Source organism: Molothrus ater, chromosome 12 (assembly GCF_012460135.2).
Source record: "Molothrus ater isolate BHLD 08-10-18 breed brown headed cowbird chromosome 12, BPBGC_Mater_1.1, whole genome shotgun sequence".
Classification (NCBI taxonomy): Eukaryota; Metazoa; Chordata; class Aves; order Passeriformes; family Icteridae; genus Molothrus; species Molothrus ater.
This window is the reverse complement of record NC_050489.2, coordinates 9,983,727-10,127,905: the sequence shown is the minus strand read 5'-3', so window position 1 is coordinate 10,127,905 and position 144,179 is coordinate 9,983,727. Positions and strand designations below refer to the sequence as shown.

Here is a 144,179-nt window from a genome sequence, read left to right as displayed (position 1 = left end):
CATTTGGTGCGCTTCAGAAGTGAAGCTTTTTTCTGTTTTTTTTACTTTTAACTCTATACATTTTTGAGATTAGGCTGTGATAATATCACAAAGCCTAACTGAAATAATTCTTGAATATTTTTAGTAGGACAATCCACTGAGAAGAGCAAATTGGTTGAAATTTGCTGACAAGAGCAAGATTTGTCCATATGGCCTAAAAAGCAAGATAAAAATTAATAAATGTGTGCATATTTTTTATTTAATTAAATTAAAGCAAACAAATACTACTTGAATTATGTTTTCTTAATTATTATTATTATTTTCACCTTAATTGAAGGATACTGAGTCTCCATTTGAATTGAAGAATAATTTTAGATCATAAACTTCTATTTTTACTTTATAGTAATTTATCATACTGCCAACTAATTTAAAGCTTAAGAGAATTAGGGAGAAAAAAAGGATATTATTCTAAGTCACTGTTTTAATGTTAGTACAAATTCATTAGAAATTAAGAAGGAAGTTCATAAAAGGAGATACATCTCTTTACAGCCCTTCTTTCTGTCCATAGCTTCTGAGGTTTGCTGTATTCACCAGTCTTGTTTTGGGTAGACTTGGGTTCTTTTTCTTGGAGGTTTTTGTATCATTGCTTCTCCCAGAACAATATTTTGTATAATTATTCTCAAACTCTCATTTGGAGTGAAGTTCATCAGAAGTGTATTAATATATAATTCATTTTTGTCTCAACCTGAGTTAGGGATGAATATGTAAATTAATATTCTGGACCAGCTAAGAGGGTAAGAACCTTTTAAATGGGATCAGTGTGTATGAACAGCTGTAGGTGTTTCTCACTTCATTGTCATGAGTCTTTTTCTCTTACAGGATAATACATGGGTTGTTGACTGGAGTATAATCTATTTCATTGCAGAAGTTGTGTTATGATTATACATGTCCCAGAAATGCTCTGTAGTTAATGACAGTCATGCACTTTGACCCATGTGATTTTTTCTGGAATTGTTTTAAAAAAAATCTAATTACAAAACCACATTAAATATCATGCAAAATAATGGATTAGAATCCAAATTAACATTAGGATATTAGACTAAAGCTACTAATGCAGTAACCTTGCAAAACGATTTTAACAGAGCTTTGACTGCCTCTATCATGGATCTTTAAATTTACCTTAAACACATTATTAAGCAAAGTAATAATCCTGAGACATAATTCTGATTAATGATGTGAAGTACTGCACAATGAACTCAGAGTGAAAGTTCATTCTTTTTGTTTTATCATTATGGGAGACACATCAGGTTTGAATATTTATTTACCTACAACTATGACCCAGACTTCAAATGCACAAATTTTCATTGGTGTTTAAAAAAACAAAATAACCCCAAATATTATAGCATCTTCCTATACTTAAAATATTTCATTACATTTCTCAGTTCTTTCCACCACATTGTATTCAGAATAACCCCTTGTTTTATTCCTTGTGCATTTTCAACACTAACAGGAGCCACCCACAGGAAAGGTCAGATTTTCAAAGGAGCTCAACACCTGAAAGCTTCCCTAAATGAGCCTTGAAAAGGATTTTCACACCAATGACAAAAATGTGGCAGACCATTTTTCCGTACAACCTTTCATCCCAGGTACACAAAATTCCCCTTTATGAGTGGAGCATTGCTCATTAGTTTCATGGTAGGAACAATGGACTAATGTTTTTCAGTGTTCTAGGCTAGGATTGGAGATTTATATTCTCTGATAATAATCAATGAAGATTGAAAATTAACCTAGCTTTCTGCAATTGTAACTAAAACCCATCACAGTGCACGATTTGTTTTTCAAAAACCTTGCAGCCTAATGGTTTTCAAAATGTTAGGAAACACTGAGCTGCATAACAATAGCATGGTAACTGGGTGCCTCCTAATGAGATACATAAACAGACAGCAAATGTTGCAGGAAACCCTCTGCTGAAAGCGGAGTTCATAAATTTCAGCCCTGTGGGGATTAAGATGACTCCCTGCAACTCAGACACAATCACCCAGAGACAGATTTATGGCTGAGAACACTTGTTTGATAGTAGATACCGAAGGCTTTGGAAGATAAAGCATGGCTGTGGTTGTCTGTACTGTAGATGTATGTTGGGAACTGAGAACCCACTCCTGTGTGAGCGACTCCTCTAGGGGATGACAGGATAAATCTGTGAGACTTTAGCAGACCCCATCCAAAGCCCACCCCAGATGGCTGGAATTCTGCCTATGCACAAAGCAAGCTTCAGGCTGGGCAACTTAGTGGGCAGAAATATAGGGTGAGGTACTAGAAGATGAAGGAATTATTTTAGTCATGTCCAGATCTGGGCCTGATACACTGAGATTAAATAGGTCACATACATATCCAAGATATGTATCACCAGAGGGCAGTGCTAAACTGGGAACTAAAATTTTATTTTGATGTGTAATTCATGCATATGGGAAAAAGCTGCTTTTGTTCTGCTTCAAGTATTACTATTTAAAAAACATATTTTATTGAAAACTAGTATGTGACTGATTTAGGAGCAATGAGAAACATGATGATTTTAATTGGTGCTAGGAATGGTAAAACATTGCTTGTTGGAGTTCAGAAAAGAGATTTTGCTCTGTAGTGCTCAGACCCTGAAATATATTTCATTAGTTCTTCTTCTTAAGAACATTGCAAGATTCAAGTTATTTGGCATATCCTGTGCTTAAGCTCTTCAGAACCCCTGGTTCTCTCTTTCAGATGATGGGAAAAGGCATTCTCTGTCCTGTGCTGCTCTTCCAGGGAAATCAGTCTTGCCTTAGGAGCTGTGGCCTGTGTCACGTACAGAGACATGGCGCACAAAGAGTTACTGCAATTTGCATAAAAATGCCAGGAAAGTGCAAACGCTGTTTCATTAATATGAATGAATTTCACAGGATATTTACAAATTACACAAAGCCCCCCATTTAAAATATATATATATTTGATGCAAGTCACACATGGTGTGGATGTGAGGCAGTTTCTGATACTGGCATAACATGGGGTGACAATAAGTAAATAATAATGGCTGTCTTCATCTTCATTGAGGCAGCAACTTGGATTGGGCACTGACAGTAACAGATGTAGCTGTGGATATTAGTTGAAATGAACTCCAGTGTAGTATATCACAGTAATAGGCTTTGTCAATATGAAGCATGCTGGAAAAGCAGGGACTTAAATCTGCATGAGGAAGTGGAAAAAGGGTCAGATTGAAAAGGATATGTCTTCTGTGCTGATGTGAGGCTTCTGCCTTTCCAGAGAGTGTGATGCTCTGTACACAGGGAATAATGAGAGTATGAAACATGAGAAGTATTTTATTAATGAAACACTGTTTTCTTATTAGTCTGTGAAAATGAGAAGCATATTATGTCTATGGAAATAGGAATCAAAACTGTGAGCTACTACGCAGTAAAATAATATAAAATGATATTGAGCATTAAGATTTCCTCATAATGGAACATGCAAAAGTAAATCTAGAGAGGCTTATGTATGAAAAATGATTCTTATCTTTCTTTTGCACTTGTGAGTCACCCATATGACAGTGTATTTTATCATGAGCTGAGTGAAATATAAAATCTTTTTCAGGATATTATGCATTAATCATTAATTTTTATGTTATGAAAATCACAGTATCACAGCTAAGTTGGAAAATGAACTACATCAACTTCACTTAAAGCTTAAAGGCATTTATTTTAAAATACTGGAATCTAATTCAAGAATGCAGTGCTCTGGTATCATTGCTATTTGGCTTCACAGAAATGAGCTCATCTTTTCATGAAGAATTACATTCCAACCAATCCCACAGATTGAGACAATATCATGAGTACTGGGCCATTTTTTACACTTTAATCGCTACCATAAAACTGAATATCAAACTGTAATTTTATAACTATTCAGATTGTTTGCTTAAATGATGTGAGGAATGAGAATTTGGAGAGTTGGGTGGTCTATGTTTTATTTTAATAAGAGGTAAAGCTATATTTTTCTGTGGATTAAGTCCAACACAGAGAGAACTGTCAGTGTGAAAACAATAGAATTTATCTCCACTGATGTAGCTTGACATATGAACAAGAGCCTGAATTGTTGCCATGGCAATAAATGTGTAGGACTTATGCATGCATTTTCTGCTATAGGATTTTGATTAATGGCATTGACTAAATAGTCTGAAGTAGAAGAAACACTGCAGCAGGCCTGAGAATAGAGATGGCCTGCAATGGGTTTGCACACCCTACTGTACACTTTTACTGGTAAAATAAACTGGTTGCAGTCAGAGTTGTCAAGTCTCCAGTAAAATATGAATTGAGGATTTAGCACTTAGATTTAGTGTGAGAACTTGAAAAGACAGGCTCTTGCAAAATGAACTGTTAGAACGCTTCTATTTTCATATATGGTATTTCTTCTTTTGGGATGAATGGTTTGAATGAGAAAAATAGTCTTTTTCCAGCTTTAGCGGCTGTGGGCTCAATACTGGTCTTGATACAGGAGACAATAAAGTATCTAACTTTGATTCATTCATTAAGGTATTGAAGCTGTGAGAGAGGAAAGGGTCAGTGTCCTGCTGAGCCAAGGGCTTCATTTGGTGTAGGGAAAAGTGGTTTTCTGGGACTGGGGCAAGATGCAGAACACCTTGTTGGGAGGTGGTTTTATTAAGGGAACAGTCAGAACTTAGCAGAAAGGCCCTTAAATAACACAGGCTTTGAATTCAAATAGATCTGATTGAAAATAATAAACCTACAGCTTTGCCTGAGTTTGTGTGGCTGTGTATACTTGGCTATAGTTCATTTACAATTCTAAATATATTTATTGTGAAAGAAATGTAAAGTCCTAACTAGTGTTTTACAAGCTGTACTTCCACTGATTTTTCAGGGAATTCTGAGCACATATGACAACTAATTGTAGGTATATGAGTAATTTAAGAAGAAGTGAGGGTAACAATACGAAACAGTTCAATTTTTTTTTTTAAATTGCCAAAAATACTTCTCATGTAGAATATGAAGATGCTTCTTCTGATTTTAAATAGATTTTATTCCCGTATCTATTCATTATAAGAGTTATTTGTGTTTAATCAAGGGTTCAGCTTTTCTCCAGCTCATATTTTATTCCTAATCAACCCTGTCAAGGAATCAGACTGCTGAATTTGTGATGTAGCTATCATTTCTATGGTAATAGGATAGTTGATGAGCACAGTGTTATTGGCTCATTGTAGGATGAGGAAAAAGGAAAGACTGGACTGTGTGGGAGGCAGGAACAGGGACACAAGTGACTGTAGTTGGAGAAAACAGAAGCACAGGAAATGATGGCCAATTAAAAGTATTTTCAGGAAAGGATTCCTTTCCTATTTACTTCAATTTGAAGCTTTCTCTTATTTTATAAGCTCACCAATACCTGAAGAATTGTATCAGAAACACAAATTAATAAGTATGTTTCAGTGCTTTTGCCATTATACTTTGTTATGCTGTCTTGATTTGTGTTTGGTAACTGCTCATTGAAAACTTTTAAGGCAAGAAGGTATTAATTGTGTTAGAGTTTTAAAAACCTGATCCTGTTTACCTGATCCTCATGTTCCCAGTCTCTTACTGGCACCATTTACCTCACTTTGGCACATTCATTTCTCCAGCAGGACATGGTAGTGGTGATGGAACACATTCCTTCTGGCCCAGACACTTTCTTGGGCTTCTGAAAGGGGGAAGTGATGGAGCCTCAGGTTGATTTTCATGCATTCCAAACCTGGAAGCAGAGGGGAAAAAAGCTTTAATGTGAGACCACCATATTTGTCCCTGGATCTCTCAAATGAATAATGCTGCTCTTTTTGGCTCCCATGCCATCTGCTACTGAGTAGTACATCACAGGTCTGCCTTCTTTTCCACACCTCTTCCAAAGCAAGGAAGAAGGAAAGGCCTGTAAAAACAACCCAGGGAACTTATTTTAAGGAGAAGAATGTTTAATTTCATTGGCTTGTGCTTTTGGAAGTGGTTTTAGGATGTCTAGTCCATTGCTGTGTAACTCCTCTGCTTCTGGCACCTTTCATGACTTTGAAGTTCTATCTCAGGTCCAGATCTTGCTTCCTCTGCTCAAGGTGTCCTTCGGCAGTGCCGTTCTCAGTGCAGGAAAATCCCTGGAAAAAGAAGGATTCCCACCGAAGTGACTGTGTCTGGTATATTAAATAGCTATGGTGTGAACCAGCCACAGGGAATGCAAAGCCACACAGCTGGTGCTGATGTTCACACTGAAGACCTAACCAGGAAAGGTCCAGAAGACACTGCTTTACTTTCATCTGATCATGAATCAAGTCAGTCTTACGTGAGGAAACTCACTGAAATCCATTTGAACTTAGATAAAAAGCAAAAGTCAAAATAGCTGTTCTGTAGTCATTCATAACTTGTTAGCAGTGGAAGGATTCTTCATGGTGCTTAGCAGTATCTCAGTATAGATAAAGAATCTTGCACAAAAGAGCCTTAAAATCATTTTCTCATTCATCTTCATTGGGCTTTCAAAAGGGAGCTCTAATACAAGCCCACTGTAGGGCAGAGGGGATGTCTGTCGAGGCTGGACATGCCACAGCACATTCATAGGTTTGACAGGTTATCCCCTTAATAAGAAGACTGTCAGAGACCTTCCAGCTCTCAAGCAAGAAGAAAGACCAGGCCAATTATCTTGATTCAGCCACAAAAATAATGGACTTGAATGAAATTCCAAAGCCTGCTAATGGACCCTGGAAGTGAGGAGCTAGTGAAGCACTGTCATTGCACATTGGCCTTTGCACACACTGGCCAGCAATAGGTACTGTGATCAACACTCTGCTTCTCAAATTAATATCCTCTGCATATTGCATAGATTATCTCAATTTTTGTGACCTCTGCTGCCAGATCAGAAGCAGGGGTAGAGATTCAAATGACAATAGGAAAAAAAAGCCCAAACATCAGGAGAGTGAAGTTAAGCAAAGGAATCTCTTCTTCAGAGGCTGTACTGAAGTTGCATTACAAATTTACACAGTTTTAAATCTATCTGAACAATTTTAGAGGTAACCTTGCTAATCTAATGTAGGAGGATGGAGCCAGGCTCTTCTCAGTAATGCTAACCAACAAAAAAAGAAGCAACAGGCACAAACTGTTGCACAGGGAGTTCCACTTGATTATGAGGAAGACTTGACTGTGCAGTGACCAAGCACTGGAACAGATTGTCCAGAGAGGATGTGGAGTCTCCTTCTCTGGAGGTAATCCATAACAGTCCTATTCCATTTGCTCCACACCGCCTAAAATTCTTAGCTGTGAGGTCCATATCTCTCAGAAACCTAAATACAGAATAGGGAGTTAGGCCTTGGATCAAACAAATCACTCACTGGCAAATTCCATATCCTAAATCTTTGGTGAAATTGGATTTAGGTAACCACCTGTATATTAATAGACAAAAAGTTTTAGATTCAACTGTTTGGCAACTGTTTATATAGGTCAATATGAATACAGAGCTTGGTGGGTAGAAACAGAAAAATAATTAAAAAACAATGAAAAGTAAACTGGAGGATATTTTAAAGAAATTTATCCTTTGATGCTTATATTATGTTTGTATAGTCAAGAAAATGAGATGAGAAAACAGAAATGTTTGATATCCACTAGTGCATAGGATTATTTTTTCCTTTTTTTCTTTTTCATCAGTAAAATAGGTTGCTGATAGTCTGTCAATTTTCCTGGGAGAGAGCTTCCTGTGAAAGTATTTCTTTTCTGAAGCCAAGAAAATATATGCTGGAAAATTACCTTGTTTATCTCTACTGATGATGTCTGCCTAGTGAAAATGTTTTTAATTGCCCTTGCCTTCCAGAGAAGCAGTTCTTATCATATCACATTATCATGTAATCTTCCAGAGCCTATAATGTGACATATGGGTTTATTAGTGGGTAACATCTGAAGTGACACAGTTTTAACTAAACATAGATCTAGTCAAGATGTCTGCAACCTTTAGGATCAACAGAGATGATCAGTTTGAGAACTAATGACTCCTATTTTTAAAATGTGCACAGCTATCCTCAGCAGTATTCATACTTCGGTGTGGTCTTTTATCCCACTAAATTAAATAAAATTATAAATTACTATAGTAATCACATATAGTGTAAATTTTATACTGCAATGGGTTTTAATAATAGATTTTTCTATTTAAGGAAGTACCTTTGATCCAAACAAAAGAGTCCGCCTTAAAAAAAGAGAAAAGAAAAAAAAAAGCTGTTTCATTTTATATTGGAAAAATACAATGTGACATCTGGAGAATAAATTGTTCAGTCAGCCAGAAATACGCCTTGTAAAAATTGCTTAGGTTTCTGTAACAAGATTATTTACTGCGACTGTTCACCTATAATACAGCACACTTCTGAAATGGACCTTTTATGAAACACATCAAGCACTGTGGAAATGTATTCAGTGCATTAATCTACAACACTACACACTTTACAACACTTTTAGAACAGATTTTGAAACTCAGATCATCTAATGAGACAGAAAGTTTTGTCTTTATTTTCATTCCAGTCACGTTTTACTCTAAGCCCTCGGGGTATTTAACATAATGCAATAGGTTTTTTTAGAAAATACAGACAAACAAAATGTATTACTTTTTAGAGGACTAGTGATCTCAGACTGCTCTCTGTGCATATTTCCCCTGCCTGTACATAAGGCACATACCATGCCTGTCTTTTGCTCTAGAGTTTTATAAATATTGGAGCACTTCAAAATATGTCAGTTTCTAATCATAGTTTTGTGTAGTTAATAGCAGCATCTTGATTATGATCACACTAAAGCCAAAGAAAGGGCCTGACATGGAGGCTGGCATTGATTTGCTTTGGCTCTAGCTGTCTCAAGTGAAGGAACATGGAAAAATGGAAGCAATAAAAAGGATGGATTTGTGCCTTGTTTTAGGCCCTAGATATGCAAGGAGTTGCACGTGTTCTGTAACAAGGTGATTTCTAGGTCTGAATAAAATCCTAAGTAAAGATTGGATGAAAATTGTTTCAGGAAATATCCAGATGTAGCAATAAAAAAATTAAATTTTAATCGTGATATCTGTGAATAGCTGGTATCTAAATCCCAAGCAAAATGTCAGTAATTTAACACCTCTCTTTTCCCTGTAAGATCAGTTACAGTGAAGTTGCAAGAATGTAGGAATGGAGTTATTTCTTGACATGCAATTCAGAAATTACTGCATTCGAGTTGTGAGAAGATACTGAGACAGCAGCAGAAAACAATGGTCACAAAAGCAGGAATCTTTCAGTTTCTAAGCACAGGAGGCAATCTGTAATTGCTGTCTTGCCTGAAAGTATGAAGAGTATTCTGTTGACTGGTAAAAACATTGCATAAATCACATGTTGGAATGCTTGACTCAGACGTTGGTGCTGTCATACATTGGCAAGTCAGGTTGTCCTAAACCAATGTGTTTGTTTTTTTTCCCAGAACTCCATTATAAAAATGAGAATGAAGATCATAAAATTCCTTAACTGTCAATTGTCATTAAAGATGTAGGTGGTAAAAGAAACCAGCTGAAGAATATGAATGCAGCATAAAAGCAAAAAAGCATATAAAAATCCACTTATTTTTTTAGATTAGATTCCCCTCTGTTCCAGCCACATGGTTTATAGGAGTGTCTCAGCACAGGTAAACTGCAGGTTTACCTTCAGGTTTTGAGGTAAGCATTCAAGCCTGCCCACATTTCCTGCCAGTTCAAGTTGCTTATTATGAATAGAAGCCCAAAATGCCCACCAATTTTATAACATAGGATATTAACTTGGAAATTGCTGCTTGGGTTTGCAATTACTTTCAGTGCTTTATACCAAGATATTACATTTCCTTTGTTGCAAGATAATGGTACCATATGGAGAGGGCTAAAATTCACCAGCCAGAGGAAATGACCATCCTTGAATTCTTAGTTTCTGCCACTGCCTCACAGATTGGTCTGAGAACTTGAGTTTCATCTTGGTAGTCTGATATCTATCTTCATTATGTATTAATGCAGTATTTTGCATGTATAAACTGCTGTATTAGTGGTTTGATCTTAATTATATTAAAATAAACCTTTATTAAGAAAAAGAAGTAATTTATACAAGCATGGAGTAATTGATGTTATCTGCCAGAAGTTGGTACCAGTCATCTTGCTTTCAAAGATATTTCTTCATGCTTCTTCTGTCTTGCCACTTAAATTAAATTCCAAGATTGTGAAGTATTTTTCTTCAGTAGCCTTCTGATGTTGTAATTTTTGAATCTTCAAATGTGCAATTTTTGCAGTGCTCTGTGTTTCCTGCAGATTTCATTCTTCACAGAATGACTCATGTAATTTACTGAAAGCAGTGTCTACTGTATGTTTACTTCTTCAGCCACCAGACTATGCATGCATCAGAAGCCATACTGTTTCCTGTAAAACCCTCTGGTTTCTTTGTTCTTAAAAGTGTCATAATTTATCTCAAATGCTGTTACGATGTTCCTTTCATTTTTCACCTTTATTTTCCTTGATTGCTTTTAAACTGCACTCCATTTTGCAGTTTGGTGCTTTATTTGTCTTCTTTTTTAAGCTTTGATTATGTTTTCATTTAATGTCCTTGATTTTACCATATAAACAATGACTTTGAGTTTATTGTTAGCACAGATGTATATGGAGAACTTAGGCTGACATTCTGCAGGCAATTATGAATGGAAATGAAAGGCATATTATGTACTACACAGTGGTTATCTGAACAGACTAAATAACAAAGTACATGATATAAAGTAAAGCAGTTGTTTTACTCAATACCTGCATTTATTGTCAAGCAGCAAACAGATAACTGAATCAATCAGGGAGAGGAGTGGCACCTCTTCACCTTAGCTTGCCAGATAAAATTTCCCCCAGGACTGTTGTGTTCCTCAACTTCATGTCCCAAATGGTTGGTGCTGTTGCTTGGTGTAACAAGAATTGGGTGAATAAAGTGAGAAACTCCTTGGTATAGGAGCTAAAACAATGAAAATATTATTCCCTGTTATTTAAAGTGTCCCTGATTTAAAATTTGTTCTTTTCATTGATATGGAAATCTGACTTCCTTATAAAACACCTGACAAGAGCTCCACCCTATCTTGGCCCTGATCCTCTATGTCTGTGGTATAAGCATAAGGAAGGATTTATTGAAGGATGAAAAGCCAGCATCAATAAAATAGCAACTATTCCTAAATGGTGGCAGAGAGAGGTAGACAAGGCCTTTGCCTCTCACCAATCCAGATAGTTTTGTGCTGCTTCTCAGGCTCAAGTAAGTCAGATATTTAAACTTATGATCAGCAAACTAAATATGAAATACAGTAGTACTGGGCAGAGAGAAAACAGGAAGGTAAGTAGGGCTCCGGATATTATTGATGGATGATTGAATTAAAACTAAAGCAGATACTGGATATGTGTATATATCACAATAAGCAATAGAACTCAAAGGAAAGTTAAGCTAACTTCTTTTGTTATGAAAAATGACAAGGCTTCTTTTATAAAAATATCACAGAAAAAACTGTTTCCCTCTGCACATTCTACAGATGGAGTGCTGGAATATGAATTTTCTTGTGGATTCATAGTTACAGTGTTAGACAGACTTTAAAACTTCCAGAGATTTTTCTTGTTCAGTTATGATCCTGCACTGAAGTGATAATATTATTCTTTCTGTGCTCAGTAATCCTTGGTCAGCTACTTGGGCTTACAATATCATTAACTTTTTCAAACTAAATCCCAATATTAAAGTAAAAATCTACAGTAAAAGGATGTGAAATAAATAAGCTTCTGCTCTGTAGAATACATATAAAATACATACAGTAAGCTACTACTATCAGAGTAGCTATATATAATAAAGTATACTGTAAATCCCTACATAGCAAAATAAAGACCAGAGAAATGGAAAAATTCAAGTATAATACTTAGAATACAAAAATATGTATATTCTAGTATTAAAATTTTTATTGGTTCATAATAGCCATTCCTTAAGCCTGCACAACTGCTATCCATAGAAATTGCAGAAAAACAACCCTAGTTCTGGAGAAATTTGGTGTTTGGCTGCAGCAGCAGTGTGAGTGTGTAAGTGCTTCAGAGCCACTCTGCTTTCCATGACCCCACCCTGCCCTCTTCGGTAGATCCTTAAATCATTCTGGTTGCAGGTGTCAAGGGAAGAGGCAGGCTGTGCTAATCTCCTGTTCCCTTGCTGTAACACCATATTTAACACAGCCCTTTAGCCCTTTCCTCTTTGTGAAGCACAAGTCTGGTGTTCCTAATTCCCAGAGTGTTTGAAAGGGAAGAGGAGACACTGCTGTGAGGAAACTCTTTGTGTTCCACACCTCAGCTGCCACCTTTCCTTTGCTGCATGGCACAGGAGGGTCATGGAAACCTTGGGATTTCAGCTTTATCCTTCCCTCAGCCACACCTTCCCTTCCCAGCTCATTCTGTGCACCTGTGAGTGAGATCTGACATTTTTGGGAAGGGCTGGGGACAGCAGGACGGTGTGTCCTTACTTGACCAGAGCATTGCTGTGCCCTGGCTGGGTGGCGGATCCATGAAATATCTCATGGAGTCTGTGCCAGCTCAGAAGGTGTGCTGAGGCAAATAATGCTAGAAAAGGCATTAGCTCAGGTTGATAGAAAATGAGGGCTTTGGCTTGGAATAATGCAACTATTTGGACTAGAACAGTTTTGTGAAATGTGCAGTGAAAATCTTTTTTTGCAAGAAATGCACCTGTCCAGTAAGTGGGGAAGTACCTGGCTATCATTAAAAACTAGTATTTGGGACTATCATGTTTAAACTGGTGAAAGAAGGAAAAATGTGGTTTTTAAGGGGAAAATAGCTTTCTCTAAGCAGTAGGGCATTCATTTTTCTAGTAGTTCGTCTACATCATTGTAAAGAGAGTTTCTATTAGATTGAAAAACCTGAAGGATGCAGAGAAAACTATTAGCTGAAAAACTGTCAAATGTGCATATTTTTCCCTGCTGAATTTTTTATCTCCATAAAGACTTTTCCCTGCTATAATTGGGAAAATTTCTTTTTGTAACATGAGTAATGCCTGCATAAGGTTTATTAGCCAGATGAATGCATTAGGTTACTTATTTCTGATAAATGAAAATCAATCCAATAGATGAAAGAAAAAAAATACAACACCAAGAATGAATACTTACTCTTGTTTTATAGTTCCCCCAAAAAAATCTAGTTAGGAATTTTGCCTATGTCTGCATATAAAAAATGCACTAATTTTATAAATAGTATATTTCACATGATAGTTACACAAGTTAATTTTTTTGCCTTCTTACTGCAAGGTACGCTGGCAGAATAAAAGTTGGAATTGAAACTCTCAGTCTGCAAATACGTCCAATTTTCAGTTATTAAAGGTATTTTTACTTAAATTCTACTTCAGAATTTTTTTAATTGTATCCTCCTTTGCATTTCTGGATCTTACACCTGCTTAAGAGGTTGATCTGAAATCACTCACCTCTTCTACTCTGCTTCCCCGCTCTTTGACACAGTTTAATAAGTGTAGTTGTTCTGCTCTAGACATTTTGGTGCATATCATCTACAGAAAAATTTGCAGAATTATTTCATAGTTCAAATAATGTTCCCTTGTTCAGAAACCCACTACTGTAATCATTTATTGATTGACTAGTATGGAAATACTATAGATCTCTGGCACAATGTAAATTAGTTTTTTATATCTGATGCCACATTGCAAAATATTAGCATTCAGATTAAAAACAACTGCACTCTGCCAAGAAAAGATAGATTTAGGGCCAAAGCAATTGGATTTTGAAATACATTTATGCTTATTTTTTAAAGCATTTCAATTTTTGGAAAATGAAATTGAGGGTAAGCTTTTTGCCCTGGTACAGTGTGTGTTAGGGGTTTACCCAAGGGGATAAATTCAAGCCATGAAGTTAATTTAGCTTCAGTACTAGATAAAAATCTCTTGGCTCACACAGGCAATGCTAAAGGTTGAGAACAGCTGCAGATCTCTTAAAATCATGCTTTTTCTGCAAAATCAGTTTTTGTATTTCTATATTCACCATCTATTTATAAATATTTCTATGGCTATGTAGCTTCCTCTTTATAAATGGGTTATTTTAGTACACATTTGATCCACATCAAATTTATTCAATTTATTTCAAGGTCAGGATGAAATTTTAAAAGCAAAATGTCTACAGAGATTTTTTTTTTCTTAGATGTTATTTCAAAAGGTGATCTTTCATAGGAAATGTTTTAAAACACTATCTGTACATAACTCAAAATGTTGAAAATACTTTTTTATTAAGCAGTTTAGGCTTTGCTTTGCTTTGAAAGGAAAGCTGCATTAATTTCTTATTTACTTTTTTCTTTACTAGTTTTTTTGATAAAAAAGGTAAGAGTAGATAAAACCAAAACTATTTCTTCAGTGTGCATTTTTGCAAACAGTCTTAAGTAAAATCATCTTTTGTTTCATAGAATTAAAATAATGTTGTTAAAGGCAGAAAAATAAGTATCGGGAATAAAAAAGTTGCAATCTGTTTAGCCTGGTATTTTTCCTTTACTCAAAATGAACAAAATAGATGTTAGTTGTATAGAAAAGAACTTTCAAACAGAGATAATTGTCCTTGCTGAGTAGAAGTTTGAAACACCTATAGGAAGCTTCTGCCAGCATTTGAAAATTCTGTTGTGTATGAATTATCCAGAAACTGTATTTTAGTCCAAGGATTATAATTTAAAACCACACATGGTATTTGCTATACTGATTTAATTATCACCAGAAGCTTTTCTAGTAACTAAGAAATGCCTATTCCTCAAAAATGTCTTATCTAGACATAATTTGGTGCATGAGCTCATGCTGGTTTTGCTTTTCAGTTCAAAACTCCTTTATACATTCTGGCCCATACCTGAAATATGTTTTGAGCTAACAAAACTTGACTATAAAATTCCATTTACCACCTTGATGTCACATTGCAGGAGGAAATTTGTCTTCTGAAATTTTCCAAGTGTTATTTATGCTGAATACTGGCAGCTTCATGCAAGCTGTGATTGCTGTGAAAATGAAAGAGCAATATCTTCTGATCTGCTGACCCTCATAGATTTTTTTGGGGGTAGGCTTTTATCTTTACTTTTGCTATCCTAAATGGCTTTTTTTTGTTTTGTTTTTGTCAGTTGAGTTAGCTCAGACAGAAGCTGCTAGTTTGGTGCTCTAGTTTACATCCACCCTGATGGTTGATGCCAGTATTACCCTGCAGGATTGAGGAGCGTGTGGTAGCAGCCCACCATGAGTGCTTCCAAGTACTCAGTCCTACAAACAAATATTATTAGTACAGAAATGTTAATAGCTACAGCCTCCCTGGTGTGGCTGGAGAAACAGTGAATGGCTTATTCTTTGCACAAACAACAGATGATCAGCTGCTCACAAATTTAGTCGAACAATTGTGACGACACTTGTGTTCTCCATGCCTCTGGTGTATTTTTGCCCATTCCTGTCCTTGGGCAGGTCAGTGTGAATGACACCAAGGCTCTTCCTCATCAATTTCTATTAGCATGCTATTAGTATTAATAAATTAGTAAATCAGACACAGTGCCAGCTGTAGTGGAGGCTTGAGAACTCCAATTCTAAGACATCATTCCTGAGAGAAAGTGTCACCCAGCCCCAGATATCACAGCATTACACACCACAGGCTGGGTGATAGCAAGGCTTGGCATTGTCACCTGCCTGGCGTCCCTCACATGGGGAGATATCCTGGCACCTGGATGATTTCACAGCTGCATGATTTGCTTCCCATCATGTCACCATAATACATTTCCCCTGCTCGTGTATGTAATTATCCTTCCTGGTATTTGAAGTTGTTTGATGTAAAACATCAACTAGAAACACTCATATTGTGTTATCAACAATCTAGAAAAAATGTTTCTGGCAAATCTTGCTTAATTTTTAAGATTGTTTTTGTTGATAATTTAGAGCCACCAACATGATTCTGTGATCCCTCCCCTTTACACAGACACACAATGCATACACCCACACATTTTTCCCTCTTAGTTGATGGAGGCACTCCAATTTTGACTCTGAAAATCCATTTAGATATAAAGTACAGAGCTCTGTTCTATTAAGAACCATGCTGGTAACAGTGAGTGAATTAAAAATTCATTCAAGCATTCATTTAAAGAGGGTGTTTAATTAGCTGATCTTACATTATTAGTTATCAAAACAGAGTATGAGTATTCATTCATAGCTACAGAATTATTGCATTTTGCCTCCTCTTTGGCAGTTAATTTTGAGATAACAGGTCAATGTAGAGATAAACAAGGGAACATATTTTGTTCTGAACAAGGGAACTTATTTTCTAAGGGATTGGTTTTTAGAAATGCATTGTAAACTTTTATTTTTCTGAAACTGTTTCATGATATTTAGTTCAAAATCACAGATCTGTTTTGTCCTCAGACACCCTAGTTTTACACCCCAGCATTTCACTTGTCTCAGTTTAACTGCCTGGGTAATTCTTAATCTTGCTGTGTTACATACAACAAACACAGTGCCCTTGAGAGTCTGTCCAAGTTCTTGTTTTTCTTCTAATATTTTTGTAGGTTTTTATTTAACTGGTCTTTCAGGTGGCAGATCTTAAGTCCAGAAGTTCAGGTTTGGCCAGAAAGCCCCTTCTCCCTGCATTCTGTGATAATCCCAACAAAAAACTGGCTGGCAGAGTAGATGTCAGCATGGGCATTCCAGTCTGTGAACATGCACCCGAGTCATGACTGCCAACACCTCAAGCTTCAATTTTGCTTTATTTATCAATTCTACCAGGAGACGAATTCACTCCAGCACAAAGGGCACATTTACACTGACATGTTTCCTGAATCACTGGGGAGGTTAAGTGACTCATGGACAATTAGGTCAATATTGTAATGAAAAATACTATTCTTTTTATGCTGAGTGATCCTATAATCATCTACAGAATTTTGAAGCCGGAGAAGCAGACAAAAATAGTAGCAGTAAAAATAAAGTAAGAACTTTCTTTTAGAAAGTTAATTCTAATTCATAATTCCACTTCTACAGTAGATATAGTGAGTTTTAAAATTTTGTGGGAAGGGTTAAGTATTTAAAACATCTAATAGTACAATGAATGATCCCCAAGGAAAAAAAAAAGTAGAAAAGATGTTTTCCAGATCCAGCCCCTTTCTCTTAAATTCCACAAAGAGCACCACTGTTAGAATGGAAAATGAGTATTTACTTTGGAAAATTGCTTGCTTTTTGAATAAGTCATGTTGTTCAGGATAGAATGGAATAACCTACATCATAAATTAATGCTGTTAAAATGAATACTTGATATGAATCCTGGGAAATGTTTTTGCCATCAGTGTTTGGAAAAAGTAGGAGCTGTGCAGGAGCCAAACCAATTTGCATTGCTTGAAAACACATAGGTTTCCCACTACTGATGAATTAACAAACACTTTGGATCAGCTCCATCTTGTAGTGTTGTTAACATTTACCTACAAAGCAATAGTGTGAGAAGGTACAGTATGTGATTTGGGAGTAAATCAATACTGAAGTTCAATGAAGAATTGTAAGTTAGAAGAGCAAAAAAGAAATGAAATTCTGTGGACCTGAACACCTGATGTATATCACTGAGCACAGGCCAAAAAATGTTGTCTGATACACAATTTCTGTATAATTGTGAGGAGATGCTTATTTTTGTTTGGAAAGTTCTATATTCCTGTTAGGCCAAACTGTCAATTACAGCATCTCTCCAGTTTTGGATGTCCTTGCAATTTTTAGCTTTTTTTTCTTCTTCAGATTCCATTCCATTTCATTTATTTCTCATGTTCTTTTCTTGCCATTGCCCCCATGAGTGGCTCACTTCTTCCCACTAACTGAAATGCTCTGATTCAAACACTTTTGTGTTTTGTAATAAATCATTCCAGCAGCTACTCACTGTCTTTCCTATAATAATTAGTGTTTGCAGAAAAAAACAGTCTTTAAAGTTAACCACTGTAATTGTGTATATTGTTCTAGAATTGGCCAAACAGCATTCCTGAGCACCACTACTGCTGAAATGAGAGGTGTCCAGTGACCTTCCTGGGCACTGTGAGAGCATTTAGGAAGGAAATGTAACCGACCTTTGCTTTCTATGTGCAGGATCACATTTTCCCAGTTTTTAAACAAAGCAATCATTGTACTTCCTAGTATGAAAACTACCATATTGGATTGTTCCACGATCAGCATTTAAAAATTATCTGATGACAGTAAAAGTTAGCTAATAAAGATGGAGGAGGTAAAAACAATCTCTGCAAGCTCCTTCCATATGGAATCTCTCCTCAGCTGTGGCTGTAAATCTCAAGCAGGAGTAACTGGGAAGCCCCTTGGTTTGCTCTCCCTGAGTTATCCCCTTCCCTTCAACTCCCTGACCTCAAACTTGTCTTTATTCCCTGGGCAGTGTAAACTCATACTTTCAGCTTTATAGCCATGAAGAGTAATGTTTGAAACACAAGTATATGGCAATTACTGTACTGGAGGAGAGCTCTAGATTTGCTGTCCAGCATTCTGACTAATAGGGGTCATCTGTGAAGTGCTCATTATGTTTGTCTTAATATCTAAAACCCAGAGTTTTAAACCACTTCAAATAATTCTTTGTCAGCATTAAGTAAAATTCTTTGTTTCAACCCCAGTGAATCTCAAGAATTTATCTATGTGAAATCTATTCCTTCTGTGAAGCTTGTTTAATTTATGACCTTAGCAAAACGCCATGGTAAGGAGTCCCAAAATCTAATTATGTGTTGTGTGAGAAAAATTATTTTCCTTTTATCAGTTCCTAATTTGCCCCACTTCAATTTAATAACTAACTCATTTTGTTGTATTATGGAAGAGAAGAAGAAAAGCTCCCAGTTGACCTTCTTTATAGCTTTCATTACTTCTTAATACACTTTTTGTCATGCCTGTCCCTATTTGTCTTCTTTTCAAGAAAATAAACAAAATAAGTTTAAAAGGCAATTTATCCTTATCTAAGAGGTTTTTTTTTTCTTCCATCATACTTGTCTGCTTCTGTGAACTCCATTTCTTCCATATCCCTCATGAGATGCAGAAAATCTCCAGGTGTTTTAATTCACATTATTTCATTCTTTTCCTTATTTAGTAAAACTTTCTTTTCTGTTTATGAGTTGCCATTCCTGCTGCAGGCATGCTTCAGGTCTTCACAATATTGGTTGGATGCCTTTCCTGGATTATATCAGCTTGGAACTCACTAAGATGAACGACTAATTCCCATTGCCTCCCCAATGTACATTAATTTTCATTTATCAATATTGAATTTTTTGCAGTGGCTTTGACCTACATTATTTAGCCATTTGAAAGACACCAATAGCTCTACCAAATAGTAGATTTTCTTATCCTTTAGCAATATTAATGTTTTGTCAAAATAAAAAGACAAACGGATTTGAAGCCTGATGCAATTATGAAAAATTCTCAATTCTTTCATAACTATTTAACTGAGACACAGAATGAATATCTTTTTTGGGATTTGGACACCTGCATTCTGGGACTAAGAAAAAGGGCTCACTCTGGCCTTACAGTGATGAGATCCAAGATGGACTTTCCAGTCCAGTTTGGTTCACTTAGAGGAGACCCCAGGTTTGTAAAGAACCCCCGCTGCCATGATCTCAGGATTTCACTGGAATGGCCAGATTGGACTTTATCTCTGAGCTGTATGTCATGTAAATGAGCCATTGGAAGGTAGTGATTTACTGCATATTCCACCACATTTTTGTATTTCTTACCCCCAGAGCAATGGCTGACAAATTTTATTCAAAAGCCCTGGGAAGCAGAACTGGAAATTTATTTTTGACCTTTGAGTGTGTCCTGATTAAGAGCCCTTTCTGAGTTTGACATCCTCCCATTGTTCCTGTGTTCTGCATTTGAACTGCCAGGAAAGGGGTGCCAGGGTGTCTTCAGCACGATGGTAGAAATTTGCTACAGCTCAGCAAGAAGGCACTGAACAGCTCACAGGTAGTCCAAGAGCCCCTTCCTTGCTCATATTTCATGTGCCACATAGATTGCCTTCTTGACTACTTATATTTCCTAGCTCTAAATGCTGTGCTATTTGTCTGATGTGCATCTTAGTCAGGATTCAGCATAATTCTTATGAATTGATTTAACAATCTTTGTCATGTGGTTATTGAACTTAAGAGGTTTAAATCTATCTGTCACTGAGCTGCACGGTTCCTTATCACTTAGCACTCTTTTTCTTCACCTTCCTCGACTCTCTAGTGTCACTGGTGCATTTTTGGCACTAAATCTGGCCCTGCTGCTCCCTCGACAGCCTCATTAACTTTACCCTGAGGTGTGGATTTTCGTTAGTAGCCTTTTCTGAACCCAATCTCATCAGCAGATCAATTGTGCTCTGAAATGGTGCTTGTTGTGATTATTAAAGCTGGAGTACTTATCTGTTTGCTTTTAGGGACTTGGGTGCAAGTAGAACTTGTTCCTCTTGCTTTACAACCTCCTGACACAAGCAGTTATTTTTAGGTGTGTAACTTGGGTTGTGAGCATCTGATGTATAAGAACTGCTTACAGAGCAGGAGTGCGTCGTTACAGAGTGTGTACCTGCAGTATATGAGTGCTCCCATGAATTCCTCATTTTATTCTTCACTGACACTGTATCTGCTTAGTTTCAAGGGCATTGCAGAGTGGCAGTGGGGGTGGGATGTAGAAGGCAGCTTGCTGCTGACAATTCTGGCATAAACATTCTTTGTAACAGACATAATTTGGATACCAGGCTGAATTTTCAGCGGTAATTAACAGGTTGAGTAACCTCAGCAGTTGTTTATAAAGTACCTGCAGAAGTTGTTCTCTAGAGGGTGGGCATTTTAGTATTGAGCAATTTATACTCTGGCAGATACACTCTGTGAACAGCACTTTACCTGATCCAAATTCACATTAAATTAAAATTGGGTTAGGTACAAACAAGTTCCCCATAAAAGCATTAGAATTATTGTGAAAGAATGCTCTGTGATAAATTCGGAAAAAAATGAGAACGCTAAAAATAACAGGTTTTATATTTCATATATGCATTTTTCTGTGGCAGAAATATTAGTAAAAATGTTTTTAATTAATGCACCTTTTCTCCAGAAAAGTGAACTTATTGCAAAAGAGAAAAGTATAGAAAGCTTGTTTTGCATGCATGTACTAGATACTATGAGCTTCAAAATATGCCAAAATTTGGCATGTTGCTAAGGGCATTATGTGAACACTTGTATATCCAAATCATGTAAAATCACTACCCCAATAATTGTTCGTCTTGTTTTTCTGAAACTCTTGAAGCTGGTTTGGTAGAACTAGGGGGAAATAATGTTCTAGTAGACAAAATGGAAAGAAAGTTCTTGGTATCTTAAGGCAAGATAGTGAGAGACCATCCTAGTCAGTTTGTGAAATGAAACATACTCTTAATTTACCTCTCTGACTTCTCTCTGTTTGGAGCACTGTGCAGCTGGAGGGAAAGTCTCTCTACAGTGAGAACCCAGAACCAGAACCTACCAGTGGCTCATGTGCTGCTGTTGGCACCTACACCTGGCCTGTCCTGTGAATTGTTCCAATTTGAAGCTAAAAGAGATAAAGCAGCTGGGTAAATTTAATGTAAGAGAAGCCAGTGAGGTGCAACTACATTTTTAAATGCTAATAATAACATGTAATTGATTTTACCTACTAACTGGTATAAGTTAGATACAGTGCTGCTGCTGCAGAGGAAAGAAGAGCTGTCCAAGTTACAGCAAATCAGGCACTATGATGTGTTTCAAAAGTGTTTCAGGTGCAAGCAGATTACACTATTGATTATCACTTATTCTACCTAGAGTGCTAAATAAGACAGCCAAATGCTCCAAGATATACAAAAAAAAAAAAAATCATAGATTTTCTCTTTCAAGTTTTTTTGACTGAGAATAAAATGTGCTTTGGTGTGCCTGTATGGGAACGTGTATAAAGGAAGTGGAACAGGCTGGATTTGTTCTCAGGGAATAAGTTTAGGATGTAAAGCCTAATTATGTCTCTTAAAATATCTAAAAATTGTAATTAAGAAGGTTTGGAAGCAGAGGTTTTAAAACAAAGAGCTTTCATATGCACGTATTCAGCAGTACAGAGGTAATAACATGAGCATGATTCCTTAAACTGAGTGGTGTTACTACAGAAAATACTACAGTGTTTTCAAACCCTGAAGTTTAGTTTTTTGGTGTGATCTTTTGTGTTGCGATATCCTACAGTGGTGCTACACTGACAAAGAGATGCCCTTTCTGTACAGGTAACCCAGTATCCCCTACATGCTGTGTGAGGTTGCTGAAGTTGTATTGGTATAAAATTCTAAACATTTAGACTTAGAGCAGTTATTCCTTTTTCTTGTTCTTGGGAATCAAAGGGAACATTGCTGTGTGCTACCTTAGGTGTGTCTAGAGATATAACTGTTAGAAGTATCAAAAATTCCCATGCTGGTATGGGAACAGATTATAGTCACATCCTTGTTTACCATTTGGTTCCTAATAGAGGGGGGAAAAAGGTTAAGGGAATATTTAGCAATGAGTTGAGAATATGAATGGATGTTTTAATTTAATTTTGTTGGTATGCAGTGGGCTGACAGGAAAGAATGCTGAGAAATACCCATTGTCACATCTTGGGATAACTCATCTCAGTCCATTATTATTTTTATATTCTACTACTGTGCTTTAGTTCTTGATGAAGTGCATGTGCTATGGAGGTCCAAAAAATGTGGTTTCCTACTGAAACCCAACATGGCATTGTTTGATCTGATCTGTTTCTTCTTGTCATTCAAGCCCATTTAAGAAAGATGTGTAATTCTGCCAAGCCAGAATTGACTGGTAACACTCATGAATATTTATCATGTCTCTGATTTGTTTTTTTCTATTTTATTCCACATAATATTGCTGCTTACCATATACTGGTGGTGATGGTGTTGTTGGCAGGAAAAAAGTAGAGACCAAATTCTAGGCAAAACCAGATTTCTGACTAGATCTTAGGAACGGTCTGTGTCCATTTTGTGCAGTCTGGGAGGTCTGAAATGCTAGCTGTGAAACACAAATATAACTTAGTGCAGGAGGGGCTGTTGTAGAAGTCCATATATTCACAAGCAATGTAAAAGAGAGGAATAAGAAGCAGTTATTTCTGACAACATAAGGACTACGCTGCCACCCTATAACTCTGGTCAAGGGTCAAGTTTCACAGAAATTAAAGGAAGTGCTCACTCATTTTATGGATGATCCATATGTAGAATTCATTAAGGTGTTGTGGAAACTAAAACCATGAATGGATTCACATCGATGTAACATAAATTCATGGCATTAAATCCAGCTGTTATTAAATGTGATGGCCCACATGAAGTCTTCATCTGAGAAAGCTTTGCTTGGGAGGCATACTTTGGAGAGGATGCTTCCATGCAGCCCCTGCTTCCTGGTCTGCAGTTATCTATCTCCTGGTTGATGTCAAGGCCAGAAATAGTATCCTAGTTTGCGCCTGTAAAGGTACCACTTTGGGGTTTTACATGGCTCCTTTACCTCAGGAGGCTTCAAATTTGATAATCCTTCAGCAGTCACTGCATTGCAGACTCTTGGGCCCCAGTCTATTGTTCTGGAGTGTTTTACCCATGCATGTATTGTAAAGATTCAATGTGTGTGTTATCTCCCTCAAACATAGGTGCAGGAGCTTACAAACTGCCATTCTGATGTTCCTTGCCTGGGAAACTTGCCCTCCACTACACACATTTGGTACTTGTACATTATCTTTTGGCTTCCCATGCACATGCCCATCTGTTCCCATGGCACTGTGCCTGCTCACAAGATGGTGTGCCAGCTTCACTAGACAATGATGCCAATCAAATAAGAGTTGCTGCAAGTGCTTTCTTTTCTAAAAGTAGCCCCTTTCAAGTGAAAGCAGTGCTATAATGGTGCCACTTGTCTCCTTTTTCCTGTTTACACCTGCTGACACTTACCCTCCAAGATAGTGCTGGAATAGTAAAAGAGAGGAAGAGATGCAACATGGGGCAGCTCAGGATTGTCAGAAAATACAGGCAGAATCACCAGAGCAAGTTCAAGAAGGCATGTTAAACATAGAGCATGCTGATCTTATTGATAAAGGGGGCAGATCCAAAAGAAGGCAGAAATATTTAACTATAAAGAAGAGCTTGAGAATAAGTGTACTGCTGGCAAAAAAAAAAAAAAAAAAAAAAGAGAAAAAAAGCTTTTTATATTTGTTATTTGTGTGTGTGTATCACAGCTTTGCAATGATAACCTGTAAAGCTCAAAGGTGTAAGTGCAGGTAAGACAATACTTCTGTTGTCTATTAGTGACAGGTACCTGTTCAATTCACAAGAAACTGGGAACTAGACCTAGGAAAAACTGACATAAAAGTCAAATTGTTTGACAGTTTGTTATAAGATGTATAACCAGCTAGGACTGGAAAGAACCTGCTTTCTTCCTTTCCATTTGTTATATAAGCCAAAATTAATTCATTATTCCACATCTGAACATATAATGCCACTTTTCATGTTTTCTACTTTCATTTGAAAGGGCATCAACCCTGAGAGAACCAGTTTAGGCACAATGTAGAATATTTTGATATAGTCTGCAAAGCTCTGAGAGGTGTCAGTATCCAGAAATTAATCTGAGAACAAAGCAATGATAAAGATTGATCTGAGGTGACAAATATTTTCTTAATTTTGCCATTTAAAAATGTTTATGGACTATAACTGGATGTGTGTTGGTGTAGTTCTGAAATCTCTGATCAAATCATGTTCCTTTTTAAGTATATCATCTAATTGTTTCTTTCAGAATGCTTGCTCAGCTTGGTATTTTCCCCATGCCTAAATAGAGTTAGTAGCACCTTATATTTAAATAGTGAAGTCAAGAGTTAATTATTGAATTTGCATAGCATATGGTAAGAAACTGTGAAGCAGTTCCTGAGGTGCACAAACCTTGCATTATTAATCCACCAAATTACTTGGGAAAAATTAATCTTAACAGAAATAAAGAATGACTCTCAGTTCTTACTTATGATGATCATCTTGATACTTGAAAGGCCCTTAATAGCCCATTAGCAACCCATTATAGTGATCTTTCTGCTAAGGTGACCATCTCCTGCCATGACAGATGTGATTACACACAATGCATCTCCAGGCTCTGGGATGGGTTAGCACTGATCCAGGATGCACACATCCCAGTGGCAGACAGACAAGAAACTCAGGTTATTGTTTCCAAGAACAAGCTGGTCAGAAACAAAATAAAAATTGACTAATGGACAGCTAACTTTCCCTTACTGATGTAAAGTACAGCCTAGAGAAAAACATATTTTAACATTCTCAAATGCATGACACTGAAACAGAAGATTAGTGATTATTACCAATTATTACCAATAGATTATTACCAATAAGCATCAACTGAAGATACCTGTCTGTGCGTGGGATTCTTGAAACTTTTGAAATTATTTTCATAAGTTGTTTTGTTTTGTTTCCTAGTGGAATATTGATGCTGCCAAACAAAATAGGAGAGGCATCCATATAGAATAAGAGAAAGTTTTAGGGTTGAAACAGACAGTAATACAGGTCAAAGATTAAGCAGTCACAGAAGATGAAGTGAGATGCCTAAAGTATCCAGAAAATTAAATATCAGATCTAGGAAAATAATCTGGTTTCTGAGATCCAGACATGTGTCCTATCTGGGTCAAACCATTACCTTTTGAGGCCAATAGCTTGGACAATGTCTAATTAGCTAATATTTTGAAGAGATTGGATGTGAGTAAGCAGTGATAGGACCTAACACCTGTACAGACATAAAAAGGTAATAGTCCATGATCTTTTACTAGCTCTGCAAAGAGAATTACTAAATTTTACATTCCTAGGGGGAATTGATTTAGGAGTGAACCTGGTGTTATATAAACACACTCTTCATGGCTAAAGGTACTTCACAATGTGAGAGTCCTCTTTAGTCATAGAAAATGCATAAATCTCTATTATATGAAAAAACCTGAAAGCCAGCTTGCAAATTTCCCTCTTAAGAGAACAATAAAAGTCAATCATTGACCCAGAAAAGCTCAAATAAAGCTTTACTTATAATTTACAACCAAACAACTTACATCAAACATTTTCTGAGGGAGAGAGATGTGAGTGACTCATTGGAAAATGTAATCTAGACTAACCCTTGGCCTTTGCTCTCTCACTCAGGCTGCTGCTACCTGCAGCTGTTCATTTAATGCAGAAGCATCTCCACTCTGCAGAAGAGTTGAATCCACTGCATACCAGCATTATTGGGACATGGGATTAACACACTGTAAACAAGATTTGTCTTATCACAACTCGTGGCAAGAGACTGCTATGTAGAACTGTAAATTGTCATGAAGCTGTCTCCATAATCCTTCCTGCCTTCATTTTTATTAGATTTCTTACTGCTTCCTTCAATCATGTTTGCAGATTATTAAAAGTAGGAGTTTGGGAAAAAGCAGTCTTTTGAGCTGTCAACTCTGACACTGCTGCACAGACAGAATGCATATAAATAAAAACCCTCCTAATTTTTGCTTTAGTATATTCTGATGTTACACAATTACATGTGTAATTGTGCTGTTAGCTGCAAGTTCCCAGGTGAGACTGGAAGTGATTTTGTCCCCTTTATGGCTTGATGACTTTTTTAATACTAAAGGAACACTTGTGTATTAGCATGTCAGGCTGGTGAAACAATCAGGTTGATACTGAAATCACTTTGCTTCGTTAAATTCTTGTCTTCCTTTCCATTTTAGCACTTCAGATTTTCAGTGTTTGTTGGCAATAAAGCATCTTCAGCAATAAAATAATGGGAAGAACAAGGGAATTGTGTTTGAGGAAGGGGCGGCTCGTTCACCCCATGCAGAGTTGAGGGGAGATCCCTGGGGTGCCACAGTCGTTGGGTTCTTCCCTGTGGAGCTTTGGGAAGTCCTGATTTGAGTCAAGAGAGGAAACAGAGCTCGCCTGTGTCTGTGGTCAGCTGAGCACAGTCACCTCAGGGTGCTGCTGGGTTTGTGTCTGTTTGTCACAGCTGCTATGACCTTGTAGGAAATCTCCAGGTGCTGCCCAGGAAGAGCACCCTCCCTCCTGCACCACAAGCATTCCTCCTGCCCAGTTTTGCTAGTACAGCCCTTCCAGTATTTTTTCAGGACACCACAATAGTACTCTGGTTTCAATTTCTCTGCCACTTTAGAGTATTTGCTTTTTTGATCAGATGGCCCAAGTGCCTTCACAGTGCTCATTTCCCACAGCAGCTAGCTAACAAAACTCCTCCTACTCATTACAGTTCTTTTTCTTTCTAACTCCTGCATAGCTTCTCTAGGAAGTAACAGCACCTGCAGCCCTCCTGAAACCTGAAAAAAATAAGTATTTCTTCTTCCTTTCTGGTTTTTTATGGGTTTCCCATTCTTGATTCACAGCTGTCCTTCCTCCAGGGTAGAAGACCACCACTGCAAGCACCTTTTCCTGCTGTGACTCCTCAGGCTGCATTTCTTCTGAGCCCTGTCAAGGGACTTATATAAACCTCCTTATGCTGCAAGTAGTTAGTACATCTTTTATTGTTAGCTGTTAGGAGTAATGTTTCAAAACAAAGCCTAATTAATCACAGAAGTGAGTAAAAGTGAATAATTAAATTGAGATAAAAAGTATAATTCACACAAATGCCTAATTATTGTCAGTCTATTACAATTTTCAAAATCTCATATGCATCTTAATTCACTTGTGAAAGTTGGGAATGCAGCTCTTCCATCACTTAAATAGTTTGGGAAATGTTGTTTACCACTTCTTGTTTCTTCCCTTGAATCTATTTTATGCTGAATACTTTTTGCACAGATGCCTGTCATAGAGCAGACTAGCACAGTGTTGGATCATTAAATATCAGCCCAATGTTATTCTGGACTGACTGAAATGCTTGTCATTGCCTGAGAATGGGGAAAAGAAGGTTTTACTGTGCTTTGCAGGTGTTTGTTTTATGGTAAATGATATTCACATGATTTACATTAATTTATGGGTGACTGAGTGTGTCTAATGGTGTCAGGATAATTACAGGGAAATGTTTTATGGTTTGCAAGGAGCAGAGCTCTGTTTTCCTTCATGACTGAGGCCTGGGTATGAGAAGATAAATGACTCTGGTAGCAGAACACATCTGATCAGATTCATTATACATGGCTTTACACATCTTTGAACTCTGGCTGACTCTACAAAATGGAAAGAGCAGCATCATGTCTTGGGGTGCCCTCAAATAAGGAAAGAGGCATCTTTGCCTGCCTTGGGGAGTTTGAGCAACAGGAGAACCAGAGCTGGCTAGTTTCACTCAAAAGGACATTTCTCGAATGCTGTGATACCTTCACTTTTCCTTGGGGCTTGAGATAAAAATTGCATTACTGCCTGGCTAATTCCAAGGGTTAGTACAGACTAAAACAGGCCTGTTCTCCCAGGAAAGAGCAAAACTCAGGCAGAATTCTACCCCAGGATTGGAGCCTGGTGCCATAATGGATGGAAGAGGACAAGGAATGGGGCAGGAACTGGAGCAGGGTGTTCTCATGAGCCAGTGATCCCACAGATTTGTGCAACCTCACAGGGATCTAGGACACAGATCCTGGAGACAATGAGGAAGAGAACAGAGCACAGATTTTTGTCACTGTGTTTCTGCCTGCCCAGGCTTTAGCCCAAGTCACTCTGTGGTCAGATTCAGACATTGTGCCCCAATGCCTGCTCAGTGAAACCACATGGAACACATTTGAGAAGCTAATCTTATCAGAAACTGCTTTTTGAAATTCATGTAATAATTGAACCATTTGCAAACTTCCCTACTGGTTTCTGTTTGCTGTTCCACTCAGGCACACGGGGATGGATGCCCTGTGGGCAGGTTCATCTAGCATTAATTCTGCAGCTCAGCAAAGGGGAATTAAAGTAATAAGGCAGGGAGACAAGGGACTTAGGCTAAATCAAAAGTAGAAGTGCTGTGTATAGATGTTAAAAAGGGAAAAGCCATGGTCTTCAGGGTGGAAGTGAATGGAAAGAAAGGACTCAGTGGCAAAACAAATATCAGTGGGAAAGTCTGACTCCATCTGATAGCAGCACTGTTAATGCCAGCTATTCCAAAGTCTCAATGCCAGTTAACAAAAAATAAAAAATTAAAATCACACTAAATGAAATAATAAGTTCTTCTTTTCCCTCTATTTTCTTTTCATGAGTACAGTACAGGGAGTAGTCCTGTCACATTTTTTGTCATTTTTCCCCACAACAAATGAAGTATAGAAGTATATTTTCTCATTAAAGTGAGATCAGTGTGTGCAGCAGGTTCTTGTTATGTTTCTGAATCTGCCATGGCCCTGCAGGGTGATCCACATTAGCAGTTTTCCTGCACTTACATGCTTTGCAAAGCAGGTTGAGAGCTGTGGGTGTGAGGTTCTAGAGACCAATCCTGTGATGTGTGAGCCATATCCAGAGGGCTTTCCTCTGTGCCAAGTCCCTGGTAGGTCCTGTTCTCTCATGTACACCAAGGAACCACAAGAAAAACTGGATAGTTTTTACTCTCATCCCTCCTAATCCTTGGTGTCATTCCTCAAGCAGTCTGCACATCTGCATTGTTTAACATTTACTTCCTTTGTGTTTATATAATCATTATCTTGGCTTTCAGTAGAAGTTTATGCCAGGGCTCAGCTTATTTGGAAACTTTTTTTTTCATTTCATTTTTCTTCTAAAATAATTGATTTTGAAAATGAAGTCCATATTTTGTATTTTCTGGCTGGTTCTTTTTACTCTGCCCTGGAATTTACACAATCATTCCAGTATATTTGTGTTTTACTTTCTGTAATTTGGCAAGAAATTTGGAATAGTATGCATTCCTCCAAGTATTTTCTTCTAACTTTTTGCTCAGATTTGCTTTTTTTCTTATCATGCCTTAAATTTGACAATAAGCACTTCTCATAAGATTTCAAAGAACACCACCTATGTCTCAATAATATTAAGTTATTTTCTATTCCTCAGTCTTTTGAAAAAGCAAAGATTAAGTTTTCATGCTAGAACTTAATTTTTTTTAGATTACTAGTAAGATATAAAATGTTTGTGAGCCTGTTTCTTTAGTTCATTGATATTATTGGTGAAGGAAAGGCTTTGCTTCCAAAAAAGCCTTTGTCTCACTCGAAGTGAAATTGCTCATAGCAGTCTTAAATGTGAACTACAAACTAATAGAGTTTCTCTGTAGCAACTGCTGTCTTTCCAGCATATGAGCTGCATTCTGAAATTTGAATATGTAAAAGGACTAGGTCAGGCTGTCTTGAGGATATAAAAATTATTGGATGAAGTAAAATTTTGCCTGAAATCAAATTTGCAGAAAATCAAATATCTGTTGTTTAGTTCTAAGCAGATGTTGAAAAGGTTTTCCTGGATGCCATCCTTCTTGATAGGATGTATTTTGATCTGAAGCCAAGTAAAAAATCTGGATGCTAGTCTGGATCTGGAAATTTTCTTTAAATAAGCATATTAGTTAAGTATGTAAATCTGCTTATCATCACTTAAGGAACATTGCCAGAGTAAGAAACATCTGGAGCTCAATATCAGCTAACTTATTAATTCACATTTTTAGTATGTTGCATCCAGAGTATTGTGGGATTCTGTTATCTCAATTGCTTAAGTCAGCTTTATCTTAAAGGCAATTAGCTGTAAGTTCTGTTGTTTACATTTAGACTCACACAAAATCCACAGAGTGCAGTTTTATAGCCCCACACACTCAGCTTCCCAGAGCTGCTCAGAAATAGAACAATGCACACTGTGGTACAGGGAACTCAGAGCTAAGGTAATCATGGCTTTAAACACCAGTGCTTGCTTCCATGGGAGACAGATTCTGGAAATGATTGCTGTTACTGGTCAGCATTTTGAGCTCCATGGTCTGGTTTCTGTATCTGAACTCACCACAGTCTAATTCCAAGAAATGATTATTTGACCTGTTCTTGGTAAGAACATAACTACAGATGTCAATAAAACCATGGACTTACTCAGTTTTATGATTATATTTCCCCCTAAGCTGAAAAAAGATTCTCAGCCTTTAAATTTACACCAAGCCATTTGTATAATTTTTAGCATTTTCAAAACTGATGGATGCTGGATGTTTCATAGAGTATTTCTGCTAGCTTAGATCATAGATTATATTAACCCATGAGAGGTACCTTGCAGTTATTGAAGTGAGAAGGGCTAATGGCTGTCCCTTTATATGTGAAAAGTCTAGAAAATAAAGGAAACGTTGTTTCAGGAAATATTGTTTATTGGTGGTGAGAAATTAGTATAAATCTCTACACAGAGGAAAAAAAATCCAACATTTTGAAACTGAATCAAAATCTTAGAACTGCACAACTAAGATGGAATATACAATTCTACATAATTATAGTGTATTCTGCCTAGTTCACATACTCTGGCTATGCAGTTGAGGTGCCTCAAAAAAAGTGCACATAATTGTCAAACTTAGGTAGTAACACTTAAAGGATATAAATGGATATAAATACCCCTTTGTTTCTTTTTTTTTCAGTGAAATTTAATGATAATGGTACTATTAAAGTAAAACTCTTCAGACCTGATGGGATTCAGAAAATGCACAAGCTCCAATTAATATTCTAAACAGATCCAGCCCTTTCCAGGAACTTGGTAGCAGCCTAAGGTAGTTCAGGTTTGTGTACCTTAAAATTAAAGACTGTCTTAGCTGCATCCTCCTGCCAAAGGATATTTATATATTTATATTTTGCATTTACTCCACGGGAGTCAGGCCCAACCCAAAGCATTCTGTGAATTAATTTTTCTCAAGTACTGCTCATTGCAGTTACAGTCCCTTAGCTGTGGATCAAAAGTGTTGGTCTCATGTCCTTGAGCAGATTAGGTAACAATTTATGACTGCATGTGCTTGATGTGGCATCTGCTGATGAATTTAAATGCAGCCTTACAAACAGACCATAATGATCACTATTACTACTTTTAATAATTTGATTAGATGTAATGGCTTTGGAGCAAGGATTGCTTCTCTGTTGTTTGTACTTGTCACTGTGGAAGGGAGTACTGATTCAGAGTTTGATTTCCTTGGTGCTGCCATAAAATGAAAGCTACATAACAATATTCATAGTAATTTGGAAATATAAGGCAGATGGGGCCTTCAGCTTATAAAGATGATTTTCTCTCATGTTCTTGCTGTTGCTCTGACTATACAAAGTCACATTAGGGCATAAAGAGTTCAGTTTTTGATATATAAAAGGAAAATTAAAGTATCTTAGTGTGATTCCATGAAAGAATTTTAATATTAACTGGGCAAACAAAGCTTGCATGTATGATCTTCTGTTACTGTTTAAATTCTCATTATGTTTCAGGGTTTTAATAACTGGAAGTTGCTTCACAATGTACCTACTGTGTGAGCTAAGCTGGTCCAAATATTTTTCCTGACTCAAATCAATTAAGAATATTGTGTTTCATTGTATACTTATAAATACAGATAGAGTCTCTCTCTAGAGAGTGTACACATTAGAAGAGACAAGTTTTGGAGGGCAAGAAATTACTAGCATAGTGTTGAAAAGTGTTTCTATTCTGTGAAACATAGAAAATGTATTCATTTTTATTATATACAGTAATTATACATTGCATTGCTCAGCTTGTTGTGTACCTACTTGTTTTATGTCCTTATAGTAAGTCATGTTTCTATATAATAGATTGTAATTTTCTACTGGTCAAGATAAGAAAACAACACAGGGAGTATAATAATATATATATAAACAAAAATTAATATTTTATCATACAACAACATTTCTATGCACTTATTTTTTAAAGGAATCAGTGTTGGGGTGAGAGAAACCTATCTTGTATTATTTTAAAATCTATTTCACATGCATTTGAGCAGTGGAGTTAAAGTAATCCTCATACTGACTTGCATACATACAGGCAGAAAATATTTAACAGGAGCATTACTGCTAATTTCTGTTGTGATTTTAATTAATTAATGTCAGTTCATCTGTGCACAGACGACATCCTGGGTTGGGTTCATAAGAGTCTGTGAATCCATTACCTTCAGGTGAGACACAGCAATAAGCACAAGCTGAAACTTGTTCTTTGAACTGGATTACACCCAAGTGTAGGCTTATTTCTATCTGTGTTGGTTTGGGCCCTCTCCTCTTTTTTTGTGTTCTCTTTCTTAAAAAAAGTGAAAAATCTTACCCAGATTGTAGGGAAAAGCTTCTAAATACAATGTAAATAAACACCTGAAAGAAAGAAATCTGTGATACAGTTCATAGCTGTTTATCTTTGAGTGAAAGACAAGAATTGAAGGGTGCTGTCCTTGCTTTTTTGTTCCTCTGGAAGAAGCATAATAGGAGAAGGTGAGTCATGAGTATGTTACAGGAAACATGCAGCTCAGTAGTACATTCTGTTTGGCCTACTGAAATTGTACTGTTAGGAAAATTCCTCTACATTGGCAGTGAAAGGTCTAAAAATACTTTTCCAGCCCCTAAATGATCAACTGTGTGTGTAAATGATCACCAGTGTAGCTTTTAGGCTGAAAAGTTGTGACATAGATGTAAAAATTACTTCCATGGAGCACTCAAAAGACAATCCTTCTAATGTCATTGGGGGTTGCAGATTATTTGCTGAATTAAAATGAAAACACTTTCACACACAAAGAAGACAGAATTTCATCACATTGATATATCTTGAATGAGCTGTTGAAAAGGAAGATATTTACTGGAATTCAGAAAGAATTTTCTTGAATCCTTTTGGTGATAATAGGCCCTCTTTCTCTCTGCATCACTCAGCATCTGTCAGCACTGAAAACGTGGGCCTAAAACTTTCACATGGAGTTTTCTCCATTATATTACTATTTTTTAAGAACAAAAAATAATGTTTTTTGTTGAATCCAAAGAAGAATTTTGTTATGACTGTAGAATGTGGTTCTGGAGAGGAACAGCAAGTATTGCCCAGTGAATCATACTTTTCAAACAAAAAGCAGCATACAGGAAAAGATCAAGGTTTATTATGCCTCACTTACTATCAAAGAAAAATCTAATGGCAGATGCAATGTTAGCAAATTCATGGTGCTCTCTTCAGTTTTCCACAGCAGATGAATGACTGTAATTGATGCACTGGTCAGATAGATGAAAACAAAATAACATTTGTCTTTGACAGATCAAGGATTCACCTGCTTTCTTTTAAGAGAAAAACATGAAAGCTGGAATGAAGTTTTATTGGAAGTGATGCATTTTCATTGTCAGCAACAGGCATGTGAGTGCTGGAGTGACAGAAGGTAAGCTCAATGTTCATATTTAATATTTTATTGCTAAAAGGCATGGATTTTTTTCTGAGTAATTTATAATTCTAAGAGCAAGATTGAGCAGGACCCTGTGTTTAGCAACAAGTGAGGAGGCCAAATGGTTTTTCAAAACTTATTGTGTGCAACAAAGCCACTTCACTGCTCAGAATACCTTAGAGTGTGCACTATGGACTCAGCAATATGAAAAATAACCAGAAAGTCCTCCTTCTACCATCTTTTCTCCTTCTTGCTGGTTGGTATTTTCCTTTATGATGTACCTAATGATTCCTTTTGGTTTTTTGAGGGGTCCTTGTCAATATGGTTAAAATATTCTGGAAAGCCAAAGGTTATCTTTGTACCTTAGGGAGGGTAGAAGACCCCATTGACATTGGTAGACAAGATCATTGGTAGACATGCCTCCCTCCCACCCCCATTGTACTGTCCCTTAAAACTATGTGAAACAAGCAGAAGATATAGTTAGTGGTTTTATAAATATAATTTTATCCAAAAATTCCCAGTTCAGAGGACTTGCAGAAAAACCCCACTATTTAAGTCAATATCTATTGTTCTCGCCCCCAAAAAATTAGGGTGCTTCAGAAAAAGAAAGGACAAGGTTTTGTCTGCTGCCATGCTATCTAAAGTGCATGGCCTTTGCAAAAAAGAAATACAGTATATAAAACAACTTTTCCAATGAAAGCTGAATAAACAGTATTGTGTTTAATTTGCAAACTATTAAATTTGTGATAATGCTATTTAAACATTGTGGTTCTCTACTGTACTTATCTGATATAATTCTTTCTTTGCATACAACCATGTCCTTCCAATATGAGTTGTCACATCTCTGATAAAATGGAATTGAGAGTCGTGACAAAAGCAGGAACATCTGGGAAATGAGAGCAGAAAAGCTGAGTGTCAGATAGCAATCAATGGATCACTTATGGCAATTATGCTTAGGAAATTAAGGTAGTGCAGATGATGTAATTTGCACATGACCAGGCTGGTGAAGGGAGTCAACTCTGCTCCCCTTAGGCAGTTCTGGAGATGCCTGTGCAGATGTCTGTCCTGGAAATGCCACACGTGCAGGAGAAGCTGTCAGCTCCCTGAGGAGCCACCCACCTCAGCTGAGGCAGAGCAGGGTGAATGCCCCCTGGCAGTGCCATCCATTAGGACAATCTGGGTAAGCCACACTCTAAAGAAATGAGAGAAATGAAACATGAATTGTAAAGCACAGAGAAGCTCCCCTTCCACTCAGTTTAAGCTTCCTGGCTCAGTCCAATCTTGACACCTCTCCAGTGACACGACACTTACTCTGTTTTGCCAGTCTGTCCTTTCCCATTTATCCAAGTGTTTTTGACTTTTTTTTGTCATTTCAACTTAGCCCATTTTCCTTCTCTACATTTTCTAGTGCAATTAGTTCACTGACTTTGCTGCCTTCCCTTTCACATCATGTCAACTAATCACTTGTCTATATTTCTCTTGCCTCAGCTGGGCACATTTCTCTTATGCAACAATTCAGCTTTAAGCTTCCCCTCCTCTTTGTGCTGCCCCCATTATTATTTATTAATGCTTTGCACAACTCTTCACCAAGAACTTTGACTTATCTTAAAGACTTTCAATAATTAAGCCCCACAATAAGCCTATAAAGGATGCAATTATATTATCTATTTACCAGATGGCTAACCAGGAACAGACAGAAGTTAGCTAAATTGCCCTGGGTTAAAAGTTGGAGAAAGACAGCACTGGGAATAGAATCCAGTGTTAGTTGAGTTTCTCTGCCAAAAGCTTGTAGTACTACAAAGAGTGTATACCAGCTGTTGGGGAATCACTGTGCTGGCCCAGAATTGTCCTGCTCTAGCTAAGAGCTTAAGATCTATTATTGAATAGATTTTCAAACTCAGTCCTTGCCCTTTTCTTTCCTAAGGGGACAACAGAAACATCTGAACTTGTAAACATAAAATGAAACTCTGCTGATGTTTTCCCACCTCTTCTGTCGTAGCTCTGTAACTGAGTGAGGTCTATGGATAGCTGGTTTTTTTTTTAAATCAGTGTATTGTCAACAAAACACTCTGAAAAAGAGAATGTCATTGTTTTTCTGTCTATCAATCTTTCTGTTTGTCACAGTGCGAGCCAGTCAGACAGCCTGCCCATAGCACCAAAAAGCCATGCTGGATTGTATCTCTGTGACCAACCATCTGGACTACATACTGAATTCTCTGTCACCATCAAACAGAGGAATCGCACTTTGTAAATAGTGACTTTAGGGATTTTTTTCCAGAGCTACTTATTTGGTGAGGCTGGCAAATTCTAACCAGTTCTTCTAAGTTTAGGTCTTGATGTCCATGTTCATCCTATTGTCATGTGTATGATCTTTGATATGTAGAATATTGAACAGAATAAAGCCTATGGACTATTCCAGATGCAGGGTTTGCTGTGTATTTATGAAAGCATTGACATGGTGCTCTATTTTCATGAAGTATTTTAGGATCATTTTAAGTCTTTGGGATCATTTAAAGTGTTACAATGGAGACTTGCAGTCCTTTCATGATCCTTTCACTGATCTTGAAATCTTATTTTAAACTAGACATGACCAATTTTCATGCTGGCAATTAATCTACAAAGAATGATTCTTATGATGGACAGAAGTACTGATTCTCTGCTGCCAGAGCTGTGGCCAGAGTGTGATCTCTTCTATAAAGTTGGTCCCATTCCCCGTGGAGGGAGAGCTGTTGTTCAAAATATTGTCATTAAGTTGTAAACATGAAGAAATACCTTTTGGTCATTTTGCCTTGAACAACCTATGGGTTCCTGGAAGCTTTCCAGTGTGAATGGTGAGGGCAGCAGTCTCCAGTTATTCTCAGTACAGTTCCAGATCTTCAGGTACGGTGTATATTCCAGTGCCCAAGGTGATGCCTTCCAGTTGGACTAGTTACAGCATCCTGCATAAACCCACTGGAGCTGCAGAAAATCTTTAAGGGCCATTTGAGATTTTGTCATAAGGAAGATTAAATGCTGAAGTCTAGATGGCCTTTCTAATTTGGGGAGGAAAAAAAGCCCATCCATATGAAATTGTGCTCATTACTGAGGAAAATAAATTCTTGTCCTGTCAAGCAAACTGCTAGGCTTTAGAAATGGTTAGACTTGCACATCAATTACTAGGGAAAAACAACACCTGTGTACACTAATTACTTATTTAATGGAAGGTTTTCAGATATAGGGTCAAATTCTCCACTTGCATCAGTTGTATGCCACAGAAATGTCATTTTTGTCAATGGAAAACCCCACTGATTTACACTGGTAGGTGTTAGAGTAAATCAGGTGAATGAGATGTTATGGTGCACAAGAGGAGTGTCATTGTAATAAATAACATCTTTAACTTTTAAATGTATGCTTTATATATTCTTACACGATTGATGTCCCTTTAATACTGTTTGAGTTAATTTGAGCGCAGTTTTGTTTAGTCTTTGTCTCATGTTTGTTGACTTTTTAGTCTCCTTGCTATGTCAAAAACATTTCGATGCTATAAATAAGAGCATGGATTAAATACATCCTTTGTGACAAGCAATGTGCAGAGCATTCACTTCTTTCTTCTAGAAGATAGATTATCTTTTTCATTATTTTGAATCTGCACTCTTCCAGTATTCTGAAGATCAGTAGAAGTACATTTAAACACAGTTATGGAAAAATGATGTTATATATATTTTTTTTTCTGCTTGTGACAGATGTGTGCTTGCACCTGAAAATATCCACACTCATACAAAGTACAATTTTAAGAAGTTGCAGAATCCATGACTGTGGTTTTATTTACTACAGGAGCTGTGTATGATGCTGTAGTACAAGAGCTTGCGCTATAATGGGATTGTGTATGATTCATAGGTTAAATCAATTAGGTTTAAAGTATTCCCTCTGGCTAAAGAGGTGGGTGTACAAAGGATCAGACTGAGGAGGTCATCATGCATCAGCTGTAGCTCCCTGTGCCTGGCACTCGAGGAGCTGTGTCCTTATTCCCACCCCCACCAAGCATTCTGAAACATGTCTGATGTCCTGGCAGGTATCTTTATGGTTATATGGGTATGGCCAAACCTCTTACAGGTGTAAGTTAACTTGAGTGAAACTGTGTGTTTGCATTAAGGGAAAATTTAATGGGTGGTGTGCACTGCACCCACAGCAAAGGGAGACTGATGGAGTACAGTACAGTTCACTTAAATAAAAGCAAGAAACAGGAGGAAACATCAAGGGCAGTTAGCCATACAGTCTAGGTGCACACAGAAGACATCATTGTATATTTTCAAGTTGTATATTTTCACCAAATATCCCATTGAGCCAGTGATCTGCAGACAGGAGTAAGACAGGATGAGTCTTTCCTTGTGTAACTGTCCTAGGGCTCAGAAAGCCCAGTGACTCTGAAGTCTAGTCTGATCTCAGGCAATTCTATTTTATATTTGTCTTCATTATTGAGCACGCTTCATATTCTCTTCCTCGGCTCACTGCAGCTTCATTGCTTCATTTCATGTATCAGGAAGCCGGACAAAGCTCAACTGGCAGCAGGATTTAGACTTTTATTAAGTCAGATAGAAATCATCTCACTCAGTAATCTGGAAAGATGTTGAGAAGTCGTGAGTTTGGCAGGATGGTCCTTTTTAATTACTGCAGATTTCTGATCTACATTTCCCTGCAGTTTAGCATATTGTTGTGAACTTGCAATGTGAGTGTCAAACTCCCCTCTAGTGGTTGCTACACAGAGAATAAACATTGATTTAGCTTGATGACAAGTATTTAACTTTGGACAGAAAAAGATGACAATTCATATGAGATTCTGATGGTTGTACATAGTGAAATTTATTTATTTGTCTTTCTTCCTCCTTTAATGATTTAGTTACTTCACATGTTGAAATACTGTAATTAAAACATGATTCATTGTCAAAGCAAACAAACAAACACAAACAAACAAAAAGAATGATGGCATTATGCTCTGCAAAATGCGAATGTGCCACCTATTGGTGATGCCTCTGCACTTCTTGATTGCTCTCCAGCAGGTCGGTGGCAAGGTCACCACGAACAATGCCAGTTGTCCCAAACCACACAACAGGGCTGCACACAGCTCTCTGCCTGCTTGTATTAATGCAGGACTAGTGCTGCAATAATATAAAAGCAAGAATTGAGCAGTAAGTGTGAAATAAAGAACTGAGTGTTAAAAATGTGCAAAGAATAGAGTGACTCATTAAGTGTCATTATGATTAAAGAGTTCCATTTCTTGCTAACAGAGTTCTCAGCAGCAGATTGTGAAACCAGAAATACACTCTGCAAGGCAGAAGTTTTTTGCTATGTGTGAAGAGGAAAGATATGGTGAACTTGTATGTTTCTCAGCCATCTGAGCTGTAAATTTGCACCTCTACAATCCTCTCAGAGAATCTGTTAATAACTTTTTGGAAGCTATTCTGCTTGAATCCTATAAGGCAGTAAGATTGGATCCTGCCTGCACAGGGTCCATGCATGGAAAGGAAGAAGCCTCAGGACATCTGACACTGTAAACTCTGTTGTGAAAGTTTTGTTTCCCAGTTTTCAAAAGCAGCCTTCATTCATCCTTTATGCATATTCAGCATTGTATTTCTGCTGAATAAATATTTCCCACTGGTACCTCTGTTCTTCAGCAAGTGCCAGTGATTAAACCAGTCTATGCAGAAGTGGAAACTGTATTTTAAATCTGTGGTCCTTCTAATCTGATTTTTCTTATAGTTTATATAGCAGTTACCAATTGTTCCACTCTCCAGGATAGTACTCACTCACTGCTTATAGTACAGGGTCATCTCTACTTCATTTCATTTAGTAGAAAAACAAAAATCAATGTTATTAGTTTCCTCAGTCTAAACCCAGCCAAACTGCTATTTAGTAAAAAATTTTGGAATGTATTTTTGCTCATAATCTTCTCTATTGCATAGTTTTAGTGATGGTTTGGTGCAGTTTTTGTGCTTTGTCTTTTTTTTTTCTGTTTTTTTTTTTGTTAGTGGCACAGCTTAGTGATAGGACAGAGTCAGCCCTGACTGGCTGCAATAAGCTAAGCACTGGTGTGTGACATTAAATGTACACACTAGAATGTAAGATGTCATTGGAAACAAAACCAGTTCTGGAGAGATAAGGTAATGAGTGCTAGCATACAGCAAGCACGATTAAAGTACACCACAGTGTAATATTTGACTAATCATCTAAAAATATTGGTTTTCCTTAAACTTGAGATTTGCCAGAATCACAAAACAACCCAGCAGCCTAGATAAAAGTCAGAATGAAGAATCAAAAAACCACATTTCCACATTTGAAAATATGGGGTGTGTTGTTATGCCCATAAAGATTGTAAAGCAATAGCTGTGTCAGGTCCTCTTAAAAATAATACACTTTCATCTTATGTCTTAATGTAAGAGCTTCTTTTGGAGCAGATGTTCTGGGAGTGCTCCCTCCCTTCTGCAATGACAGAAGCACAGCAATGCTCCTAGAGAGGTTTACCTTTCAGAGCTGACAAGTGTTAAAAGAAAATGGGGGGTGCGAACAGGTTTATAATCTACATCACAGATATGTGGGAAAGGGTTTTAAAATACACTGTGTAAGGAAGAGGAGAAAAATCAGACACATTAAATAAAGTCTATATAAATAGTAACAGTGAAGTCATACAATGATCTTTAGCAAAATAAGCCCCACTAAAGCAGGCCATGAGCAGTGAGAGCTGCTATTTCTTATGGGATGCAGTGATAAAGAAATTACATACTTATTTGAGAGGAACATAAATAAAGATTAATAGGTTAATGAGTTATTTTCCTTTCATTACTATACTATTGTACTTTATTATAATTGCTTTGCACTCATTTAATTAAATTTGAACTAGGGCCAACACAAGATAATTTGTTTTCCCTGTACTAAACAATGAGTATGCAGATTGGAAGTACTGAAGCAGTAATCAGCCCTCTGTTTGCAACACTTTTCTACTCTGAGTAGACATTATAATTGATAATTTGATTGTTGCAGCACTCTGTGCAATATATTTTAAAGCAACATTAACATAATGGAAATTATGTTGTGTGCCTAATCCAAGCTTTTCACTGTGTAAGTATATGAATCCCATTCTGTAATGAATTAGGGCACTATCCACCAAACATGCATTCAACCTTTACACGCCTCATTTTGGAACAGAGCTATCTCCTTCTAGTCTCCAGTCAATGTCTTCTCTATCAAGTTATATCACTGAAGTTGTACACAAAAAGAGCTAAAACAGCTAAGCTAAGCATTTCAATGAAGGCTGATTTGTTCTGAAATAAATCTTTCATTAAAACTAAGTAGGTTTTTTATAGTCCCTGTATAATTTTTGCATTATTTCCAAGGAAGGTGTTTATCCTGTCCATTAGATTTTATCTTTCCATTGTCTCTTTCCACCTTCTGAGAACCCCACTAGCAAAACAATGATGTGACTGAGAAGCTGAGGTAGGACTTTTCAATGCCTGTAATATAAACAAAAGCTACCTCATTATATTTTTATATATATTGAACTTAGGAAACAAAGCTTTTTTTTTTTTTTCACGTTCTGCAAGAATGAGAGAAAAGACTGAGGTTCTGTTTGATCTTTTCCTTATCCCAATCACATGCCCACCATGCAGTTTTAATGCATTCCTTCCTGCTGCCCACAGTCCCTGCAGAGGAGTTGGTGTCTGCATCTCCTGGCCTGATGAAGTCCTGAGAGTGGTGGGACAGTCCTGAGCCCTTGTGTGCCATCCCAGCAGTCACCAAGGGTACCTTGCCTTTCAAGTTTGGGCCATGAAAAAGAAGAAGGAAAACATAGTGAAGTGTGCTGGCTTATAAAACTCTGCCAACTTTAACTTTATTTGTTTTCTGACAAAACAAGAGTGGTTTTGCTTGTGTAAATATTTGAGTCACCTCACTTAATATTTACCTGAAGTGTCCCTGTACTAGAAAGGTGAGTTGTGGGTTTGTAAAATAAGTTCAACTTGTTTGAGAAAAGTGTTGTAGAGGAGAGTATTTCACTTACTGTCTTTTAGAACTGAGCTTGCAAAGTCTCCTATGGTGTTCCTTATGCAAGGAATCCTACTGAAAATAATCATGATTAGTATTTTAGAGAAGTCATGATGAGCTTAACTGTGCTGCTCACTGGAGAGCAGTGCTAATGAGTGTGGAGAGGCACAGGTTGTCTGCACAGACTTTTGTTCTCCACCGTGTTTCCAAAGGAAGTTTTTGAAGGAGGTAGGAAGCCTGACTGACAGGCTTGACTTCCCTTTTTTTCTCTTCTAGTGTATAAATCCATTTCCTTCTGCTGACAATTCTTTAACATCATTATAAAGCCTAATATATTAGGAGAGAGGCCACTATAATACTCCTGGAACTGAGAGAAAATTAGAACTACAGGAAAAATGAATGGTGTGACAGATATTCAAAAAGGTGTCAGAGAGTGCTCCTTGCATCACCACCCAGCTCTAAAACCACTGATCCCCTGAGAGGTTCCCTCTGTCTGTCACTATGGTGTGACACTACGCGCTTCCACTTTTATTGTTTTGGGATTTCTGTGCTTTTCCAGCCATGTAACAGGACCTTGAGGAACCCAGCCTCAGAGTTCCTCTCTTACATATGAGTTTTCACTAAATAGGTCCCCAAGATGTGTTTGGGGTCCAGCAGTAATGAGGTGGATTTGTGTGCATGAAAGGAGATGGAGCTGCTGCTCATGGTGAGGCACCACGGTGTGTTGGGAAGGAGCTGGGACTGCAGGATCCCTGCTGGAAATCAGGGTGGAGGGAGCTCCTCTCAGCCTCTTCAGGGCCTGCAGGAGGCTTCTCTCCTGCACTTAGTAGCACAGAGACAGAAGCCTTTTGTAACTTGTCTACCATGAGGCCTAACCAAAGTCCCCTGAGTCTTAATAAAGGTTGCAGTCATCCTCAGCGTGTTCAGTTTTGCAATAAAGGTTGGTGCATTTCAATAACTTTTGAGTTTTCCAGAGATAGGCTTTGCCTGAGCAAAGAGACACGGGGTCCATGACAGACAGGGCATCATTTAGTGTTCATATCAAGGATTGGTGGGATTTTTCCACACCACCTTAGAATCTGTTACGGTGGATTATGCCTTCAGAAAAACTAATTTATAATGTCTCAAGTAGAAAGTGGATCATAAGTGCTCTGTCTTTTTAACAAAGCCACTGCTGTCAGCCCATAAGGCAAATCCAGGGAGGCTTCTGTTTTCCATTTACTGTACTTTTCAATTGATTGGTCAGTGGTGTGTATCCTTTTTCAGTTTCTTTATTCCCTCTCTTTCAGACTTGGGATATCATTGCCTGAAATCCTGAGGGTAACATTATAGATTTCTTTTTATTTCACACAGAGACCTTTAAACACACAACATGCCTGAGTTGCCCCTCCATCTAGCTTTAAATCAGTCTGGGTGTGTAACTCAAATCACAGATTGAATGCTATAATATTGCTTCTTTGCACAATTTAAAAGCTTGGACTAAAAAGGGAACAACCCTTTTCATAGGTGTGCATAATAAATATAGCATGACTAGAGATGTAAGAATGGGAGAATATTTTGATATGAGGTGTTTTAACTGAGCTAGGTTTATAGTGAAATTGAAAAGTGCAAGAAGAAAGAAAAGCTCTGAAAAGCATGAGGGGATCATGGAAGGGTATGGATGGAAAATAAAATAGGAGATTTTCAAAGCTGAAGTTTTGTAGCTAGAGAATTCTACCTGCCATCCAGTGTGGATATTTATTTGGGATAAATAAAATAGCAGTTGAGACTGTTGAAATGCATATATCAGTCATCTGTAAGATAAAGCAGGTGGGGAAGATTGAAAGATTACAGAACAAAGGGGAAAGTGTAAGTAAAAGGAAGAAAATAAAAGAAGTCTGTGTGAAGGCTAAGATAAATAAGAGATTTTCTGAATACACAAGAAATGAGGTCACTGGAGAATGCAGTTGAGTTTGAGACATTGCAAAGGTAGCCTACCTTTGGTTGAAAGAAATATATTTTTCAGATGTTAAATTCTTTGAGTCAGTTTTCTCAATGAAGATAAGGATAATACAAAGACGAGACACTGAAAAAGAAAAAGGAATGAATGTAGACTCTGAGTACTGACAAAAATTAGCACTTTAAAAATCAACCTAGAATTCTGGGAGAAACTGAAACGCTCAAGAGGAGACATGAACATGCTGACCTTGGTATTGGAAATAGTGCCTGGCTGGAAATGCCTGAAGGCTTGAAGTACAGTCCTGGATGGTGATTTCTTGGCAGACTTTAAGTTATGACATGCAGTTTGGATAGTCTGTGGATACAAGAGAATAGTTCTGTACAAAGCAGTTTCCACTATCCTTGTGTACTATGGGCTTTTTTCAAGTTTACAACAGAGAGAAGGGCACACAAATGAGACCAAGGTGAGGTTGATGTGGAGGAGCCATATTCTCACTCTGTTTGAGTGAGGGTATTTAAACACAATGAACTTAGGAGGATAGGAAAGACCATGAGCTTGTAATCAGGTAAAGAATGTATAACATGCTTTCAGAGACAGCCCAGACCAATGGAGAGCAGTAAGACTGAACAGTTCTCAGTGGCAAAACAAAACAAAAAGTTAAAAAAAAAAAAAGAACAGCAAAAAGAATCAGTTCATCAAGGTGTGAAATGCAAATACAGAGGTTTCATGTAGCCTGATACTGATGAGGCATGACAGTAACATCGTAATGCTGGAAAGACCAGTTTTAATTATCTTTTTAAAAAGTTACTGTATGATCAAAAAAGGTTCAAAACCACTGCTAGTATGGTACAAGGGCAGAGAGACCTTAGTTATTTGTTTAAGTTAGAGAAAGCAGGTCCATAGAACAGAGGAAATTAGGAGGTCATCTCATTGAGTCAGAGATAATTCTGAAGGGAATAGGCAGGATAAATGCTACCAGGTTAGTTGAACTCTTTTGAGATGCAAGAACAAAGGAGATGAACTAAGAGAAATCAATGGCCACTGTATTTATTGGGAATTCCTTAGCCAAACTGGGAGCAATTGCATGTATAAAATATTTCACTAATGGCAGCAAGAGAAAGAAACAACTGAAGCAATAATTTAAAGGGCTAGTGTATTCTAAGGTTTTAAAAATATAGACATTTAACATTAGCATTTACAATGAGCTATTTTCTTTGCAAATAATTATACATAATCTTTTTGCAAGGCAGCTCTATTGCAGTAAATAATAACACAAGGCCAAAAACCTTCAAAATAGAAATTTTAATTTAGAGGTGAATATAACTCTGGTTATTGGAATTTTTCCTACAGTGATTCCCCAACAGCACAAGTAAATTGTGTGTTGAAAGAGGGAGTAAACACTACTTTACTATATATACTTCTGTGTCTACCATTCATCTTGTTTGAAAACAAGTACAACAGAAGGGATTGTGTCATCAGAGTGATTTTTGGGTTTGGCTGGGTTTTTCTATTTGTGTTTGTTTTTTGGTTTTTTTTTTTAATTAATTTAAATTTACATCTCTGCAGAAGAGTACACAAATGCACAGACCACACACACATATATATTTTTGTATATATATTTATATATTTGTATATATAGTATCAAAACCCAGAAATTTTCATGCTGTAGTTCTGAAGTAAACTTCTGAGAGCCCTTCAGGGACTGGTGCTTCCCAAGACCCTCCCTGTTTAACAAGGAGCTCCCCTCTTCTGTAGCATACTTCATGGAAAAGTGCTAACTGAAATGGGGGGTAGAAGGGATACAGGATTTTCTTTTGCCAGAGACAAATGAACTTCTGTTCAAATGTAAAAATGCAGAATTCTGTCTGTACATGGACTAACAGGTGCTATACTTTGTTATATTAGGAGTCCATCAAAGGCTGAGATGAAGCTGTTACATTCTGTCTGGAAATGGGAGCCTTTCCACCAGAGTGCTGATGGATCATCAGACTCGCTCTGTCAAAGAGAAAAATTAATCTGCACTAAGTGAGGCTCAGGTATGAGGCCAGACCACTTCTACTCACCAGCAGTGACCGCCTCTACAGAAGCTGTCAGCAGAGGTCCCTGTGGTCTGCTGAAACCTGGAGCTTCCCTCTTCTTCCCAGGATGTGAGGATGGACAAATGTAAGTGAAGAGTAAAAGATGAAGCACATTGAAGGGTGGAGAGTGGTGCATGCTTGTGAATATTGAATTGCTGTATGTTGAAGCAGTTAGGAACATTAATTACTCTGGATTTTAAGTATTAGAAGGGAAACATGCACTATATATGTACTTCTAGGATGAGTACCTGAGAAATTAACATATATCTGCATAACCCTAAAAAACCCCTATAGATTCAGAGCCGTTCCTGAAATTTTCCTAGTTTGTGCTTTGCTTTGCTAGGCACATAGAAAAAGGATTTTCCCTTCTCCTTCTCAGGCAAAGTGGGTTCCAAAGTGGTTCAAATCCTGGTAATCCAGCCTGAAGAATGAAATATTCCTGAAAAGAGGGGGTATGCTATCTGAAGAACAGATCTCTGCCAGGGCTGCTGCTCTTACAGGCACATCCAGGCTGGCTGTAAATGAGGTTGTTCAGGCAGTAATGTAGCCACAGCAGCTCAGAGCTGCACAGGGCACGCTGTTTACCCAGTTTTTCAGCCATGGAACAACATTCACATCAGTGAATGCAGTGGAGACATAGCCAGAATAAGAATGTGATTTATTCTTTCAATGTGAGAAGCAGCTATATGTTCAACAAAGGCTTTCCTTAGACTAATGGCCAAAGTAGGCCCCAGTGCAGCTCCTCTATAGACTGAGAAGAAAGGATTGTTTGTTGAGGCCCAACTGTCCCCAAAACCCAGTCTGCTGAGTGGATTCTGTCATGTATGAGTTCTCTGCCCACTCCATTGTCACGGGTGTTTCCGTGAGCCTGCCATGCACGGCATAACTGGGAATTTACTGCAGCACTTGCTGATAGAGCAAATAATTCAAAGTCCTGTCACAGCTTGGAAAGAACAGATGACTACTACAGAACAGTTTAATATATATAAGATATTGTTTGCCAGTAGAATACTGGACAATGTGATTTTTCTATAGATCCTCTCATTCTCAAGGAATGGCAAAGCATTTAATGAAGGAATGAGTTAGAGTTGTGGTTGTTCAGTCCAGAGCAATGGCTGGTTTAGCCTTTCAGTGCAAAATCATTATGTGCTCAGCAGTAGCTCACAGAGCCATGGCCAGTAAGGGCTGTCGTGCTGAGACAGGGACACTGGCCCTGACACTCTCTTTGTCCCCTCGAGCTGTCTGTGGTGTTGCTTGCTCTCTCCTTGGATGGCTACCAGAGGAAGAAAGAAGGAAACTTTTTTTAATTCTGAAGTTTTCCCCAGTGCCAATGACAATAACTTTGACATGTGTGCCTTTAATTGTGCATTGCAAGAGCTGCAGTTTGGTGAGCCCTGGTTTTTGTGTAGGAACTCTGTTCTTCACAACTATTTTCTTGGTCAGCATGTGCCTCCTGTATTCTTGGGAAAAAATATACGGTCTCCTGCTCCAGTGTGGGTAGCTACCCTTCCTGAACTGGTGAAACAGCCAAGGAGTAAAACTACACCATTTGCTTTCCAGGGAGGCTTGACTTCAGCTGAATTTCAAAGGCAGTTACACATGTGCTTCATGTAAACTAATGCTCCTGAAAATTGCTGCTTTTGGAAACCCAATTTATAATATCACTCATTTTGGGTGCTACTCATTTCAAGCCTTTTGAAGTGCTGTTTTTATTTGCATATCTCTAGCACTGATTTTTGGATGTCACACTGCTGTGTTCTTTGTCTTTCTTAGTATTTGGTTTACGTTGTCATTACAGAAAAGACCACTCCTCCCAGCAGTGAGGTCTGTCTCACCAGGTATTGAAGGACATTCAAGGATGCGGTGCAGAGCAAATGGTTGTGCTTGCACAACCAGCTTGCATGTTATAACTGCACATTAGCATGGTTTTGGTGCTTGCACAATTTGCAGTAAACTTGGCTGGAACTGTAGGGTAGAAGTCTTTGCTCTAAAATAAAGGTGATCAGCTGAAGAAGGCAGTGTTAGTCTGTGTGTAAGTCATGCTCTAAGCATGAGCCCTGTTAATGGATCCCCAGCTCTGCTCTCCCTTTTCCAACCCTTGCACACCATACAGTGGTGGATCAGCACAGATCCACAGCCCCTCTCCAGCCTGGGCATTTGCTGGGCCACATGTGGAGCCCCAGAGCAGGACAGGGATTGTGACTTCATGCTCCACAAATGCAGAATTTCTTCTGGTTGGGCTCAGCTCTCAGAACCTGTTTGTCATGCAGGTTTGCTCAGATGGGGCTTGTTATACAGGGCCTCACAGCTCAGTGTTTAGACAAGTGAGTGCTCTGGTTTCAATCTGTGCAGACAAATACAGATTGATTAAGAAGATAGTACCCCAAAGGTATCTGATTCAACCAAACTCTTCAACACATCCCTATCTTCAGCCAGGTGGAGTATTTAGATTTAATGATACACACATTTGGACAAAAGCACAAGCTGCTCATGAGACTACATGAGCAGGAGAGGCTGTGTTGATCAGCTCTTTTTCTGATGGAAATGATTCATTCAGGCCACACTTTTACTGTAAAAGTTTGGGAGCAGGAGTGAATCATGCCAAGAGCTTAAGGGGCTGGAGTGGCTCCATTTGATGCAGAATGATGGAAGAAGGGTGAGAGGGTGGGGAAGAGAAGGGCCACTGCCCCTTCATGCTCCTGGTCCTGCATGAGGTGACTTCCACTGCTCCTGCTGCTGCTCTCCTGTGTGTGAGAGTGATTTCCCAGCACCTCTCCGTGACTGTCATGCCTCCTGTGGCCCTGCACAGGTGGCTGTCTGCGTCCCTGGGCTGTGTCTGTGTCCCTGGGCTGTGTCTGTGTCCCTGGGCTGTGCCCATCACCCTGGGCTGTGCCCATCACCCTGGGCACTGCAGGGAGAGCTGCCCCATCCCATCAATGCCCTCTGGGCAAAAGAGGAACTTGCAGAGTTGAGGCTGTGATTGCTGGGAAGGGTGTTGCTGCACCTCAGCAGCTGGATAGATGCCATTGAAAGTGAGAGAAGGGGAGGAAAACCCACAAAACAAGTTTTGGAAAAATCTTTATCAAACAATACCTGTTGTGGGAACTGCTTTCAGTGAGATGCAAACCCATTTTCCTCTCATTTCTGCAACGGTTCTGAGCTGCTTCATTAATAACAGACTCGTTTGGGAGACTGACAAGATGGGAACCAGCACTGTAATTACACACTGCTCTTTTTGTGAGGACTGCCATGAAAACAATGCTGTGTTCTCATTTTCTCCAAAGACAAGCAGGGAAACAAATTTCTAACACCTTGCCCTCCGTTGCAGCTGGACACAGTTCCAGACTGACATGAATCAATTAAAAGTAATAATGCAACCCATAGAAACATTATTCACCAAGCTTCATACAAAAGAAAGCATTTCTACTTGCCTAATTAAGGGATGAGAAAAAAAGTATATATTTTTGGCAGTAGTTGTGGAGTTACTTTGCTTTTTTTTTCAGAAGTCAGACCATCATAGCACAAAAAATTAACAAAAGAAAAATGTTTCCTTTTCCTGGAGTTGGCCAATTAAAAACTTTCTTCCTCATCAATTCACTGAACACGGAAGGAGACATTTTGTGGCTTTTTAGCACCTGGAACGCCATATTTATTTTTCAATTGAAAAACTGTATTACAGTGAACTGCCATACACACAGCTTACCTGGATTCTCTAAATAAAGCAATGATAATCTTTATCATTGCTCTCTTGACTTTGTTTCAACATTCTTTTTAATGCAAATTTCCTAATCTAACTTGTAAAACATTTAATATTTAGAATATACTCCTTTAAGATCCATCAAAAGAGGCAAAGCTGCACAACAATGCCTGGTGCTGGAGCATTGTGAGCCTGCTACAAAGGAATGAGGTGATTCTTTCTTTCAGGTCAGGAGGTCAGGCTTCACTGCATTAATTTTGCTGAGTCTCTTTGTTATTTATAACAAACAAGGTCATTTATTTTCATTTCCTTGTTTCTAATTGCATGCATCTCCTTTGGAGTATGAACTCGGTAAACAGGTGGCTGAAATGCTGGGGAAAATACTTGAAGCAGTTCCAGAAAAAGGGCATGTCCCACACTGGTAAAGCAATTTGATGAGTTAGAGATTTAGTCATAGCAGGATGTGCACCTGCTTGAAAGCAAACACACTTCTCTTTGGCACACACAGATACATGCAAATTAAAAGAGATTATTTCACTCTGAATGGTGGGTTGATATTTGATCAAATTTAACACTGTATATTTTAAATAAAGCCTTGGTGTATATTAGTGAAATACAATCTCTTTTCAGCTGCTTTTGATTTTTTTTTCAACTTCTCTTTGAGTATTACAAATGAATGATATTTCTTCACTAGCTGAGCCTACAAAAAGAGTATGTCTCTGGAGGAGAACTTTATCAGTGGATCTTTATGATGAGAACTACCTACATGCACTGAAAAAAATGGGATAATGAAAAGCTAGGATGTTTGACTGACAAGGAATAAACCAGATCTTAAATTTTTATACTAAAATGAATTCCCACAAATTAAAGGGCATTCATTGGAGTGATAGCAGTATGTCTTTTTAATCCTGTAAACCCCACGTTTCCAGGCAGCCCAAATGGAACTCCTAAATATATTCATGGGCAGCTTTTGCATAGGTAGTTATTGAATTTGCATTTCAAAATACTGGCACTGTAGGGCTAAATCTGCGGCTGCTTTGTCCTGAAAGATGAGACACACTGTGGACTACCTTGATTTTAGGGGTATTTGAGAATATAGCAGGAAGCAGTGATTGTCTGGCATGACTGAGCTTCTGTTGTTGGTGGTTGAGAACAAGTCCAGGGCTGAATCCATAAAGGGAAACAGAGAGAGATTTCTCAGCATGGTTTCCAGTTCCCCAGAGAATGGGAGGCACCATGGCCATGTCCACAGGCTCTGCTCTGAGCTTTGGAGCTTCAGAAATGTCTGAGCAGGGGGAAAGCGTGGGAGGAAGGCTGGAGAGAAGGATGTGCATCCCAAGAGACAACTGCTTTGTCTCTTTTCCAAGATTGGGCATAGAGGGGCTGTTTGGAGGAGGCTCTGCAAGGGACATGTATCCCCTGGCTTAAATTGTCCTTTTCTGCACATTATTTCCAAATAGTGGGGCAGGGAAGGCAATTTGGTTGTAAGGACTATGCTACAGATTTCATTGTTTAAGATGCATTCTGTAGCCTTTCTATGAGAAGATTACTGTCCTGGGCTTTTCTTTCCATGCATATAAAAACATACTTTGTAATTTCAGGGAGACAATATCATTAAATGGTATGTTGGAAGAAAGAAAATATTTTTTTATCTCTAAAATCGATAAAAATCCAAATCCTTTCTTTAGCAAAATATTTGTTTCTTGAATGTAATTATAAATGTCATTGTACATTCTTCCTGACTTCAATGCTTATCTTGAGGAGTTCAGTGAAAATAAATTGTTTTCATGAAAGCAGAGAAGCCATTTGATAAACACACTGTCTCAGAAAATTGTTCCTGAAGCAGAGGTCGTTCTCTCACTTTAAAAGAAAGAGAATATGTTTTAGAAAACAAGCCAGGCAGCAGAAAAAGCATTTTTTGTTTCAGACAATTCATTTTAAAAAGCAATGTGTAAATCACATGGAAAATTCTGCATTGATTATTTTGACTGCTGTAGAACCCTGGAATAAATGAAGTTGAAATAGACTTATATCAAAGAACATTGCATTTAGTAGCAAGTCAGAGTGTTATTTTACTACTGGTTTTGGTTTTTTTTTAGATTTGGTTTTGTGATCAGATGTTTTATTAAATATTAGCCATTCGTGGAAATGTGGACAGATTCTTTAAGACCAGCTTGGCACATACTGTTTATGAGCTTCAGGAAATAGTCTTGAGAACTGGAATCTGTCCTTTCAACACTGAAAACCTGGCCCACTGAGGGCATACAAAAAACCAAAAAAGCCACCAGCACCACCACCAAACCCACCCCAAAAACCAAACAAAACAAAAACCAAAAAAAACCCTCAACTCTATAAGTGGACATAAGTCCTGAATGAAAGTATAGCAGTTCATTTAGAGATGTTATTGCAGTCCCTAATCACACCTTCAGAAATCTGTTCCTTAATTTTCAGTCTGATGAATTTATGTATGTGTCATGTGTCTATTACTAAGTCCCAAACTCTTTTGTACAAGTGCTTATAAAATAGTGCTTCATTTTTTTAATCCTCAGCTAGAATTATGCTGCTATTAATATCAGAGTTATTAATATGCTCTCAGAAGACTACATCATTAATTAGAAGACCTAAAGGATAACTAATGGGTCCTTTGGAAGACTACTCTCAGTTATTGTATGGATCTGATCTATCCAAATAAAGCAGTATGTCCAGAGCATTATTAATTTTTTTTTAATATCTTCAAATTCCCTTGCACTGGTCACTAATTTTTTAATCCTATAACCTGTGCTGGTAGATAGTTTGACATTAATACCATGGTAAGTCACTGTAACATTTGAAAGGGACACGACGACAGCAGCATTTTTAAATGATTCATTTTGTTTTTAAGGCATGACTGTGAAACTACACACTGCTTTTACCTTGTACCTTGGCTGTGTCTCATCAAGTCCTTCATTGGCTTCCAGGAGATGACCAAGAGCCCATCCCTTCCATGGCCACCAACAAAGGATGTGCATTGTGGTCACTGGGGACGGACAGAGCCACCTCCCCAGCCCTGGGGAAGCCACTGCTGCTCACCTTCCCCCCAGGCAGCTCTCCAGGGTGAGTGTGCCCTTGAGATGGGCATTGTTGAATTAAACTCACAGAATGTCAGAAAGACCTTTCATTGATCACTCCAGAAACATCCCCACATCTTTCTCTGGGTGCTGTATATTGTAATGTGTGCACCTGAAATATATCAGAGGTCGTATGTGGATATTTCAAACCATTGCCTAAAAGAACATTGGATGAAATTAAAACTGAGAAACATGCATGAGTGAATTTGTTGCAGATACAAGGATTAAATGTAACCTTTCTTACCTTCAGTTTACCTTACTGAAAAACTCTTCAGTATATCTCACTAAGACTTTTTTTTAAAATATTTCTTTCAGTAATTAGATTTGGTTCTACTGTAAAATGAAAGTTTCTGCCTATCACATTCCTCTAGACTCACAGAGAAACTTAGAGAAGAATTTGGATTGTTTATGGTGAGCATATTTTTCTTTCTGTAGACATGGTCCTTGTAAATTCCCTGTAAAATGTAGATGCCAGTGGCTTTTTTTCCCTCTCATAATAGTTCCAGCAGTTTAAATTCAACAGTAGTTTAAATTCAACAAATGTATGAATGTGGAGAGAGCTGGAGGAGAAAACCAGAAACATACCACACAGCTTTATATCAACAGATGATACAAATTATATATATGTGCATGTAATTATATATATCTATGTGTGTGTATATATGTATATATAACCATACACAGCACCATCTCTAACCCAGTTTCCTGTCTTGCTTTAAAATAACATCCCTGGAAGAAAGGATACACTGCATTAATTTCTTAGTTTCAGTTAAAACTTTTAGTTTTTAATGCCAATCTAGAAGTGACAGTGTTCCAGTCATTGTTCTCCTAAAGAAGTGAATTTTCATATTACTGGACAGTTCCTTTACTGTTTTCAGTGCTGCAATCAGTTTGTTTTTCAACATGGTTTTTATCCCACGATAACTGTGTACTAGTATGTGAGGATACTGTAACACTGCAGTCAATAGCAACAGGATATTCCCTCTGCCAAAAAGTAATTCTATATTGTCCATTACACACAGGTTATTTTGGAAGGTTATGGAATACTTTCTTTAAAGCAGCAGAAACCTTTTTGCTGTAACATAGTTCAACAGTATTGATGGTTGTCTCTGCTCTCTAAACAACTCAAATATCTGGTTTTCTGGTAGAACTGAAATATTGTATGTGATTTGAGGTGGTAAAATACTTCAGGTAAGGTAAGAGACCTCAGCAACCCACAGAAGCATCAAAGAGGCAATGTAAATCTTTGAAAAGTTTAATAATTATATTTTATTCCCAGTTTCACAAAGTAATGTATTTCCTGATTTGGGCCTGAAAGAATTTTCACAACCCAAAAACTTGCAGTTGTAATTTTTTTTTTGTCCCTCCTTGCAACAATCTATACTTGTATTTTGAAATAATGATTTGTATTTTAAAGGAATAACTGTAGTTTTAAAATAATCCTTTGATCTGCAGTACTCTAGATGTGGCAACTGGGACAATGAGAAGGTAAGTGATCATCTGGCAGGCAAGCACTAAACTCCAGCTCTCTCAGTTGTTTGGCTTCTCTGATCTGTTGGCTGAAATTCCCTCCTTTACTGCAGGAAACATAGTCAGTGACTAATAAGTGTTTATTGATCTCTGCTTGAGATACTTGCTAAGAGATGTAGATATCAATGAATATTTGATCTGACTTAATGTTAGTAACAAAAGTATTTTCTTTATTGCCTCATTTATACAGGATATTCATGCATGTGTGATCACTTCTAAATGCCATCTGACTCTACCACCTGATGAGAAGGGGGCTTCAGTGGGATAAATTCTAATGAATTAATATGCTATTAATTGTACTTTTTCTTAGCCAGAAGTTAGTAGTGTAGTTGTTGCTTTGAAGGGTTAGTCAAAATATCATTGATTCTCAGCAGCTGTACTTGATAAGTAGAATATAGGTCTCATTCAAAACTCATTGCAGTCAATTGAAGGGACTTTCTATTGATTTCAGGAGGCTTTAGAATCTTTTCTAAACCAGACCTGCTTGGTGCTCTTTCTTTTCTCCTTCTGCATTCTACCCTTTTTGTTTTGTGCCCTTCCATCCTCCACATGTGCTCTGGGGGGAAGGAGCTAAGTCAGTCTTAACAGGCGACACCAGAGATGTCCTGTTCTTCCCTTTCCTCTTGTTCCTCCCAGTTCTTACAGAAGCCAAAAGACAGTGTGGGAGACTGGAGGAATAGTGGGTCATAGGATGAATATTTAGCTTTCTCCTTCTTTCTTCTACCTTCCTCTTCTTAAAGCTGAACCAAAAAATTTCTGGTAAGTACCTTGTTGTGTCTGGATAGGTTAAAGTTTGAAGAGTTAAAAGAAGTTTGTAAAGTGCCTTACTTCATCTGGATGTTTTAAAATTTGCCAAATTTAAAATTTATTCTACTTAAGAGTTCTAAAGTTTGTGGGTAAAAGCTGTTATCGAGCCTCCTGAGAATTTGGGCGTTTTTCCCATGCACTGCCCAGGGTAAATCCATTTACTCTCCCCTAAGTCTGTGGAGAAGGCAGAGGTGCAAGTGAATGTCAGCTCTTTGTAATGTTGGCTCTGCATTGTAAAACTGGAGCAGAGAGCTTTACTCCAGCCTTGGCTCCTTCCATCCCTTCTCCCTCACTTCTTTCCTGCCCTTCCATCCCCTCTCCTTCATTTTCCTGCCCCTCCCATGCTTTGTCAGCAGGAGGGAACTGTGTGGTCAGAGATGGGGGGGGCTGCTGAGGTGTGGTGCTTGGGAAGGACCTGGCTGCCTGCCTGAGAATTTGGGTGTTAAGAGATCTGGTCTATTCACTCTCACCTCTGAGGCTCCTTCCTGACCCTGTGGTTTGCTGGAGTAAATCTTCCAGCGCCTTTCTTACTGAGCCTCAGATAATATTTCCATGTTGCTGAACTGACACAGGGTTTGCAAAGGCTCTAAGGATGCAAAGTTTGGCCTGGCATGGGGAAAAAAAAAAAAAAAAAAGGGTTGCAAGGCTTGTGTGGGAATCAGCCAGGCTTGGAACATTCATATTTACCTGTGCAAGTTGAAAGGTTTCTGGGCAGCAGTGAGAATTTGTGCAGGCACACTTTCAAGTCTCTATATGACTGATTCACTCAATACAATTTCTGTTCTTACATCAGAAAAGCAGTTTGAGTGTTCTTAATGGCTTTTAAAATTGAATTGTGATGATGAGTCAGAAGAAAGTATAGCTGAAGATGGAACAGAGTCACCATTTGTGTGTTGGTTCCTGAATCATAATTGTTGGCATCAGTAGGCATACATTCAAACCTTTATGAAACAAGGCTTTTTGAAAAGTTTCTTTGAAATTGAGGCTACCCAGGACCAGGGAAATTACTGGAGTACTCCACTTACTGTAGATAGATACCTGCTTTTATTAAACCAGCAGGGAAAAAAAGAATACTTACTTAAAATTGCAAATACTTCATACTCCATCTACTCTGAGAGAAAAAAAAAAAAAGATAAAAGTGGACTTTCAAAGCCATAGTTTTACCGAAGGACCTTTAAGAGAATGGCTTGAGAGAAGAATTTGTTGGACTCCTTTCAAGCATCATGTACAGAAGTTTATAAATACTTTGGCTCACTTTTCATCTTTAAGATACTCCTGAGATAAATGCACTTAAATGCATTGTAATAAAAACCATGTAATGACATCATGTATATGCATTAAAAGTATAGCAGAGATTACTCGAGTTTACTTTTTTAATATACTGCATTGAAGAGGTGTTGAGAAAGAAAAACATACACTTGCATAATTCTTTAGTTTCTTTTTTAGTACAATTCTCTCTGGTATAGTATCACATAAACCATAATATTTTATTTAAAAAGAAAAATAAATTAGCATATATATGCCAGTTTCTCTTCTGCTTTTCTTTAGATCACTAATTCATTTCACTGCAAAAAACTTACTTTGGGCATTAGGTAGAAGTCACAAAAGTAGCTTGTACTCCGGAATGGTAAGTCTTTTACTATAGAAAATACTGAAGTTCTGCTTTATTTTCATGATAGTATTAACAGAGAGTATTTCAAAACTTTTCACTAAATAATACTTTGGGGATGTTTTGCCTAGCTTAAGGCTTTTTTTAAATTACTTTTTTTTTTTTAATGCTGACTGAGTCTGTTCCAATTTACAATAAATTTCTGAGCCAGTGATATCAAAACAGAGTATTTTGAGGTATTACTGTTGTGGGTATTACTTTCAGAAGGAACTGTGTTGTAAACAGCAGAATACTTAAAATCATTGCTATTTACATCACCATTATTTGCTCACGTGCTGACCCCAAGTCTCCTAACCAGTGGCAGTAGCTGCTGGAGCACCTGCTGTGCCTCCCACCTGCAGCCAGCCTGCAGCAGAGGCTGCTGCTCCAGCAGGGGACAGGACAGGTGAGCGGGGCTGGGCTGCCAGGCAGTGCCCAGGGCCGTGGATCACAGCTCTGCAGCCCTGCAGTGCCTCCTTGCAGTGCAGCAGCAGGACCAAAGCCAGACTTGGAATCACTTGCTGTTCACTCCTCACTCATGTAATCTTCCTCTGAGTTCAGTGGAAATATGCTTTCAGATTTCATGAGAAGTGCAGAGACCCAGAGCTAGACAGTGGGAAATAGCAGTGTTCATATAGCAGAGCAGTCCAGAACTTGAGGGCAACAATCTGTTCCTATACCTAAGAATCTGTTGAATGTAACGTGCACTTGGGTAGAATTCTACTTTTACTTTCAGCCTCAATTGAAAGATGTTTATTGTGCCTGTACACTACCACTTTTCCATCACTGTGTTGGAGGAATGCTCTGATGTGATGTTGCAGTCTGAAACAGTTTCATTGCCTTTTTCTGAACAATTTGTTTCTCTCAGGAGCATAAGTAATTTTTTGCCACTGATATGGGGTGGTGTGCCTGTGTGAATATTCTGTGCTGTATGTGCCTTAACCATTCCTCTCCTGGTAACAGAGTACGTTTTGCAGTCTTTTGCCTTCGGTTAAAAACAGTTGCCATAATGAATATGAAATTGGATTAGGTATGTGACAGTGTATGCCTGTTATCTTTGCTATCGAGGCATTTACCCATTCATTCATACACAGTTTTCTAGAAAGTTAAATTCTGAATACTCTATGGAAATGCAAATACATATCTGTGTTATGTTTAATTCTGCTCTTAGTACAAAATACCATGCTAGAGATGTTTGCTTCAAAGTGTGGTACTTCAGAACCAATATCCTGAATAAGGGTGATCTGGCATGTCCTATGCAACCAGGAGCTACTTGTGCCACCACAAATATTGAACATAAGATTTCTAGGAATGGAGATGGGAAGATGTTCCTTTCTACATGATGTAGCTGTTGACTGTTTACAGTTTCTCCCCAATGTTTTTAGACAGTGAAGAATCATGGCTGGAGATGAAGTATGGGGCACTAAGCTCCTGAAGCAGGCAGTAGAAGTGGGACTGAGCATGGGCCCAAGGATGTCTGTCCTTCAGAGAAGGTCTTGCTGCTGTTGTACAGTTAAACCTTGTATACTTATGTTACCATTGCTATTTTGCAGCTGAATGGAGGAATCTCCATCTGGGGCGTACTTTCAGCAGCATGAGAACTGCCCAGGAATCCACCCTGGACCCAAAAGGCAATCCTCTCCCTGTCACTGGAGCCTTGACTCCAGGGCGTGTTTCCATTCCTCTTCCTTGCACCTTGTCTGCAGGGCTCAAGTTGTAAGGTTAGCTGGCCCTGTCTGCTTTAGTGTTTTCTCCAAAAGTTGTGGAACAGATTTTCAGATCAGCAAAGCTCCGTGCAGGGGAGCAGATACGGCTGGGCTGTGCCTACGACTGACAAAACAAATTTGGGTTATTAGCGGGTTGCTTTGACTCATCACCCGGAGACTTTGAGAGTGTGAGGAGGTTTCTGTAAGCGATGTAAGCGAGGCAGGCTACTGTGGTTTAAAGTCTTGCTCCTGACAGCACGTTAGAAAAACCTCGTTTCTTCTGCTACCAACCTGACGCAGCAAGGCAGCGGTGTGAATCGATAAAGTGCATTATCCAAAAAAAAAAAAAAAGGGCGGAAAACTGGTGGAAGCGGTGAAAGTTACTCACCTGGAACCTCCGGGAGCGAGGACAGCCATGGGCAGGGCCGCTGCCGGCCCCGCTCCGGCCCGGGCGGGGGGAGCGGCGGCGGGCGGGGCGGGGAGGGGCGCGGGCCCGGGAGCGCTGCCAGCGCGGCGCCGCTCGCTCGGCACTTGGCCCCGCAGCGCGCCCGCCCAGCGCAGCCCTGTTGCACCGAGCCCGGGGTAGCCGCCCCCTCCCCGGCAGCGCGGGGCGGCCGCGGCCCCGCCGTGCCCCGCTCCGCCGGCGGTGACGGTCCCCCCGCCTTTGTCGGGCGGCCGGTCCGTCCGTCAGTCCGTCCGCGCCGGGCGCGTGGCTCCTTTGTGTACGGCAGCTGCTCCTGAATGCGGAGGCAAAGCCCGTGGCTTGGCACTGAGCTTTTAAAAAACAACAGCCCTCCCTCCCTCCTTCCCTCTCCCCTGCCCTCCCTCCTTCCCTCCCCTCCCCTCCTCCCGCCGAGGTGGACGGGCATCCACCTGGGGTCCGCTGCCCACCTCTCCTCTCATCCTTCTCTCTTCTCCTCCTTGTTTACCTGCACTTTTCCGCCGCCTCTTTCCCCGCTGTCCCCGCCGCCCCCCGGTCCCCGCTCTCGGGCAGGCTCGGCGCCCCGCAGCTCCGCTCCCTCGGCGGTTCGCCCGTGCCCCTACGCCGGGGAAGGCACTTGAAGGTGGATCTATTAAACAAACCTCCCGGCGGTCTCTCCAAGTGGACCAAATCTCCAGCATGGATGTAAGATTTTACCCGGCTGCGGCGGGCAGCGCGCTCCCCGGAGACCCCTCCAACCTGGACTTTGCCCAGTGTTTGGGTTACTACAACTACAACAAGGTGATTATTCCCGCGGGTGTTAATTCCTCGTGCTGCTGCCCGGGGCTCCGTCGGGGCGGGGGGAGGCTCGGGGCTGGGGGATGCGCGGAGCCCGGGGCGGTGCGCCCGCCGCTCTCCGCGGGGCCGGGGGATGCCCAGCCCCGGAAAGTTGTGGTCGGCGGGGCCGGACGGCTCCTGCTGCCGCGGGGCTCGCCCCGGGGAGCCTGCTCTCAGGCCGGTGCTCGGGCGGTTCAGAGGGGTGCGAGCGGCAGACAGCCGGGAGGAGCTCGGGGGGGCGATGCTGCTCCCCGTGGCCGGCGAACAAAGGCGCGTCCCGAGCGCGCAGCGTTCGCGCTGGGGTCGGGACTTGCCGAACTTTCCCCGGGCGGAGCCGCGGCGGCTCCCGGCGGGTCGGGCAGAGCGCGGTGGGCTCGGACGGCCCTGAGAGGAGAGCACGGAGCCTCCCTCTGCTCTGTTCTCTCGGCTCAGCGCGGCTCTGTTATGGCCAGTTCCTAACTAGAGGATTATCCAAACGGGAGGATTATCCAAAAGTGCATCAGCTGCTGGTACAGGAGGGTAACTAGCGCTCCGCTTTGGCGAGGGCTGTCACAGAAGTTGCAGTACCACTTCTGTGTATTCACACCTCTGCGGCATGTGCAGTGTTTGGAGTAAACCCTAGAAGCAATAGTCATTTCCTAGTGTCTTACCTTCATTTACAGAAATATGTTTTAATAATACGGGGATGATTTACCACAAATTACCCAAAGTTGAGAATGACACTGTGACTCACGCTATTTTGAAAAAAGACTTAGCTGTTTGCACTGTGATGTGTCAATAGCACATTGAGCTATTAGCACTGGGCCCTCACACATGCACATAAAGATCCCTTTCACGCTGTGTTTTTCCTGGTGCTATGTTTGTCCAACCTCTGGGGCCTTTTGTGAGGCACTGTATGAGATGCTGGGGAAAAGAAGGGTGCTGCATGAAGCCTGAACTTGCGTTAAATCCTATTTTTCTTGCAAAACGAAGAGATAAACTTTGCTGAAATACAATGCTCACTTTCAGAGAGAGAAGTAACGTGCGTTCAGATAAATTCAGGAGCTGGAGAAAACTTTCTCCTGGAGCAATCGCGCCTGGCTGGATGTCGTGGGTGTCGCTCTGCAGGCTGATGTCCACCGGGGCCGCTGCTGCTGGAGTTGGGCAGGCGGGGCGCGGTGTCCGGCCCGTGTCCGGCTGTCCGGCCCGTGTCCGGCTGTCCGGCCCGTGTCCAGCTGTCCGGCCGGCCGCGGGGCCCGCGCATGCGCCCGTGCGGGGCCGGCGCTGCGCGGCTTTGTTAGCGCGGAGCGGAGCGCGCAGGGCGTGAGGCAGGGCTGAAATGTCAGCCCCAGCTCTGAGTGCTGCCGAGGACTCCGGGAGCTCCAAAATGCCCCGTAAATGTCCGCTGCTGGCTGATAAACCGGCTAATTTTGGAAACTTGCAGCGCTTGCTGGCAGCCGGCGTGTTTACTGTAAATTTCACTTGTTCTGTGACTTTCCTGTGTTGTGCAAGGCATGCGCTCAATTCAAGCTCAGGTGCAGGTTACTCTGTAGGCTCTTTCTAAATTTCTTTCTATGTCCAAAATTTTTAGTATCTCCTGAATACCGGTAGTTTCTCATGTCCATTAGCTTGCTGCTAGGGCACAGTTACATATAACCTTTTAACTGTATTTCCCATCGTTGTACAAAGAGAACAGAGTGTGCATTCAGAAAAAGTCAAAAGTAACTAACTTTTGGCCTATTCAGAAACATATTTCAGTTGCTGTACTCCTGAACATAATTTTGGCAAGTACCTCGTAGGCCAGGCTTCCAGTCTGCAGCAGAAAATATTTTAATTAACAGAGTACAGCTCATGATGCTTGTGCCTTATAATAGATATCTTTGTATGCAAAAGGCCTGATCTGGAGCAGGCTGACACACGCAGAATTGTGTTGCTGTTGCTGTGAGCTCTTCATTGGCTCAGCTGGCAAAACAGCAACGTGGTGTACAGGTGTTTCAAGGACAGAACAAGAATTTGTGAATGAGTTCCTAGAAAGGATGGGCCTAACTGTGTTAATCTAATCTCATTTTCTGCATTGTTTATAATCTGTAGTTATAGGAGTCATTGTAAATTTGTGGGCTTTTTAATTATTCTGATAAAGAGAGTACATCTGTTTTGATATCTTGCCTCCCTGCCTTGCTTTCCCTGTCTTCTATCCTTTTCCCTGTGTTTCTAAGGAAAATAAATGATTGTTCTGTTAGGTACCGAGATGACCAGAAGGCACTGAAAAAAAGGGCTGAAATATTTACTCTGCTGAAGTAAATGTGAGAACTGTTATTGATTTCACTAGGGACAGTATTTCACCTCAAGTCTTTCTGAAACTCATTTGAGTGTCCTGCCCACTCATCCATGCCTGCTCCATTGTTAGGAGCTGAATCCGTATTCTCCTTGTGACAGTGACATTGCCTGTGACAACTGCTGGGAAGCAGCGTGATGGCAAGAGTAAACAGACTAGGTGGTTGTATATATGTGAAAAAGCAGAATTATTTATGTGAAAATATTCTCAAGATCATTAAGACACAGAATTGATGGCATGTGGCCTGCCTGTGGAAAATGGTATCTTGCATCATAGTGTCTAAAAATATCAAATTTAAAACCTTTTAGTGCAAATACACTGCACCCTGTGAGACAATGCTGCCTTCCACCTGCCTGCTTTAAACAGAATTTCCCAGGACTGCAGGGTTTTTGTCCTTCAGTGGATGCAGCACTGGCAGGAATGTGGCAGACTGACCCATGAACCCCCAAGCAGGACTTGGGATCTCAGGGTGCCCTGTGAGGAAGGGTCAGGGGTGGGAGGGGAGCTGCATCCTGAGCCCTGTGTTTGGAGCCAGGCATGCTGAGGAGCTGTGCTGGCCCTGACCTGCAGGCAGCCTTTGACTGGATTCCACCCCAGCTGCTTTCTAAGTGCAACGTTGTGCTTTTGGAACTGGAGCTCAGGACTGGATAAGAAGACCTAAGAGTGAGGGATAGACCTAAGAGTGAGGGATGTCATCTTGGGGTATTTTGGAGGAGGGTTAGTGTTGAGTGCAAGACAGGTGTTTGAAATGGACTGGTGTACATCCACATCCCTGCCACCACTGGCAGTGCAGCAGTTTCTGGGAGATTCATGGGGGCTGCTTTTGGTGAGGTGGTGCAACATGGCATGCACATGGAGAGGGCAGAAGAGGAAACAGGGGCACAGAAGTGCAGTGATTTGTCCAAGGTTACCCAGTCGGTCACTGACATAATCAGGGCCACAACCAAGGTATTCTGAGATTCAGTCCAGTGGTTTATGCTGAATCTCATTTGCTCTAATAGGATTACTTACATGTTTAAAGTAAAGCATGTGCTTAAGTGCTTTGCTGGATCAGGGCCATATTTGATAAGTTTTCAGCCCTGATGTGAGAGTGCATTACTTGACCCTGCATGTGTGTGCCTGGTTCGGGATAACAGCGATCCACTTCTGCTTCATGGAATTGCACAAGTGAAACCATGGTTTGCCTGCTTCTAGAAGAATCCTGCTGCAGTATACTAAAAAAAAAAATCGCCAAAAAGGAGCTATAAAAATTACAGAAAGTTGAAAGAGACCAGCTGTTGTAAAACATTCTGCTTCTGTTTTGAGCCCTTTTATGGTTCTGCAGATGGAGAATGACTTTGGACATTCAGTACAGTTGAGTAGCTTTTTCTAAACAAACTTTTTCACTTATTGAGTAAATTATATGTCTTGTACTAAAAATATTTAGGGAACTAGTATTCATCCTGGCATATACACGTGTTTTTGGGTGTTTTTTTTTTTTTAAGGAGCTGTAATTCTTATAATGCCATTTGGAAAAAGTGAAAACTCCAAAACCTAAATACATACAGCTCAGTGCTTGAGTTATCATATTAAATTCCAGAATCCTTACTTCATTATTTAGCTGCCTGCATTTTATAACGTTTATCTCTACTACACAGATTGTCCTTGAAGGATACAAATTTCAAACATACATACCTTAATTTAGGCACTACCATACATATGAGATTGTCAGAGCTTGATGTTTTTGGCTGAAATATTTTTCATTTTACAAAGGAAGCTCAGGAAGTTTATCTTGTTCTTCCAGAGGTAAAGCAAAGACAGCAGTAGTTTAGTAGCAGCTAAACTGGGGCTCTAAGTCATTCCTATTAGAGTGTGTTGTTAGAAAAAAGTAGATTACAGTTATGCAAATAATTTAAAACTACTCTTCTTGCAAATTTAGTGTGGCTCTATATGCATAGGTTTTCTTCTCCTGCAGCAGATGGTGGGAGACAATGGGTGCATGTATGTTGCTAAGATAGAAAGCTCCATGCTCACTCATCAGCTGCCCTGCAAATATGCTTGTTTACATCTGGGCTCTGCTCTGCTGCTCTGTGCTGAGCTCCTGTGTGTGTGTCCACAGCCTGACCATGGCAGAGGTGGCCACAAAGCACCAGGCAGCTCCCGAATAGTAGAGGTGTGTAGCACAGACACAAATACAGGTCTTGTTGGAGACAACTTAGGTAGGGGATTGGGAACTTTCTGTTCAGTGTCAACTCAGTAAATGATGTTTTATCACCAGTATTTTCCACTGGTCATCTGGCACATGTGCCAAGTGTGCTCAACTGCTTCTTTCCCAGAACAGCCAGCTCCTGCCTTGGATATCTCAAAACCTCAGGACTGTGTAGGCAACTAATGCTAGGGAGCAAAAAATTCCCCAAATATTTGTCTATCCAATCCAGCACTAAAATTGTTGGATATATAATTCCTAGTCCCTGAAGAGGAAGTAAAATGGTCATATGAGTATGTCCACCAGAATGAAAATTACAATTTGTATCATCACCCCACCTTGCATTATGCTGTTTTGCAGGCAGAGTCACCCCTGAGGTTTTCTGCCATAGCTAAGAGCTGGCTGTAAAACAGGAAACCCCTGTATGCCACACCTGGGCAAGAACCTCTGGTGCTCAGAATGAACACCTGTAATGGGGATACAGATGGGATTGTGCAGGGTACAGTTCTTCTGTGGCTCACAGAATGCAGCTCCTATACTGAATGTACCATTTGCTGGTTGAGAGTCGATTGTATAAAAATATATACTTTGTAGGAGTTAATTTTTAGAAATTTTTCTTAGATGTTTTCATTACAGAGGGTTACAACCAAATCAGTGAGATGCTTGCAAGAATACAGTAATACATGAAGAGTTTGAAAGTAATGCTTAGGAGATATTTAGAGTACTTAAGATATGGATGGAAATCATTAGTGGGTGGAGTTTTTAAAACAGTGATGTATATAGCAATGACAACTCTGGGGTGTGTGTGGTGTGGACATGGAGCTTCACTTTACACCTCTGGCTCTGGAGTGAGAGACATTGACCAAATCCACTGGGATGACAAGAACCTCATTCCCATAGTACCACCCACAGTACACCACGCTGTACTTCACAGACAGGTACCCAGTCCAGCCTAACCTTATAATGAATTATTGCAAATTTATAATAAAATCTAAAATAGAAGCACAGGAAATAACAGCCTCTATTCTTTGGCAGATACTCAAGAGAGGCTCTCAGTTGTGTGATTCATTTGTTGCAGTTTTGTGCAGTGTCTGACAAAGCGAGGCCAATCAAACTGTGACCTGTGGTTTGTGCTGCAGCTTTTATTAAATTTACACTTAATACATCCCTGTGTATTTGTTGAATTCTGATACTCCTTAAAAACCTAAGTAACGCTACTGAATGATGATGGTCAAATTTAAGAGGAGAGAATTTGTACAGCACTAATCCTACCTCTTTATCTGTAATCACTTTTCCACTGCTGTAAAATTGAGTACTGTTATACAGACCTAATGGCAGGGTTGAATTTTCAAATGCTTCACACTCTTATCTGATAGCTGTGTTCTGTACTGTTACCTGTCTGTGTGATGTATTTATAGAGTGCCAGTCACCACAGTATCTTTGTGATGATTGCTACCAAAATTGAGAACTCTGAGGTGAAAATCTAATCAGGACTTTAGATAACAATGTCACACAAGAGCCTTCTGGTCTTTGCCTCTGTGCTCTGTTCAGATGAAGCCTTAGATGAGATCATGCTTGCTGCCACGTTATTCATTTTTTATTTTTGTAACAAGATTTCTATTTCACATCTTTTCCACTGATGTTAGCAAGTGTCAAAACAGTCCAAATCCTGTTTTAAATGTATTCTCTCTGTTTATACCTGAAACAATGTATTCAAAATCATAGGCATTACAGGGCAGCTGAAATATTGAAACCAAAAGGGGAGACTGTCATTACACAGCTGCATCTGCCATGGGTAACCTTGAATATCCAAACAGATGTTTTCATGAACTTCTTCATTCACTTCGTGGTAATGGGCAGATTAGCTGAAAATATTATTTTCATCACATTAAAAATAACTGAGTGCTGGAAGTATGACTGACCCATGCTGCAGACTGAGTTGTGTTGGAAAAGGTGTGCTACTGAAAATAGACAATGTTAGTTTATAATTGAAAACTGTTTTAAGCAAACAGTTCATCTAGTTTGTTTTCAGTTTGTTTGTATAGTTCATGTTCCAGCTCTTGGCATCAGTGTTTGCTGTTTATTCCTGCACAACCAGTTTGCCCAGCAGCCACATTTGGTTGAAAAGCTCCATATCAAGAGGGAAAGAAAAGCAATCCATTCTCAAAAAATGTAAGTTGAAAGTATCCCTTGTATCAAAGTGGTTTTTACATCCATAGAAAACCCATTCAGTGTGGGCATCTTTCACTTACTTCCATGTGCATTAGATCAGGCCTGACCTTGGTATTTCATGGGAGAAATTTTTATCCATTCAATGTTTTATTTTCACTGTTTTAAAGTAACAGCCCTTCTCACTGTCTGGGTCTTAGAGCCACATGTTATTGTTCCTGGCCAAAGACTTGTGTGAGCTGAGAATAATGTGGAAAACAGTGGGTTGTGACATAGGTTAAAAACAAAGGGTGTTTTGGGGTGAAATGGCAGGACTTGGACTGGTAACCTCTGAAATAAGGGATCAGAGGTCTCAGCTGCTGGCTGGAGTCAGAGCTGCAGAGGCAGCAGCACAGGGATCTCCTCCCTTCCCTGCTCTGCTTTACCATGGATGTAAGTGATGGCTATGTTAAATCATTGTGTTAAAGCAGCACATTTCTCTGACAGATACATTTGCATTTGGATTTTCCTTCTCTACAGTGAATATTCTGAAGAGTTCTGATCAACTGGGCAACCTAACAAAAGGTTGGAAATACATAAAATTTTGCACAAATCCTACCAGCATGGTGGGATTTGTGGAAAATGAAGTCTATGTGCAGATGGCTGAGATCACTTGAGGCTAGGTGTCTTCATCTCTCCCTTTGATTTCCTTAAGAAGCTCTGCTGTGTTTGGCATTCCAAGTGGTTATAGTTAGTATTGTAATTCTCTGAGCAGTTAATTTGAGAGAAATTAGATAGGGACCTAAAATCTAAATAGTTTTAGACATCCAAGTAAATAAATTAAGGGTCTTTTTTGTTGTGGGGTGGGGCTTTGTTTGATTGTTTGTTGTTGTTGTTGTGGGGTTTTTGTGCGTTTTTTGCAAGGAAACAACATGAGCTTTATGAATCATCCTTTTTGTCCCAATGGGACAATGCCTGTATTCAAAGTCTCTGAATTATATAAAGGTTTGTAGGTTCAGGACATATTTAAACACCTCAGTATTGATTAACTGTCTAATTTTGATAAGAAAATGGTGTTAAAACCATGCAAAAATCAATTGCTGAATGTTGGAGTAGCTTATTTTCAGAGCAGATCATATTTATCTGCCATTCTTTTTATGCTACTTTCTTCATGATTGTAAGGCTTACACAAATAGTTGGATTTGTGAATAGTTTGAGAACTGTATTTCAGTACTTTTTATTAATAAAATTTGTTATTAATAAAATGCTTTTGTTAAACTGTACTTTTATCAGTAAACTGTTTACCTGATAGGGGATTAACAGTCCTCTATTTACATTCTTTAAATAAAGAATAATTTTATTAGGCAAGGAAATATAATCATTTTGTTTGCTTTAATAAGTTAATGCTGTTACTTTTGTGGTTTCCTGAAAAGCACGTGGCTGAAATGATGACTATAATAGGTGGTGGCCATGTAAATATGGGGCTATTGTGCTATTGATCTTTTGTAGCAAAAATCTTGGTAGTTGTGGTTTCCTACCACAACCCAACATGGTTCTTTTTTCTCCTTTTGTTTGCTTGATACAGTTTGAAATAAGTACTATACTTTACATTTAAAAATGCCTATTCTATACATGTGGTAAAACCCCCAGAATTGTATGATGCATTCTCTGCTCTTTTTCACAGCAGAACTTTAAGTAAAAACAAGACTGATCTCAAAACTACACTGGACCATAGATGTAAATACACTGTGAGGTGCAAACACAAGAGCTTAGTATAGATTTGCACTACAAAGCAATCATGAGAGTGAATAATATGTTTATGCCTATGTGACTTTCTCTTTGTGGTTTTATGAGTGTCCAATTGCAGTGTTCCAAATGATAAGATGAAGTCATTTGTATCAATTTCTTTTGTCCTTCCAAATAATTTGCAATTTCAGGATATTGTTAAATAAAAGGATCTAACAGATGCTTGTGCTGTCCTTTCCTCCTGACGTTTTTAAATCCTACTTAGAGCTATCTTTATGCTCCCGTGGTGGTGCAGCTGAGACCCAAGGAGAGCATGTGGAGTGGTAAATCAGATGTTATGTCACACAGGGCAGCCAGGCTTCCTAAACAGTGGTTTGCATCACTGCTTCCATGATAGAGATCTACCTGCTGTTTATGACAGAGCAGAAGTGCCTTTGTTTCATTCTCATACTTTCATCTAAGCCTCTTTTAATGTAATAGCTCTGTGCTGGGGTCTTGGATGATGCTATAAGGTGCATTGGGTATTGTATGGCTTCTGTAATTGTTGTTTCAGGGATGTGATGAGCCCTCAGAGTGTGCAGTCTCAGTTCCCAGGGTTCTCTCACCTGGGTCTGCCTCCAGCACTCTGAGTCAGCATCCCTCTGTGTCGGGGGCTGCAGGGCAGTGGTTCAGTGCCCCCTGCTCTCCCTGGCCTGCTGATGGAAACAATGGCTTGTTCTGAGATTTTCCCTTCCTGCAATCAGCTTTGGGAGTGCCTTTGCTGTGAGAGGGCTCCTGGAGAGTGCTCTGCCTCAACACATTCCTTGGGTGGCTTTCTCATCTCCCCATGGCTCTGCCTTGGGCTGGCTGATGGCACGTACCAAAAACCTGACATCCTTGGAGCCACCACAGCTGGGACAGAACCTCGGTGTTTGTGCAGCTCAGACTGAATCAGGTGAAAGACAGGGCTAAATATGACCAGGGTGATGAATCAGAGATCATATGAAAGGAAAGTATGTTCATGAAATACCTGCTCAAGCAGGCAAGCAGCACTTCAGTGTTGTGCATACACAGCTGTGTGATGTGTCCAGTGTGCAGCTTGGAGATCAGTCTTGCTCTTCTACCTGTAATTCTTCACAACAAACAGCTATAGAATGGTAGCGTGAGCTTCTGTGTTTATTTTGCCTCAATCTGCAGCTTTAGCTTGCCCAGTTTAAGTAGAAAACTGTTTTTCTAAATTTAGTTGGCAAACAACTTGTGATAGGATAGCAGCCTTTTTCTGTCTTCTCTGCTAGAAAGTGTTTGAGTAGGGATGGTGAAGATTGGCTTTGACTTCTATCAGCACAAATATATTGCTGGTGATACTGTATCATAGGAGCATGCTGCCTATCTCCTGTATTCTTGTCTCTAGTAAATAGCAATTTTTCAAGGGAGGTCTCAGAATTTGCCCTTCTGTTAATAGTCTGGTGGAGAGTTTACATACCAGAAAAGAATCCTGATTCTTCACTTGATAACATATTAAAGGGCTTGGTTTTTTTGGTGGGTTTTTTTGTTTGTTTGTGTTTTGGGTTTTTTTGAGGTTTGTGTTGGGTTTTGTAAAGAAAATTGGCAGCTATTGCTTGTAATACATGCAACTAATAAATGTGAAATTGAAAACGTGACTCTTGGACAGTCACACATTTTTAAAGCTCAGACAATGTGTATTGGTTTGCACCAGTTCTAACACAGTTCCACTGCTTGGAAAATGTGGGGAGGGGCACTTTGCTCCTGCACAGAAATACCTACATTAGGATAGAAACATCATCTTTGGAGATCATGGGCTCCTTATGATGGCTTGTAACATTTGGATTGCTAACTAACTGAGTTCCATTATAGTGCACTCTGCATCATATTCCTTGTCATTTGTGTGTTTATGCAGAATTATTTCTAAATAGAAGCTTTTAAGGTTATTCCATCATGAGGCATAAGTGAGAGACAGTGATAAAAAGCTTGATTTATTATGACTAACTGCAGGTGAACACTGTTGTTATGCCTCATTCTGAGTGTTTCTGTGACTCAAAAAGGACTCCATTGAAATACCATGACGTCAATGGAGTATTTTAAATGCATATGAAAGGATAAAGTCTAGAAATCATAATAGTAAAAGTATCTATCCATATACTTTTAGTCTAAATAAAGCATTTGTAGATCTTCTGAGTTTCATTTATTCTCTGTGTGGGTGAGACCTGATACAAATGATACATTTTGCTTTCTGCTCCCCCATATGTAACCTTTTTTCTTTTAAAATAAATGTGAAAGTAGAAGGGACAATATCCATGGAGGAAAGTTATTCTGTACCTTCAGGCTCATGAAATCAGATTGATACTTTGCAGCTGCAGTGACTACAACCAATGCGCCACCCATCTGACACAGAATTTTAACAGTGAGAAATCTTTGATCTTCTTCTTTTTAATGATTTTTTTCCCCAGTTCTTCTTATTTTGCTCATTCTTAGAGTTTTGCCTTATCTTCCACACTTCTGTGGTAGGAAGCAGTCTTTGCATTATCGGTTGCCAAAGGAAATGGCCATTTGTTGATTTAAAAGGATAGAAAAGGGGATGTGTAACACCTTGGGGACAAAGAGGAAGTAGTGCTTTGGGAACACTGCTAAATATTTACAATTGGAGGATCAAGTGTTTTCAGTCTCTCTGAGTTCTTAAACTTCTTTCTTTTGTTGGCAAGAAGCAGGAATAGAAAGGGGTAAAAATACCTGTTATTCTCACTAAAAATTGTTCCCTAGATTTTAAAGAACTGATCTTTGCTTCTTATTTGATCAAAAGAAAGAGGCCAAGTTCATCTTTGCTTCTTGGTTCAGTTTGTTTATGGCACCCAAACAAAGGAGCTTGTATCTGCAGCTTTTTTCCCCAAACCTCAAGTATCCAGGGGTCTTTGAATGCAGAAGTAAGAAATAAGAAGATTTTAGTTGATGAATCTCAGTATGTATGCTAGAGCAAGGCCAGTTGCTTATTGATCCCAGCTACTGAAGTTTTCCCTGTGAAGCTGATTTATGTTTATCTTAAAAAAAAAATAATCAATCAGTGAGACAAACTGAACCTCATGTAAGAACTGATTTAAAACATATTCAGCTTTTTCTTTCTCATCCTTTCTTTGTAAGAAAATCTTCTGTGAATTCAAAAGGAAAGGGTGCAATCCTGCTCTTGCACATAGGAATGTACTCTCTTTAAACAAGAGAGTTGTATCTGCTTTTGAATTAAGCTTCATAAACTTGCTGGGAAAAATTCAGCTCACAGGGTGTATTTTCAAATAGTAGTTTTTGGGCACTGAACCACTCATTTCCTAGAAGGATAAAGGCAGTTCTTTGTACCTGCTGGCAAGACAAAGGAATCAGTGCTGCTGCTGCTGTGTGATGTGGGGACAGCTGCAGTGTTGGTAAGGGCTGACTCTGGCTGGTGGGAAACACCTCTGCTGCTGGGCCTCTCATCCTCACCAGAACCAACACACTGGTCTCACTGGTTTTGTCTGCACTTTTACTAAATAAATGAATGATTGCTATGTTTTCTCTGGCTTAGATACCAAACAAAGATGAAGGAAAATGCTACATTCAGTGGAGAAGGTGTAGATAATCTTCATGTCTGAAGCATAAAAGAACTGACCCACAAAATTGTAGGTCTGGCAAAAATATTTAGGTTTTTTTTTTTTTTTTTTCATAAGTGTCTTATACTGGAGAATTTGTTTTTCTTACAAGAAGAAAACGTAAGAGACAGTGTCTATGGCCTGGGAGTAATAATAGAAAATGCAGGGTGAGAAAGAAAAGAGTGTTGTTCCAAGCATGGCTGTATAAACCCTGGCCATGAACTAGATTGAGAAGGAGAGGAGAGCCTTTCTCTCCAGAGGGCTGAGCTGCTGAGGCAGCCTTTGCATAGGGAAGGAGCAGTAATCACTTTTAAGGTTGATGCTCAGGGTTGATGCTAAATGTCATCTGGCTGGGTGAAACACAGGCCAGGGGGTTGGCTGTACTTTTAATCTTGTTTAATGTTGTTCTTTTGGGTTTCATCTTTACCTTCCTGTGATATTGAATTTGTGTTATGCGCTCTGTGAGTCTTAGAGGGAGTCTGTGAGACAGGACAAGGCAACCACAGATGTGATAGTTACTTACACACTTAATAACAGCTTTGGAGTGTTGCATAATAGCTAGTAAAGAGAATTCATGTCTGAAGTCTAATTATATAATGGAAAACAATTAGAAATGAGATTTATAGATGGTGGGTAGTTATCTTTTATCTCTTCATGAATGTGGAGAGACTATTCAGTCCTTCCTTCAGAAGTGGTGAGCTTTTCTTTGGTGGTGATGAGTAGAAAGGGAAAGGCCTTTAAGCATCTGAGGTGATGGAACAATCCACATCTGGAGCCTTGACAATCTCTAGAAGTGTGGTATTAAATCATTAGATAGTTAGTCTTGATGTGGATGTTTTGTAAGTGCACATCAGGTAATCATCTGCTTCCTCACCTCCATGCTCTGCTGACTGGTAGCTGCCTCAGTTTTTGAGAACACAGCACTTCCAGGAAATATGCTTTGTACTGCATCCTGTGGTGTTCATTTGAATTATATTTTTAGTTCAGTGCACAAAAAAAAATAACAGCATACTTATTTATCTACTCTTTTAGGGAAATTTGCACTGTCCTCTATTGCCATCATTATTATAAACATCATCTCTTTCTAATTGATGTAATGATTTTTTGTCCCTGTATGTCCTTTTCCAGGCCTGTTACATGATAGAAAAATGTGGGCAGTGTGTTTTTTCATTTTAAACAAATATTATCTGATGGCTTCTTGAAATGGTCCTCTGGTTGGAGTGTATAAAATTGAAACTTCATCCAAGTAATTTTCTTTGAAAAATCACATGAAATAAGGGTAAAGCTGCAGAAGTTGTATGTCAACAAACAGTATCTTGAGAATTCTTCAGAGAGAGCCCAAGTGTGTGGCACAAGGACCTGGTAGATCTCAGATCTCTTTGAAAGCCTCTCATTCAGAGCATTGGAGATGTGACACACTGATGTTTTTGGAAGGGATCATTTGGCTGAACTGATTTTGTGTTTCACACTCAAAAAACCTGTAGATTAATCTCAGAAGTTCAGAAAAAATTAACAGTAGTAAATATTTGCTAGTTCTGAGGTTTAAAGAATTAGATGGCTCCTTCTGAACACTGGTAGTAGCCTCATGTTTAGGTAGCTGATTATTTACATTTGCAACATGATTTTGTGGGAATTACTGAGCTCTGAAATACAGTGTGAAGATGTGCTGCCTGATTATAAGGCAGTTTAATCGCAAAAATCTTATTGTCAAATTTCATTGCTGCTAATTCTTAATATGTCCCAAGACAATTATATTAATTTTGTGCTATTAAAATGTGATTAAAAACCAGTGAAGATTTTTTTCAATAAGATTCTAACTTTGTGTTTTTTTGAAGAGTAGGTTGAAATAGTTGAAAGGTAAACTTTAAAGCAGGTGACTGTAGCTGATGTAAAAGTTTTCTTCAAACCATCAGTTGTCCAAAGTAATTATTCTTCCTACTTTGGCTGCTAAGTACTAACAGTGGGATTTTATTTTGTTTATGCTTGTGGATCAGAATGGGAAATGAAGTGTTTTTATCTGGTTGAAAGAAAGATTCTTTTTCTTCTTAAGTGGACTTTAGAAAAGGGAATATGTGGGGCTTTTGTAGCATCCCAGACCCCTGAAGCTCAATGCCAACACTTTTATCCTTGGCCTAATGTATCAAAAACTGATTTTGGGGTACTGGTTTGAGAGATACAGGCTGGGGTCTGGCTGGCAGGGAAGCACATCTCAGCAAGGACCAATGGTGGACTGAAACAGAAAAACCTGCAGTGAGAGCCTGCACAGTGGCCAGTACCTGACACACTTGTCCTGTGTGAGCAGGGGCTCAGGGACCAGGGCTTGACTAGCCTGGGGAAGGAGAGACTTCGGGAGACTTGGCAGCATCCCCTGCACCTGTGAGGAGGTGGGGCAGGCTCTGCGCAAGGGTTCATGGTTGGAGGTTGAGTGGTAACAGGCACAAGCTGAAATGGGAGTTTCAGGCTGGATGAAAAGAGGAAAAAATCACTTTGAGGATAACAGAGTCTTGGAAGAGGTTGCCCAAAATCCCTGATGGTTCTTAAGACTGGACTGAAGAAAATCCCCAAGCAAGAAGTTCCTCAGTTTGGTGTGGCTGTACTTTGAGCAGAGGTTGGATTGGAGATCTCCTGATGTTCCTTCTTAGGGCTGCACAAGGTGAATAGGCAGCAAAGATCAATTTGATCCTCCTTGCACTGTTGTAGAAAAACAGCTCTGGAAGGGTGGCACTGCCTCAGCCTCTGCTTGGCAGGGCCCTGCAGTGGGAGAAAGAAGTTACACATCCAGGATAACCATCTCTGCTCTGCTGGGATAACATCCAGGATAACCATCTCTGCTCTGCTGGGCTAACCATCCAGGATAACCATCTCTGCTCTGCTGGGATAACATCCAGGATAACCATCTCTGCTCTGCTGGGGAGGAGCTGGCTCTCCAGGGGCAGTGAGCTGGTCACTGTGACCTGTCAGACCATGGGGATTTGATGCAGCTGCCTGGATCCCCCTGCCTTTGTAGATGCATGTTAACTCATGCCATCCTAAAACAAGCAATTTTTCCTTAGCTCCATGTAACCTTGCTGTAAGGGATTTCTAAAATGGAGCCCATCAGTTTGGTTTGGCAGTTGTTAGAGTGTAGGAAAAAAGTGTGTAAAGACTTTATTTGAAACTCCAATCTGGAATAGGTGTCGCTGGTAACCGTTAGCTTTTCATATATGTGACTTGGCTGTTGCTTCTATAATAAAGTTTTAGAGTTTCTTCTTTCCTTCTTCAGAATTCCACATGATAATTCAGTTTTTATTCTCTTTTAGTACTCTTTAGAGAAATTCATCTAAAGGAAGGTAGCTCAAACATCAGAATTTCCTAGAAACCCTGTTGCTTTTGATACACAGAAAAACAAATCACAGTAGCAGCACAAATTTGGAGATGTAAAGTAGTTTTCCTAGAAAATAAAATTTTATTGTGCACAGCATTCTTGGAAGAAGGTTTTTGGAGGAAGCTTTTAACTTTAGTAGATGTTAATTACTGTATTCTACATTTCTTCTTCCTCTGTAGTTGGTGCCAGGTGCTGGTTGCATGAACTGACAAAAGTGCCCATGTGTGAGAGGAATAGGGAATGTGCTGAACTTTAAAATCATACATTGGATAATTTGGTGTTTTTCAAAGTTCTAGTTCCAACCTAAATCTCTGTGGTATGTAATGGTACCAAAAATGTTCATTGTAGCATTGTAGGATATTTTGGATTTTGCATTTAAGACACTAGAAAAGGATCTGATTTTCTGATTTTGGATGTTATGGTTATGGCAATGAAGTCTTTAAAATGTCACATGCCCAAACCCCTCCCCCAGTCACCACCTGTATTGTAGTAAATTAAACCCTGACTAGCTGGTGCAGTCTGAAATCATCATGGTAGTGATTCAGGTCATTACTACAAGAGAGTGGCCTAATGAAATTGCTTTGTTGGGCAGGAAAGGACAGAACCTAAACACTGAAATGGAAAATAACTCATTATAGTCTTCCAAAACTCAAGATTTCACTAAGACCTGCTCCAAACATTGAAAGTAGGTTGAAGAGAAAGTATCAGCACCGTTATATCTTAGTACATTTCAAAGAAACTTTTTTATTCTTATGAAAATATTTTATAATCACATCAATTTATTAATCAGAAGTAATTAGCTTTTGCAGTTTTAGAGACATTAGTCACAGAAATCAAATACCCTGGAGAACATGGACCAGGACTTCTTACATATGGCAAAACCATGGTGCTGCCTGTGTGGAAATTGTGCTTTTCCTGTGTTCTTTTGTATTAGTTAATAGAAAACCTCCTTGAAAGAAAAAGGATACTCATCAAAGAATGTTTTATGAAACAGAAAAAGAGAACTCATAAACCCTGTTGGATTCCAAGAGTTATTACATTTTACATCATATGCAGTTTATTTTTCCAGATGCCACAGTTGAAAATAATGTATTTTTAATATTACTTGAAGGAGTCTACAGATTCATAATAGCACGTGACATGTTAATATGCTCTGTGACATCCTACTGGTCATATCCAACTGTGATAAACAGTTGTATGTGCTATAAAAGTGACATCTATTATAAAAACAAGGATAATGCAGGAGGATACAAACAGTCTCTTAAATTTGTAAAGACTGTTGCAAATCTTGAATGTTAATTTAAGAAAAAAGTACATGCTAATGCTAAGTTTATGCCTTCAGTTAATAGTCTTTTATTCTTCCAGAAAAAAAAAATCAAGCAGCTATACTTTAAATGAATTTAATGAACTGCAAAGACTGACATTTTCACTATAAAAGTCACACTTCATTTAATGAAGTAGTTAAATATTGATGCTATATTAAAATACAGGCTGAATAAAAATGACAATATGGTTTTTAAAGTAAGAATTTGAGCTGTTTTTCCTTGTTATATTGAAAATTTCATGAACTGAGAAAAGGGAAATACAACAGAATATTTCCATAATAAACACAAGGCCCTTTGTTGAAATAACATTAAAGTTGAAAGACCCAAACCTATAAAAGAAAGGAAATAAAGTCACCATACTCTTAACTTGGCATCTTTGTAATTAAACACTGAATGTTTAAATGAGTGGAACCAACAGGATTTTCTAAAATTTTCAAAAATTCTTGGAAACAAAGACCTGTGCTACAGGTGGTACACAGAAGGCCTAGACATGTGTTTACCCAGGATCAATAGCTGAATTGAGACCAAACAGGATCACAGTATGAAGTAATTGAGCCTTAAGCGCTGTGGTTTTGGTGACAGTGTTCTGGCCAAGCTGCATTTCCTGTGTTGTGGCTTCCACACATTTCAGTTGGGATAGTTTGAATTTTCAACTGAATTTTTATACCTGCACTTTCACCACAATGTTGACTAAAGGAATATTGCTGGCAAGCATGGCTGAGGTGTTTCCAGCTCCAACACTTGGATAATGGTTAGGGAAAAAGAAAACAAGAATGTATCCTAGCATAGATGTGAATGGGACCAATGATTGAGTGATGGTATGATTGTCTTCACTTTGATGGATTGAATTATGTTGTAATGTACTCCATAAAGCTGTACCAATTCTGACACCAGGCTTCTGTGTGTAGTAAAACACTGAGGATGACATCTTTGGCTTGTTGAAGTCAATGGCAAAACTCACATTAATTTCAGCCCTCTGTAATTTCATTCTCAGTAGCTGACTTATAAAACAATGGCAAATTGATTTAGTACATTCTTTTCCCCCCTTGGGAAAGAGCTCTACTCTATGTAAAATGATTTGTCTTTTGACTTTCATGCTCTTACTCTGAAAATAGGAATTTTAATTCAGGATAAATACAATCTGATTTCCTTCCCATACCTGTGAGCATGTAAACATCAAAGGTGATAAAAGAAAGTGGAGCTATTTTGAAAGTGGTGGGTTATATGTATAGTTATATACACAACTGCTAATTGAAACTGATGGTGAGGAAGGCAATTGTCCAATGGAAGACTGTTGAATTCTTTCTGTGACTAGCAGCTATCAGGTGTGGTCTCTACACGTGTTAGTGGAAATCTGATGTAGGTGTTTGGGTTTTTTTTTCTCCTTACATGCAAGCAGTTTTTTCCTTAAAGCAAAAACAAAGAAAACAGTGGATTCTGAAGTTATATAAATGTATTTGTATCTGGAATACATGCTGAATTTGTGTTTATAACAGTGATCTTCAAAATTCTTCATAAGCTGCTACATCAGCATGTAATAGCATAGTTATGTGTCCTGGTATTTTGGCACAGCAGGCTCTGAAACATGAGCTACTTAATAGAACATAAAATTTTGTAGGCTATTACATAATATCAGTGAAATTTACCTAGAATTAATAGAGCATTGAGAATTTCTTCCTCCTCTAGACATCCTTCCAGAAAATGGAAGGAAATGGATAATGGATGTCAAATACATGTTTATGCTCTTCCTTGTCTTAAAGTAGTTCAGGTTCTGCAATAGCTGTGGCTTTGGGCGGCTGATCTGCTTCCTGCCTAGGGCAGTGCTCCCAAGGAATACAAAAGGGTGAAGCACAGCCCCAGAGAGGAACTTTGGGTGGCCTGTTTAGGAATCTGTGTCCTTATGTAGGTAAATCTTCAATGGAAGAATTGTAAAAGGTGCTTGAGAAGGTACTCTCAAATTTCTGTACTGCAGAAATTCAATAGTTATGTATTAGAGTCATAATAGTAAAACTGTGTCAGTGCTGCTGTCTTTAACAGTTGTATGGGGAAAATGTTTTATTAAACACTAATTTCACTAGTTATTTAAGAAGTAGCTGGCTTTGCACACATTAATCTCTTTTTCTTTTTAATTCAAGGTTGATGGTCTAGGTCTTACACATTGTATTTATGAATAGGGCACTCAATAACTATGCAAAATATCTATTTCTCTCATGGGAATCTGTGCTTTGATATATTCTGATCCTTATTAAATTTAAACAGGATCAAATTTATACAGCTTTGGCAGAGATTTATTAAAATACACTGAGTGGACAGCTTGTGGGAGTGCAGTGTGCTGTAATAACATATGCCTCTTACCAGAGAATAGTAATTATTGAGAATCAAATAAATCTGTAGGAGGTTAAGTATATATGGAAAAGATATCAATTGTAGTTTTCTACAACCAGACACAAGTACTGTCTGAAGATTTGTTGCTGTATAAAGAAGTGAAGCACCTTTTTAAAACCCTAAATATTCAAAATGTCATTTACCAACAAAGCTAATGTTCATCTAGTCTTCTAAAAATGTTAATGACATTTGCTCAGTAGCATTAAATTCATTATTTAATGCTCTTCATCTGCATAAGAAGCTATTCACATTTATACCAAAGATTTATTAAAGGTAATTGAAAACTGTTTGTTACAAACTTGTGCAAATTTATTTTCTTAATCTGAGTCATCATGTCCCTGGAAAGGAAAATACAGAATAACGGTTGCTGATTAAATAAAGAAAAAAATTGGTTTACATATTTTATATAATGTCTACCATTCATTCATAGTTTGGCATTGGTTTGTTTAAGATTAGATTTAAATTATTGTATGTGATGATTTCACTAGGCTGGGAATTGAAAAGTTTATAGGTGTGCCAGGAAAAGGAGTAACTTCTGGCATAGCTTTGAGTTTGATGAAGCTCCTGTTGTTTTTGTGATACGATTCTTTGGAATTTCAAAGCTGGAGCCATCTAAAAATAGTGATTTTTCTCACTAAACATTGAAAAAAGACCAACCAACCATCAGGTATGAGGGCAAACCCAAATATTCTATCCATCTGCACTGCTACTGTGGAAAAGATTCCTGATGAGGGTTAAAGAAAGGAGAATTTGGTGGAACATGTTCTAGTGTGGGTCATGGGGAGGTCGTGCTCCAAAACACAGCAGGCAGGGACTCAGGTCTTTCATGGTTTGGTTCCTCCAAATAAATTTCCTTGGGAAGGTCACAAGAGACATTTCTTTGATGCCCCCCTGGTTCCTTCAGTTACATGTGGAATTTGCTACCTGTACTGATTAAGTCAATGGAAAATAGATTTGCTGTTGAAGCAGAAGTTGAAAATCTGTAGGTTTTGTGCTGTAGTAATTAGTAATAAGCCATTATCCAGATTTTTATGGCTTAGGGATGTTTGAAAGGCAGCAGTATCCAAATAGACAGTTCTGGGTGTGCATGGGTGTGAGGCAGCAATAAAGTGTCCTTTGGGCTCTGGGCTTTGCTAGTTGTGGTTTAAGTGAATAGAACTTCATTTGGACTGTTTTACTTCCATTTCTCCCTGTGGTATGAAAGATGTGGAGTAATTTCAGCAGGAAATGTATTTCTGAGGGTTTATTGTGTGAAGAGAGTGACTTTTTAAAAGAAAATGCATTTAAATAGAGATTATATTTGATTTAAAACTACTACCATCAGAATTCCTCTGCATTTTAATTTGAACATCTAGTCAAAGCTGTCTAGTTTCTTGGTAGGAAATTTAAAAGATATTAATTTTGGTAAAACTTTCTGTAAGTCTTTATGCTTGAACAATTGTATCTTTTTTTAAAAAAATTCACTTACACTGATGTGGATGTGATATAGATCTAGCTCACTCCTTATCAAATTCCTGGTGGTTCTTTTATTAGTCTTTTGTCCTGTTCTTCTTTCATCCTACATTTCCAAATGGAATTTAAGATTTTTCTAAGTAAACTTATGAAACCTGATTACTTCAAGCTAGGAAGTTTATTCTCTTAAAACAATACATGTTCTGTTTCTGTCCTTTACTGTAGGTGCAGCAACACTGTGTATTTGTTAAAACAAAAGGGCATTTGGGTTCCAATCACATTTCAGTTATCCCATGGCTGTGATCTTGGCACTGTTTGTGGTGCCTGTCCCTCCCTCACTGACTTGTTCTGTGAAAGTGGAGACGATGATGATGATGATGATACACAGGGACCTCCTGGTAGTGCTCTGAAGCTCAGTTCCTGGCTGTTGTGTTGGGCTCTGCAGGCATTTCTACACTTTTTCATGCATATTATAACTGTGCATAATATATGTTGGCCTAGATGAGGTATATATGTATATATGGTGTGTTATATCAGCAGGGTTCAGCACAATCCTGTATAATTATAGTTCACCAATGAGGCATCTTTTGACACTACTGAAATTTTTGTTTCTGTTTGTGATTATAGTAGAATAAAGGTGTAAGGAGTAGGAGAAAATTCTTCTTCTTAAATCCCCAGGTGGTTTGACTCAGAATGTTTATTTCTGTGGAAAATTTTTATGTTTACGTCTGTATGAAGTCAAGTGATTGTGGAAGAAAACTGGGAGTCAGATGAGCTGAGGCCCTAAGAAAATGTTCATCTTGTCTGTTAAATATTTATAGGTCATGCTCTTCATTGTCTAAGCCAATTCAAGAAAACACAGTGTTTTGCAGCTGATTCCTGTTGTGTTTTCTTTGAAATATACGAATTTCCTTTGGTGCAATATAGATGAAGATTTATTTGCTTGTAAACAGACATAAGACAGTTTGTAGCTTAAGCACAGGAAACTTATAAAAGATTGCTTTATTTGTTAATAGAGAGCAGCCACATTACACTGGTTTGTATGTACTTTTATTAAATGTGATATGTGATACATAAAAATTTTAAATATTCCAAATTTATAAGGATGCTCACCTCTTGAAATTATTTCCTCTTTTAATGCCTCAAATCAAATGTATAGAGACAAGCTATTAGGCTATGAATTTATTCATTCATCACAATGAATCAGGTTGGCTTATGAAAGGTCTTTGTCTATATTGATATCTTCAGGGTCAAATAGTCATATTGCTTTTTACTTTGAATTGTTGCTACTGGCTACATGCTCTACTACAGGCCCTGACAGAGGGGAAGATTTGTGATAGTACTGAGGGGATTATTAAGGATTTAAAAAAATGTACTTTTGCATTTTTGACTAAGATTTATCTTGACTTTAATAGTTAGATGTTTTGTGTAAAGCAACAATAAAATTTGTTTGGAGATGTAAAACTATTTATTTAATTTATGTATGTCATGGGTTTGTGTATGTTCTACAAAGACAGTGTAAGCTAAAGGCAATAGCCTTGTGCTGTTGGAAGACAGCTAAATAATTGTTCTGAAATGTCAGTGGCTGTGACATTCCAAAAACACTGACATTCTCTTGAGTGATGTCTATTTCATCTCAGACTCACAGTGATTAATTAATAATGCTGAGCAAGTGAAAGTTTTAATTTGAAGATAACATATGAGGTACAAGATATTAATTGCTCCAAAGATAACATGCTAATTAAAAGGTTTATGCACAGTCATCTAAGGTTAACTGTGCATTGAAATACTCGAAATAGAAACATAATTATAGTCTCCTATCTGAATGCTGCATTTTTTGCAAAGGTAGCATCTTTTGTGCTTTCTGATTTGCTTTTCCTGGGGAAGAACTCTTTGTGCAACATTCCTTTTGCAGTGAAGGTAGTTCAAAAAGGAAACAGACATTGTAAGCCAAGGATTTAGAGCAGTGTAAATAGGTCTGTGTTGAGTATTAGTTCCAAACAAAGTCAGTTTTGAAAAGAAAACACCAACTTCTCTCATCATAAAACAAGGGAGTGGTTTCTAAGTATTAGAATCTTCATATTTAGATAAAGGAGTGTGTCTGGTGGCTGTCTCCTGGGCCAAGCTCTGTCTCATTCTCTAAGCAAAAAAGGGAAGGAGAAAAATGCAACTCCTGTGGCTCTCCTATGATTTATTCTGTTGCAGTACAATTTTCCAGCACAGCAGTTTCTGCTGTTCCTTCCTCTGTCCTCGCCAACCTTTTGGAAGTTTCAGCATCACCTTACCCAGCTGACAGGAGTAAAAGGAGAGCTCCTGGCCCTGGCAAGCTTTGGTTTTCATCTGCAGAAATGTGGCACGTTGGAGCTGCTCCTGGCCTGACGAGAGCCCCTGTGGCAGCATTTACATATCCATGTAAACAGATAACACATGCCATGCAAGTGTCATGGCTTTTGAGACAAACATCACCTCACACTGAACGTGCATGACTTCTTATGTGCTCCCCTTGCAGGGCTGTGCAGTGGAAATAGACATTTTTGTTATTCCTAGATTGACATAATGCAAGCAGCTTCACACCAGAATAAAACTAAGTGGTAGTGAAGTGAGTTTGGAATTCTTACCTGCATGAAGTAATGGCTGTGGACATTGTCTGTGATCTCACACCAGTGTTAACATCCATTCTTTGTTGGCTCAAAGGGAGCAGCCATTCTTAAGCTCTATAAACTATTTATTACATTCACTAACTCAAAGTGCAGAGGTAGTATCACTTTTATTTTAAATCATCAAGTTGAATAATGGAAAAAAAAAGTCTCTGTTCAAGAGATTTAAGCAAATATTTAAAGACCATAAATCTTCAGTCTTGGCTTTCTTCAGTGCTACCATAGGCAGCAGCAGGAGTTGCTGCTCAATTCATATATATATATATATATATATATGTATATATTTACACACGTATATATGGGGAGATATTGAATTGCACATGAATACTGCATGTATAGCTAAGGTAGCTTCATATTCCCTTATATCCTGCATTGCACAATTATCCTTGCACTAAGGAAAAAAAAGAAGTCTTAAATGAGGCAGACAGATCAGTTACCACAATAAAATCCATCAGTTGCTTCTTACGAGTGCTGATTCTGTAGGGCAAGAACTAATTAACCAAATAATTTTCCTGCTATCTAGAAACCTAAATAGTTTAAAAGTTTATAGCCTAGTGTGTTGGACTGAAGTCTAGAGATAAATTGTCTAAATCCAGAAGTATGAGCTTTAAAATTCTCTTGCATCAGTTTTCTTTTCCCTTCAGTCCAGAGGAACCTGTAATTTTTCTCAAAAGTCTTTATACTTAGAAAAAGTTCCTGTGTTCTACAGGTAGCCCGCCATGCCACCATTTATCCTTATCCTTAGAGATTTTGGTGCTTTTGGCTTATTCCCCTTGCCTTTGGAACAATGGTCCTTTAAGTTTTCCTACCTACATTTTAGCATTACCTAAAATCTATACCCTGTGATGTTAGAAATGTTACTGTTTTCATTAATTGCTCAGGGCCAAGAGTCACAGAGAACTTAAGTAACTTGATCAAGGTCATGCAGACTCAGGTGGCAGAAGCAGGAATTGTACATGTATTTTCTTAGCTGTAATTCCATCCTTCCTCTCCTAGTGAGTGTTTCTTAGCAAGATGCAGAAATCTACAGGTAACTCCACTGAGATTGTTAAATGTGTATCAGTGGCTTCCAGAGAAGAAATTAAAAAGCTGCCTTGGACTGTAATCAGTAAAAGTCCCCAGGCTGGTTACAGTTCCCTGGGCTCAGGAGATTGAACTGTGGTGTTAAAACTATTTCCCCCAGTCCCTTGGCACAGGCTGGGGTTTTGCTGGGTTACCCCATTTGTGGCTCTGAAGCCTCTCTAACTCTTCAGGGAATCATGTTGAAGAAATAAATAAAATAATCTGTCTTCCAAGAGTAGTGATTCCAAATCAGTCCTCACAGATGTGAGAGTACTTCTTGTGCCAGAAAAATTAAAAATGCACAGGAATATGTTCCTTTGGTTATTGCTCAGGGATAAAAACACTTTCAGATATGATTTTAACTTAAATGGCACTTACCATTGTTTAAAGGAAAAAAGCTCAAAATGAGCATATGTAGACATACAGATTCAAGTTAGGAAAGTTATGTAGGGTTTCTCATTGGGTATTTGTACTTTTAGTAAAGTGCATTTACTTGGACTGGACATTGTGTAGGTGCTCCTAATCATCTTTTCTTCCTTCTACTTTCAAGAACAGATCGTAGCATCTAATAAGTTGCAAATTAATTTCCTCCAAAATAAAAAGAGAGCTGAACTACCAGATTTTTTTTGTTGAAGCAGTTGAAGACAAATACATAACCTTTTGGAAATCAAATTGCTAGTTTATGGGTTTTTTTCCTTAGGTAGACTTCAACATACACTAAGCCCTATTAGAAAAGGTAATGTTCATGAATGTTTTTTGGAAGAAATACTGAAGTGTGTGTTCTACTTCACATTGCATTAAATTGATTTCTTGGCATTCAAAATACCACTTTTTTTCAAAGCAGCTTATTTGTAGCATCTAGCTTTTTAAAAATAATCCATATTTCATACTCAATGACATCTTGGGCCTTTTCAGCCTGGAAATATCTGGATAATAAAAGTTTTATGTGGTTGGTGCTTCAGTTCACCAAATGCCTTAATTTTCCATCACTCACATTGATTTTTATTTTTTTTTAAACAGAGTGGTTCCAAGTAAGAAAGCTGCTCTTCTGTAGACAGTACTTACCATCTTTGCTACAGAAATGAGTGTAATGACTTTTGAACAGAATGCTGAAAGTGCTTATTTGAGTGGAATGGGTTGAATTATCCTATCCCATTGAGCAAGTGATGGTGAACACATTGTCACCAATTGTGGTGTGACAAATTCCAGGCTTTGAAAATAGAGCCTTTAGGGCAGTTCACTTGATTGTGGTAACAGCAGAAGTTGAGACAGTTACTTAATGGCTCAGTCTTTCAGTATTTCACAGAGGTTATTATTTTGGAGTCATTATCCCAGAGATCATTATTTCATTGCAGAGGTTCACATTGCAAAGTCTGGGAGATGATGCTTCAAGGAGTTACTGTCTTGGCAAGTCATAAACAGGTGTTTTGGTTCAAAGCTGGCAGTGGTGCTGCATGAGGACACCAGTCCAATTCCCTGCTAACAAAATATTCAAGGGACAAAGGACCTTTTCTAGTAGTTTTTGATCAGCTCCCTCTAAAGTGCTGTTATGAGAATTACTGAAAACACTGTGTCAGTGACAGCCCTGGAAATGATCGCCAGCAACTCCTAGCACAGCATGTCATGTCAAAAGTATTCTACAGCCAGTGTAGAATGTGTTAGGTAGGAAAAAAATCTGAGAACAGTTTAAACAAGCTGTAACAAGAGCTAAGGCAGATTAAGCTACTATAATAAATGAGGAAGGGATGCTCAATGAAATTGTATCCTGAGGACAACTTGGTTCAGATGCTAATACATTACTGCCTCTAAAGGGAAGCAGTATGGTTTTATTTTTTTTAAATTTTGTTTAAGTGTAATAAACATTTGGCTTAACTAACTGGTTTGGTGATTCAGGGCTGATTATTGGGGAGGAAAAAAAGGAACTTGAATTTTTAAGTGTCATTGTTAGAACTCAGCTGTGTAGAGAGAAGGTGTGTGCATGGGACACGACATCATTGCTGTTCTTGGGGAGTGCAGCAATGCCTGCCTGCAAGCAATTGAAATAGTGGACAAACAATTGTCCAAATCTGGGCTTCTCTAAGCCATATCTGTGAATGAGATTGATGCAGACAGGCTGAATTCACTGTTCCTCGTAGCCCAGGTTGTTCCAGGCATACTGAACATAACTTGGAAAGAATTCTTTGCTTTGCAGGAACTGGAAACATGCTAGGTATAGCTCTCATGAAAGTCAATGACTTTCTAGGCACAATGCTATGAAAGTGCTTAAATTTTGAATGTGTCCATTGAAGCCTTTCCTTGCAGCTTCTTTTATTGATGCACATTTCATAACTGATTGGGTTCAGTGTCATAATGCAGTATCACAGTATTTGCTGAAAGAGTCATGTGTGAAAGGCCAATTTTGAGGAAGGAAAGGCTGTTGCTGTGCATACTTGATGGTTGAAAGTCCAAGACTGCATCATATGTGCAGTTTGTTCTGACAGAAGTTAGTATTCACTGGGTGATTAGTTTGCCTTCTCCCTTGAATGTGCTACTTTTTCTTTCTAATCTTATAGTTACTATTAAATGCTCTCCTAATGACCACTTCTGATGCCCTGCTAGCATAGCAAGCAGCTCTATAGTCCACTTTAGGTATAAATGAGTTTTCTGTGGTTTTTCTCCTTGATGTCAGCACATGTATTGTAATGACAAAGAGGAAGAGAAAAGTCATGACAGCTTAAGTTTTATACTACATTCTGCTGAATAGTGCTTGAAACATTTTACAGAAGGGACAAGAAAACTTATTCCTTTATTTGTACTTGATTTTTCTATTGAAATATCTCCCCATATGTCTTCTCCAACAGCAAGAATTTATCTCTTTGAATTTTGTGGACTTATTTTAATAACATCACTCCTTGTCTAAAATTTCAGATTTTTGCCATTGTTATAACCTCTGCTAATAAAAATGTCCATTAAAGTGTCAAAAATATTTAAATGCATATTCATGCTGTGCTTGAAATCCTGCACATCATTTTCTTAACTAAGCCATTAGCCTTGATATATACTGTTACTTTGCAAATCTTCACTTCAGCAATTTGTACATGTCAAATTTAACCACTGCACAATACCTAGGAGTAAGAAAAGCATCTGAGTTTAGTGCTGTCTGTACCCACAGCTCTCAGTATCTCTTTTGACACTTGATAGCAATCGTGCTGCTAGATATGTTTTTCACTGTATAATGCAGAACACAGGTCAGCTATTCTAATCATGGCTTCTCAGAACACAAATCCATTAACCTGTGCTGATAACCCTGCTGCAAAGACTCGACATAAACAACGCTGCTCTGTGAATGATGGAGTTCATGACTGAACTGCATTGGAAGGGGCATTCTGAATAAAGTTAAGAAAGTAGCTTAGAAAAAACTTAATGAAATTTAAGATGAGTTGCCTGTGGCCAAGGCACAACTGCTTATTGAAGTTTCTACTCAGAGAAGGACTAATTCCAGCTAGAACATTGTGCTAAAGTGTGCATAGCCTAACACAATGTAGATTACTTTTACTTCATTTTTGAAGGTCTTCAGCAAATACTTTTGCAGGTTGCTTCAGTGTCACTCAGTCTTGAAGAATTGAAGAGCCTCTTCATCACCAAGAGCCAGGGAATAATTCTGGCATGACATATGATGGTGTTGGTAAAGCTGACATTATCATAGCACATCATCATCACTTTGGATGAGACATTCCCCAGCACACATCAGCTATAGATGAAAACATGCTTCACTTCTTTGACTCTCCTTCTTGGAATATCTGTTGTTTGCTTGGGTCTTTTTCCCTCTCAACTCCAAAAGATAGGAATTCTCCCTATATATATATGTCTTCTTGGTAACAGATTAATTGATTGCTATTTTTTCTTAAGTCTTCAGAGACCTAAGGATAGTTTCCTGACATATCTTAGACTTTCATGTACATTGTATCTCTTGCTACACATAGGATCATCTTTAAAGCTGTGTTGAGATCTCTCTCACTTTTGTTTTTGTTAGCAAGTTCTTTGAAAACTGCCTCAGTCCTCTCTTTTTCCTTGTATTCTGTTTTGATTTTTATAGCTCCCAACCTTGGCAAAACAATGTTTTTCAATCTTGTCACTATCAGGGCCCCCTTCAGGAACTGATTACAGTAAAATATTGAAAAGTCATTGTCCTCCTGTAAACTGAGACTCCATTTAGAGCAGTTTACATTATTAACTTGATGTTAATCTTTTGGAGGAAGTCACCTCAGACAAAGAGAATTGGCAGATAATGGACTTGTGGGTGATTTTGAAGACCATTGGATCTACAAGCTCATCTTTCCAAGTTGCTTTGTGCTGAGAATCATTTCTCTGCAGCAGTCATAGACTGACCCACTTGTGAAAACCCCCTGTGAAGATCTCTGTCATCACAGAGACATTTGTTCATTCCTGAGAATAATCTGTTCATTCAGAGAAAATGACAGAGGCCATGTCATCAGTGAAGGAAACGTGACAAACTTTGAGCTTGGAATTGATGCAGAGCAACTGAAATCTTCAGTGTCTCAGACAAGTAAGACAGAGCCCATCCCATTATTTTCTCTCCAAAGAGAGGCTCAGTGTGTGTTGATAAAAGCATTTGCAGTCACAGATGATAAGGCAGATAATACCAGTACAATGTAAGACTGGCTCAGGTGAAACCTCATGCCACTGATGGCTTTCTTGTGAATTGTCTGTGTCTCAGAAAAGCCAGGTGAAAGTCTAGCCAGGGATTGCTGTGCAATTGCTCTAATGCTGATGGAGGAACATGTAATAGTGATTAAAAAGAAGCTGAGATCAGCATTCCAGCTTAGACTCAAGCATTCCTTGTATTATGCATGGAAGCACAACACCTTGTCAGCAATTACTTATTACCTGTAATGTCTTCTGTGGTCAGGAAGTCAAATGTACCTACCACAAATGCACCTGTACGAGGCCTTGTTTTAAATTGCACATCTCTCAGTAGTTTTTCTTGTCCACAATTTTGGCAATATTTTCAGGTTTTCAGCAACATTTCTGATACTTGCAGAATCCATTGAAATTATGACAGAGGATAAGATATTTCATTGCTTTTAGAAAGAAAATAAATATTGTGGTGGTATAAATCCAGCTTAGCATGACTGAAGTGCCTGTCCATGAATGCACTCTGTTTGGTTTGTATGAAAGTCATGTCTGTTCTTGTTTTGGTGATCACAGTGAAATCCTTCTCAACCCTGTATCTGGAGTACCTATCTTCTGTTTGATTCTGCAGTCTTTTCTTGAATTCAGCAATGTGTTCCTGGATGAGTAAGTCCCTGGTGTGCTTAGCAGCTGCATGGAACCACTCATGTAAGACCTGATCAACATGAAAAAGGGTTGAAGAACTTACTGCCTAAAAGAAATCTATGTGGGTATATTTTAATTGCTACATTACCATGACAGTCTACAATGTTTATAATTCTAAAGACTTCTTTGAAACAAGAAAGATAAGCTGCTTGTATGCAATAGAAAAGAGTCAATACATCAGATGCTTGTCAGATAAACATTGCAGAGCTACCCTAATAAAGGTATTGCAATTGCATCAATGTCTGAGATAGTTTTAATGTCAAAAGCTTAATGCCTTTTGGTGCTTTTAGCCTTTCTGATTTCCCTAAGTGATCATAAAGTTATAAGTTTTTTAAGGAAGTTGCTAAAAACCCTGTTAGGGGCTTTTTATTACACTGTCAAATTCATGTTGAATTGGTATTCATTTTCACTATTACAGAATAATCAAATTTGTGCTGTTACAGTTGAAAAAGGAAATAATGAGGATGTAACGTAACACTGCTAATGTGATGAAGCATTCTTACTCTGCTGGGTAAAGCATGTTCTGGCTGCCTGTTCCAGCTTTCTTCAAGCAGTGATTGAGGGAGGAAGTGGAGGGTGTTCTGTTTGTGGCACGAGGTTACACACATTCTGATTTCAACATGTAATTGTGTTCTGATGGCTGAAAGGGTGATGGTTTGCCCACTTGTGCTCCCTGCCAGGCTGTGGATTGGTTCTGGGCTGTAAGGACACAACAGCCAAAGTGTTCCTGCCATCACACATTCAGTGCTGTGTCCTCCTGCTTTACTTGTGACAAGCAGCTCATGGCTCTCTCTCCAGAATAAATGGCTCATATATTCTTTTATGTTCATCTGAGGGTTTTTTTTTTTTCCAAAAGGGAGTAAAGCTTTTAGAGTGTGTTGTTAAAAACTCCAAGCAGCCCCCTAAAGGTTCAGATCTGACAGGGATGTTGGGAGGCAGGTCAAGTGACTGCCTAATGAAGATGAATGGAGAAAATTGCTGGTACAAGAATCACGTGGTGGGCGCTTAGCCCAGGTTGCTGAAAGTGTGATGGAATCTCACAGCTTCATTTATCAGTGTCATATTTGGGCTAAAAGTGAGCAGTATTGTTCTCATTTCTTCCAGATGGATAGGTCAACTTTAATATTTATTGCTCTTGTAGAACATTTGTTTGATGTATTTCCATTAGCTAGGCAATAATAGAAAAGCAGTGGAGAGAAACATAAAACAGCTCCCTTCCTCTTCAGCTGAAATATGGCATACCCTAATGTGTAAATGTTTCTGAGACTGCCACAGATTTAAAAAAAAATTTATTTGATGACATGATCATATATATTGAGGAATTTTTAAAAAATAATGGAAAAAACACATTGAGGAAATACAAAATATTTAACTTTCGGTTGTGATTGTTACTCTTGTAACTTTCTGTGAGCTTATAGAGCCTTTCAGGAGAGGCTTTTTCTTAAGAATGTCAACGAGGGAGAGAGAGAAGGCACAATAACACTGTATTTGATGGACTGTTATAAGTCTGGAAGTACTCTAGCAAAATCAACTTAAAATATTTGCTTTCTAAAAGGGAATATAAAGATGTTTATTTCTGTCATCTTTTTTTTCTTCATTTCTGTTGTTGCTAATTACTTTCTCTGTGATGGGAAAAGGCTACCTAGTGTGGGTTGGCGTAGAATTTAAAATAAATAAGGGATTTAACCACTACAAAATGGTGGCTTGTAGCTGATAGTGGTGTGCTGTGGTTACTGCTTATGAACTTTTTTTTTTCCATTTATAGGAATTGTGTTCAAGGTGTTTGACATATATTATTTTATACTGTGGAAGAAAACTTAGCTGTTTGTGAAGCAGGTGTTGTGTTAAGTGCAGTGCAAACATCCTAGCCATATGTTTCTATAATTTAAATTAATTTGGTACAGTCATACTGTTAATCTTTAGTGACTTGTTGATTGGCATTTTGCAGACATATTTCTGGAAGGCACCCAATACCATTTTCTGTAGCCTTTCTGGCAGTAGCAGAGAGTAACATTTCCACAAATTGGAATCTTGTACAGCTCTGGGAAAGGAGCCAAGATTTAAATTAGACAATAACCTCTGCTCTGTATATAGCTTCTATTCTTCAGCTGTAGGGAAAGTGATTTGTTTAATACAGTCAGCTCTGTAGCATATAATAGACTGATATATGAGTCACTCCTTGGCAACGTGTGTTTCTTAAATTTATATAGATTGAACAACTAGTTGGTAATGTACTTAGTTACAGTTGTGCAAACAAAAACTATTAGCAGAGCTGAAGAGACCTGGAAAAAATTGTGTTTGCTTGGTGTTTGCTGAGGATTCTGCAGAACTGCTGGATTTTAGATCAATCCTCCTCTTCAGATGCAGAGGATACAATTTCATAATCATAAGTATTCTTTGAGCTTTGGAAAATCAATAATAAAGCTAATAATAAAGCTTTTATGTTAGAGTTTAATATTTTTAATGTTTTGTATATGGACATGCATTCTTTAAAAATGAAACTTAGCATTAGTGTGTTACAGCTACATAATTACATTTGCAGCTCTTTTTGGTTTGCCCTTGTATATTTTTTTCTCTCTTCATGTAAAAATCTGTTGCTGTCAATTGATACCTGTGAATGCAAAGAATTCTTTTCTTTCCAAACAGCAAGAATCTTTTCTTTAAAGGAGAGCTCTTTACACCATTCAGTTCATGTTTATTTAAAAGCTTAAAATCTTTAGAGCGAATCTCACTTTTTGTCCAACAGAAAATTGATTTTGCTAACAAAAGTGGTGTGGGCTTGTAAGAGAATATTCAGAAATATGCAAATAAGTACAGATAGAAATCTGTGTGAGCAGCTGAACAAAGCAATCAAATTTTCCTCATTGAAAGTTTGTTTAGCGCCACTGTGAACGTTTTTGAACAAAATTATGAACTACTGTTAGTGAAATGCTTCTTTTTATAGGAAAAAGGGGCATTCTTTTTAATCAGAACTATTTTTAATACTCTCCAATTTTTCTGCCAGGTCTTATATTTACAAAATAAAGCACATTGTAAATATTGAACAATAGACAGATATATTTCCTTAACAGTTTATAATATGCTGCGTATTCTGGGTGGGTTCCAAGCAGTAGTTAGTACAAAAGATATGCCAATCAAAATTATTTTTGCAACTATAACCTGTTATAATGCAGTCTCTTATCTGAAACCTCAACTTGATATAAGCCAGATATCTTTTCTTAAGCTTTGTTACATGAATAATTTCCCTTGTCCTGAACTAATCCTGCTTCTGTCCTGTAAGCCTCTTGCTAGTGCATGGCAGCAAAGTATAATTTATCTAGAGGTTATATAAATCTTAATAATCACTACTTCCATTTGGTCATGTGCATTTCTTTTTCCTTACTCAATGCTCAGTTGTACACAGAATTTTTGATGTACTTCAGTAAGTCAGATTTGCACGTCCAGCATGTCCCTTCTGGGCCATCTCTCTAATGATTCAGCCTCAGTGTAAAAGCTGACTTTTTTAAAAAGTCCCCTGATGGCAGTGAGATGAATACTTAAAATTTTACCATTTCTACTGGTGAATAAATGTGTGGTTTCACAGTGTGCCATGTTTGTCACTGCTGTTAGTTCAATGCATTCCTTCATCTACTCTTCATTTCTGCCCCAGGTGAAAAAGAATCTTTAATTGCATTTACCTCCCCAAATTCTGTGTTTCATTTTTTGCAGTGGAGCCTAAAATAAGTTGTGTCAGCATAAGCAAAGGTGTACTGAGTTATAGAGCAAATAACTGAATAAGCAAGTGGGTAGAGGTTTGAAGCATGATGCACACTGAGATACTCTCTGGCACTTGAGGTCACTTAGCATCATTTCTGCTGGTGGCAGTGCTGGCATCAGGAGTTTGAGTCACTGGAATGTCTTTTAGTTTGGTTCCCACTGCTGCTGATATAACCATTTTATTGTTACATGGCATAGAACCTTTTTTTGGAAGTAGGCAATGCTTTGAATCTCTCTCTTTGTTGATGATGGCCATTCTAAATGTTGATGATTCTGCTCAGATGACCCTGGAACTTCTAGTGTGGGGAGTGGGTGAAAGCGTCACTTTAAGATTTTGATAATAAAAAAATCTATTAATGAAGCTGAAGGGTTGTGATATTCTCAAGCTGAACACAACTCCATACCTTTGAAGCAAACAGGGATTACTGAGCCAGTGGCATGGGCTGTGCTTCTGAGGGGAGGAACAGGCTGGAAATGGGCCTGAATTTCCCTAAATTTATGTTTATGAAGGAAAACATAGGAAGAGTGAACACTGTAGAAAGGGAATTTACAATTGACAATGGGGAAGCGTTTATACTCCTTAGCCCTTTTCCACACATGCATGGTGTAACAAAATGCAAAAACTTTTTCCTTGTCTCAGAACATGATATATTTATATGTTGGCATGAAAATTGATAACCCTTTTATTTTTTTATAGTACTTATTTTAGCTACAGCTGATACTCCATTTACTGGAATAGGGCACAAAACCAGCACCACCATCTGAATCAAATGGTACAGCCTGATTTATGCTGGCAAATAACCCTTCAGTGTTTGTCTCCTTGGCAAATACCACAGCAGGTTTCTGGTTTTTCCTAGGTAATTCTTATACAAATTATCGTTTGAATTTTGATTTGATGAGAGGTGTGAGGGTTTGGGGATGTGGTATGTACACAGAAGCAGAGGGGTTTCTTACAGCCAGTGCTTTGTCTGTAAGGTTGGACAAAGGTGAGATTACAGCACTGAAGAGTTTCCTGTGTCCCTTGGACTCTGTCCTGGCTGGTTTGGGTGGTGCTAAGGAGGGTCCCATGTGGAAATGTGTGAAGGGTCATACAGCACGTTACCCAGGATTTCCCATGGCTGTCTGTGAACTTAGGCATGGGCAACTGTTCATGTGCTGGAGAAAGAAAAACTGTGAGATTGTGTGGGGCACGAAGGAAAGAGACCTCTTTGGTGGTCTGGAATGATGAGATTAATTTAAATTTCATATTTGCTGTCCATTTTTTCAAAATATGAAAAAATGGCATTATTATGAAAATGTGTGTAAAAATGTGTCCTTTGAATTGTTATTAGATGCTCTCAAAATCATGCTTTACAAGATATTACAAAATATAAATATTTTTCATTAAATTCTGAACATTTTTCCTTTCTGTGTTGATCTTTCTTCAAAAGTTATTTTAACTCACTTTAATCTCTTATGTGTTTGTTTATCTTTTCCTTATCTATCTGATAAGCTAATTTTTTCTATCCTTCTCTGATAATCATTGTCTTACTATGCTTTTCTATGGGTCTATATTCCACACTTTCTCTGCCTCCTAGTACCAGCACTTGCACAGCATTTCATATACTTGTGTATCTTTTTATTCCTCTTCAAACCATACAATGTATATTGTATTTGACACCTCACTTCTTCCATTAAAATATGTTTATTGTTCTTCACCAGTTTTGAAAATACAGTTGAACAACTTTGCTTTGATTACCAAAGGAAATCTCTTTCACTGGAAAACTGCTGTAATTCCAAGGCAGATCAGGCAAGCAATTACAGGCAAAACCATTAGTGTGAGGATGGCTTTGTTTTGGGATTTTCTAAATCTAAAATCCCTGTACAATTATTACCAGAAACTGTTCTAGATGTTTGTACAAATGAAGAGAAAACAATTATTTAAAATACCTTTTATTTTTAACTGACACATTAGTTATTTTTTCCATCCTTGGTTAGTATTTTCCTCTTTTGATAGCAAAAATCTGCCAGAACATCACGAGCTTTTACCCTGTTCCTGCCTTCTCCATTACATTAACACTAATACTGCAGCATTTCCCAATTCAGGTAGAAAAAGTGACTGAGAAACTTCATGGTAGAGCAAAATCACTCCAGTTTGGCAGGTGATGAGCAACCAGCTGAATGGATTTCCTGTGATTTGTTCTCTCTGTGAACAGGCAGAGCCATTTGCATGCTTTGTGCTCCCTTCCATGGTTTTGCATCCTTTCATTGGCTCACTAGAAATGAAATGGACGTGGGATTTGAAGTTCTGAACCTTCACACAGCTCTGATATCACAGAAGCACCAAAATGTCTGTGTTGTAAAACCTGGCTGAAGTTATTATGTGATCCAAAATATAATGTAGTAATGAACCAGCTGTAGCCCTGAGTGTTTGGGGAACAAAACCCTGAATATACAGGATTTTGTGAGAGTGCCCTGACTCCAGGACTCACTTCTAGTGCCCAAAGATTTCTGATCTCTGGGGAATTTTCCATTCTAAAAGTGGGATGGAATAGTAGGGTTCAAGATATAAAATAAAATTGAGAGAGCTCCCAGGAGTTTGCACTTAGTTGTGTCAGGCATCTGCCTGCCAGAAGCATGTGGTTATGGTGCAAAGTATTACTTGGTTCTGTCAGAGTGGTTTCTGTATCAAAAATACTCTCTCAGAGACTCCCAAAGAAATGTTTTTGGTAGAGCTCAGGTCATGTCATCAGCTGACAAGGAAAAAGTGTGCTACATGTATATAAGCTTGTGACTTTTCTGATTTGACATCCAGTTATCAACCTGGCTTGGAATTAACAGGTATCCCTAGGAATATGTTGCATAGTTTCTAACATTTAGACAAAGAAAGTTCATGAAGAGATTACAGCTTTTACACATCTACTGATTATGATTACAATTCATGCATCTACTTTGAATTCATGCTAAAGCTACATCTGATCATTTTAAATTCAACTAAGAAGTGTTCAACTTCTTGCTCATCTTTGATATGAATAGCATGAGACTGAATTATCTCAGTCCACTAAAGTAGGAGAATATATTCAGAGTGTGAGTTGTGAGCTGTGGAACAGCTTGGCAGCAGAAATGCCACTAGGATCTGGTGTCTCTCATACTTCAAGAAAAGAAATGCAAGAATTTGCATGTATCAAAGCTTGTGCTTGCTTACATCAAGACATGAAGGGCAGTACTTGACTGTTCAAGTGAGCTTTTATTACCATTTTTAGTTTTATATTTAAAAACTTTGGTTTTTCTATGGCATCTGAAAATTATGAGAAGGAATTCCTGGTGTGCTTTTTAATATGCACTTAATTCTAACTCTAATTACTCATCAGTATTTTGACACACCAATGTTGAAGATCACCTGAAGACTTGAGAGCCTGGTTTTGTGATGGTGCCAGGCATTTCCAGCCCTGCATGTGTGAGATGCTTTATAGAGAATCTCCATATTTTAACATCTGGATTTTCCTAATATAAAGGTTTGACTGGAACTTTATTCATTTCATTTGTCATAAATGGAATTTGCTGTGTACCCTTTGTGTGTCCTCAACTCTCAGCTGAACCTCAGGGGGTGCAATCAATATCAGAAGTAATTTCTGTGCCCACTTTCAAGAAGAAACACAGTGACCCAATTAAGTGAAGAAAATTCTACACTGTAGTAATGGATGAAAATGCAATTAAAGTAGGTTACTCACCTACAAAATAAAGTTTCTGCTGCCCAAAATGTTGCCTTTAGGTTGGAATGAAACAGTGGGAAGCTAAAGATAGATAAATTAAGCCTGATTAGTCTCTGTGGCATAAATTAGGAATACAAACCACCATGAGGGATTATTCCACTCTTAAATTTAATTCTTCTGTACTGTTATTTCAGAGTGTTGCATCCAATTCCATCTTGAATGTTTAAATAAAGTCAGGTGCTGCTGAAGACTCTCCAGAGGCTTCCCTGCTGTGGGACTTGTAATGATGCCCCAACTAAAAATAGTGGAGAAATCCTCCAGGTTTCAGGTTGATGTGAAATAAAGGAACAGGAGGAAGTGATGTGTTACGTGCCTGTTTACAAAATACATCTGTGATCTATGTTGTACTAACACATGTAAGGTTTCCAAACTGAAAAATGTCATCAGCTGAGGAATATTTGAGGGCGACTGACACCAGCTCTAGTGCTGGGGTTGGGGCATTTCTGAGTGGCTTTCCCCAGTTTCTCCTTGGAGTATGTTTAATAAGAGTAGTTACATCCCACAAGCTGTCTTTGCAATAAATTTGCTTTATACAGCCTTGCACATGGTGAAGTAGTGTTCATGGAGACTTTAAAAAATGCTATTTATCTATTGGTTATGATTAGTGCATCTAAAGTGGAAAGTATTTCATTTCATTAAGGAATGCAGGAATTCATGGTATCAACATGGCTGAGAGTTGAGATATTTAAGATTTTATGCATGTACTGATTTTAGACTGAAAGTATCTTGACTGATCCTCCATTATGATTATTATAAAATGTCTACATCTGCTTCATCCTTTCTCTATCAATTTTACATTTAAAACTTGATATAATTTGCTAGTGTAGTAGAGCTGATTCACAGTCTAGAATGGAATTTACAATTTTCACTGAAGTGAGTGAAATTTGATAGAAGATTGTAAGAAAAGCTCCTTACAGCCCCAATTGCAGTATAATCACATCACTTTAAATTCGTGTGCGAAAATGTTACAGTAATCTTGAATGTAGTGATGTAAAAGTATTTCTTGGGATCCTAAGTATAAAATGCTGTCATTATGCTAAGAAATGCTTAGGTTCAATGCTTAGACAGTTTATATAAAATAAAGGGGGGGGTAGACATGATTAACAGCTTGATTGTATGAATTTAATGCCTCAAAGAGGGAAGTGAACCAGAAATGTTCACATGGCAAAACCAGTTCAGTGTTTATGCATTTACCTCCTGGAAAAACCCAACCAAACAAAACTCCCTGTGGGAATATCCCTTGCAGCAGTTGAACTGCTGGGGGTAAAGGTGTGCTCAGTGGTTGGGAGGGGAGTTGGGGCTCCATGTCACCAGGGTTCCATGTCACAACCTCTGTGGGACCAGATAGGAGGGGCAGCCCCACCATCAGGGCCACAGACTTGGTTTGGGTCCTTTTTTAAAATTGTTTTGTGGGTGTGGAGGCCATTCTGAGAAGCTGTCCATCGTCCATTTGGTACATGTCATGGAGCAAAGAGCCATTTCCATCTCCTCACAGGACCATGGAAAAGCTCAGTTATGCTTTAGCTTTGCGTTGTTCTTTAGAGCAGCTGTGTAAAAAGAGCATATTGTAACTGCCATATGTCCTCAGATGTCATCAGAAATGAAATCTGTAGAATTTCAGCTGTTTAGAGTAATGGAAAATACATACGTCAAATGGGTGACGTGAAAACTGCATGTGTGAGAAGTCCTTTGCTCGTGTGGAATCAAAATTGCCACAAAGTTGTAGAAAAATACATAAAAACAGGAGCAATATAAGTAAGTTCTTTTTCAATTTTAGCAATATTTCCCTTCCATGACATTTATGCCTAATCTGGTTTATTGTAGCAACAAGTATGTGCTCATGAGAGTGGTTGGGAAAATAATTTTGTAGTTCATCACTGCAAACACATGTAGGTTAGAAAGCACAGCAAGAAAACACGTTCTTTAAATTCTTTAAATATTCATATATTTTTTAACAAAGACTTAAACTACAGTGGCCTCCCGCCTTTATAACTGAATGTCTTAACATCTGGTATCTTTCTGTGTTTCAAGCTTCAGGCAACAACAGGGTGTGATAATAGGGAATGTACTTCAGAACTATGGGAAGTAACATCTGTAGATCTTGTAAGGTTTTTATAATGTGAAACCCAGTGGGTTGGTCTCAGTTTGATATTTGTATTATCCTTGTACAGAGGAGAAGTAGTCTTAGCATATGTAGGAAGACACAGAGGTACAACCCAGAATCTATGTTTGAGTCTCCATTTTATTACCTTTGAATGCAGAGCTGCACAGACTGTGGACAGACATTTTTGTCTACAAAGAGTCAAAATAGGAAACTGAAACTCTTTGAACATGCAACAGCAAAATTATTGCTATGTTTGTCTTGGAGAACATCAAGAACTATCAAGATTCAGATTAATTTTATAACACCTTAATCTTATATAAATATTAAGACCAGGACTGGTCTTTAAACCATTTTAAAATATGCATCCACTGAAATATGGAATAAGTAGCATTAAAAGTCTGGCATATATTGAATTGCCTTGACTGTCAGTCAGCAGAATAATACTGTGCATATTCATACAAAGTTACTTCTCGCATATAAAAACATTTATAGAATGTGTCCTTCTTAAGAGATCTGGAAATGTCTAACATGAGACCATTAAATATTCCTTTCTCTACTGTTCCTAAGGCTTGTTCAGTATCACACTTTGCAAAATATTATTCAGTTACAGCTTTTGGCTGTGGAATTCACTGAAGGAGTTCATATTAAAGCGTTTGGCTGGAATCACAGAGATTAAGTCAGTGCTTTTTATTGTTATTGTCAAAGTTTTTATTTGCTGGCTGAAAGCTTTTAAAGTAACTTCAAGTGTTTCCATTCTAATTGCTTTCCAAAAATTTTAAATCTGTACTATTTGCAAACAGTGTGTCTGATGGATATTGAGACTATATAAAAAAATATATAAATGTCTATTTTTCTTTCGGATCTCACTCAAGTATTTTATCCCGCTGAGAATTTTTTTGGCTCTAAGCAGAGTTAGAGAATGTATTTATGTACATATATATGCAGGCATAGCTTCACTTATATAAGGATATATATATAATAATTAGTGTGGCAGATGTTTGAGACTCAAAAATTGGAATCTAAATGGTCCCCTGAATTAAAAGTTTAAAGATTTTAAATATCAAAAGACCATCACATGTATGATTCTACACATATTTATGAACAGATTCAATAATTAATGAACCACTAATGAGATTATTCATTTTCCCAAAATTCAGGATTGAGAATGTGACAGGAAAGATGGGTACTTCATACTTTAAACTTTGGTGCTCCTGTCTGTTGGCTTTTTGATCATCAGTGATGTGGTTGTAAGCAAATGCAGCTTTCTGGCATGAAATCCCCTATGGGAACTCCTGTGGTTCTCTACAGGGCCTGCATTCCCTCCAGATCATTGCATTATCCAGATGTGGTGGGATAGAGAATCCTGATGGGAAGAAATGGAGAGAAATATCTGCTGTGCAGCAGGTTCTGGTGGCCAAAGTCACCAAGGATGACACTTCCTGGGTGGCTCTTCGCTAGTCCATGAAGACATGTCCTAGCAGACTTCTAGGCAGAACCTAGCAGGAAATTATCCCTCTTCCAGAAGACATGAACTACTGAAAGTAAGAAAACTCTGTAATCTGTCTCAGAAAGCAGATTACTACTGTACTATTCTATAAAAATTACTAATCTTAAATTTGTTCTGAAATTATGAACAGAAAGTCCCAAGTATAAACTTGGCATCTATAGTACATGTTACCTAGTGGACCAGTATTTCACAAAAGTGTTCCAAAATGGTGTCTCTTGCTGACAGAAGCACTGTCCCTACCCTTGTGTGTACACACACAGAGCGGTTTGCTCTTAGATGAACTGGGATACCTTTTGTGCTTACTGACATGCTCAGAGGCTGACCCAAATGTCTTCTGCCTGCATCTGGTCCAGCTCTCCATCTCCTTCATGCTCAGTGACTCAACCCGTACCCTCCTAGAGCTGCCTGTTGTCTGTGGTGAATCGTTGGCATCCTGCCAGAGGAGTGAGTCCCAATATTTCTGTGGGTACTGATGTAGTGTCAAAATCAAGGCTACCATTTTGCATTCATCCTGAGGTAAAATTTCTTCTTCATTTGCAAGGGTTAAAACAATGCTTCATTCACTTACAATGATATGAATACCTAACGACGTTGCTGGTGTGGCACCTCTCAACATTCCGCCTCATTTTTTCTAGCAGCAAAATCAAAATAGAATACTTGTATTTCATAAAGTCATATGGATACCATCTACTGCTTCTGAAACATTGAAACTTGTATGAACGACTTGCTCTTCCAGAAAATAACTCCCTGCTCCTCCTGTGAACACATAATAACTTAGGAGTAAAGCCTCTATAGAGATTAGCTGGATATTCATCTAGAACAGAAAGGATTGGAGAATTCTTGTATGTTTTTTTTATGTTCATTGAGAAAATAAATTGTGTTTTCTGATGAGAATACCCTCAGTATTTAATTTAATACATCTAGTGAGGACACTGCTGTTTGTAGATGGTGATAGTTAATACTATTTAAAAGAAAAAGTCTCCTGTCCCAGCCCTCCTCCCACTCCTTCTACTTCTGCCAGAATAATTTTAGTGTATATTGTTTTGTTTGGAATAATCAGGCTGAAGTAGCATTAGTCCAGCTTCTCATCTTTTAATTACAGACAGTTTATTGTCTATGCTGTCCCACTTTCTGCATGGTTCCCCACCAGCCAGCTAGACTTAGCAATCTCCATTAATTTAATTTGGCATTTCATTCAATCAGACAGGCTGTGAACATGATGAATTTTTTTTTTTTAAATAACACAATGCTCATTCTTAATTGATGTCCTTATCAGACATTGTATTTTCCAGAGCTGTAATTATTGGTCAGGCAGCAAAATCAAATCTGCCCAAATGCAGTGAAGATGTTCTCTGGTGAAATTATTAAGATACAGTACTTAGACCTGCAAAGTAATTTAGTTTTGGTCTGTAATTACATCTTTTGGGATTGTTATCTTTCATTTTACTCATAAGGGTAGTGTAACCTCAGAGGAATTAATTTGCCAAATATGAAGATAAAACTGAGATTCTTGCCATAAAATATATTTCTGCTTGTTGATATTTGAAAACCACAAGTATGCTCACACCATAAAAGAATGATTTTATTAATTGCTATATTTTAAAAAATATGGGTTCTAATTTTACTGCAGAAATACTGTAGTGATAATTTTAAGGGTGCCATTTTCCATAAGCAGTAAATTGGCATCAGAAATAAGAGAATTTGGACGTGTAACTGCCTAAAATACATACACAAGAGGACGTGTAGTGTTGTGACAGAACTGGTTTAGAGCTTGTTCTACAGGCAATGAGAATTTTGAATAGAAATACTATCCTGACAAACTTTAAATGTATATTTTGACTAGACATTAACTAAAAATTATGAAAGGACTGGTGATGTCATGATAATTAAGTCCAAATTCTGTTTTCCAGTAAGAGTTGGATAAGGCTTTCTTTAATTAAAAAAAAAGGGCAGTAGGGAGTGGATTCTGTCATAACTATACATTTTTTTATTTATTCTCAGATATATGCTGTATAGTCGTTCTTTGAGTATAGAATTGCAGTCATTCCTTTTAAGCAAAATTTAAGTTGATGGATTAGGTATGAGTAGATGATGACATGTGTTTCATTCCTGTTCTGGATATATTTTAAGTTTTTAATTTGGGACATTTATTCACATTTAATAGTTTTGTTGTTATCCTGCGCTGGAATAATAATCTTTCCAATGGTTGTTCTTCCTTGAGGTTGCATTATTAAACATCAGTATTGTAAAAATAATTATTTGGCATATGTAACAAAATTGCCTGCTGAATTAAATTTTCTTTTTGAGTGAAAAAATATTATTTTTTAAATATTCAATTTTATTCTGTTGAGATGCTAAGATAAAAGTCTATGCTCCTTTATGTGTGGTTTTATGTTGCTTATACATTTGTGTATTTGACTTGAGTAAATGAATAGTTGGATGTGAGTTCTAACATTTTTCAGATTAGAATTGCACCACAAGTCAGTCAATTTAAATACCGGTTGTAAAAATACTAATGACTGAACATTGTAAGTAAAATGATTTCTCCATGAAAATCAATAGCCAAATTCTGATTAACTTTTATAGGTTCAGAATGTTATTCTTTGTGTCCATAATAGTAACATCTTCAAATGTTATTTGCTTCAATCTTGAAGCTTTTTAAAAGTTATTATAGTTTTGTGGAGTGAAATTCTCTTCTGTCTGTTTTATCTCTTGTTATGAGGAGTCAATCACAGTTGCCAAAGAGGCCAGAGAGTGGCCAAAATTCAACATTTGAGATTTTCTGAAGACTTTTTTAGTTGAAATTCAGACCCAGGGGACATTTAATCACTGATTTTTATCCCAAGCTGCCAAGGGTTTTCTGTGCCTTTCATCATACCAGAATTCTGCCTTAAAACAACTGCTCATTAGTCTCAGTTTCATAACCAACCAATTTTTAAGCTCTGGTGAGTACAAAGGGTGGTTTGAAAACCCAAATTGCATTGTGCTGTGCCAGTTCCAAGTGCCTTATCCCTTGATTACAAACAAATAGCCTAACATTTGGCCCCAGAGGTTTGGTCTAAGAACACACACTTGGTAGAAGTGTGGCAGTGATACAGTTTTTATATCCCAGTGCTGGGCAGGAGTTGATTTGGGCTTCATTAGGGCATGTGGTGAGGGAGGAGAGGTGTGACTGTCCCCCTTGCATTACAGCCTTGCTAGAGGAGCTGAGTAAGACCAGGTGTTTGGCTTCAGGTCTGGCAGTCAAAGAGAAGAGAAGAGAGCTTCACCAAGCTATTTTAGAATGAATGAGTTTTCTGGACATGCTTTATACAAAGTGTTAGTAAACCAAGCATCCAGTCTCATTCCAGTCTTCCTGTCTGTCCAGAGGGATTCCAGCAGTGCCAAGATTCAGGTGCCCTTCCAAAATACAAGAGCAGGCGACTGAACTGTTGTAGTTTTAATGCAGTGATTTGCATGAAGCATGGAAGCTGTGATTCACAGCAAGTTCAGAAGAGGCTTTGTTTGTGTGCAGTTCATTTCCTGAAATGGGCAGATGCCTGTGGTTTCCATGGGTTGGTGGTGGCAGTCAGCTGGGTACTCCTGCTTAATGTGTTCATCAAAACTGAAGAGAGAGTTTGAACTGAAATCAAATGAAAAAAATTGTAATGTGATGGTGTGTATTGCCAAAGGAAGCTGGAGACATTTTACTCTTTCCTAGTTACAGAGCAAGGGAGCTCCAAGTTCTTGAAATGAAAAAGTTTAACCAAAACCTTGCTAATTGCTCTGGCAAAGTTCTTTGCAAAGCATCCCAGCTCCATCCCAAACAGAGGCAGCTGGACTAGGTGTGCATCTTACTCTTCTTCTGTCCCAGGGACACCCAACAGGTGGGAGCCCCTCGAGTCTGCCTGGGCTGGCCAAATTGCTGGGTCTCCCCTTTAATTTGGATCCCTGCTGGCAACCATAGCAATGCTCTGAGCTGTTCATGAGGAGTCAGAGCAAGGGATCCTTAAGAAAATAAACAGAGAAAAATATTGTCTGCAACAAGAGTCTTTTCACAAAAAAAAATATTTTACTAAAATAGGCGAGAACCCGTTGTTCTATTTAGAATGATTTATAACTGTTCCCAGCTGATCACAAAGTGTTTCTAAATTAAAAGCCATTAATTATAGCCTTATATAGATACAAAGATATGCAAGAAGTGCTTTGTAATTCCAGCTCTGCACTTCAGGTGAGAGCTTTTTAAATTACTTGGACCATTGGAGCCACCTGCTTGACTAAATGCTGAGGGCCCTGTGTTTCAGTACTCATCAGTGCATTGCAGTGTTAACATTGTTACTGATTTTTCTTATTTCTCCAGGGCAAATACTAATTAATGGATACAATTCACAGCTGATTAGCTGTAGTTTCTTCAGTAATTACATTCGCAGACTAACTGTTCAGAAGAGGATTTCTAACCCAGTTCTTATTTCACTCTAAGCTTAATTTGTTTTTTGAATTGTTTAGGTCCTTAAGATAATAACCATTTTATTTTCTTTTGTTGTTATAGGTACCATTAGATAATATGGAAGTTTAATCTTAGAAATACTCACTGATAATTGTTATGTGCCTTCACTGGATTTCTAGTTCAGAGACAAAGAACAAATGTGAAGAATATTAGTTGTGATCCATACTAACAAAAGCTGAAATATTCCAGTTTCTGACATCATTGCCTGAGTCATACACAATGGGGTCTTAAATATTATAGCCTAAGAACAGAATGACTTGAAGGATATGTACCTGTAACTTTTAGCTTTGACATTTTTTGTTACATCATTTGCTTCCACAGTCTTAATAAAATGGAAAATTAAATTGTCACTCTCCCCTTTGTTTTACTTTAATAAAACAAAAGAGAAGAAAACCACCCTGGCAATCAGAAAGCAGTAGCTGTGCTGTGAGCAATATATGTCCATCAAAACAATGTAGAATTTTACTCTTCAAGGAAAAAATCAGCCACTTTTCTGTTTTGGGGCACTGGAGCCCTTAGGATGCTAAGGTCATTAAAATAGGGTAGGGTTTGTCCTCACTTATTCATCCAGTGTTAGAGTAATGCTTGCCTAACAATTCAAAACCTTTGCCATTAGGTATCATTTGAAAACTTGATTTCTTTTTTCTTTCTTTCTTTCTTTTTTTTTTTTGTTACTGTAGAAAGAACAGCTCTATTTGAGCCATTTGAGTTTTTCATGTAAATCATTCTTAGTTTGCCACGAAGTGACATGAAAAATTCTATCCTGTCGATCGCACTGTTGAGCTGAAGAAGTGTCTTTGTGCAACAAATCCACACACACATCCCTATGTGCCAAAACAGTCATTTGAATGTGCAATTTTACTTGAATTTTTTAATCTCCAAACATGGGTGACATCTGGGCTTTTAAAAAATGGATGACATTATTTGAGTATCTGCATAGCTGGGGATAACAGAGTTTTAATAGCTATGAGGCAGCCTACATATTGTGCTAAGGCCTCTGTTGCTTAACATGTGTTATAGGTTGAAAGATTCAGAATGATAAGTACACAAATGGAATTTGTTACTTGAGAATGAGGGATCTCATTTTGTATTCCTTCCCTCCTTATGAGTGTCTTCTAATTTAGTTGATGTCCTGTTTAGTCAATCTGACAATTCATCAGGTGCACAAGGCTCCAATTCTTTTGTTTTTTCCCCCCCTTTTTTTTTTTTTTTTTAATCTCCTTTTAACTTTGTCTTATTGCCAGGAGTGAATGTTTGAATTTTCACAGAAAGAGCCTTTCTTGAAAGGATCACTTGTCCTTCCAGTGAGAAACTGGAGATTCTGAAACATTTCACTGCTAAAAGCAGTCAGGCACCGAGTGCAGCTGTAGCAAATTGAGCTGAAGCAAAGTGGTTTTCCTTTCAGGACAGGTTCAGTCGCTCTGAAAGCACACCAGAGCTTCTTGCTTGCAAAGAGCAAGCTGTGCAAGTGCATGGTCCCCCTTCCCCACACACTGGTTGCAGAGCTTGTGCTGCTGTTGGGAGTGTTTGCTGTTGTGGGGCTGAGGAGGGGGTGCAGGTCCACCAAGATCTGACAAGATAAGATAAAACAAAGCCTTCCTGAAAATATTTGTTTTATCCAACTGGGAGTTGGGAAAATGGGAGTTAGGGGAGGAATTCTCAGTGTGGCTTCAGCAGCAGTGATGTGGCAGGGACAGTATGGGGGCTTTTCCTTCCCTTATCACTCTTCCTTGCTCTGTGCTCTGTGCCTGGAAGGAGCAAGGTGTACATGTGAAATCCCTGTTTTACTGTAGGTGCCTGACATGCCTGGTGTCTGTTCCTTGAAGGAAAGACTCTGGATGCCTCCCTGCTCTGGGAACACGTGCAGGGCTGGTTACCAGCCTACATGCCTTTGGAAGTGCTATTCAAGGGCATGAGGCATGGTATTATGCTGATAATTCTCTTTCTTGTCTGTGTTCAGTCTGTAGAAGTAAAAGTACCTATCTTCCTCAACCAATGTTCATACTGGAGAGCTTGGAGGAGGTGACTGGCATTGAAAGAAATCCCTTGTGATCACTGGCATGTGGAATGAGAGCTGCTCCTCAGTGGGAACAAGGGGCACTGGCCACATCTCGGGGTCTCAGTGTCAGAGTTCCTCTGATTTGCAAAATGTTCTGGTGTTAATGTTCACTGGGAGAGTGGGAGTTCCACTGGAGTGAAAGATAAACAAAGGGGGATTGTTTGGCTTTTCAATTTTGTGGAAAGAATGGGACTTCAGGGACAGCATTGCAGATTCTCATTCTTCCCCTTACTGGCCTTCAGCTCTTGGGAGCAAGGTCTGCTTGGAGTTGGAATACAGCAGCTACTTCTGGCTGCAGCTGCACTCCTCTAGGTCAGGATCACTGGCAGAAATGTTAAAATGTGCATCAAAAAACATTTAGTAGAGTAGAAATGTCTTTCCTGGGGGCCTCTTCCTAACAGATTCTTAGTCTCCAAAGCCACCTTTAGGTCTCTGGGCTGACTTTGCTGCATGGGCAAAAAAAAATTGGAGAGATACACATGAATATCTTCCTTGTAAAGATTGGGGGATGCAGAGTATGTATAATAATAATAATAATAATAATAATAATAATAATAATAATAATAATAATGTTGAATCCAATTGAGTTCTGACTTCAAAGAATATCTGCAAATACTTTTTATCTGTTTGTTGTTTTGGTTTTGTTGTTTTTGTTTTCTTCTCCCAACCTTTTCTATGCCAGTGATGGGGTAAAGAAAAGTTTATCGTGGCATACATTAAATCCAAATATTTATTTTTCTTTCAGTTTGGAAACAATAACAACTACATGAACATGGCAGAGGCAAATAATGCATTTCTTGCTGCAAATGAGGTAGATGTTTTTATTTTTTATCTATGCTCATATTCTGCTGTTTGCGGTGATAATTTAACAGACTTTGAATGGATGAAGAGTGAAGTGCTGAATTTCTGTGTGTTTTATGGAGCACAAAATAAAGACTTTAATGAGAAAGAAAATAACCTGACAGCTCTCCATTACTAGTCAATTTAGCTGTCCATAAGGCTGTTACTTACATAGCATGTCAATAGAAACAAATCTGCTTTATGTATGGAAAAAAATTATGAACAGAAGGAAACAAATAAAAGGCACAGTAGGTGTACACTGTGAAAGCAAGGTTAGTAATAGTCATTACTAGCTAATGTTCTAATTTTTGTTATAGATACAAATGGTTAATTTGGGTTTTCAATACTCATATGAGATAGAAAACCAAAGCCAGCCCTGTTGCCTCAAGTGTATGTGCTACATCAAGGAATCTTTTGAATCCAGGGTCCAGAACAAACCCAGAGGCTGGGCTGGTGGAGGCTGGCTGGGTTGTGGAGATGATGTATTTGATCACTGCCTTTGAGAATCGAAACAGGAGAAAGTGTGGGAACTCCAGGCTCCATGTATCTGCTAGGTGGGGCTACCTTATAACCAGTTAAAAGACAATTACCACACTAATCCTGACCCCAAGACCAGACAGAAACTGCATTTGCTCATCCTTGAAACCCAAGCTCTTACTCTGTGCACTGTCTGGTATGTGCACAGCAATATGCAGAACAAGAAGTGTTTAGAGGGTGTGTGTCATAAATGATCTTCCCAACATGAGGAAAGGGTAGAAAACCAGGCAGCCCTGATTTTTGTGCTGTAAGTGGGGCTCAGTCACAGGTATTTCTGTGCCCTTCTAAAACAGTGACCTCAGAGAAAATAAGCAGAAAGGTGTAACAATAAATATGAAGGTTAGAATTAAGGGTAGGATTTTATGAATCATTATACAATGGTCACCATTTCTTTTTACCCAGCAAGACTGCTTAGATAAGGGAATATTATTTGGCACTAGCTCCAGTGTTATTTGTGGTAATGAACACAAACCCCATCTGTAATGACAACATGATGTTTCTTTCTGTAGAATTTCTTTCCTACATTTGAATCAAACATTGATGAAAGCTCTGCTGCCAGCAGCTGTTCAGAGACAATTTAATTCCAGCTGTGATAATTCACCGTGTCAGACATTGGCTGTTATATGTTGATACAACAGTTCTCCAGATTTGCATTTTTATCAAAAGGAACAAATGTTTTGAACATTTCAGTACAGATGGCATTTAACCATGCACACAGGTTTTTTGTTTCTTTTTTTTTTTTTAATATATGTGTAAGATATAAATATTTGAAAAGTTAATAACTTCCAAAAATGTGATTGGTAAGATAAATCTCACAAATGTAATACCATCTTTTGGTCATAACACCACCTTTCTGCAGTCCCAAATTGCATACTATTCAGGCTCTTTTTACAGACTGAATAGCCCAGTGATTTGGATTTAAGGCTACTTCACTAAGGGGCTTGCTTTCTTCTTAGATTACATCTATTTTATTCTCAATCTTATGTCTGTTATATGTTTGTGGGTTTTTTTGCTTGTTTTTTTTTTTTAAGATACATACATATTTGGATAAGTTACACACTCAGAATTAAATTCAGATTTAAAAATGTTAAGGTATTCATCAATTTACTCTCCCACATGTAGCTATAAGTATTAAGCTATAAGTATTAAGATGAATGCTACCTTTCTAAGTAAATGAATGTATTATTATCTAGCTGTGTTATATATTTCTGCAGCTGTCCTGGAATTATTCTGTTAGATGGGAAAAAAAGATCCAGTTCTTATAATAACTAATATCTCATAAATATGTCAAGTAACGAGAGGTTCAAATGTACCATAATAATACTGATTTCACTGAACCCTTTTGCTTGAACAAGGAATAAAAATATGATTAAGTGTTACTGTTCGTATTAAAGCGTGAACCTTACTTTGCAATTACTGCATTACAATGTATTTAATTATAGTGGTTTTGCATTAACATGAATGTAGCTTTCTCAGTATTATTTTGGGCCTGAGCACTGCTGAGCTAGAATCCCATTTGATTTCTGTAAATAATGCCTTAAGAGTGTAATCTTAGAGCACATTCAGGCTTAGAAGCCACACATTTGCTTTATGTTTTCTGTCTCTATGTCATGATTACTACGACTCATTTTAAAGCACCTTAAATATTTATTGAAATAATATTTCAAGTGTTAATTACAGTGGTAATGAAAACAGCCAAATGCCACATATCAAGAATGAGTGTTTATCCGTATTGTTAATGTGATATGTTAGATTTCATTAAGCAGTAATGGGGTAGCAAATGAGTCACAAATTACAGTTGCATCTGTTACTAGACCACATTAGTGCCAAAATAACTGCAAATGCAGCCATAGGGTTATGTTCATTAGCCAACCACTTCTCCTGGCCAATCCATCCTTTGTGTTTGTGAACCACGGGGTCCTTGAGAAGAAAAATTCACACCTTTTGTAATACAGCAGTGGGGAAGTCAAACATCTCCCTAACCCAGGCCCAGCCTTCCCATCCAGAATTGAGTTACAGCCTTGCAGTTGGAGGAGATGGGCACAGTCTCAGCAGACTCTGATGGTGCTGCAGACTGCAGCAATCTGGGACCCCATCATTTCTGGTGTGAGACCAATAATGACAGCTGACAGGTTCTATATGCAAGCAAAGGTTTTCCTTGTGTTTCAGTTTCCGTCTTCTCTCAAGCGGTTATTAATTTATATCATCATTAACAGTTTGAAGGATGACAATTTGCAGCAGTTAATGAGATCTTTCACTGAACTTATCATTTTTAAATTAACTGGCATTAAGTCACTCTTTCAAACAATGTAATTAATACATAAAACAATTCTCCCTTCCACCCCAACCTGAATCTTGAACTAATGCAAACAAACAAATCCCAGAGCAGCCTTGCATGTCCAGAACAAGACAAGAGTGCCTATTTTAGGACTGCCAACTGCCCAATTTGATCAAGGCAGTCCTGATTTGGGTACATTTAAAATGGCCTAATTTCAAGCACTGCATTTCTATTATTAAGTACCAGTGGACCTGAAATAATACATGAAAGTTCATTTAACTCTCAAAAAATTTGAATAAGCGTAGCTCATTTGTTTCCCAAATAAAAGTCAGCAACGTTGAAGCCAGATACAGACTCTGAATAAAGATTATCTTTGACAGACACATGCACACGAACAAACATGCACAAACCCTGAAGATAACTGGCAGTAAATGTTTTGCTCAAGGCATCTTAACAGGTGTTTAGTTATAACAAACCTACTGTTCAAACAAAGCTGGCTTGCTTCAGAAGGCACTGGAAGCTGCTGTAATCACCCTCACGCTTTCATACATCTCTCCTCCAAATTGCAACCTGTGTTTAAAAGGCTTCACTGTATTTTGGGAATGGAAAAGAAGTAAAGAATGGTCATATTTCATGTTTGTTAGTGGATAAAAGCAAACAAAAGATGTGAAATGGGCAGTGCTGAATTCCTGTTGTGTGTGTGCTACGAAATTGTCGGTGTTTTATGAAGCGTGAGAGTAATGTAAGCTGTTTGTGCTATTTTACTAACATATCAATAAAGGGGCAGTTTGTTATTCAGCCAAATCCAATGTAGCTGATATTCGGACTAACAACAGACAGATGTTGCTAATTAAGTACACATTAAAAAACTGTTAATACTGATACTCCACTTAAGCCATATGATAATGAGACTTAAATCTTTAATCAGAATGATCCGCAGACCCATTCAGCATATGAAACTTTAAAATTTTATTGGTTATTATAGAATTTGCTTTTGAAAAAGAACTAAGATTTGGACTTCAGGTGTGGAGGTGATTGCTGAGCCCTGTGTGCCCTAACCCTGTTTGCCTTGTCCTGTCCTTTTCCAGCAGACGTTCCATACGCCGAGCCTTGGGGATGAGGAGTTTGAAATCCCACCCATTACCCCCCCGCCCGAGTCAGATCCCTCACTGGGCATGGCAGATATACTGCTCCCCTTTCAGGGCCTTGGTGACCAGCTGCCTGCACAAGGAAATGAATTTACGCCTCAGTTTCCCCCCCAGAGCTTGGATCTTCCCTCTATCACAATATCCCGGAATCTCGTGGAGCAGGACGGGGTCATCCACAGCAATGGATTGCATATGGTAGGTCTGGTTCTTTGTGTGTTCCCATTGCCTAATGATGTCTGTCACATGTAGATCTGGGCCATCTCTCAGTTTTCATTGACCCCTCAGAAGATCTGTGTGTTTTCTTGGGTGCCTGGCCAAGGTTTTGCCAGTGTTCTGTGTCATGTTACAGGCGTGTTCTGGATGAATGATGACACATGTGTTGTTACGCAGCAAACAATGATTGGCTATTTCTCAGCTCCCTAAGGCAGTTGCCAAATGGTTAAGGGTTAAATACTGGTGGTTTCAGCAACATAAACATGTTTGTTAATGTACAATGCTATGCTATACTGTTTGTGAGCAGATCTCTTATGAAGAAGCGGTCAGGCTTTACAAACACAGAATTTTCATTTTTGGAATGGACTTGGAAGCCCATATCCATTGGCATCGTGTGCATCCCAAGTGCTCCTAAAGTTCAAAAATGTGTTATACAGTTGGCACTGGCATCAAGAATTGAAAGACCATAGTGTTGGCCAGGGTGAACTACAACATTTAGAATTAATTGCTTGTCTGTATTTGAAGTGTAGGACCCACATCTGACATCCTTCAGGATATTTTGAGAGTGCAGTATTGAGAGTAGTTCAGAAGGAGAGCCAGACACAGGATGGCAGCAGGAAAAAAGCAGTGTGTTTCCCTGTATCCTGTATATTCCATGGGCTAAATCTTTATAAAAGGGAATTAATTTTTTTACACTCGTAATAGAAGTGACAGGGATGTATTTCCTTGACAATACTCAGAAATATAGGGCCCTAAAAGGCTTTGTTGTGTCCAGTGCTCTTGCTGGCCATAGAGGCTGAGGCGGGGTGGTCTTCTCTTCCTGGGCTGTGTCTGAGCCCTCAAGAGTGGGGAGGCATGAACTGGGTGTGCAAGAGCTGAGTGATGGGGACTGTGAGGCTAATTCCAGAGTTAATTAGAACAAGCAGGGCCGTGTGGAGTTTCCTCCAGAACCTATACCCACTGCAGGGCTGCAGTCTCCAGGGGAGGTGCATGGGGCAGTTCCCACCTTGTTGCAGTGTTTCCCTGTGGGCTCAGGGGATCTCCCAGGGTGGGTTTCTGAGAGCTTTATGCAGTAACATCCACACTGCCAGCCATGAGACACAGCTGTGAGCCAGTTTATCCTTCTCAGCATTTTAAACTCAGTGCTTACAATTGGAATTAGTTTCTGTGTTGCATATTGAAGAACGAGTGAATGTTTAGCTTGAAAAGATATTTTACATCAACCGTATTTTTTTTTTGATTAGCTCTTTTATATAGGACCTTTTGCTGAACTTGGCATAGTGAAAATACATATTTACTGCTGGACTGTAATAAAGGTTGTGTTGTTATGTTGTGATTTCTTTTTTTATTATTCTGGCAAGTGAAAATTAATTAAAGATTTACAAACCAACAGGCAGTAAATATTTCTCTGTAATTCTACAGGCTGCTGACTTCATTGCAAATTTCAATATTTCTGTGGAGGTCATGAAGAGTAGCTAGCACTAATGCAGAGTGAAGCACAAGCTGCTCATTACTTAGGAGATACAGAATTCAGTCATTCTGTGGGTCCAAAACAGGCACTGCCTAAAACAGGCCTTGAAGGATGTGGTATTTGTTTTAGATCTCATTTTGCACTGTACATGTTGGGTAACTTCTGAAGGAAGATCAGATTAATAAAACCTGAGAGTTAGGAATGTTGTGTCTGGAAACAAAAGTAATGGAGTATGTGTGCACTGAATACAATGAAACTTGGTCAGAAAATGTTGTGGGCTGGATTGGTGTTCTGTGTCCCAGTATCCCCTCAATGTTATCGAGTGGTTTGTAACCTGGCCCAGTTTTGCCCTTTAATTTTGCAACCTTTCACTGAATGTGATTCTTCCATGAGTAAATGCCGTCAACTTGACACTTCCAACCAGAAGAGCCCTATAGATTATGTATTTCTTTGCTCAGCTCTTCTGGTGCTGAATGGGAGGCTTCACATCTTTGCCTTTTCCCTCGACTGTGCAATGTAGAAATTAATGGCACAGTTTCCATTGGCTGCATTGGTAAGATTTGTTCCCATACAGGTCAGTGAAAAGAGGTAGAGAAGCTCCTGCCTTCTTACCCCAGCTTTCCAGTGGCATTTTTTAGGGTGATTTCCAGTTCAAAGCTATGGACTTGGAAACTTGTGTGCTACAGTTTTGTGGCAGAGAATTGATGAGGAATTGTGTGATTTGATATGGAGGAGCCACATAGGGAGGTTTGTATGTCAGACAGTCCCCACAACTGCTTGATTTGTTTCATGCTGTGAGATGGAGTGGCCCCTGCCATTGTATTCTACTCAGCAGACTTTTTCTCTTCTGCTCATAAATGCTAGGTAGCTTTGGGAAGTTTAAAAATATTAACAGAGGGTCCTTACATAGCTTTCCCCTGAACTCACATAGCTCTCTTCAGCAGTCAAATTTTCCAGCAGTTAATCTGTATTTCAAAAATAAAAAAATGAAAACATTATATCATATTTTATGTAGAAAATGTGCACTTTATTAAACTGGTAAATATTTATTAATACTATTAGAATTCATCCTTAAATTAGACATTTCATGAATTACCTTGCCTTGGAGCTATAAAAACTTTATTGCAGCAATAAAAAAATGTAAAGGAGGCATTTTGACTATGAAATTTCATTTCATGGTCAATTGAATTTACTATATCTGAAAGAACTAAAGATGGGGTTGTAAAATAATTATGATGTTCGTACACACTTACAGAACAATGTTCTTATCCAGTGATACTGGGATAGTCTTATTTAAACGCTGTATTAATGGTGTACTGCTAATCACTAAAGCTTCTTGGGCTGAATACAAACTTAAATAATTTTAATATTAACTGCATTGAGTTTATTGCTTATCTTGTGAAGCATTAGAGGGCTTTACTGTAAGCAATATTTAATTTAGGTAAATGTAGTCCTACCCTGTTGCAAAGCCTGCTAGAAGAATTTCACCTTGAGAAATGTCATGAGATTTTAAATCACAAATGTTGAAAAAATAAAATGGGCTTGGACAGAATTATGATTAATACTGTGTGTCTTTGGCTTTTTTCTATGTACTACCTGACATGTTCACCTATAAACTTGAATGCAGAATTGCCAGAGGCATGGTTAAAAATAGGTTATGTCAAGGTTTTCCTATGTCTCCCTCAGGGTATGGAGTTGGCTAGGTACCACATTATGCTTCTGCAAGTATCTCACATATTACTCACAGGAAGACACACATTTGGAAAACAGAAAAGGGAAAGAAAAAAGGTTCAACATATTCTTTATGTACTATTATATTGAAAATAGTATTCATGATGGAAGAAAGATATCTATATATTTATTCTCAGCATAATTGTGACCTAGCAATTACTAAAGATTGTATTGGTGAGTTAACCATTGTTTATGCTATTATGATATATGTACTATGGAAAGAGTGACAATTTATCACAATGCTGATTAACTTCATTATTACTGGCAACAAACACAACACATTTATCTTTACAGCATTTTTTACCATTTAAAAACAGTCAACAGCAACAAAAAGAGGAGATAAAATGGAGGCAGTTTGATTAATTTTAATATTTTAATAACATGCAAATAAAATTCTGATGTTCAAAAAGGAGTTACTGAAAAATGGAGTGTTGATGTACATTTGACTTCAAAGAATGCCGGATTTACATGATGCAAATATTATCCCTATAAATACTTGAATATAAATAAGCAGAAATCAACAGCAATAGCCTGATTAAAAATCAACCCCCAATATTTTATATTATTGCTCTGTTTTCTGTTGAGCTGCCCATAAAAAATTATTTTAATCTGCAAACTGTGGCAATTCTATAAAACTACAAGTTTTGCTCCTGAGGGTTCCTTTTTTTAACACCTCTCTCTAATCTGCCCAGCCTGCTGAGTAGCATTGACATCAGTAGTACATCAATTTCAGAAAGTGGATTATTTTTACTAGACAGCTATTGTGACATATTGGGTCAGTCATAAATGAAAGATATTCATGCAAGCATGCAATACTTGTAATGAAGTCTCACTCTGACCTTCTGTATGATTGATTCTGTAATTTAGTTTTCTCAGGCAGTGCCTGAAATGAAATGAAATCATGTTGAACAAGTTTTGAATACCCACAGTGCACCAGGAGAAGAAAAATCTGCAGCCCCAGAGGCTTGAGAGAGAGCAGCTGAACGATTTATCTCCATGCTATTATAGCCTTTGCCAGCATTCAACATTTCTTTTTTTTTTTTTTTTTTTTTTCTTATTTGGCTTAAGTACTTAATTCTGCAGGTAGCTGTAAATGGGAAAATAAAATGCTGTTCAGATTTAAAATGACAGGACAGGAGTATGTGCAGGGGACTGATAAAATATCTTGAATAGAACTGACCTTTCATGTAGCTGAAAGTTACTGGGGGATTCATCCTCATAATTACCATATAGATTATTTTTATTTCTTTCCTGCAATGAAACATTTCAGAGAGCAGTAGTGCTGATTGAATGAAAATTGAACTTGTTAACATTCTTTTCAGCTTAGCCTGTTGTACATAACAGAAGGTTAGCTTTGATGAATTTCAAAATTCTCTTTCTGATATCTAAGAAACAGACAGTAAAATAATTGTCTTTTTTCAGTCTGATTTTTTCTTTTATTCAAAAACGTACAATTGTGGGAAAAACAGACTGATAGTTTTATATATATTGCTCACTACATTACTTATGCTGTTAGAGAAAATGTGTTTCCTATTTGATGAAGATTTGAGCCTGTTTATATTTTATAATTGTTGCAGTGCTGCCAGTGCAGTCAGGATTCTGCACAGATAAGGCTAATTCGTAGTGGAATATGCTCATCTTTAATTATATTACTCCTTAGGAGTAGCACTGTGCTCAAATCAAAGACACAATTTTGACTATTGCTTTTATTTGAAGAAGAGACTTTTAAAATAAACATCTCAAGAATGTGGCTTTAAAGAAATGAGGTGCTAATTTGAGCTTATTGAAGGCTGCATACAATAGAAATATTATTAATGTTTCAGAACAGTGGTGTCTACTTACAGCTCAAAATCTTTTTTAGTAGTTTAAATTCCCAAATTACTAATGAACTTTAAGTGAATAGATTAACATAAGATTGGAAAACTAAAAGCTAAAAATGTTGCTTTGAAATTGGCAAAAGATAGTTATTTCACTACTGACCTGACTGGGTGCCTCTCATTTATAGGTTTCATTTTCCTTTACAAAGAAACTTATTTCTACATCTCTCTTTTAATACCCAGTCAGTAATCTCCTATCTGGAGAGAATGGAGTAGGTTTTCAATTAATAAAATGTTATAACAACATTGTTTAATGTGTTGCAGATGAAACAGTTATTTCATGGGTCATTAATGTGTTTAACGCCTGGAATGGTTTATTAAAACAAGCCCTTGTTATTGTTATGGATGTGTTTATTGTCATCTGTGATGCAAAATGTACAACAAATTTCACAAGTTTCTGGGTATTAGTTTATAGAAGTAGCAATTACTCTTACTAGAAAAAGAGGTTCTCATCTATTTTTTCTTGGATTTCTGTGCTGAGTTGCTGAGCTCGGGCTTTAAATCAGCAGTGTTAGTCTGGCTTGTATTGGCCTTTCCCAGCAGAAATGGCAGCTGTTTTGCAGAATTTGTGATACCAGGAAAAATTAATCTCAAGCAACCCTGAATTAAAGGATGCTTGGGCAGCTCTGAGCAGTGACATTTGGCCATGTACAGAACAAAAGGGATGCTCTGGAAATTGAGACCTTTAGGACTCAGTTGGCAGCTCTGGTGGCTGCTCCCAGCTGGGCTGGGACACAGCTCAGGGCTGGGCACTTTGTGGATGAACTTCCAAGTCTTTTCAGAGTAGTTCCTTTTAGTTTGGTGTGGAATTGAATATTTTATTCTACACCTGATGAGGTAGCTGGGTGTTTTGCAGTTACCTTCCAGAGCACCTGGGTGCCCAGCAGCAGGGCCCTGGGGGCAGGTGGGTGACAGGCTGGGAGCCCTGGAGGCAGCAGAGGCTCTGGCACAGGGCCGTGCTGAGGCTTTGGCCTGATGGTGCTGGCCTGCTAAACAATAGTGTGAAGATTTTAATATCCTCAGTGACATTGTAATTCTCAGTGTGGATAATGTAGAGTCATTTTTCTGAGATACACTCTCTTCTCATTGACCAATGAATGGGTCCCCTGTTAATGAGAGGGAAATGTCTTCTGTTGTTCTTAAAAATAGGCCACTCATAGTAACTGCTAGGGGGGACCTGTCCATAGGAAACAAAGTGGCAGCAGTTGCCAAAGACTGAATAGAAGGCATTAAACTAAAAAATAATAAAATTGAAACAGGTAGGTTAATGCCTATTGAGGTCATGAGGGAGTCCTGCATGAAGGAAGAGAAGCACAGTAACATTGGAACAGTCTGGGAAAAGACACTGTAACTATTTTATAATAATAGTACCTAAATCAAGATCCATCAGCTCCAGAAAATACTGTGAGGTGCCAAATGAATCTGGGGGAAAGGATATAGCTCACTGGGAATGCGTTTAGGAATTGGAGCAGAAGCTGAGTGTCTGGTGTTTTTAAGAACTGAGCTCAGAAGGAACTCAGATGTACATGGCTGTGGACACCAGCTGTGCATGAAGCCTAGGCCATGGCTGCAAGCTCTTCTGCCTCCTGAGTTTAAACTCTAAAATCAGGTGCTGTTTCCATAAGCCAGCTGAATGAGGCAGATGCTGCAGCTGGTCTGGATGTGCTGGATGTGGCCAAAGGCTTCGTTGGGTCCAGCCACCCTCACTCTTGGGTAATTTGAAAACTTTGAAATTCCTGCTATTCTCTGCTGTTGCCACTCGTGTTCCCCCCTGGACAGCTTACCCAATACTCAGCTTCCGCTTCAAGTTTGCAAGTGTTGAAGAAATGTGAAGTCTCTTTAGAGTGTTTAATTACTCTGTGTTATCAGGTAGCTGGAAGAAAAACATACCTGGGTCTGGTAATACAAAACATAATGAGACCTACTTTTCTGATTTACTTTAGAAACCAACAAGTGAACAAAGAAACCTTATAGAAAAGAAAAATCCCCCAAACATGAAGAAAACATATTCCTGAACATAGCTACCAACACTTGTAGCAATTTTTAAACATAAAAATGCCATGTAACCCCTGAGTCTGTCCCTCTGCAATTCCTTGCACAATTCTTGTTGCCTTTGATAATGTTTGTTAGTTGTCATGCTCCCTCACACTCTCTCCCCACGTTCCTTACTGCATAATAAGGACCTTTGAAGTCTGCCTTTGATTTGGGAGCTGAAGCACCTGAGTTGTGGAGGTTGTAACAAAACTGCTAACAGTGTTTATCTGACGTTCTGGGACTTAATTTCAACTATCCAGGATTTGTTTGCAATGTGTCGTCACTGTTTGCACACAGCAGACCTAAGCTTGTACTGCTAATTTGGAGAGAAGCTCCTCATGCCAAGAGACTGATCAGATCAGAGCCCAGATCTGTGATCTGAGTCACACATGTATTGTGATCATGCTGTTGGGTGCCTTGTCCAAGAGGAGTGTGATTCAATATGCTTTAAAGTATGGTAGAAGCTTGGGAGGAAGAGAGTGGGGAGTCTGTTTTAAAATGCCACTACAAAATGGTGTAAAAATTAAATTATAAAGAAGTTGTGAATTGGGTGGTGCTAAAACAGCAGCAGCAGCCACTCTGGGTGGGTGGGGGCCTGTCCTGGTCTGCAAGAGCAGAAGGGCTTGATAGCAAATGAGGCAACCAAGAAGTGTGACCTCTCTGGCCTGGGTTGGATCATGTGAGGAATCTGCAGGCTCACAGGAAAGTAACTGGGTAAGAACAGAGTTCCCAAAGAGAAAACACTCCAGGGTAGGGTGGTGGGGCCTCTCCAGTAAGAATCTGAATAAAGAATTGCAAGAATTTCAGAGACAAGTCCTTGGTTTGGTGGTTGTGTGATTGAGGCCTTGCTGTGAGCTTTGTGTGTTTCCTCACCACATAACACAGGGTTTTGGTGCAGCCTCCCAGCTGAGCATGCTGTCAATGACTGGGTCCAGCAGAGGCCACAGCACCACCTTGCAGAGGCAGTGAGTCCTGGGACCTGCAGTGGTGTTGCTCTGGCAGGTTCCTGGGCCAAGGCCCGTGTCCCTGGCACCTTCCTGTTTGGAACCACATCTCTGGTGGTGCTGCCCTGCCTGGTGTCAGTGTGTGCCTAAGCCCTGAGTGTGCTTCCACAGCAGAGATCTTCACTTGTGCTTCGCTGGTCTCACATTGCACCTCCCACCCCTGTCAGTGGTGCAAGGAAAGCATTAATGACATTTGCAGTGTGTGCCTTAAACAAGTTCTGGATGGTGAAAATTGTTGCAGGAAACATCCCAGGTGCCTATGCACAAACCAAAAAGGGGCAAAATTTCAGGCCTGGGGTAGGCAGGAAGAAAACGATACTTTGCACTGCCAGGTTCCATTATCTATGCAGTATATGCAGTAGATTATGAAGTATGTTATATAATAAGTCTTTGTAAGTGCAAGAAGTGGTAGCACAAATGAGTGACTTGATTTTGAGAATAACTATCTTGAATGACCCCCACAGTAGCCCCTGATGACCCCCAAAATAAGTTGCTCAGTTTTAAGGAATAAATCAATGGCCCCTCAAGTTCTTTTCATGTTTCTTCTATGGTTTATGTGTGAGCAGAAGAGAGTAGAGGGACTGGATGGGCACACAGACCAAAAAATGGCATGTTCTTCATGTTTTTCAGGCAATAAAATGTATGTGAACCTCTTGTCACTAACCCATCTTTTAGATCCAGATGAAAACATTTTTTTTTTTTTTACAAATTGACATGTACTGTTTCTTGTACACTTTTTTTGAGAATCAAATTAGGTGACTTTACTTTTCTACAGAGATATGAAGTGGAACATGGGAGTTTTTTCACTGCCAGAGAAAAGAAGCTGCTGCTTGTAGGATCTCCTGATAACTGCAGTTTGACAGCTCTATTAGTGATGATGGTGTGTGTGCAGGGGAGAGGAAGGACACTTCTTCAGTGGTGGCAGTACCAAGTGCAACTGTTTTGTATTCTATTAAGTAAGGATTTAATCTCTGACAGAGAAAAGCATCCTGTTAGTTTGATTTGTTTTGATTGGCAGTGAAGTCCAATCCTGAAAAAATTTAGATTAATGGATTCTTTTATCTATGCTTTACTTGTGGAGAAAAAGAATATTGAGGATTTCTTCTAGAGATATGCTGACATGACTAAAAGTAAAGGGAGTAATTTACAGTCAGGGACAACTGAGGATTTCACTCTTTACGTTGCAGTGCATTTGCTTCAACTTAAATACATCCTTTAAAATATTGCATCAGCTTATGTTACATTGACAGTGATGAATTCCTCAGGCAATAGAATATATAATAGTTTAAGTCAACTTCTGAAACCAGGGCACAGTGAACATAGCCATAAATGTTGGATTTTGCTTAGTTATTCCTTAGTTATTTTGGTTGGCAGATTTCTCAATTCCCTTAAACCATCTCATGCAGTGTGAGGTGAGATCCCAGCCCTACATCCTCCTGTGGGCACTCCCATGGGGCATTTTCATCAGTCCTCACTGACCAGAGTCTCACTGGAGGTATTGCATATTTAAGTGATGGAAGACTGTAGACATTGATTTTAATCAAGACTTCAGTATTGCTCAAAAATGTTCTGAAAAGTAATTTCCTAGTTATATTTTTAAATGTCTTGTTGAATGTTCCCAGAGATTAAAATTATATCAGGGTAGGAATTCAGGATAGAATTACTATATGGAAATGATTCTTAAAATGCAGGGTAAGTAAGTGGAAATTAGGACATCTCTCAATGTAATGGCTGGATGCATTTATCTGTCAAAATAAATACTAACTCTATTACAAGCTATACTAAGTACTGGATGCTTAATGAGTTGCTAACAGAAGAGCAAACTATCTTTAATTAATATAATTTTTTCACTCTAGTACTACATGGTACTTTGAAAACCACCTTTGATAAAACTGTATAAATTAAAGCATGGGAGTATACACATTCCTTTCTTTTTCTTTTCTTTTTTTAAAATCTCCTTACTCCATTATTTGCTTTCCAGCGTCTGTTGATGCATTGATATTTTACATAGTTTTGAGAAGTTGTTCTTTTACAAATCAATGTAAAATAAGCTGTATATTTGTCATAGGCTGTGAGATGTGTCCTTTAGCAATAGGACTAAATATGACTTTTATGGCATGACTGTCTAAAGTGAATAGAATTGTTGAGAGTAGGACAGTTTGATGGACAGACATCTTTATGGTTCCTTTGATGAGGCCTTCTATGGACCAAGTGCTGAATGTCTTTACAATGTGTGCAACAGGGTGGTGACAGCTGTGTAAGAGATTTTGCCTACACAGTCACCATACAGCTGTTTTGAGAAGGGGAAAACATTTTGGATTATATTTTGCTTTTTTAAATCCAGGTATATAATTAGAATCATAGAAGGGTAAAAATTATTTGAGTTGGAAGGGACCTTAAAGATCATCTCGTTCCAACTCTCCTGCTGTGGGCAGGAGACCTTCCACCAGACCAGGTGCTCAGGGCCCCATCCTGCCTGGCCTTGAGCATCTCTGTGCAAGGCTTCATCACCCTCACATTACAGAATTGCTCCCTAACACCTTATCCAAACCCCCTTGCTCTCCATTTAGAGCCCTTCCCCCTTGCCCTGTCACTGGAGAGCCCAGAGAGGTGCCCAGTGTTGCCCTCAATAAATGTCTCTGTACCTGAGGGGTTTGTAGCACTCATGTAGGATGACAACAGATTGATCTGAGTCAAAGCCATTTCAGCCTGCAGAGGAATTAGACAAGTTATTTCTCTTTTGGTTTGGTTCCCCACATCATGTCCTTGTCTGATTATCATGCTGAGTAAAGCAGGGGTTGAGCTTTGCCTGACTTGTTTTAAGATCACCAGGCTTTGCCTAACTTCAATCTAAGGCTGTAAAGCAGATCAGGTCCATCAAAACTTGATACTGTCTGCTTGAGGAGTTCATGAATTTCTGTCAGAACTAATCTCTTGATTTTGCTTAATGTTACAAAAATCTTGAATGTTTTTAATACTTGTGTATCACATTTATTTTGGGTAAAGTTTATGCAGAAGGTCTTGTGATATTCTCTAAAATTCTCCCTGTATTCTCAGTGGGTTATTTTTGGATATGTGAGCTTTTCAGTTTTCATACAGTAATGTAATTAGGATGTCATGTGGGTGCTTCAGTGCACTTGTATTTCCATGTGTGCTTCTGATATAGGATGATTTTCATTGTTAAACATTTCTTTGCTTAACATCTCAAGCATAATGAAATGTTACTGATCCCTTCAGTTTGGTATTAGCCTTTGGTAGTATCACTGAAAAAATAAGAGTAAAAATAATTGATGGAAATTTTGTTTGCTTGATTTTAGCTCCCTTCTTAGAAGACTTTTGTTTGCTGAGGAGCTATAGCAAAATGCCATGGACTTCAATATTGCTATGAACTAGCCTCTCTGCCTTCTTTCCAAACCACTGTACACACATAAAAAATGGCTTATACTTCTTTGTCTGAAAGCTCTGATATAGGAACCACAGGTTGTTCAGGGCCACAGCACTGTACCACAAAGCAAAAAATGAAAACCCTGTTCCTTTCTTTTTTTAATATTGATCAGCCATATAAGTTAAACTGAAAGTGCAGAAAATGCATTGTTTTTTGTTTTCATATGGACATATGAATAATAAGGGATTGGATATTATATGAAACATTTTCTTTCATATAATATGTGTAATCAGTTTAGTTCTAAATGGCCAGTTACAAAATATTGTTGTTGCCATTCCTGGATTTTATTGAAGCTCTTAAGATTGAAAAAAAAAGGCTAAAGAAATCAGGAAAAGATGCAGAAAAGAAAAACTGAAATTAAGTAAGTGGATGCAGAAAACCCACACAAGCATCAGATAGTATCAGAAAAAGAGACAGTTAAGAATTCATGGGCTTGTGTATAAAATTAGATTCTGGGTCAGTGCAAGTCAAGAGAATTTAGTCTCAATAAAATCATAGATGCAACCGAAATGACAAGACTTGGAGTAAATGGTTTGTAACCCTTGTCATCACATTTTGTTGGCTGAGTGTAAAGGCCAGAAAGGCCTGTATTGTGTGGCAATAAAGGGAGAACAAAAGCAAGGCTTTCAGGGGTAGAACACCTCCAAGAAAGTACTGGCTGCACAATAACGAAGAAAGTTAGTTTTTCTGAGAGAAGGTTATTCTGATCCTCTTCAGCTTTGCTGGAGAAAACCAGCAGAGTTTTTCTTCATGCAATAAAGTAATGTCTGTAAAATGATTGGAGTAATGGGCAGAGTGATATCGTTTCACAATAGACTTTGAATGACTTCCAGATGCCACTGCCAATACAAGTCACAATCAAAATGACCCTGTAGTTAACAGCAGTAAATTTTCACAGAAAGGTGCCCTGAAGCAAATGGGTATTTCAGCCAATAAGTCTGATGTTTTGATCTTTCTGTATCAAGTGCTCCACTTTTGGCACACACACTCATCTCTAAGGAACTTCAGTCCTTTACTGAAAATATTAAAAGCATTTAAGAAGTAGGAAAAGCAGTGTGGTGTGGTATGGTATGGATGATGAGCCAAGCTGGCGAGGGCTGGGGAAGCAAGGGGAAAATGAGGGTGAGCCCTGGGGCACAGGATCTGGATCATGAGCTTGTGAGGTTAACTTGATCTGTGCTGGACCCAGCTGCACATGCATTTTTATGCTAAAGAAGGACTTGTTTCTACTGTATAGGCTTCAGCAGAAAGAGACACAACTGTCAAATCCAGAATTAATATGATTTACTGTTACAGGGAAACAGTGAGCTGCAGTATTTGTGTATAAAGATCCATGAGGCAGGGTGTGCATCTTCTCTAACACATGTTGCTTCTTTGTATGGCCACCCTTGTCTCTAGCCAAGGAAAGACTTCCAGGAGCACAGAGCACTGCCTCTGTTGAGGGCAAAGTTATAAAAAGTAAGGGAAAGTCATTTGGGCTAAACTTTTACCTCCATGCTGACACAGATTTTTGAAAACTGGTTTGTACTTATCCATACTTTAGAAGAGAGCACCAGGAAGGTCAGACTCTGTTGTGGAAGTCCAGTGGGCTCCCACAATTGCTGTTTTGTTCTGTGTCATTTCATTAAGGATCATTGCACCTGCTACTAATTGCAATGTGGCTTATTAATAATGAAAGAGTTTTCAAAATCTAATTTATTTCTCATGTTTCTGGCTGTTCAAACAATGACTGTAGATTAATCAGGTTGCTGAATCAATTTGTGAGCTATTTACACTCTTATTAACTTTTTAAAAAATCTTCTTTTCTGTTTACATGTTCCTTCATTGTGTATTGATCTGTGTGTGGTCCAAAAAAAAATAGTTTTCATAGGCAGATTGCAGCTGAATTTACCTTCAGGGTCTTGCTTTTTTATTTACAAATATGGTAAATGTTGTGCAGATGTAGGAGACACAGTTTGTGCCCTCAAGAAACAGTAGAAACCAAACCATGCAAGTGCTTGTGTTTCTGAGATGTGGAGTACAAGAAAAATAAAGTCGGTGATTTGTACATCGATTTTGTACAAATTTTGCTACTTCCACATGTTTGATTGTTGGATTAAAGATAAAAATGTGCAGTTTTATGTGCTACTTGCCAACAGAGCTCTTTAGGAGTGTTTAGGATTACTGGACTGGTTCTCCAGCCTGCTGCAGTGAATGCACTCCAGGCAGGGCAGTGTTCTGTGTTTAAAACAGATTTAAAATCCCACCCAGACAGGACTGGTTTGTATCCACTGCTGTTACTGTAATGGCCAAGAATAACTGAAACTCAGTAAAGGAAGATGCTTTTCTCTCTCTCTATATATATCCCCTCATCCCACCCCAATTTTGTTTACTCTCTGACAACAGTTTGTGTCTCCTCATTTCCAATGTTTTCCTGAATCCTCAGTCATCTTGTTTCCCTATTGTTTATGTATTTCTCACTACATCAAGAGAAGAAATGTTTCAAAACAGACAAATGTAATTTTTAGTCAAAGAACAAAATAAGCAGCCTCAGTTGGGGAAAAAGTGAAATCTGGGGCAATTACAGTAACTGTTGCTGCACTTAATTTCTTAAAAATATGTTGAATTCATTAAAAAGGAAGGAAGCAAACTGCATGTTGACAGTGTTGCTTTTGTAAGCCCGTGAAAATAACTTCACCTGCTACTGCTGTATGGTAACTGCTAATATGTGACCAACATTTCCATCTCTTCTAGGATCAGAGCCACAGCCAGGTTTCCCAGTACCGCCAGGACCACTCTCTGATTATGAGATCCATTGTCCACATGGCTGATGCTGCTCATTCGGGAATTATGGCTCCGTCCCAGCTCACCACCATTAACCAGTCTCAGCTGAGTGCGCAGCTGGGGCTAAATTTAGGAGGCACTAATTTACCACACACTTCTCCCTCCCCTCCTGCAAGTAAATCAGCCACTCCTTCCCCATCCAGCTCTATCAATGAAGAAGATGCAGATGAATCAAACAGAGTAAGTTATTCCATCTGCAGCAAGCCTCACACATCCTCATGCTGGATTTTCATGGATGTGGCAGTATCAGCTCAGCTGCAATGTGGTCATTTAAAACACAAACGTTACAGTAAAGTGGAATATGATTAATTTCCTGATTACCTTCTTTTCTTAAGAATTATCCATACCATCTTCATAATAATGAACCTAAGAATAGGCATACATATATATATATATATATATATATATATATTATATTTCTTTTGGTCTGATTTGACTCAGGTTTTCAGATCTGTTGAATCTCTTCAGGTATCAGTCTTGGACAGTTTTGTCATTTTGGTATTCTCTGGAGTTATGTAAAACATGGATGTGTATAGAGAGAAGTAAAATAAGGTTTCTTCTAACTGAAAGTTTAGTTAACTTATATCTTCCTTTAAATAAATCTCTTATAAAAGGAAAAAATATTGACCAAATAAAGAAAAAATGTTGTTATAGCAGTATATGTAAAAGCCTAATTAAAGACTTCCATGAAAGGTTTTCTCATTGAGTTGATGGAAGTTATACATGTGGAAAGCTCATTGTACAGGATCCTCAAAATATCAAAGTAAATCACTATCACAGAGATATATATCATACTACATATCATATTTAGAGCCACTTGATCCCCTAGTTGCAATAATCTGTGCATAGCTCAACAAAGGAGGGTGCAGGGCAGAGGCACCCACAGGGAGCAGAGCTGCTGGACCCCATCCCAGAGGGAAGAGAGGGGCTGTCAGTGCCTGGCCAGAGCACAGAGCTCCCAGAGCTGCCCCATCCCAGCCAGTGCTCTGCAGGTGGGCACACACTGCCCAGTTGCTGCTGCTGCTTTTTGCCTGAAGGGTGGGATTTTTAACTCCTGGCCCATGTCTAAGTTGCCAGTCTAAGCCTGGGAACTGGAAAATGCCTCCAAGCTTTTGCCTTTTGAGTCTCAACTGCTGAGATTGGATCTTAAAGGAAAAACATAGATGGCCTCTTCAAAATATGCTATGAACTAAATCTTAATATTTTTTAATACAAATTAGCACTGGGGTGTCCTTTTTTAGGTCAAACTTGTAAGATGTGAGTCTCAGAGCTGTGCTTAGAATGAGTAGTAACTACTCATGCATTTAGTTCCAGGAGATCCAATGAGATTATGCTGAGGGTACACACTCTTTGCTAGAGAGAAGAGCCTGCACAACAGGACTCTCCCAAGTGTTGCTTACATAACAGCTTTATCCATATAATATTACCACTGACTGTAAATAACTGTTTTGCAATTTATCTGACTTATTTAATGCATTTATTAACTGTTCTTGTTCTTACCGTTTCTTAGGCTACTGGAGAAAAAAGAGCTGCCCCAGATTCTGGCAAGAAGCCCAAGACTCCAAAGAAGAAGAAAAAGAAAGACCCCAATGAGCCACAAAAGCCAGTGTCAGCATATGCCCTTTTCTTCAGGGACACACAAGCTGCAATTAAAGGACAGAACCCGAATGCTACGTTTGGAGATGTTTCAAAAATAGTGGCATCTATGTGGGACAGTTTAGGAGAAGAACAAAAACAGGTAAATTGATGCAGGGTTGTCTCACAAGAAGTAATATAGTATTCCTTGTGAAAAAATCCTCCTACCTCTTCTCTGAGTGGACCACGCTACTTGCTGATGTAAAACTCTACCTCTGTAGAGCTAAACTGAGTTTTGAACTTACTGAAGATCTAGCAACTAATTTTTTTTTCTTTGTGAGAGCTGACAGGTCGTGTTAAATGACTGTATTTGTCTTTAAATTTTAAAGGGCAGTTTGTAAAAGAGCTCAGGTTATAGTGTCCTAGAGTCCTCTTAAAACCATCTTTTGATGATTCCTATTTCAAAGCCCTTGTTTCCTATTAATAAGTTAGAAAAGAGGAAGGTACAGCATATTTACCATTTCCTTTGATCTGCCTTATGAATTTGTTACAAAGCGTGTTGATTTCCAACCTTTGAAGCCAATCCTCTGAGTCTCATTACAATGTTTTGTGGGAAATGCTATCTCCAACTCCAACTGGGTACAGAGTGATGAGTCTTGTATTTCCTTGAGGGTTATTCTTCTTCCCATACACATGGAACTGCTGCACATGGATTAAAGGGGGTTAAAAATACCCCTTGTTTGTTCCCAGTAACAGTTAATAGAAGCTTTTATGGGAGGACAGATTCCCAGATAGAACACCTTTTGGCAAGAGATGAATGGTACTTTTTTCTGAAATACATTTAGAAACTTTTACTCTGATCTAACAGATGATGATGAACATGATTTAAGGGTGAACGTTAAATTTAATAATGATTAAAAATACAGATTTAGTATTTTTACTAACAGTTCTTGTTTAACTCAATGGGATTCTCTCCTGCTGGCTTTGGGGCAAGTCCAAGCCATTTGATCCACATTTTTTTCAAGGGGTACAGATTTTCTTATATGTAGTTCAAATTTTTGTTCTGAAAAAAAAAATGCACAGGTGTATTCTGCTATTCTAGACTACTGCTGATAGATTTTGGCATTTGTAATACCCAATTTTCTAACATCCCTGCTACTTGGAGTCAATAAAACACTGTTTTCTGGGAAAGGAAAGAGTGCATAGGTAGTTTTGTCAATCAGTTTGCTGCTCAGACTGATGTCAAATTGCAGCATTTTGTTATTCTTGATAATCAACATAAATTGTACTGCAAGTCCAGCAAGTAGCCCTGAAAGCCTGTAACCACCTGCAAGAACATTTAGGACTTTCAAGGAAGAAAAAGCACATCTAACAGTAGAGTGTTTTCAGGGGTTTTGGTCTATGTTTTTTTGTTTCTGTGCAAGTGATTTTGAGAGAATTGTGGCAAAAAAAAAAAAATCTTAATAGTTGAAGTTGGTGAAACTGTGGTCTCTTTTAATAGGTATATAAAAGAAAAACTGAAGCTGCCAAAAAAGAATACCTAAAGGCTCTTGCTGCCTACAGAGCAAGCCTTGTTTCTAAGGTAAGCCTAATACTGCCTTTGATGTAATTCAAGTGAGCTTTTACCAATGATATTGGAATATTTGGGGCTGGGGGGGTGTTATGCACAATAGAAGTAGAATCATGGCATTTCTGTAATACAGCTCTACAAGATGTTGTGCTGCTGCTTGAACCTGCTTAGTCTCTGCAAAAATAGTTTCATCTCTCTCCTGGCATACTAATGATTACCAGAAACCATCTTTGTAATTGTACATCTTCCTTGAGCTGTGGAGGCAAAGTAATGCACTTCACCACAAAAATAAAATTCAGTCATGAAAAATATACTGACCTTTTGACATTAATATTTGCAAGCTGTTGGCAGAGGTTTTTTTTTCCTCAAGTGCTGCTTCTCAAAGGACAGGCTTGCTTTGCGTGGAGTTGGAGAGCAGTTGTTGTGTGACAAAGCTTAAGTATTTTTGCAGGTGAGGGGAAAGAAATGTGTGGTGGCTGTGAATTTGGAGAGTACTAAAAAATGGACTCGCTGGCAGTGAGCCACAAGGAGTATTTTAGTGGATCCTGAGTTAAAATGAAACCTGTGAAGAAAACAAAGCTCTGCTGTCCTACTTGACAATTTACCTTTCTAGACAGCAGCACTATACAGGTTGCAGTTCTGTTGCATCTGAATATCATAAATGGAAATGTGCTTATAGACATCTAAAATGTGGGTAAAACATTGGGTGATGATGTCTTAACTCCTGAGAATATTTATTTGAATGTACAACTGCAGAACATTAGAAAACCATATGAAAAGTTGCTGTGTATTTTAATTATTGATTAAAAAATACAACATCAGAAATTATACACGTGTTTTTGAAAGCTGGAAGATTTCTTCTTCTTGTGTTAAGAAGCTCATTTTTCTGTTGCCTCTGGGACTTAGATAATATTCTAAAAGCCTTTAGTATCACAATGCTAAGTTCAAGATCAGCAGGAATTCTAAATACCTTTGAGAGATATTATTTTGTGAATCTTAAGTTCCCTTTTCAAAACGATCAGGAATCATATTTTTCCCCAAATCCATGGGACCAGGACTACCAAGTAACTCCTGGGTAGATTGCAGGTGGAAATGACACTCAACGTCATTGTATCTCATCTCCTCTAAATTAAGACATCCTTGCTCTAGCTTTTTCAGGTGAGATGTTTCAGGGTAGGGTTGGGAGAGAGGCTTGTGCAGCACAATTTATTACATTCTCAGGTAAATGTCTAAAGAGTGTCAGTTAATTGCTCATGGGTTGGTGACTCATGGGGTGGGGAGTGTGTGTGCTGCTGCCTCCCAAAGAGCAGGGTTTTTTAAAAACATTTAAATATATTCGGCCTGTTCTAGCTCTTTCAGCGACAAAGTGTGTGTGACATCTGTGACTTTCTGGTGTTGATCAAGGGCACAAGTTAGTTTTTGTCCAAGTAAGACCAGGAGATACCATACAGGGAGGCAGATGAAGAGGTTATGCAATGTATTGCTGATCAGTGGTTGTTTTCAGACTGCAGATTGATCTTTTCTGATAGAAAACAAAAGATGGCAAAGGTCTCTGAGTAGCTGTTACTTTTATTACCATGTAAACAGTAAGAATGTTTTTTCTGTTGAAAAGACAATTAATTTCTCTTCCAAACACAGGCTGCTGCAGAATCTGCTGAGGCCCAGACAATTCGTTCTGTTCAGCAAACACTGGCATCCACAAATTTGTCTTCCTCCCTCATTCTGAATAGTTCTCTTTCTCAGCACGCCACGGTGTCGGCATCTCCCCAAACTCTTCAACAGCCCCTTTCCAGAGCCATTGCTCCAAAACCCTTGACCATGAGACTGCCAATGAATCAGATTGTAGCTTCTGTCACCATTGCCCCAAACATGCCAACAAACATTGCAGCTCCGTTGATAAGCTCCATGGCCTCAAACATGGTGGCAACACCCTCTTCGTCTCAGCTCAGCCCCTCCATGCAAAGCCAGCAGCACCAGATGCAGCAGCTCCAGCAGCAACAGATGCAGCAGATGCAACAGCAGCAACTTCATCAGCATCAAATGCATCAGCAAATACAACAGCAAATGCAGCAGCAGCATTTTCAGCACCACATGCAGCAACATTTGCAGCAGCAGCAGCAGCAACAGCAGCATCTCCAGCAGCAGATGAATCAACAGCAGATGCAACAGCAACTGCAGCACATACAGCTTCAGCAAATGCAGCAGCAGCAAATGCAGCATATGCAGCACCAGTCCCAGCCTTCTCCTCAGCAGCATTCCCCAGGAGCCCCGCAGATCACTTCTCCCATCCCTGCCATTGGGAGCCCTCAGCCAGCACCTCAGCAGCACCAGTCACAAATACAATCTCAGACACAGACTCAAGTATTATCACAGGTCAGTATTTTCTGAAGATAAACGATCTTGCAACATGGCTTTGTGTTGATGGAGGGGTAGGGGTAAACCATATTTGGCTGAAAACTGTAAATTGTTGATGGTAGTTATGCAGGGATGCATAACAGATCAAATGATCCTCTAAAGTGTCTATTAGATAGGCAATAAAGAACTACAATGTAGCTGTGTATCATCTTTTAGCTGACTATAAATCATTTTGTTTAAAAGAAAAAATGCTGTTCTCTTTTTCATGTGATGCCTTTTTAATTTATTTAAGCTTTACCTACAATATGTGAATCAACTGGCCTAAAAAATACCTGGACCTTATGACTGCAAAATGGCCTTTCAGAGTTATATGCTATAGCCCTTCTTTCTCTAAAAGTGAGTAATGCACTTCAAGGCAGCATGAACTCATAAAGCCCTTAAAGCACAGTTGTAACTACCTGTAAAATTATGATTGGATTTCATACAATCATACTTGTATGACATGAGTTAGTTGATGGCATTTTTTGTCATGAAAAAATAGAGTAAATCACAGATTTTTGCCAAAGCTCTTATTTTTTTTTTCTTTTTCTCTCCTAAATGTCTTTGGAAAAACAAATGCAAGTAACTGGACATAAATGTTTGACCCAACTTTTCACTTCATTTCTCCAAATAAACCTGCCATAGTTCGTAAGAAAATATATATTGACATTTACCCTCTTACGTTAATTCCAATTACAGAACAAATGTGAATATTATATTCTGTGTCGAAGTGATGAGTTTCAGATTTAATACACTGTATTTTTAAAAGGGAAATGCACTTAAATAAAACTGTTATTACAGAAAGCTAAGATGAGAAATGCAAGTTATTAATACGCTGTAAAACCAGTAGAATATTTAAATGAAACTCCACAACTGAATAATCAATGTAAATATTTTCTTTAAAAGTTGTAAGTTTTCATATCATGTGTTGTAAAGTTTTCATAAATGAGGCTTTAATGTAAACACTGGTAACATGAATTATTAATTGCTACATTGCTTATTGTGTTTTTATGCTGTTTTATACTTTTTTATGAGTTATGATAGCAGCAATTAAGTTGTTTGTATTTTGCTTATCTAAAATAAATGCTTTTATCTTGCTATAGAATAAACACATTTCGGTAAAACTGATGAGCTGTAAGTCTTTGATACAGAAACCAGAAATGTTTCCTTCTAAATGCTTTCTTGGACATTTTTAAACTCCTTTGGATTTTTATCAAACATTCTGGGTGAACAAGTACCAATGGGAACAGAGCAAGCACTTGGCTCTTGTGCCCTCCAAGATGCTCTGCTGCAGAGTTGTGGGCAACTGCTCTGAGGTGTCTGTGACTCCAGGGAGAGAAGGCAAGTGCTGGGGTCACAGAACAGTGATTGTGCCCTGTGCTGATGAGCTGCAGGAACAGGGACCTGAACCTGTCTCTCAGACAAAATGTTCAGAGATGGAAATCGGCACAAATTGTTTCTTTGTATCTGGGAGTTCCAGATGTAAACTCAGCTCCTGCTGTGGGCTTCACTCTGTAAGCCTCCAGCTCCTGCCTTGGGCTGCTCCTGAGCTGTCTGACTTTTATTTTCTCATTAAGGTAGAATGTGATGGAGTGGGGAGGATGGAGGGGGCAGGTCTTTCATATGAAGGGTTTGGAAACATTAACATGCAGTGTGTTGTCAGGTTATTAGTGCTGTTCCTATATTTTTGCTCTGAACAGGAAGGAGAGAGCCTCTATTTTCTTGTTTCCCTTCTTCTCCTGCAGTATCTGTGCTGTGAGTGCAGTCTGACCACTATCCCCAGTTGTCTGGCATGATTAATTACAGCATCTGTCCTGTCAGAAGCTATAATGAAGAGGTCTTGATAAAAATTGCAAATTACCACTGGCAACAATCTTAAACTGCTTATGATAAAATGAAAATTAAAAACAGCAAGTGTCAAGCCTGAGCAGAATCCTAATCCTGTTTGAGGCATGGCTACCATGCTCAGAGCACAACCCAAAAATAATGGAATAGAGATCCCCAAAAAGTTGTAGCCAGACTTGAGGGAAGAGGTACTACACCATGTGACTTTCTTCATAATGAATTCATCTTTCAATATTTCATCATCCTCAGGTACTCTGCTTATTATGTACAAATATTGAACAGCAAGAGATTCTAATTATAAATTTATAGATTTCTTGGAGCAGAAAAAAATCATATATAAATTGAAGCTTTTCATAATAGGTGTTAGTTGACAGCTACCCATGCTCCTAATAGCCTTAGCATGATATCTAATAATGCCTGGGATGGAAGGTGTTTATTCCAAGTGCAGGGAAACCTGTCTGCATTAGAAATGGCACAACAGAGGCTGGTTGGGAGAGATTTCATGTGTGTCAGTTTTAACCAGTGTTATGTAACAAAGGAAACCATTTTATAGTCGTTTTTGAAACCTTTAGACAAATGTCTTCAGAAATAATTGCTAAACTGCATGTGACAGTAATTGTGTATTAGTTCTGTAATTGTCATTTTGAAGACCTATGAAGTATCGTTGGAAAAATGTCACAAGTGATAAGAGTTAATTACAACTGAAGTCTGTTTTCAACTATTTGCAGCGAGAAGCAGGTGTTATTACACTCATTAAATGGTTTCATAAATCCTGGGTTTTATCACATTTGATTAAGAGCTGCTGAACTACTGATGTTCAATTCCAGGAAAAATAGTTTTAATTACTGCAGCCTAAAAAAAGGAAAAAAAAAAAAAAAGAAAATTAATCATCAAGCAGGACCATACATTTTAAATATCAAAATTTGAATCTTGAAAAACTGGAGCATCTCCCTGCTTGCCACAAAATTATATTTTGCATTACCCACAATAGCATATTGCAGAACATCTTGTGTTTCAAACTGTGCAAGTTTGTGTTCATGTTCCCTAAATCTAAGTGAATAACTGTGCTATCATAGGTCATAAATAAAACTGTTAGTTTAAATCGCTTGATATGCAATTTATACAAGAAAAATGCAATAATCTGTATGGTTTCAGTGTCGTGCATGGTTTTTAAGAATGTTTTCCTTTGTAGCATTTGCAAGCACTTAACTGCTCCCTTCTTTTCCCAAGGTTTCAGATGCTTTATCACCTCGGTTAACCACATTCTACTTTCACATTAACCCAGGTTGACACATGATGAAAGAACATAAGGAGGTTTAATTTTTAGCTGACACAGGGTCATTAGTTTCTAACTTGGAGAACAAAGCCTTTAAATACCTCTGTGCAACATAATCTCAATTTTATATTATCACCTGACCATTGTGGTTTGCAGGACAGATGGATTAAATATCTCAAGTTTAACCACAAGTCTTGCACTGACTCTTTTCAATGGGGATTCCTATTTGAATGGCTCCTTTTTCATTTCTCACTTCATGGAGTATTTTGCAGCACTGGACTGCATTCTAACCTTTCCCTCCCCCCTTTGTTTGGCTTTTGTTTTGCAACAGCTGTTATTATCGTTTTTGGTCAGCTGTGATTGCTGGAGGCAAAATAGGACCAGATGGTGTTTTGCTATGCATGAATGGCGAGTTAGAGGAGTTTAGATTGAATAGGCCAAGTTTGAATGGTGTCTATGCACCACCTGCCCTCTTCAGCAGCAGCACACACATCATAGGAGCATGATCTGTCTCAGACCTACTAGAATTGGATGGGAATGGAGAGCGCCTCGTTGGATTTTCTCCATATTTATTGATCTTCCATGCACTAACAGCATAATGCAGTACACAGTCAATTTGAGTTAATTGGATATGACACAGCATGTACATGTAATCTATCACTGGAGTCTCCTGGTACACTTTAGGGTTTGCTGCCACAAGAACATGCAGTATTAGCCTGCATTAATAGGCTAAGTGGATGGAAGTAAACCAGGATCATTTCAGGGTTTGATTTGACAAAATATACTGTAGTTTTACAATTGTACCCTTGAAACTGCCAGAAATGCAGTTAACTATGAACATTTCTGATTTGATAGATGGGGGCTGAGTATTTTGTCACAGAAAAAAGTATTTGTCATTCCCACACATTTCTGTGAGGCTTGCCAGTGAAATTTAAACAAATGTATGGAGCAGTATCCACAGGGATGGCCAGTGGCATTCAGAATAATACCAAAGGGCTGCTTTGGTAACCTAAAACTGGTCAAAGAAGTGGAATTTAAATGTTACATAAATATAACAGCTATTGTATGCTCTGTTAAGGCTGACTTAAAGACATGGAGTGTGAAAGACTTGTGCCTGGACGTTACAGAAGAAAATACATATGTTATGAGTAATGAAAAATATATAACACTAATATATAATACATTAAATTGCTTGCATTGTTACAGCAATTGGATGTCTCAAAGCCTACTTAATATGTGACTGAGGGCTGCAATCATGCTCTGAGTTGGCAGGAGCTGCTCACTCGGCGTCTTTGTCTGTGGTGTCAGGTAGCCAAGTGAGCTACTTTATTATGAAAATTGCATCCAACTGAAAAAATGCTAAATATTTTCAAGTGCCTGTGGGAAAAGCTAGGTTTGTATTAAAGGATTTGGTTCTTAAAGTCACCAAGAAGTTAATGCTTCTCAGGTGCATCGGAGGGAGAGAATTTTCGATTATAATACGAAAATCTTTGAGAAGTGAATGTATTGCTTTGAACGAGCTGCTGTGACACTTCAATAGCCTACACTGGAGATTTAGAATGCATTCTGTTTACCTCAGTTGAAAACCAGAAGTGGTATTTTAAATAGTGGGTTTTGTCCAAGTTCTTGGAGCATTAACATCTTCAGGCCCTAAACAAGCCAAAGCAATGGAGAATTTTCTTAGAAGGTTTGAAATGAAATTTATTTTAATCTTCCAGGTAAAAAAAGTTGAACAGAAAATTATACTTGTCTTGCAGTTATATGGACACTTCTTCCAGGTTTAATTTATTCTCCTTCCTCTCCAGGAATATCTTTATGATGAAGTTACCTTTGGTCTGTTATTTTTCTCCAAACTGGAGTTGCTGCATCATTGTAACTCTGCTGCTCTAATTGTAAAAGAGAGGCTTTGATCCAGAAAATAATTTAAATGAGCTGATAATTCATGTATAAAGGTAGTAATTTCATTGAAGTGACTATTCATATGCTCTGTTACACAGTTGCTCAAGTGCTTTTATAGGTCAGGGGTTTAATTGAAAAACATTGTATTTGTTTCCTAAACAGATCCAAGTGTTTATAATAATAATCAGAACCTAAAAGTAATCTTACATTTTCTGCATTTTTTTTTTTATTAAATTCTATCCAAAACAAGTCACGGGTCTCATTTTCAAGTACAGGTGTTCTAACCTTAGTGCTGGTTCAATGACTGAATCATCATAAATGTGTAAAGAATTACCCACCTGATGATGAATTGTATCTGCAGTCATTTAGAAGGGATTCTACTGTGCACAGGTCTGAAAACTTCTACCTGGATCAGCAGTCACAGCTCTTGACTGAGCAGATGCCTTAACCAAATATTTGTATTTACAAAACAGAGATGTAAATGCAGCAAACAAAGTGCCAGGGTATCAGCTGGCAATATTTGTGAAACCTAAAGGGTGTATTTACTGCAAGCTGGTTTATTTTAGTGCTGCAGCCCATACTGTACTGATAACAAACATATACATTGCATTAGGACATACATAATAAACACTAAGTTAAGTACATACATAATAAACCCTTTGTGTTACAATTTTCTTGCTGGTAGTTAAAGGTACTTAATCTTGGAATTAGTTTTGATATTCCAGGAATCATAAGAATTGACCATTAAATTTTAAAAAATAGTAAGTAGCTGTACCATTTCTTAGTTCCCCTTTCTAATTTTGAAAGTGAAGAATGTTCGGTGTCTGGAAATCAGAACGCACTTTGGAAAACTCTGCTGTATGAACTGTTGATCAGGGGATTATCACTGCTGCCCTGATGTGCATGTTTACACATATATAAAAAATAAATAAAATCTTGCACCCTGCTCCTATCTGCTCACCACCTGTAGAAAGCTGGTCCTGAAGAACTTCTCCTCTTTCACCGCCCTTCACGTTCCTCCTGTTCCTGTGGGTTACAAGGAGATTAATAGATTGTGCACATACACAATACATATTTGTTTTACTAAAGAGATGTCCAGATGGGTGCACTTAATTGTATGTGGCAAATGTCTAAAATATACATAAATCTAGGCATGCATTTGGGGATTTTGGGGTTAACATGTTAGGTGCTTTGCTGCACGGACTGTCAAAGGATTTGGTTACTGCTTAGCATGCTTTGGCATTGACAGAATATAGATGAAGCTAGTGATAATTATCATCCTTGTGTAAACAGACTTTCTCCCTTATAGAATGGTGGCAGATAAATCTATAAAGTTTTGGTCAATTACAGCAGACAAGTATTTTACAGCAAATCTTGAGCCTGTGGTGAAATACGTGTAATTCTGAGTGTCAGTTTAGATACTTGTGTTTCTGTAAAAGCTGGGCAATCTCTTTTTTTCTTCCTTTCTTCCTTTAACCCAAGGCAAATGAAGTTATCCTTCACTTCAGAAAATGATCAGAACTTGCTAGCAGGCTTGGACAAATTAAACATCCTTGAACAAAAATCATGATACTTTCACAGTCATTTCTGTTGATGTTTCCTGTAGCTGTACTTGGCTTTAAACTGAAGGTAGAGTTTGTTCCAATTATTTCTTTCCATTTTCAAAGCTGCTGATCAGCAAGAAAAAGAAAAAAAAAAACTGATTCACAATTCTGCATCCCTGCCTGTTCAACAGCACAAGAGGCAGCTCCCACTGGGAATGGGTGCTGGTCCCAGTGCCACCGGGCACAGCAGGACGTGGGTGCAGCACGGGCTCCATGCTCATCTCATTTCATGCCACTTTGGTGTTAGATGTCAAAGCAAGGTATAACTGCTAACTTCAAAGGGAGCAGAGCAGCCCACCGTGGTTCACTGCATCCCCTGGTCCCGGTGGCCATGGGGAGTGCAGCTGCAGCCTCTGCTGGGGCAGGACGAGATCTCCCGGTGCCAGGGGGGCCCGTTGGCAGCAGCACCACTGAGCTCTGCACTCAGAAATTAACACGAGCTTTGTGGTGCACTCGGGGCTAAATAAGAGCCCATGAAGCCTGTAAAAATAATCCCAATGATTTCAGGATACTTTGGACCAGGGTTTAGCTGAAAATGGACAGAGAAATGCAGCCATTATGAGCATGCTTGTAATTTTTTCCAATGACGTAGGAATATTTCTTGAAGGAAGAGAATTTGAAGGAGAGGGAGGAACAGCAATTTTCCTTCTGAATTGAGAAAATGAAAACTGTTGGGTGTGTGTTGCTATCACAGCAAAGTGTTTCTATCCAGGCTCAGTGTTTCAGCATGTAAACAACTTCCACTGAAATCTGCAAAGTGCCTGTGCAGAGCATCTGGGAAAATATTTGTGCTTTAAATGCATTAAGCAAAATGATAATGTTATTTGACTTTGGTTAATCAATAACAGAGAAGAAATATAATGCTTTAATAAGCTTCTGCCATACAATGTAAAGTCAGTGAAATAAAAACCACTTTGTTATTTTTTTTAAATGTGTATAAATTACAGTGGGGTTTCATTTTAGGGAGTGTGGGGTTTTTCCTCCCCTATCATTATCTGTATATTTTATCTGCAGTTTGTTGCTTTAGAACAACGTATTTGTCCACTGTAGACAAAATATGCACTTTGTTCAATTCCTTACTTGAGGTCAAATTCTCTTGAGGCGAACAAGTGTGGGTTGTGTAGCTGTCAAAAGAGGGTTTAGTGCTTGACCCTAAGAAGCATTGAAAGCCCAGATCTTTCTTTTTTTATTGCTTTTCATTTTCATTGTTTGTACTTTATACTTAAGAAGGGGCCTCTGCACAGGGGAAAGCCCCTGCTTTCGTATTCACAACCAGCAGCCTTCTACTGAAACACCTCAAAAGCTTTTCACAGCAAGAATTTGGAAACCACTGCTCTGTGTCAACTGCTGCTGCATAATCAGGCTGCACATGGAGGGGCTGGGGCAGGATGTGAGGTGCACGTGCCCAGGCAGGATGGGATGGAGGTGCTGTAGGGATTTGGGGCATATGCATAAATGTTCTGGCAATAAACAGAAAGAAAAGAAGGTCTGTAAGCTTGGATGCAATAAAGCAGGAGTGTGATTCCAAAAGGTAAGTTAAGTTGCTGAATCAATGTTGTTTAGAAGGTACAGACAATATTGTTTAACTGGACACTCACTGAGAAGTTGATGATACAATTTTGTATATCTGTGCTCCAACAGAAGTTGTCTTACCTTCTCTACAGATGGTGTTTATATAGTGTGCACAAGTTCAGTGTTAGAAATAGCCATATAAAAGGCCAGAGATTTTTTGAAATTATTCACAATTACTATTGTGTAATTGGAAACTGTAAGTTTTGCATTACACTTTATTTTATAGAACTACAGTGCAATTATATTTGTAAAAGCTATTGCCACTATGAGGTAACCTTATTTGTAAAAAATGTAGTGTTGTAGTGTTCCTAACTGGTCAGGAGTTTTGTTTAACATACCAAAGTGGTAAAGGTGATTTCAAATCCTTTCCATCCACATTGGTAAGACTGTTGGCCTTATCTTTTTTTTATCTTGGGTATTAACTCAGTTCTCCAGGGCCATTCCAAGGGAGCCAGGAGCACAAGAGGACCAAACAAACAGATGGACTGAGAAGCAGAAACCTGAGCAGTGGAGGAAGGTCACCTCTTTGGAAAGTTACACACTCCTTGTGGGAGCCTGGCTCCCAAGTAAGGTGATTTCAGGGGCTTCCAGGTGGGAGGAGGGCACTGCACAAGCCCTGCCCTCTGCTGCTGAAGGCAGGAAACAGAATAAAAGACAAGGAGATGACAAAATAATTGGTCATCTATATAAATTGAGACAAACTACATATACTATGTATTCTGGGACAATTTGCACCCTTAAGAAACCCTAACAAGGAGCAGTTGCTGGCCTAGCCAGAACAGAGTCTCCAAACAGGCATTCATGTGGGCAAGCATGGTTTTAATTACACAGATCTCCAGTCAATATCTGGGAGCCAAGGAAATGCAAGGCTACATGAGCACTCTGTATCAGCATAATCTGGTTCAGCCAACAAGAAGCGTTTCATAGACAGCACAGGAAAATTAAAGTTGAATAAGTCAAAAAGCCTTACAATGAAGAAATAAAATAGCATTCAGGTTGAGAGTATCAGAAAAAATAAACAGAACAAAACAAAACAAAAAAACCCAAACCAAACCAAAAAACACCTCCAAAAAACAAAACCCCCACAAAAACAAAACACAAAACCACAAAAACCCTAAAGACAACACTCTCAAAATTACAAACTGTATGAGCTTTCATGTGTAGCAAAAAATTCCTCCAGAATTGTATTTGTTGCTCATAACAGGCAACTGGGAATAACATGACAGGTTTGCAGAGTCCCTGCAGGGCGCAGTGCACATACAGGCACTGTCCTAGCCTTGTTCTTGAGGGCAAATGTTGCTTTCTGCTTGTTGCCACTGGTTCAGGACTGTCATTTTTATGCAGACTCGAGGCCATGTCATCAGTCTCTGCTGCTGGTTCTCAACAGCCAGCCAGGCCCAGCCTGGCAGTGCAAATGGAAAAGTGGCTGTCAGGATCCTCACAGAAAATCCCTGAGACAGGAGGGAACCATCCCTGGGATATGGGGCTCTGTGGGCTCCTGCAGGCCCTGCTGAGGATCAAGGGCACTTTTCTGGCTGCACCAGGCATGGGGAAATCAGAATTATGTGTCCCTCATCCCTGGAGTGTTTCAAGGCCAGGTCAGATGGGGCTTTGACCAGTGTGGTCTTTGTGGAAGGTGTCCCTGCCTGTGGCAGCAAGGCTGGAGCTAGATGAGATGATCTTTAAGGTCCTTTCCAACCCATAACCATTCTATGATGCTGTGATTCTTTTGCCCTCCAGCACCTTCACTGGAAGATCCAGAGCTACAGTCAATACTAATTTAGGGAAGGAATTATCTTAATGCACATGCAAAAAATCCCATGTAAGATTAAAAGCCTGGGGAGAAGGAAAGGGCAGGAGAGATGATTTCCAGCCTGTGATTCTGCATGCTTGATTGTTTAATCTTTTTCTGTTTCTGACATGAGGCTGTTTAAATTGCAGCATCTTGGGGTCAAGGATGGAGTCACAAAATCCCTACTGCTCTTGGGATGGTAGATGTTGTAACATGGCACTGATCTGTCCCTGACCCCTGACATCACTGAACAATGACTGGAATTAAAGCACTGAGGAGAAAGGTGGGCCTGGTGCAATGGATTGGAGATGCCCACCAAAAGAGAGCAGTTCCAGGAGCTCCCTGCCATCCTCCCTGTTGGGGGGTTTGGTGGGTGAGGAGTGCAGCATCACCACAGAAAAATTCTTGTGATGGATGTTGGGATTGGGATTGGGCACAAATCCCTGTGGGATGACCTGACTGGATTCCAGCCCACACTGTGCACTGCAAAAATACATGTTCAGGAACACTGACAGTGGGACTGTACTGATTCAGCACACACTCAGATGTAAAAATCTGCTTACATTTCATGCATTTTAATTACAGAAAAATAAACACCAGTTAAAGTCCAGGTAAATCAACCATTCTAAACCTCCCACAGGTGTCAATGGCCTCTGTCAGCCTGGAGATAAGCTAATGATACCTGTGGCCTGTCAAGAGACCATTTCTGGTTACCAGCATTCTTACACATTGCCTTCTTCCCCTTGGTTTCAATGGCTCTTAAGCTCATGCTTAAAGTTAAGCTCCTTATAAAGTATGTTGCAGAGTATAAAACATAATTAAGATTTAGGAACAGTAGAAGAGCCTGTAACTGCTCATAATCCATCTCTTCTTTCTCCAGACCTCGAAAATAGAAATAACGAGGCTTCCCAAAGGTTTGATGCTTTAATTTTATTTTGTGTTTCATTTCTTTTAAGGATTTCACTTATAAATTGGAGTAAGAAGAAAAGTTTGTTACACAAGTTTTTTGGTAAAACTTAAGCAGCAAAATAAAGAGGCGGCTTCATGAAAAGCTGAGCCAGGTCACTATTATTCTTTGTGATTAATTAACATCTGTGGTGTTTAAATGTTGATAACTGCACCTGTTTCTTTAAAACATTCTCCCGGGTTTCCTGTGTGGAAAAGCAGAGGGTGAGAGGCTGATCACCTGCAGCTGAGGACAAATACAGCTGTGACTAAGATTGCTGGTCAGGTGCTGTAAGAAACTGAGTCCTTGGAATAAAGTAGATAGAGCATCCTTTTGTGAATTTAATGGCACTTGGATAAAAAGTAATTAAACCCTTACAGTATCATATGTAGAATTTCCATCCCATACCTTTTGTTTAGGATCACTGGGATTTTAGCCATCAGCTCTTGAAATCCATGTAAAGCTCGTGGTGGCTTTGGAGCTACTGGACCAAATCTTGACAGTGCAGCTTCAGTACTTTTATAATGTAAAAGAATTATTATAACTCAGAGCTGTTCCTATCTTCCTGCTGTCAGCAAGGGGAAAACTGTTTGACTCAGAGCCCAACACAGTCCTGTTCACCATTGCAGCCCTATGTGAATGATTGTGAGCAGTACTGAGGTTGGGCAAAATTTGGGGCTTCAGTTGGTGCTGAAAGAATTGATACTGTTTCTCCTTATAGAGAGAGTGTCTTGTTTCTCCTTATAGAGAAGCATCTTGCTTTCCACACTGAGGCATTTAAGCAGCTAGTAATTTAAAAAAAAAAGTGCTGCCTCCACTGTCCCAATATTTGCTCACAATGCAACATCAATATTTTCCATCTTTACACAGAGGTGTAAAGTAGAAAATCTAATTTCTACTTTAGATTTTCTCCTCTACTCCTTTCCTACTTTGAGTACATATACAACTCTTTTAAGCAATACAGATTTCATTAAAAAAAGCCAACCCAGCAGCATAAACCAAGACCAAC

The 144,179-nt window shown here is 38.6% G+C and overlaps 1 protein-coding gene across 2 annotated transcripts; it reads left to right on the top strand.

Annotated features, from left to right (window-relative positions):
- Positions 1 to 59,340: 59,340 nt before the first annotated feature.
- TOX3 (TOX high mobility group box family member 3) lies at positions 59,341 to 133,364 on the top strand. Of its 2 annotated transcripts, none has more exons than XM_036390493.2 (7): positions 59,341 to 60,010; positions 108,042 to 108,107; positions 112,043 to 112,294; positions 126,608 to 126,877; positions 128,208 to 128,435; positions 129,774 to 129,854; positions 131,481 to 133,364. In XM_036390493.2, exons 1-7 carry the CDS (start codon positions 59,909 to 59,911, stop codon positions 132,228 to 132,230), a joined length of 1,749 nt encoding a protein of 582 aa, XP_036246386.1. In that variant the 5' UTR covers positions 59,341 to 59,908; the 3' UTR covers positions 132,231 to 133,364. The 2 variants fall into 2 exon arrangements, with proteins under 2 accessions (XP_036246386.1, XP_036246385.1); XM_036390492.2 differs by having other exon boundaries at positions 112,040 to 112,294.
- Positions 133,365 to 144,179: the final 10,815 nt, after the last annotated feature.

Bases quoted from the DNA above. Each gene is read 5' to 3' on its own strand.
- TOX3 (XM_036390492.2), top strand. From the start codon at position 59,909: ATGGATGTAAGATTTTACCCGGCTGCGGCGGGCAGCGCGCTCCCCGGA. The intron at 60,011-108,041 runs GTGATTATTCCC...TTTTTCTTTCAG, and splicing joins GTTACTACAACTACAACAAG to TTTGGAAACAATAACAACTA. The intron at 112,295-126,607 runs GTAGGTCTGGTT...CATCTCTTCTAG, and splicing joins ACAGCAATGGATTGCATATG to GATCAGAGCCACAGCCAGGT.